This window comes from Balaenoptera borealis (assembly GCF_965194805.1).
Source record: "Balaenoptera borealis genome assembly, chromosome: 12".
Taxonomy (NCBI): Eukaryota; Metazoa; Chordata; class Mammalia; order Artiodactyla; family Balaenopteridae; genus Balaenoptera; species Balaenoptera borealis.
In genome coordinates, this window is record NC_138869.1 from 75,763,217 (window position 1) to 75,877,277 (window position 114,061).

General features: G+C 53.4%; 1 protein-coding gene across 3 annotated transcripts; it reads left to right on the top strand.

Annotated features, from left to right (window-relative positions):
* The first annotated feature begins 39,286 nt into the window (after window positions 1-39,286).
* On the top strand, window positions 39,287-99,200 carry FOXP4 (forkhead box P4). Of its 3 annotated transcripts, none has more exons than XR_014232396.1 (17): window positions 39,287-39,804; window positions 58,169-58,409; window positions 69,868-69,963; window positions 76,023-76,145; window positions 76,688-76,774; window positions 78,326-78,473; window positions 78,618-78,828; window positions 79,095-79,199; window positions 79,955-80,042; window positions 81,108-81,191; window positions 81,308-81,515; window positions 81,596-81,672; window positions 82,443-82,544; window positions 85,984-86,105; window positions 87,502-87,683; window positions 87,964-88,133; window positions 88,590-88,726. XR_014232396.1 is itself a non-coding variant. In XM_082345917.1 (17 exons), the coding sequence occupies exons 2-17, from the start codon at window positions 58,185-58,187 to the stop codon at window positions 88,735-88,737; spliced, it is 2,061 nt and encodes a 686-aa protein (XP_082202043.1). In that variant the 5' UTR covers window positions 39,292-39,804; window positions 58,169-58,184; the 3' UTR covers window positions 88,738-99,200. The 3 variants fall into 3 exon arrangements, 2 of the variants coding, with proteins under 2 accessions (XP_082202043.1, XP_082202044.1); XM_082345917.1 differs by having other exon boundaries at window positions 39,292-39,804; window positions 87,502-87,568; window positions 88,590-99,200; XM_082345918.1 differs by having other exon boundaries at window positions 39,292-39,804; window positions 81,344-81,515; window positions 87,502-87,568; window positions 88,590-99,200.
* The last annotated feature ends 14,861 nt before the right edge of the window (window positions 99,201-114,061 follow it).

Below are 114,061 nucleotides of genomic sequence, written 5' to 3' on the forward strand. Positions count from 1 at the left end.
CTGAACTGGGCAGAATGTGAGTCTGAAGCTATAGGACTGCCTCCAAGGACTCTGAGAATAAAGCCCACCCAGGGTAAGGCAGAGTTAGCAATGCAGAGACTGCAACGGCATCATTTTTTAAGCCCCTAGATCACACATCACCTGTAGCAAGCCCTACCCCTTGATGTTTCAGTTACACAAGTCAATCTATTACTATTGTCTCTTTTTGAGAATGTCTCTGTCCCTTTCTGTCGGCCTCTCTTCGTGTGTCTGTCTGTCTCCGAGTCCCTCTCTCTCCCTCTTTCCCCCCTCCATTCCCCTCCTGCTCCCCACCCCGCCCCCGCCCTAAGTAGTTAAGCGGACCGGCCCGGGGCCAAGGCCGCCCCCGGCAGGGCCTGGCCAGCGCTGACAGAGCCTCGCGCCCGCGGCCCAATTAGCGCGCGGCGCGAGGGACGCGGCATCTGGAATTGCGCTGCGCTCACGGCCAAGGCTGATTGTTTAGTCTGCGCGGCGGGGCGGGCGGCCCGCGCGGTGGCCCCACATCTGGAGCCGCGGCCAGACGGCCCTGCTGGCGGCTGGCCGGGGTGCGTGTGCATTTTTAACTCTGGGATTTGCTGACAAGTTAAGAAGTCAGAAAGTCAGTGGCGGCGGGAACTGGCAAGGCGCGCAAGGAAGGGAGGGGCAGGCCGAGCCCCGGGCGCACACGCCGCGGAGGAGACACGCTCCCGGGGCGCGAACAGCCGCTCGGCGCTTTAGCCCAGTGTGGCTGTCCCCAAACCTACCCCACCCGCAGCTGCCACAGCCTTCTGTTGATTTTTCTTCCAGGATTGCTACCTCCCACCATCTCCTCCCACTACTTCCTTGTCATTAATGAAGTGGCTGAATTATCCCCAAATCCCACAATCCCACACTCCCCAGCTGGTCGGAGCTCCTTGGAGGCCAGCCTCGAAGGGGGAAGCCCGGGAATGTCAGGGCTCCCATGCTTTAGAGAAAGCACAGAGAGGCCCAGAGAGGGCGGCAACTTGTCCGAGGTGGCTCAGCAGTTAAGTGGCAGAACTGGGACCGGAAGCCAACTCTCTTGATCCTTAATACGGCTCTTGGCACAGCTCCGGGTCCCTCTTGGGGCTGGTCCAGACTGATGAGTGTTCTCACATTGTCAGCGTTCCTTCCCATCCTTAAGAACGTGCTTTGCTACTTCCATTCATTCATTTAACAAATATCTGTTGCACGCTGTGTGCCAGGCTTGGGGAATACAACTGTAAACAAGACAGGCATGTCCTTATGCTGCAGAGTTTACATTTGAGTGGAGAAGACGTGGGGGAGACAGAGACAGAGACTTTGTAGTGAACAAAGAAACTATGCAAAGTTGCTAACTGTCAAAGAACAGGAACAAACTAGCTAATGTTTATTGAGCACTTATTAAGTGCCAGTCACGGTTACAGGTATTTTCATTTATACTGACTCATCAAATCCTCACAATGTCCCCATCAGGTAGATGTGTGTCTCCACTTTGCAGATGGACAATCTGAGACCCAAAGAGGCTGAGTGATTTGTCCAAGGTAACACTCATTCACAGGAGATGGAAGTGGGGTGCAGATTCAGGTTTGACTCTGAAACCAGGGCTTGCTCTGACATCAGGCTGCAAGCGCCTGCAGGAGAATTTCAGAGTTGTCCAGAATTGGGTCATCCAGGTGGTATACAATTTCCTCCCAGCAGCAAAACAGGTGCTCCCCGGACCAATGCCGTAAGAATTGTTACTAGCGTTTGTGTACAGCTTGCCTTTTTGTAAGCCATTTCCACTCTCTTGGTCTCTTTTACTCTTTACCACAACTTAGAGAGGTAAGCACTATCATTTCCATTTCCACCTCTGGAAACTGAGGCCCGCCAATGTACCCAAGCTTCTCAGTAATAGGGAGCTCCTTTTCCTTCCATTTTTGGTTGATTTTCTCTTGTTCTGTTTTCCATGGAAACAGACCTCAGCACCCACCCTCATCCCCAGGGAATAGTGACGGCATCATGCCTTTGAGTTGTGTCCCCAGGAGCAAGGAGAGACTGTGCTACGCCATGGGTTCTAGCACAGCCTCCTGGGAAGCCAGGCCCGCATTTCTGGTTGTGCAGACCTAACCAATCCACACAGCCCCATGGGGTTACGGACCTTGGGCTTCTTCGGCTCCATGTGTGTCACTCGGCAGTTCACGTCCCCTCTCTTGGCCTCAGTGTCTTCCCCCTTTGACATAGGAGATCTGAGGTAGAGCAAATCTACTTTTCTTGGGTCATAGACGCCTTTGAGAATTTACTGGAAGTTCCAGATCACCAACTTAGAGCAGTTCATGTGCACACATACACTCACACACTCCATTTTACAAGTATTTTCAAGAGATTTAGCAACTCCTAAAACTTATCCATGGGCGTCTTAGGGATTCCAAGACCCCCCAAGTGAAGAACTTCTGCCCTAAATGGTTTCTATATTCACCAGCCATTGGTAAACCCACCTGGTGACCTAGAAATGAGGAACCACAGAGCATCCATTTGGACCCCCTTGGCTCCCTTTGGGGTTTTTTTTTTCCACAGAGGAGTCAGGAATTCAAAGCCCTTTGGTCTTTTTTTTCTTGATCCTTTACATCTGGAGTTGTCACAGGATAGGAAGAGACAGGAGGCATCCCAGTAGGGCCAAGGGAACACACCTGTGTGTTTTGACCATAGAGTGTGTGTGAATAACATGCCACTGGGCACCTCTAACTTGGATTGGGAAACCTCCCCTAACCCACATCATCATCATCATCATCATCATGAGCATCGTAAGCCACACCTTCCCTGTTCTGAGCAGCCCCCAAAGACCATTCCAACTCATCACAACAGGACTATAGGATAAGCAGAGAACGTGGCCATGTCACAGAAGGAGCAGATTGGGGCCCAGAGTGGTCATGTGTCTTGCTCAGCATCACACACTGAGTAAAAAACTGAAAAGTGGGGAGATTCCAGGTTTTCCCATCCCTTAGCCCAAACCTCCTTTTGGTCCATAAATAATTATGGTGTGCCCACTGTGTGCAAAATACTGTGCTGGAGGCTGTAAGGATAGAAAATTGGAGAATTCAGCAGAGGATGCCTTTGGTACCTCACCCCGTATCCCCTAGGCCTGCCTTTTAGTTCATCTGCAGCTGTGATGGCAAGGGGACAGTGAGCCTGGAATTGTCCACCCCTAGGAAGCTTTCTGCTTCTCACCTGCACAGTTTCTGCCGCGCAGGGCCCACTCGAGGTTTACTCAGCCCACAGGGCAGCTGGGAAGTGCCAGGGACAACTTTCACTAATGAGGGGCAGGAGTGGGTGGAAAAATACCCCAGCTGCCCCGACCTCCGTGAGGTCACAGTGCTTTAGCAAGCCCCGACTCTTCCTTAACCATCCCACCCTTCATGGGCTCTTCCCCCTCCCGAGCCTGTCTCACCTCCCCTTTCCCCCCTCCAGCCTCCAGGGACCACCTTCCAAATAAACCACCTGCACTCAAGTTTTTGTCTCAGAGTCTGTTTTCAGGGGACCCAACCTAAGACAGACATACACACACAAACACACATGCCTACATGCACATGCACATATGCACATCTCTGTGAAAAGACAGGGCACAGGGAAGTGTGCTGTCCAGTGTGGGTGGCACCAGTAATAAATGCTGAAACGGAGCTCTTGGACTGTGCCCCTCATGCCCCTCACTTTATAAGCGCGTGCTATACTCGCTTCACTTACTCCTCACAACTGTGCCATAATTATACCTATTTTACAGAGTAAGAAACTGAGGCTGGCACATTAACCTGCCCCAGGTCCCTCTGCTCAGCGGTAAAGCCCAGCTGTACACCCAGACCTGTCCATCTCCGGTAATGACCGTGCTGGGCGGCTCCCAGTGGGCAAGGCTGTAGGAATGAGCCCGGAGAGGTCCAGGAGGACTAGGGGTGGGGAGACTTCCTGGAGGAGGTGGGGCTTGGCTTGGGCTTGAAAGATAGGGTAGGCTTCAAACTGACCGGGTGGAAAGGAAGGAAAGTTCTGGGCAGGGGGTGAAGAACTTTGGAAACAACAGAGAGGAGCTGGGTCTGGCTGCCCCAGGATGTGTGTCTGGGGACTGGAGCAGGTTGAGGCCGGGCTGTGAAGGCAGCCTCTTCCTCCCCGCTCCCCCCAGCTGGCCTGTGTCAAAGGGAGCTCACCCTGAGCTCTCCCCAGGAGCAGGGGTGGGGGAGGTTGGGGACTGGCCAGAGGAGGCCTGCTCAGGTGTGGGGCACAGAGGGTTCCCACCTGGCCCAACCCTGTTTCGTGGCCAAGCACTCCTGGACTCAGGCATCCCCCCGGCCCCCGTTTCCAAGTAGTAAATAGATGTAAGAGCAACCATTTCCATTTAAAGCTCTAAAGACGGTGGGGAGGAGGGCCTGCAGGCCATCTGGGCCCTTGTTTGGCAATGTTTGTGCTCACAACAAACCTGACGGACAGAGATTTATCGCCGTTTTCATTAGCTGGGGGTGGTTTGGTTTGCTGCCTTTCCACCACGGCCCCCACCCCACCCCATACACGCACCCTCCAGAGTTACAGATTTATGGTGAGTGGTGGGCCAGGGGCTCTGGGAGAGGGGACGGAGCAGGCTGGGAGCGAGGTGTGGGCTTGGAGCAAGGGTGGGAAGGAAATCGGGGGCTCTGGAGGGTGGGATGGCCAGGAGCAAACCAGCAACAGAGAAAGGAATGAGAGAGGGAACGTGTGTGCCTGTGTGTCAGGGAGTGGCCAGACACCTGCGGCTACACTCCCTACCCTACGCGTGCACACGTGCGTGCGCACACACGTCGCAGAATCACCATCATGGGCGAGCACAGAAGCTGGAGAAATTCTAAGCCATCACTACCAATGCTAGGTCAGAGGCCAGAAAAGATGCACAACTTTGGCGACCTCAGGGTCCTCCCTGGTCTGACCATATTTAACAAAGGCTTATGCAACATTCCCCATGTGCCAGACACAGTTCCGTACACTAACTCATTTCACCCTCCAAACGACGCTCTGAAGTAGATACCATTATTATTACTATCTCCTGGATGCTGGTTCTTACCCTCCCCCTGGCAGCAGGGTATACCCCACCCTTCTGTAGGAAGGAACCGGGACGTGTGTTCCCAGTTGGGGCGGAAATCATCTTTACCCCTTGATGCTCCTGTGAAGTTCCCATGGATGCCACCTGGGAACCTCTTTCTTAGGCGCTTTTCACCTCCTTTCATGTAGATCTCCTCCATTCCAGCCAGGCTGGTCGCACCTGTGTCAACCTTGCCCTTCCCTGTCTCTGCATCTTTTCTCACATCCTGCCTCCTGCCTGGTGTGCCCTTCCCACGCCTCCACCCATCAGAATCCTTCTAGCCTTCAAGTCCACCTGACTTCCTCCATGAGGCTGTTCCTGAAGTTTCTCAATGTGGTTCAGGCCTTACCATCAGAGACACTTAGAGCTGCCCTGCAAAAGAAGAGGAGGAAGATAGAGTGTGGGTTCCCTACCTCTCAGAAGCAGAGGAGCTCTGCTGTTTGCACCAGAGTCCTGTGTTGAATGGCATTAGAACTCCAGGTCCCATTGTTAAAAGGAAAAAAAAGATTTCACCCAGTGATCAATACTAACTTTCTCATTTTATGGATGAGAAACCAAGATCAGAGAGGGCAAGTCACTTGCCCAAGGTCACACAGTAGGCTCACATCAGGGTCAGAAGGCAGACCTCAGCTGGTGCTCTTTCCATGTGAAGCTCCCCCAGTGTGGGTATCCATCGTCCTATGAGATTGTAAGCTCTTGAGGGCAGGGGCCAGAACCAAATGTCTCTGTCTCCACTCGACAAGCAAGTGATGGCTGAGTATCACTTCATGGGCTTTTGCTCCCCAAATTGGGCAGCTTTCCAAGAAGCCCAAGTCACCAGGGTTGTAGAGGAGAAGGAGCAGCTCCTTGTCCCTATAGAATCCCCTCCAACTAGAAACCGTACTGCCCAAAAAAACCTCTGTCTCAGAAATTCCAAAACACAAAGTACCTTCCTTTCCAGACCCACCCATAGCCCTTGTCCCTTGAAAAGAGAGGGTTGTTCTGTTTTCTTGTTTTTTGCCTGGAAGGTCCTCAACTATAATCTGAAGGAAAACAAAAGAACTTCCTCTCCCTGACAAACCAGATCTTCAGCCCGCCATCAGCCTGCTAAGTGCCTGCAATCCTCCCATCTTCAAAGTGTCTCCATTGGGACAGGGCCTTGTCTCCAGAGGGTCTAAACTCTATTCCGCAGGAGTATCACAGGAGCTCCAAATATGGCTGGATTCCTCCTGGGAAAGAGAGTGGACTCCAGCCACTCATTCTTGGTTGCTGGTCCTGGCTCTGTAACTTATTTGCTGAGAAATCCTGACCCAGTTACTTAACCTCTCTCTGCCCCAGTCTCCCCATGTACAAAATAGGGATCCTAGCATCTGGAACAGAGTTCATAGGATTATCTAAAAGGATTAAATGAGATGGTGAGTTTAGGGCACTCAGCACAGTGCTGGGCCCATTCTCACCCATTGACATCTTCCTGTGAACTACAGCCTCAAGGATTTGCAAGTGGGGTGTTCCCTGGTGGCCTAGTGGTTAGGATTCCGGGCTTTCACTGAGATGCCGCAAGATGTGTGCAAATGAATTTCTTGGCCAGGCTTCCAGGGAATGGGAGGATGGAGAAGGTGGAGCTTGAAGAAATAGCAGATAGCTTTTGTGGGGGGGTCGCTAGAGGGGGTTAGGGGGAGGCACAGCCTGATCACTGAGTGACTCCCCATGGGGAACTTGGAAAGTGGGAAGAGAAAGATCTGGCACCAGAACCAACTTTGACTCCTTCCTTGATTTGCCAGGAGCTGCCCCTTAGCTTGGCTTAAAAGTTCCCTCAAAGGGACCATTTTATGTGATAGTAATAACAAATGTTTTACAGCACTAACTACATGCCAGGTGCTCACTGCATCTTCCCCGAATACCCTGTGAGGTAGAGGTAATTAGGGATTATTTTCATTATCCTGTCCTACAAGAACCACACAATCCTAAAGAGCAGAGGTGGGCTGTGAACGGGGCCATCTGTGCCTGGAGTCCCTGCTCCTAACCCCTGGACCCCAGTCCGTGTCCTCCCCAATCCCTGCCCAGGCCACACCATCCAAAGGCTTCTGCAGTCGCCTGACCAACCTTTCCCCCCTGGGGCCACAGCAAGCCCACATATCTCACGATCAGGCTGGGATCTGATTCTCTTTCCAGTCGGATGGAAATTACCAAGGCCCAGGGGCCCAGGGATGGGGGACGGAGGAGGGAGGGTGAACAAGGCAAATAAGACATAATCCTGGCCCTGGGGAGTTTTCCACTCACCCCTCCTGGACCAGGCAAAAGTACAAATGGAGGCCCACATTCCATATGTCTAAATATTTAAAAGTTATAAATCAAGTTAACAGACTGTTAAATAAAATATGTTCTATTCTCCCAGGCTGACACATATACTTTCTAAAGATCTGGAAGGCCAGGTTGAAATTTAGAGTTCCCAGGCTTCTTGGAGTTCTGCTCAGGACAGTGCAGGGAGATTGGGCCTCTGTGCTCCCCCAGCCCCCGCCCCCAGCCAGCCTCCCCTCCCTTCCCATCCTCAACTTCACCTTCAGCTGGGAAGGGCTTTGGGAGCACCACTCGGCCACCCCAGTCTGCAGGCCCAAGCTCTGCGTAATCCCCCATGCAGCCTGCAGCCCTGGCACCTTCACCCTGGAGGGTAGACCTGGGGAGGCAGCCTGCACAGACCCTGCACGTGAGAATTTAGGGGACCTGGGTATCTGGAGAGTGATCTGGAAGGAGGGCGGTCCCGGTGGGCTCTATAGACTTCTTGCCCTGTGAGGAGGGCCCTAAGTGAGGGGGCTCTCATCCCAGTCTAAGGGCACGGGAGCTGAACAAGGATCACTCTTCGTTCTTCGTTTTCTATGCCTTTTTATCCAATCAGCCATCACCTGAACATCCTGGCAACTTTCCATCCGGGCTCTTGTGGTCCAGGCCACTCGCATCTGTCACCAGGTCAGCCTCCTAACTGGCCTCCCAGCCCCCAGTCCTGCCCCTCCCCGCCCTCCATATTCAGAGTGACCTTTGTCCAGCACAAATTGGATGGGGAAGCGGTCAGGTTTGACACCCTTGGTGGCTTCCTGCTGCCCGCTGAAGGAAGCCCAAACTTTTCAACTAGGCTCTCACCCTTGGTATCCAGCTCCTCATCCTCTCCAGCTCTCCAGCCCCAGGCTACACCACTCCCTGCCTCTAAATGATGCTCTGGCCTGTCTACCTGCTCCCAGCTCCTCACAACCTGTGAAGCTAGCACCTCAGCACTTCCTGTCCCCGCTAGCCTATCTCCCATCTCTTGTCTGGACCAATTCCTCCTCATTTAAGATTCAGCTCTGTGATCAAACCTCTAGCAATCCTTGACTTGTGCTCTCATAACAGAGTGTCTACACTGTATTATAATGATCTCCAATCTGACTACTTCCCAATACTCCAACCATCACCAGCTCTTGCTGGACTATTGCAGTAGCCTCCTAACTAGTCTCCCTACTTCTTCTACTGCATCCACTCCAGACTGTTCTCCATCAGTAGCCAAAGTGAGCCTTTTAAAACATATATTTGCTCATATTACTCCCCGCTCAATATCCCCAATGGTCCCATCTCATTCTAGAATCCAAAGCCCTTGCTGAATCTACAGCCCATGTCATGATCCGGCCCCTGTTCCCTCTGATTCATCTCATCTCTTTCCCTCACTCATTCTTTTTTTTTTTTTTTAATTTTTATTGGAGTCTAGTTGATTTACAATGTTGTGTTAGTTTCAGGTGTACAGCAAAGTGAATCAGTTACACATATACATATATCCACTCTTTTTTTACATTCTTTCCCATTTAGGCTATTACAGAGTATTGAGTAGAGTTCCCTGTGCTATGCAGTAGGTCCTTATTTGCTATTTATTTTATATATAGTATTGTGTGTATGTCAATCCCAATCTCCCAGTTTATCTCTCCCCGCCATCCCTCACTCATTCTTCTCCAGTTACACTGGCCTCTTGCTCCTCCTTGAACACACGGACAGCAGCCCTGCCTCAGGAACTTTGCACAAGCTGCTCCCTCCCTCCACTCACGTCTCTGCTCAAATGGCCCCACCTCCCAGATCCTTCTCTTCCCCCCGTTTTGTTCCCCTTCACTCAGGCATCTCCATCTGGTGGTTTACATATCTCTTTGCTTACACGTTGCTGCCTGTTTCTTCTTCCACCATATAAGCTCCATGAGAACGGGAACTATCTGTTTTGTTTGTGTCCCTAGAGCCTAGGGCAGCATCTGGCACATAGTAGGAGCTCAACAAATTTTTGGCAAAGAAATTCATCTGTTCATATTTCTATGTTCTACCTAGAATGTGTCATCCTGAAAGCAGGGCCCATGACTTATTCGTCCCAGTGTCCCCACTGCTGAGCCTGATGCTGGGCACGTAAATAGATGTCTCCATTGGATGGTGGAGGAGTGCAGGGCGAGAGCACAGCATGTGAAAAGGCACAGGGGTGGGATGGCATTAAGGTGATGTGGGCCAAATTATGGGGGCGCGAAGGCTGCAGGGAATATTTGACCCTATCTGATATGGAGCATTGTAGGATCTTGAGCCAGAGAGAAGAATTTTGTATAAAAACCAGAATCTGGGGGAAGAGTAATCAGAAAAGCGTGGAGAGGTGGAACTGACTTAGAGATTGCAAAAGCCCCTCATGCCCCTATAGCAGAAGATCCCAGAGGAACAGTATCATCTTTGAGCCAGATACCCCCAGAGTTGTCATCTGACCCTTCTGGACCTCCTTACCTTGGGTTAGTCTGAACTCTGAAAATTGGTCATAAACACACCTGCCCTGACCACCCCTGAGGATGTTGGGACTTCCATGAGAAGGTGTGTGAGAGAAGGGTTAGATGTAAGGAGTTCCCTGGAGGCAAGGGCTGGGGAAAGGGCAGGGAAATTTCAGTTGCTCTGCTACCTGGGGACAATCGAAGGTCCCTTTTCAGCCTCACCCTTACTGCAGACCTTGGTCGCCAAGAAAGGCCTGGGAAGCAAGGCGACAGAGTGTCTCGGGTCTCCCCTCCCCCCTGCCCACTCCCCAGGTTTTACTCTGGGTCAGTTGGAGCCTGAAGTGGCTTTTAAGCAATTAGACTGAGTGCTGGGCACTTGCAAATCTAATTGTTTCAAAAGCCCGTGAAGGGTTTGAGTCTGAGCTCTTAAAATGCCAGAGAAGAGGGAAACCAGTGATGGCGGGAGGTGTAGGGGCCCTGGCTTCTCTTCCTCTACCCAGTTTTCTGCTCCCCATCTTCTGGGGGGTGGGGAAGGGTCCAGTTCAGGACAGTAAGGACCCTCCCCACAAGCTCTAAAGGCTGTCCCTCCCCCACCCTAATTCAGTTCTCCATGTAACTGTCTAATCAAACTCAAGGCCTTCCCCAGCTGAGTTGATGAGAACTAGGGCTGTCCAGTAGGCAGACCCTCCCACAACCATGGGCAAAACATCTCACCTTCACCCCCGAAAACATGTCAACAGCTTCAATGTGACTGCACACCTACTCATGGGCTGGATGCTTGAAATGAAAAAGACGCCCTGACCTCAGAGAGCTCAACAGTCTGGTGAAGGAGAAAAGACCTGCTTCATGAGCAGAAATGCAAGGGAAGTTGACCCTAAGAGAGGTGCAAAAGCAGCCAGCTCTGGGAACACCGACGGGGGGCGGGCGTGGAGCCAGAACTGCATGAGAGAACTGGGGACTGCTCCGTGAGGAGGTGGCATTTGAGCTGAGCCTGACAGCAGGTAGGATTTTGCAGGCCAAGTTGGAAAGGAAAACACATCATGAATTTAGGGAATGAGTGTGAACCCAAAGCAGACCATGGAGGTGGAGGACCCTAATTAGGGGCCACCATCTTCCCCATCATGCTCTGACTCAGTTTACTTGTCTGTAACATGGATCACTGAACTAGCTCAGTGGATTCTATTGGGTTGGCCAAAAAGTTCAGATGAGTTTTTCCGTAACATCTTATGGAAAAACCCGAACGAATTTTTGGCCAATCCAATATATGTGTACTTCAAGCTTTGGGATTCCACGGGGGAGCTTTGGACCACTGAAGAGGTAATTGGGGAAACAGAGTATGTAGGATCCAGCTTCCCACTTCAACGAGAGCTACAACTCCTAGTTGTTTTATATTTGGGGTTTCAGTATAAATTAAGTTTATTAAAAGGCTGTACTACTTTTAAGCCACTCTAGCTTCTATAAACTAGACTAGAGGATTCTTTGGGTCCCTTCCAGCTCTGAGCTCAGAGTCTTCTCCTAGTAGCTCACAGTCAGCTCTTTCTCTCCTGAGGACAGAGAGAGAAAAACGAATCCAGAGCCCTGATTGGCAGTGGCCCCCTTTGGAAATTCCATCCAGGGTCTGATGTCCTGGTTGGGCTCCTGCCCAACTGCCCTAAGAAGCTCAGCGCAACGACCAAACGAAATAGACTGATTGGTTGATACCTGGAAATGTCCTATTAAAGCACCATCCTTTTTTTTTTTAATTGAAGAATAGTTGATTTACAATGTTTTGTTAGTTTCAGGTATACAGCAAAGTGATTCATTTAGATAGATAGATAGATAGATAGAGATAGAGATATATGTACTTTTTCAGACTCTTTTCCCTTATAGGTTATTACAAAATATTGAGTATAATTCCCTGTGCTATAGGTCCTTGTTGGCGCCACCAGGGAAGCCCCGGTTATCTATTTTTTTTTTTTTTTTTTTTTATCTATTTTTTATATAGTAGTGTGTATATGTTAATCCCAAACCCCTAATTTACCCCTCCCCCTCTTTCCTGTTTCGTAACTATAAGTTTGTTTTCTATGTCTATGAGTCTATTTCTATTTTGTAAATAAGTTCATTTGCATCTTTTTTTTTTTTTTTTTTTTTAGTTTCCACATACAAGCAATATCATATGATATTTCTCTTTCTCTGTCTGTCTTACTTCACTTAGTATGATAATCTCTAGGTCCTTCCATGTTGCTACAAGTGGCATTATTTCATTCCTTTTTATGGCTGAGTAATATTCCATTGTATATATATCACATCTTCTTTATCTATTCATCTGTCGATGGACATTAAGGTTGCTTCCATGTCTTGGCTATTGTAAGTAGTGCTGCAATGAACATTGGGGTAAAGCACCACCTTTTTTATTTAAAGCAAAGTCCCCCAAACTTTTTTTCGTGAGAGTGAATTACCTTTTCTTTCACTGAATTGTGAAAAAGAGAGCTTGGGTTGCTGCCAATATACCTAGATGTTGTATAAGAGGGTAGGGGTGTCATTACTGGCAAAGCCAAAACTTGGACAGTAGCCCACCAAACAGCTCAGAGATGGCCCAGATAAGGCTTTCAGATGGGATGGAGGGTCCCCAGGAATGCCCAAGGAAATTGTTGAGTAAATCAAAGAATGAATGGACAAAGAGGTCATTGCCAAAATGCACTTCTGTCTTGAAAGGGTGGCTTTGGAAGCTGCTCTCGATCATGTTTACCTTGTTGTGAATGACGTATCTTAGAGCAACAATTGCTAGGTGGGGAGGAAAGGTTTTAGAAACTGGGTGTCCCAATATAAAAAAATAATACAAAAAGAAAGGTGATGAGTGCAAGACTATCACATAACTTTGTCCTAGCTTGGACTACCCCCTACCTCCTCATCTTACCTCACTCCACCCCTAACCTCCTCATCACATTCTCCCCCTTTCTTCCCTGGAAGCCCGGCCCAGGTCAGGGCTCAGGTGCTGAAAAGTACTTTCAGGGTGCTGGGAAAGGCATTTGGCTCAGAGCAGGCGGATGAGGGAAGGGGTGTCAGTCTGTGCCATCCTGAGGGGTGTGGCCTGTCAAGTGTAAACACGGAGGAGGGGCAGTGGCTTCCGGCCTGAGCAGAGGCCTGAGAAGGAGTGGAAATTCCTACCTGCGTTCCCGTACCCACCTGCCGCAATAGCCCCTTCACTTCACAAACAAAGCACAGACGGAAGTCAGCCAATGCAATGACATCCGCCCCTGCCCAGGGCCTCTGCCCTGGCCCACTTCCCTGGCCCCATTCTCCTCTTAGGAGCAGCTTCTATCTACAAAAGCCCAGGAAGGTTTAAAAACAAAAACAAAAACAAGAAAACCTCCCATGGGTCTTTCACATTTACAGGCTGAGAAGTCAGGTGTGTAACTTACAACAGGCCACTCAGTCTTTCTTCTTCAGTGGACAAAATAAATGTGAAGACAGCTTGAAAAGTATAAAGCACCTTTCAAGGGTCAGGAATAAATATTAGGTCATTTAATTGTGGATTCAAATCCACAGTTTGAATTTGGTCTTAGGCAAGTTAGTAAATTCCTGGTGCCTCTGTTTTCTCATCAGAGGTGCTCACAAGATGTGTCTCAAAGCTTTGGGAGGTAGAGTAATGAGAAAATGTATGCAACCCACCCAGCCTGTGCCCACAGGTGGTAGAGATTCATTTTCTATTTCTATACTTTCTCAAACATAAGATTGTAAGATGCACCATTACTTTATGTTCCACTAAGAAATATTGTTGTCAATGGATTGTGAGACACATCTCAGACGTCAAAGATGTGTGTACCTTAGAAGTGATGAAATGCTATGCTACTGGGGAGACGAGGAGAGGGCAAGGAGTACGTCCATCTCTATAACAGTAGCTCTCTGCTCAGGATATATTTTAGAAAATGATGCCCGGACTGCACCCCTATTAAACCAAAACCTCTGGGGTGTGGCTCAGTAATCTCTCTGTGCCTTGGTTTCCTCATCTGCAAAACTAGGATAATTACAGAATCTACTTCTAGGGCTGCTGTAGTTAATGAGTTAATTCAGCTAAGCGATTTAGAACAGCGCCAGGCCGACAGAAATGCTGAGGTAGAGGTTAACGATTACTCAGCTCTGTAAGCCCAGGTCCCGGCACACACTAGGTGCTTCCTAAATGTTGGTTGAACACAAGATTAAATATTGTCATGTGACTGCTGCCCTACGTCCCTGCCCTCACCACCTCCAACTAGGGGAGGCCCACTCGGGCCTCTGTCCGGGGGCTGGGGGCCCCAGAAGAGGCTCACCTGCCCAAGGGCCTTCCGTCCAAAGTTCAAGGGAGCCCCACCCTGCCGGGCGCCGCACCCTGCCCCCTCGGGCTGCAGTGTGATGGGTGCTGCGGTACTAGACCTGCCACGGCCTCCTAGAGTCAAAGACAAGAACCAAACTTCTCCCCCAGTCTCCACCCCTCCCCTTTCCTGCTATTCCTATTTTCTTTTCCATAAAGATTAGTCTGTGTTGCTCGTCTATCAAGGCCTGGAGGATAAACACGTGGTCCCGAGGATAAACCACGTGCCTCCACCCCAGTAGCATAAACCCAGAGCTTTTAAGCAAGGAATGGTTTTCAGTAAATCTCTCCTATCAGCAGAAACCTTTGAAAGAGTTTGTTTAAAGGCCAGGGAGATAAACAGCAAGGAGAAGTGTTTGTTTAAGATGTATGTTCTGTGTGGCCACTCTGGGGCCCGGATTCACATCCCAGGGAGAGGAGCCACTCAGAGACCAGAATGGGGGCCTCCCAGGGGCGCCCAGGGCCCCTGGGTGTGGACTCCAGGCCAGGCAGGGACCAGTCCTCAGGGGAGGGAAGCCAGTCAGACTGCACCTGCAGGCCCCTCCCCGGCTGGGGCTTGGGAGAGGTGCTGAAAGGAGCCGCAGGAAGAGGAAGGAGGGGAGGGGGACCCAGAAGGACCCGCTGGTGATCGTGCAGGCAGAAATCCCCCAGGAAGCCAGCTGCTCTCCCCCCCCCCCACCCCAGCCCACCCAGGCCCGACTTAGAGCCCCATACTCAGCAGTCCCAAATGAATGAGGGCTTGGATCTGGGTACCACCAGTTCTGTGACCTTGGACAAGCCACCATAATTAGAGCCCTAGTTCCTCTTTGTTGTAAAACTAACACGCCTGGGTTTTAAGTATTCCTCCCACCCATTTGACAAATACGCATCAGACACCTGCTTTTTACCAGGCACGGTTCTAAGTGCTTGGGACACAACAGTAAATGAAATAAACAAAGTTGCTGCCTTTTTGGAGGTGAAAGTGGAGGAAAATAGACAATGAGCCTAATAATGAACAAATTATGTACTATGTTAAAAGGTGATAGGAACTGTGGGAAGAGACGGCGCGGGGTACAAGGAACTGGGAAAGGATGGTTAGGATTGGCAACACTGAGAAGGTGGTCTTGAAGGAGACACAGATCTCAGAGGGGAGAGGGGTCCAGGTAGAACCCTCAGCCAGGGAGAATGCCTAGGGAATTGAATGAAATGCCCTACTTTAGCACATTACAAGCTCTGGAGTGTGGTCCTGTGGTCGTAAATAATTGCTGGTGCTGTCGTTAAAGCAGTTACTGAGGGCAGGGGAGCTTTCAGGGAGGAAGCAGGACTTGAGCTGGATTTCCCCTGGAATTCCTTCTCCCTGCCAAGGAGAGAGGAGAGAAGGCATCCCTGGAGCAAAGCATCTTGGAGGTGGGGAGACAGGCAGAGCAATGACAGAGTTCAGGGTGCTTGCTGGGCCCGGGGGGCAAAGGCAGCTGGATGCTCAAAGAAAGCCTCACCAGGATCAGGAGTCTGGGTTCCCATCGCGGCTCTGCCCCTCTGCCACTGGGTCATCTGGGACGAGTGACTTGCAGCTTCCTGGGTCTTTTTTTTATTCTACAGTAAAATGGGAATAATATATCCTCCCCTCACTAGACAGGATGAAAGGAAGTGCAGTGGGCGTTTGTGCCCGGAAAGTAGTAGATGCTCAGTAAACGCTGAACTAGTGTTTCAGGCCTTCCTTCGCCCTTTGAGATTCCTTTTCCGCTCTTCCGTGGGAGGGTGAGCTGGATGGTGATGGGCCCACTGGGTCCCAGAAGTGAAGGAGAAGATGTTGGACATTGTGTCCCTGTAGATAAAAGGCTGTCCCACTGGAGAAAGTTTAGATTCGTCCCTGGGCTTCAAAGGGAAGATAGGAAACAGATTTTCACTCTACTCAGGAGGAGTTTTCCAGGAGTCGGTGGTGTTTAGTGCAGAACAGACCTCTTTAGAGTTGGAGAGAAGTGGAGCAGAGGGGACCCCTGCATTGGGAGGAGTTTGGATCTGCTGGTTTGGGGCTCCCTCCCAGCTGGGAGATTTGGGGATCTATTTCCATTCCTTCCCTGGCTTTACAGTCTATAGCGATCTGCCCACAGAGCGGACTTTCTCTATTACCTTGTGAAAACTTGCCTGACCTGCGTCCTTAGGGTCCTGCCATGTGACAGGCCAGCATGTGTGACAGATAAATCCATGCTAAATTTGGAGTGGTCACAGATTAGCATGTTAGTCCTGCCAAGTAAATAACCCAGGGGCAGTTTAACAGGATCTAGGATGTATTAACTCAAAGATAGGAGGAATAGTGGAAATTCAGGCCCCAGGAGAGAGACCAAGGGACAGATAGATGTGTTTGGGGAAACATGTGTGGGTGGTTTACTGAATAAATTCTAGTATCCTCTAAACCCTAACCTACAATAAGATTAACTTTAGCGAAGATCACAGACCACGCACAGCTCAAAGATTTAAAGGGCCGAAATGGCCACTTCAACACCCACTCAGGACCAGGGGAAGTACAGGGTGATCTCTGGACATCTCTCCCTGCCCCACAGATGCCTTGCCTAGGAGAACCCGCTCTCCTGGCAGCTGGAAGCCAGCACTTTTCTTTTCAAAGCCTCTGTATCTCCTTCCCCTCCTCCTCCTTCCTTCCCGCCTCCGCCCCCCAAAAAAGGAGGATATGCCCCTTCTGTTGAGTACACAGCCTGTAATTTTGCTGTCAGATCTCAGCCGGGAGGTCAGTGTTGTGACTGACTGTGTAAGGATCGCTCCCTTAAGGGTAATTACACTAAATTCCCCTCTGAAGGACAGCTCTCTCTGGATAGAATACAAGAAAACCCCGCATCCCCCATTCACAGAAATTCATGATTTTCTGTTGTTGTCACTGGCACCCTGGCAGCGAGGCACTTCCAGGCGCTGTAACTACTTGGAGCTGAGTCTGCAAGGAGGCAGGACCCAGGCGAGGGGAGGGAGTGGTAATGGATGGCCAAGCAGCAAGGGGAGGAGCATCCAGAGGGGCCCCACTGGGACCTGGGGCCCTGAGTGGCCAGTGGGAACTGGACCAGAGCCACAGGAGCATCTCCACACTGAGCTGGGAAATTCACAGCCTGAACTGGGGAAGCAGGAAGGGCCCCCGCTGACATCATCTACCCCAGGAAAGGAGATCCCTCGACCTTCACTTTGTTTTCACAGGCTGGCTTTCAGCACCCATCACCTGCCCTGCGCTGCACTAGGCACTGAAAGGGGACGCCAAGATGGGCAGCAGCCCCCTCCGGAAAGAACTGGAGGGCCCTCAGGCAAACCAAAGCACTCACACGTGGAAGGCAAATCAATATCCAAGTTCCCCACCCCAGACCCAGACCCCGCCAGAGGGGCGATGCCCTGAGCCTTGTCCCCATCCACCCCAAGGGAGGATGGCAGAAATGGCCAAGACCTTCAGATCCAGCATCCGTACCTCGGTAGCCCCTGCGCTGGAACTTCTCCGCACCCCAGGGAGACCCTGAGAGAGTTGGGGAGTCACTCACCCACGACAAACAGTTAAAAGGAAGAAAGCGGGTCTGGCGATATCAATGCACTTTGATAACAATAAACTCTGCTTTTAATTTATGCTAATGTGTAGGGCTGTGGTGACAGTAAGAACTAAATTACAGAGTGGCTTTCGAGCTGGTAATTATCCCTCCATTTTTCGCTGCTCTGGAAGATGGACACACAATTATGCTCTCTTGCTGTATATTAATACAGATTCTTGACATCTTCAGCAGACCTGGAGCTGTCATCGAGCTTTTTGTCTCCTTTAATTGAAAATTAATGGTTACTGGGTTGCCACGGAAACAGAGGCCACAGACGCCAATGGCGCTCACGTCTCACCAAGGGACTGGCGGCGTCAGGAGTCCGGAATGACCTTGAAAGTTAAAAGAAAAAAAAACTTAAAAAAGAAGGGGAGAGGAGGGGAAATGAGGACAGGAGGGTGGGAGAGAGTGTCGGAGCTGGAAGAGAGAAGAGAGAAAGGGGGAAGAGGGAGAAAAAGAAGAGGGAGGAAAAGAGAAAATAAAAAAGAGAAAACTGCAGGAGGTTGGAGGCATGGATGCTTGAGGGGGGAAATTAAATTAGTAAGTTTTACCTCTCCATTTTTGTCTCTTACCTCTCATTCATTTTAAAGACCCATTGAGAAATGGGGAGCTGGGTGTCAGCTCCAAAATCCATAATTCTACAAATCTGTACTAGGAAGAATGACAGCATCCGCCCAGAGCCAGCGGGGAGGAAGAGACAAAGGCTCCTTGGTGCCTCGGGAGGTGGCGGGCAGAGCAGGGGGCAGGGCTGAGGTGTGCCCTGTGGGCACTTCCCAGGGGCCAAGGGGCTGTGCTGTGGGAAATGGGGGCCAGAGAGGGGGCTGCTTCATGGGGATCTCAGTGAGTTACCACATTACTCCAGCAGTAACGAGCAGGTGAAAGGGCTCTGTTGGCTAGGCCTTCAGCTTGAAGACACAACAAAAGGACTCAAATGAGTCAGATGCAGGGGGCTGTGCAGGGGGAGGCAAGTTAGGTTTGCCCAGGAAGATAAAGGGAGGCAGTTCAGCGAGGCTTCGGGATGGACAGTGGCTTTGGGCTTGGAAATGCTTTTTTTCCTAGAAGTTGGCGGACCCAATATAGGGCACTGGGGACCCCTGAGTGTTCCAGCAGGGAAGGTGGGCTCCCGCTTGATCAGCCCACCATCCCAGTCCCTCAGTCCAGAGCACAAGCTCCAGAAATGCAATACGGGACTTCCCTGGTGGTCCAGTGGGTAAGACTCTGCACTCCCAATGCAGAGGGGGCCTGGGTTTGATCCCTGGTCGGGGAACTAGATCCCGCATTCACGCCGCAACTAAAAGATACCGTGTACCGCAAGTAAGACCTGGCGCAGCCAAATAAATAATAATAATAAATAAATAAAATAATAAAAAAAGAAATGCAATGCAATTCAACAATTACTGGATGTCTACGAGGAACCAGGAGCAAGGTTTGCGAATCGGATGCAGCACCGGCCCTGGAAAGTCTCACACTCTGGTCTGCGGGGAGACAGACCAATAAACAATTGCAAAGTTAGCCGCCCCCTCAAGAATTTCTCTACAATAATGTTTGTCGCAGTGTTGCTTATAATAGCAAACATCTAGAAACATCCTAGATGACCAAAAATTGCGGATGGATGAAAGTATATGCCTTACAACACACTCAGGAGACGGAGCACTGTGCGGTCATTTTATTTTATTTTATTTTTTAAATAAATTTATTTATTTTATTTATTTTATTTATTTATTTTTTGGCTGTGTTGGGTCTTCGTTGCTGCGCGCGGGCTTTCTCTAGTTGCGGCGAGCAGGGGCTACTCTTCGTTGCCGTGTGCAGGCTTCTCATTGCTGTAGCTTCTCTTGTTGCGGAGCACAGGCTCTAGGTTCGCAGGCTTCAGTAGTTGCAGCGCATGGGCTCAGTAGTTGCGGCGGGCGGGCTTCACTAGTTGTGGCTCACGGGCTCTAGAGTGCAGGCTCAGTAGTTGTGGCACAAGGGCTTAGTGGGTTCACGGTATGTGGGATCTTCCCAGACCAGGGCTCGAACCCGTGTCCCCTGCATTGGCAGGCGGATACTTAACCTCTGTGCCACCAGGGAAATCCTGTGCAGTCATTTTAAATGATGCTGCAGGAGAATATTTAATGACATGGGGGAAAGTTTCTCGATATTTTATTTAATGAAGAAACCAGTTTTACGAAACTGTATTTCGTAAACGTATTCATGATTCCACGACGCCATTTCTACATTTTTTGAGATATAGGTACATCAAGTGCATTATGCTATAATAAATAGTTACACATACATGTGTAAACGTGTGAGTGTGTGAATACGTGTGTGAGTATACGAATGTGAATAGATGTGTAAATGTTCATGAGTGTGTGTGATTCTGAGTGTGTGAATGTGTGTGTGTGTACTTTAAAAAACTAGGAGATACAGGAAAATCCTACCACGGTTATTTCTGAGTGGTGGGATTATGGCTGAACTTATCTCCTGTTTTATGCTTTTCTGTATTTTCCACATTTTCTACAATAAATATACATAAATTTTACTGACAGGGTTTTTTTTTTTAAAAAGAAGTTTTTGAAATAATTACTTTCTCCAGAAACCAGTCCCCTAGAGATAAAATCCCCAGCCCAGAGCTCCCCACCCACCCCTGCAGAGACCAGCCCCCTGGCCCAGTGCTTCCCCCCAGAGCTCAGACTCAGCAGACCCTTTCCTCAATTACTGGTACCCATCCCAGGCTCTCACTTCCAGCCAGACCCTTCTCTACACCCAGCCTGCAGCCAGGGTGCCCAGAGATGGGGAGAGGGGCTGAGGAACCCCAAGAGGAACTGCAGCGTGGGCCAGCGTGGGCCCCGTAGTTGCAGCCCTGGAGGAGGCCAGGAACGAGCCCTCCTCTGTTCCTGTGTGAATCTTTATCCCGTGTCACAGACCAGCCCAGAGAGGCTAACTGACTTGCTCCAAGTCACACAGTTGGTCAGTGGCAGAGCTGGAACCCAACCCCCTGGGACCATCTGCCACCAGGTTTGTAGTCTCTGCACGTTTCTCTATTTGTCTTGTCCCTCACCAGGTCCAGAGAACGCAGGTACAAGCGGAAACTTCACTGAATGGCTTGGATTTCTGAAATATGCCCCATTCTGGGAAGGTCACGATGATCAACAGCATCTTTTCATGGTCTTTGTACCCCAGGCTCGCCCTTGGCAGGACTGGGAGAGAGTAGTCATGTTACCCCTAGTTAGAGCAAGAACTTTGGAGAAAGACTGGCCAGGAGTGGGTCTCCCGGAAAACAAACCCTTTCTACCTCTCTCCAGACACATCCTTAAAGCCCCGTCCCCCTCAGGCCCCATACTCACCAGGCAAACAGGGGCTCTGTCCCTCACCCCCAATTCACTCGTCCGTTCACTCCTTGTCAAGCCTCAGCCTCCAAAATCAGATTCCACACTCCCTTCCTCCAGGAAGCTTTTGGGTCATTGACTTTGGATTATCACTATTATTTCCTGTCCTCTGCCCCCAAAATAAATGCAACTGCCCTTATCATATCCATCCCCTGTGGCAGGCCCTACCCCAAGCACTGCTCGTGTGTTCACTCCCTTCATCTTAACAGCCTTAGGAGGGGGTGCTACCATTTTCTCCCACTGAGGCGTAGAGAGTTTAGCTGATGGTCACACAGCAAATCAGTGGCAGAGCCACAACTCAAACCCATGCAGTTTGAGACCAGAGGCCATGCTCTTAACCCCGCCAGTGACAGTGCAAGGGTCCGGGGTTTCACTAGAATTCTGTTGCACTGGCTGATCCGGAACTCAGTAGCCCATTTGGCCAGGCTCTCGTGACATTTCAATGATGAGGCAGGTCGGGGTGAAGGCCTTTCTGTAGAACAGAGAGCTTGCATTTGTAGGCAGGTGGAAACAGGCCTGTCCCCTTTCTGGAGGCTGTATCACATCTGCCATGTTGGCCTGGGAGCCTCTCTCAGAGTAAGAAGAATTCTGTCCTCACGGGTCCTGCCACCAACACTCAGGACAGGCTCTGCACGTGGGGGAGGGTTAACAGGGCAGCTGGTGGCTGCCCCATGGCCATCTGGGGACAATCGGCAGGGAAGGGTCCCAGGGGAGGACCACCATGCCTCTGCCCGGCCCTTCACTGAGTCCTGACGACCAGAGGAGAATAATCGCCTTCTGTCCCCTGCCTACCCATCTCCACCTCTCCCCTGTCCTTCCCCCCACCTCGCTGCCTCACCCCTGCCCACTTCCCTCTCCACCCACTTTCCCAGAGAACAAACAAGAAGACAAACCCAGCAGCGGAGGAGGCCGTGGTGGCAGCAGGAAGGGGAGCGGGGAACTTGCCTTCATTTCCCTGGCTTCCCTGATCCCGACCTTAATCCCCACTCAGCATCCTGTCAGCCAGGTTGTTCTCAAGCTGACGTTGCTGCAGGCGCCTTCTCGGCAGCCTTTTCTCAGATCTGCCTCCTCCAGGGACTTCTAAAGAGGAGCCCGAGGTTTCTCTGTTACAGCCGGCTTCACTCGCTGCCCTCAAGCAAAGCCCGGGCTCCCAGGGGGCCGTGGGAAGAGGGGGCTGCAGGGGGGCAGTGCCAGGCCTGACGCTTCCGAGGAAGAGGGGAGGGTGGAGGTGGCCGGAGGCTTCCAGAGTGAGGGTCAGACCTGGGGCAGGAGCCAGGCTAAGGGCTGTCGGTCTCCTCAAAGCACGGGGAGCCTTGCTCAGGTTTGTGGACCTGCGAGGCAGAGGGAAACTGAGTCTGGAACCCAGGGAATTCAGGCTGGTGCTAGTTCTGGCTGTAGCAGAAGCAGAGGGGTCTGCGATTTTCTGAGTTTGCCGTGAGATCACAGCTCAGGGTGGGTTTGGAGAAAAGGGCAGCTGGGGCCTGTGCTGACTGTGTATGAAAGAAAACCCACGTAGGCACATGAATGGGTTGACTTCCTGAATGCATACTGGGTGCCTGGTGCTGGGAGAGAAACAGGAATGGCAGCCTGGCAATAGGGATGAAGCATCTGGATCCCAATCCTGCTCTGTCACATACTGGCTGTGTGGCCTCAGGCCAGTCAGTTGGCTTTTCTGAGCCCCATTTTTCTCATGTCTAAGGTTAGGGGGTGGTTATAATAAAAGCTTCCTTGCAGGATCAATGTGAAGTTTAGAGACAAGGTGTGCAGAGCCTGTGGGGTTTAGGATGATTTTTACTATTCATGTCACTGTCCACAGGGGACATCAGAGGCCAGAGCTTTGTCTGGGTCTTCATGAAAAGGGGCCCTGAGTGCAGCGGAATCATCTGAGAGCATGTGTGTGTGCAGGTGAATGTTTGTGGGCTTGGGGGGGGGCGTCTGGGCAGGACCCCTGGGAAACTGCTGTGAGTCCCTAAGTTTGAAATCAAGCTTCGCCTGCAGCCTGAACAAATGCCCAGGGCAGGGGCTCTGGCCAGCCCTGCCCCTACCCAACACTCCTCCCTCTCTAGCTTGTGACTCACCCATCCTGCCAGGGGGACAGGGATGCAGCGGGCTCCTGGAAACCTAGGCAGGGGTGCTCCTTGAGCCCCCCTCACATGGCCCCTCTCTCCTGGGACCCCCTCAGAACCTCAAGTGCTCCCAGGACTAAATACCAGAGACCCCTGGTGCTTAGCTTCCTGTCCTGGGCATTTGCCTGCAGGCAGAGAGCTCTGAGGCTGGGATGCAGGCTGGGTGGGCTTTGTGAGGGCCCATAGGGTCCCAAAGGCAAGAGCCTGCGGGAGTAGCAGAGAGGTCACCTCCCCATTCCTCAGGTGGGAGGGGGGAGGGAGGGCGTCTTGGAGAGAGGGCTGCAAAGCAGGTTCTGGATTAAGTTACTCTAGCTCCCCAACAGGAGTCCTCCCTGGAGCAGTGAAAAGAGCACTAACTCTTCCTATGGCCAGGATTTGCGTAGCTGGGTGGCCTTAGATAAGTCTCTGAGCCTTGATGTCCTCCTCAGTAAAATGGGAATATTATTGCCTGTCAGGGCTGTGGTGCCGTAAATATAAAACTACGCATATAAAGCATTTAAAACAGTGCCTGGGGGCTTCCCTGCTGGCGCAGTGGTTGAGGGTCTGCCTGCCAATGCAGGGGACACGGGTTCGAGCCCTGGTCTGGGAAGATCCCACATGCCGTGGAGCGGCTGCGCCCGTGGGCCACGGCTGCTGAGTTGCGCGTCTGGAGCCTGTGCTCCGCAACAGGAGGGGCCGCGATAGTGGGAGGCCCACGCACCGCGATGAAGGGTGGCCCCCGCTTGCCGCAACTGGAGAAAGCCCTTGCACGGAAGCGGAGACCCAACACAGCCAAAAATAAATAAATAAATAAATCATTCCTTTAAAAAAAAAAAAAAAAAAACAGTACCTGGTATGTAGTATGTGCTCAAAGGTGTGCAAACCGCTTGGCTGATACAAAAAGTTTTGACTCAGGGTAAGGTGGGTGTTTCTGTGTGAGCATTACCTGGTAATAAGAATAAAATGTTGACAGTGTTTTAGGTTTCAGAAATGGGTATGGATGTCAAAAAGTCAAAGCAGACAGATCCAATTGTCATATAACTGTGCTTGGTACCTAATTGGTGTGGGTAAACGCTCATTTCCCTTCTTCCTTCCTTCCTTCCTCACTCCCTCCCTTCCTCTCTCCCTTTTTCCAAGCAAACCAATTTTATCATTCTTCTGACCAGTTTATTCCCACTCTTTGGGGAAAGTCAGATTTCCTCCTGATCATAATGCTTCCTTCTCATTTTGGGGGGCAGGGGGTGCCTCCAGAGCCCACTGAGGGCTCTACTGTCTCCAAGCCTTTGGGAAACCACCCATCTCAGAATTCCCAAGATCTTGTCAGCCATGCCGATTCCTGGATGCTCTCCACCTGTTGAATTAACACCCAAGGGCAAGCCTAGACATCAGCGTTTAATAAGCTCCCTTGTGACCCTGACACCCATTAAATTTGAAAACCACCTCCTTCATGCTTTTTCTCTTTTTCACTGAGTCTTCACTGTGTCTTCTTTTTTTTTTTCACACACACACACTGTATTTTATTTTTACAAGAGAGAAATAAACTGACACCAAGCATTGTAAATGGATGACCACGACAAAAGCAACAATGATTGTAATTACCAAACACGAAACACACTCATACTATGTCATAATATTGACATTCAGTCCAGTAATCCTCCACTGTTCACTGTGTCTTCTTATGCTTGTCAGACAGTGTTCAAAAGCCCTTGTCTTAGGAATGTGTCCGCTTCTCCCACCAGCCAGGAGATCCCTGTGGGACAATCCCCGAAAGAATTCCTGAGGCCACCAGGCAGGACTGATCCCATGTCACCTGTCCACACACACAGGCAGAGTCTGCTGGAGTTGGGGGCTTCCCAGTCCATCTTCCACAGTAGACTCTGCCTTCCTTAGAGGTAGGTACCTCGGGGGTTTCCTCAGCAGGTGGCCTGGGACCCTACTGAGGCTCCATGTCAAACAAGGCATGGGCTCCCTGCCCTGGCTAAAGAGACAGGCTCCAAGGGGACAGGTTGTCTTTAAATTTCCCAAGGCCCTCCTTGCACTGGGGGTTGGGAAGCAGGACCACTTCCTGCTGCTTCTTCCCGCCCTGGAGCATCCCTCAAAGGATGCCCGCCTTAGTGTTGGGGGAAGGACAGGAGGGGGACCCTCTCACTTCTCTGACGACTCATATCCCCCGCATTCCAAGTCCCCACACCCTTGTAACTACTCCCACCTGCCTTAGTGTATGTTAAGTTGACCAGAACTCTTCTGAGGGAGGTGCCCTGGGAGAGGAGGGACGGTGGGATGGGTGAGTTTGAAGTCCTGGCTCTTCACAACCAGATGAGCAGACCAAAGCCAGTCCCTCCTGATCCCTGTTCCTCAATCTCGCACCTGGGAAGGAGCAGCTGAGACCACGGACGTGAAAGTGCTAAGTGGACACGAGGCGTGGATCTATTATTCATATTTTATAGAAGGAATCCCTTTGCTCCCTCCCGCCTTACAGGTGCAGGCTACCTGGGAAGCCCCTTGTTGCACCTACTCCTTTCAGGGAGTCCTGGCTTCAAGCTGTGCAGCTCTTAAAACAAGCCCCTCTGTTTGAGGGGTTTCACAGGCAGCTGGGAGGGGCCCCCAACCACCCCGACTCCTTCCAAATCGGTGGAGTCAGAAAACCCAGTTCTAAGGCAGCCTTGAACTGTGATGTCAGCCCCAGAGCTGTCGGGGGGGGGGGGGCGCGGGGGGAGAGCCAGGGAGGGGAGGCACCAGAGGAGGAGGACTCTGGGAACCAGATCCCGAAACTCCCATGGGCGTGAGATCAGAAACCCAAACCCCGGCCCCCCACCCCGCCTCCCAAGCCACTGTCCGGAAAAAATAAACTGTTTCCTGCAACCAGCTCCGAAACAAAGTCTGTGAGTGAGCTGTGACACATGTTACATAAATAGAAGCCACAGAGGGGAAAAGCCTGTTTTCTCTTTCATTATTTATCACTCTCTAACCATCTCCAGCTGGGTGAGTAAACAGGCGCATTGGCCCATAATGAGGAACAGACTGCTGCCGTGGGGCTGCCAGAGGGGCGCGGGGGTGAGCGTGAGAGCGCGTGTGCATGTGTCCATCTGTCTGTCCGCCGCAGGGAAGGAAGAGTGGGAGTCTACGATGGGGAAGGCTTGTGGGAGGCGCCTGATCCCAGCCAGCAAGGGGCTCTTCACCTGGTGCCCCGGCTGGGGTGGGGCAGGGTGCCCGCCAGGCTGGCTGATGCCTCCCCGCCCTGAGGGTAGCTTGGGCATCCGGTGGGCTGGATGGAGAAGGAGTCAGAAGGGGAGGGACTGTGTGGGTGGAGAGGGTGTGAGAGGTACAAGCCAAGTGTGGGCCTCGAGCATGACCCTCACGGGGTGGGCTCTGAGTGTGGCAGGGGTGAGGGGGACGATGTGTGGGAGAGAGGCTGGCGCACGCGGGCATGTGAAGGAGTGACTGTGACGGGTGCGGGGCCGTGTGTAAGACGGGGAGACTGAAGGAGAACGAGTGTCTGTGAGTGTACGTGTGGGTGTGGGTGTGTGATCCTGGTGGCATATGTGGGTATGTGTGATTTTTTGACTACAAGAACGTGTGAACATGTGTCTGTGTGACTTTGAGTGTATACATCTGTGTGTCACTGCGGGAGTATGATAGGTACATGTGAGATTTTATGGCCATAAGGTGTTGTCAAGGGTCAAATGTGTCCCCGCTCAAAAAGATACACTGAAGTCCTAACCCCCAGTACCACAGAATATGACCTTACTTGGACATAAGGTCATTGCACACGTAGTCAGTTCAGATGAGGTTATACTGGAGTAGGCTGGCCCCTCATGCAATGACTAGTGTCCTGATAAAAAGATGTCCATATGGAAGACACAGACGTAGAGAATGGACTTGAGGACATGGGGAGGGAGAAGGGTAAGCTGGGACGAAGTGAGAGAGTGGCATGGACATATACACACTACCAAATGTAAAATAGATAGCTAGTGGGAAGCAGTCACATAGCACAGGGAGATCAGCTCGGTGCTTTGTGTCCAACTAGAGGGGTGGGATAGGGAGGGTGGGAGGGAGACGCAAGAGGGAGGAGATATGGGGCTGTATGTATATGTATAGCTGATTCACTTTGTTATACAGCAGAAACTAATACACCATTGTAAAGCAATTATACCCCAATAAAGAGGTTTAAAAAAAAAGAAAAAAAGATGTCCATATGGAAACACAGAAACACATGTCCACGTGAAGATGGAGGCAGAGATTGGAGCGAGGCATCTCCAAGCCAAGGAATGCCTGAGGCTGTCAGAAGTTAGCAAGAAGCAAGGAAGGATCCACCCCTACAGGTCTCAGACAGAACTTTGGTTTTGGACTTCTAGCCTCCAAAACAGTGAGACAATAACCAAGCTCAGTTGTTTTCAACCATCCAGTGTGTGGTACTTTGTTACAGCAGCCCTAGGAAACTAATACTGGTGTGTATGAACATGGGGTGTGAGCTTGGGAGTGTGTAAATAAGTGTAGGAAACCATTGGAGTGTGTGTGTGAGATCCTGGTAGTGAAGATAGGCGTAGGTGTGACCATCTGCCTATGGGAGTGTGTAAATACGTCTGTGAGACCAGTACGTGTGTGTGTGTGTTTGTACCTGCGCTCACACACTTGGTATCCCTATATCGTTATCCTGGAAAGGACCCCAGCAACCATCCTTCACCTCTGGCTGCCTGTCTCCACCCCCAGACCCTTCCCTGACCTTGGGCAGCCCTGCCTGAGGCCAGGTCAGCCCTGGAGGAGGGCTGAGATGGTCCTGCTGAGGGCTGCCCACAACCTACCCCCACCCTGGGGTCATCCCAACATCAAAGTTTAAACTCCACCCTAGGGACTTCCTGGGAGGTCCAGTGGTTAAGACTCTGTGCTTCCAATGCAGGGGGCGCAGGTTCGATCCCTGGTCAGGGAACTAAGATCCCACATCCTCTGTAGTGCGGCCAAAACCAAAATCTATAAACCCCACCCTGGCCCGCAGGATGAGAGCACTCATCAGGGACTGAGATGAGGCCAGACCTGGAGGCTGGAGGCCATAAGGTGAGGGGTCAAATTCATTGTTTGTGTCCCGGACATTCTTACCTGAAGCCTAGCTCAGGGGTACCGAGCTGGTATCACCTGTCCTGCTTGGGAGACAGACCTAAGCCCAGAGATTCTTGAAACAGAGCTGGGTTCCTGAGCACCTGTGTTGACCATGCCCATCCCAGTGGACCACTGGATATCACAGAGCCTGCCGCAGACCTAGCCTCCTAGGACATGTCCAGACTAGCCTGTACTCCTGCTGGCCCAGCCTCTGCCCTCCAACCAGGGGATACTGCAACTGTTCAATTACTCACTCAACAAAGCACACGTCCCAAAGCCCATGTCTTAGAATCCTCAAACATATCCCAGAGAAGCCTTGCTGGGAAACCTCAGACGAGTCACTTTTCTCTGAGCCTCTTTTCCCCTCTGTAAAAAGGGTACAACCACCCTTGCCCTGCCTATGTTATAGGGATGGCGTCAGGATTAGGAGGCCTAATGGACATGAACTTGTCTTATAAAGACATGTCTGATAAAATGCCCCCACAGCCTGACTCTGTGAATGGTGTGTCACAAAGGTAGCTCCATATCCAAGGCCCTCTGGTACTGATATCATCTCCACCATCAGGGTGGTTTGCCGTCTCCTTCTCCAGCTTCCCACAGTCTCTTCCCTTAGCTTGATAATGGTTTGATATAATTCAGGTGAGGGGTCTGCAAACTATGGCCCCCGGACCAAATCCTGCCTGTTATTGTATGGTCTGTGAACTAAGAATAATTTTTTTAAGATATTTATTTTGGCTGTCCCGGGACGCAGGATCTTTGTTGCGGCATGGGGGTCGTTAGTTGCGGCATGCAGACTTCTGAGTTGTGGCATGAGGACTCTCAGTTGGGCTTCTTAATTGCAGCATGCATGAGGGATCTCGTTCCCCGACCAGGGATCGAACCCGGGCCCCCTGCATTGGGAACGCGGAGTCTCACCTGCTGGACCACCAGGAAGTGCCAAGAATAATTTTTACAGATGAACATTTGTCATCGATCTGATGGTAAGGAGCATTAACTTTGAACTCCAATTAAGCAAAATGTTATCCCTCCCACCCTTACCAAAAAAATCCCATTCTTCTAATTAGTAGACCTTTTATTACAAAAAAAAAAAAAAGTACTCAATTATTATTATAATTCCATCAATAAAAATTCTGTGGAAATTTGTTTTCTGTCTTGTTATGCATAATATCTCTTGTCGCTACATAATATCCTTGATTTTGCCTCAGCCCACAAAGCCTAAAACATGTACTATCTATCCCTTTACAGAAAAAGTTTGCTGGTCTTTTGCCTCCACTACTGAACTCTGCCATTACAGAAACAAGTTGGCCAGTTTGCCAACTGCTGAAGTAGAACGTTCTAAGCCCTTGGACATTTTGATTGGTCTGGAGAGGGGCAAGTAAATCCCTAGACAGGTCCCAACAAGCCAGCATTTGCTTAAACAGTTCATTGGACTGAACTGGGCAGAATGTGAGTCTGAAGCTATAGGACTGCCTCCAAGGACTCTGAGAATAAAGCCCACCCAGGGTAAGGCAGAGTTAGCAATGCAGAGACTGCAACGGCATCATTTTTTAAGCCCCTAGATCACACATCACCTGTAGCAAGCCCTACCCCTTGATGTTTCAGTTACACAAGTCAATCTATTACTATTGTTATTTAAGCACATTTGCAGTGAATTTTTTGATGCTTGCACCAATACAAGAGCACAAAAGAAGAGTGCCTAATCCAGCTCGGAGCATTCAAGGAAAACTTCTGAGAAGAGGTGTCATCTAAGCTGGGTCTTCGAGTCAACTGTGAAAGCAAGTGGAAGAACAGGTATTCCAAGCAGAGGACACGGCATGAGAGGAAAGAGCACAGCACACGCCACAAGACCGAAGCGGCAGAGCTGGGAGTGGCCAGGGATGGAATCGAAGGTTCAAGAAAGGATACCTTGTGCCCTGTGCACCAGACCGGCCTACTTGAAATTGGCCCTGTGGGAAAGGGTCTTGAACAAGGCATGACAAGTTCAGGTTGGCACTGTAGGTGGAACTCTTTGACCACTGTGGAGGCTGGACTGGGACGAGGTACGGGGAGGGCATCAGGTTGGAAATGGGAGTCAGTTAGGAGGCTACTGGAATAACCCGGGTAGAAGATGATGAGGGTCCAGCCAATGGCAGTAGGAATGGGGATGGAGAGGAGGGAATGACTCTGAGAAATATTTTGGAAACCACATCCACAGGACTTGGTGACTGATTGGATGTGAAAGAAAGGGCTAGGGAGAGTCAAGGGGTGACTTCTAATAGTTTCTACATGACTGGGTGGATTGTGATGCCACCACTGAGGAGAAAACGCAGAGGTGGGGCATGTCTTTGGATACAGATGATATTGAATGATTTGGGTCTGGGACATGTTGGGTATGCCGTCACTGGAGGGTCACAGACACGGGGGTGGGAGCAAGTCCAAGAAAGTGATGGTACTTGGACCAACTCACAGATGGTAGTTAAACCCATGAGAGTACATGGGAATGTCCAAGAGGACATGTAGCTTGAGGAGAGCCATGGGTCAAGGCTGAAGGCTTGAGAACCCCCGAAGTGTTTAAGAGGGAGGTGACACAAGCTCACAAAGGCACATGGAAAGGAGAAGTCAAGGAGCAGGGCAGAGTGTGGCAGGTGCTGGCGTTCTGCCTATGTCTCTCAGCACTTACCTCCAAACGGAGAAAGCTGCTTACTGCCAACACCTGCCCTTTGCCTGAGGGTTATTTTTTTTTTTTCTGGCCATGGAGACGCCCTTGGCTCAGACTCAGGACAAGCTGGAAGCGCTGGAGAGTTAATGTGTCTGGAAGCAGCCCTCCCCCAATGGCAAAGAGGGAGTGGGTGGATAAATACCCCAGCTTCCTTGCCCCCATCATATGGACAACCTGAAGCATGCCTCAAACATATTCTGGGGTTCCCCAGCAGGCCTGCGCCCCTCTCACTCGCAGTACATGCTAACACTCCCTATGTGGGCCTCCTGACCACCCACCCCCCGCCCAGCCCCCCACTTTCCCACTCCCAGCTCGTGCTTGAATCCTTGCGTCAGAGTCTGCTTCTGGGAGAACATAAACTAAGTCAAAGATGTCGTGAAAACCAACCAAGTAGAAAATTGCAAGATGTTCTCTCCGTGTAACTTTTGTCTTTGAGGGGCTCAAGTCATCCCCACGCTGTGCCCACCTCCACACTCATAGAAGATGCTGGCCGATTTCTCCCCTGGGCCTGAGGTTCCCAGAAAGGGACTTTCCAGAGCCCAAGTCTGAGCAAACTCCACTATCAAGAAATCCTTTCCTAGCTCTCACCCTGGCTGCTCCTCTTTTACAGGGGCTGCTGCATGCGGGGAAGTCTGATCACAGGCCCTCGTATAACGCAAAGGCTTGGAAAGCTTCCTCAGCCCTGAGTCCATCCCTCCATGTACCCCTGACTCTGTCCTCTCCTTTTCCAGCACTCCAAGTAGCATTCACTTTTTTCTGTTCATCCTATGTCCAGTCCTGCGGGTGCTCATCGCTTCTCTTTCTGTCTGAGATCCAAGAACTGGCTCTGACTACTGGCCTGGGACCCACGGGGAGGTGGGGAGAGCTGGGTGACCTGGAAACACTCCCCAGTTTCGGCCAGTGTACGCCCGACCCACCCTGCTCTTCATCTCTTACCTCTCAAGGCAGGAAACCAGGGGGAATGGCCTTGAACAAGACTTTGGGGGCAGAAGGGGAAGGGCCTTCAAGAAGGCATACAGGAGAGTGATGAAGTGGACATCCTGCTGTCTAACAAGCCAGGGTGTGAATGCAGGCACTTCGCTTACATAATTGTGGAACTGTGTGTGAGTTTCAACGTCTCGGAGCTTTGGTCTTGTCATCTGTAAAATGAGGATAATAACGGTATCCACCTGACTTAGGCTGGGTTCCTCCAGAAGCAGGTCCTGAGACAACTACTCCAGTACACATGGTTGATGTAGGAGGTAAAGGAAACACCAGTAGAGAAGTGGGGAAGTAAGATAAGGAAAGGAAGGAAAGCAGTCAAGTTGGTTATCAAGCTAGCTCCTCGGGTGGGCTCAGTCCTGCTGGGGAAACCCTGTGAGTGCATGTAGAGCACACACCTCAGTTATTTACACACCAATGCTCATCCGTCATGGGTGCAGGGCTCTCCTGGATGGTGTTCATTCCCCATCACTTCTGGTCTCCCAATAGTGGCAAAGCAGAGTCCGATGCCCAGAGGAAGCCCTCAGGCAAAGATAGGCAGGTAGGTGATTGGAAGCCTCAGGGGTATAAGTGGTCAGGTTGAGGGCACACAGACAGGGCATCTGCTATATCATCTCAGAGGGCTGGTGGGAGGTGAAATGACGTCATGAAATGACATCATGAATGAAGAGTACTTAACACAGGGACCGGCGCACAGTTGGTTCTTCTCTAATCAAGATCCAGCCTCACTCCAGCCCTCAGATGCCTGGTTCCAGGGACTTCCTGCTGCCCAGCAACCATGAGAGAGGTCTTTGGGGCTGGAGGGCCAGGGGTCAAGGGCAGAGGGATCTGGTAGAGAGAAGGCCAGAAAGAAGAGAGGGTGCAAGAGAACTGGGAAGGGGGTGGGCGCTGGAGTCCAGGCCCAGCATGGAATGGACTCAAATCAGCGTGAAGAAGCCCGGGAGAGTGTGTGAGCCCCACTCCACAGGCCTCGCCAGACACCATACACAGTCAGAGACATATAAAGACTCTCTCTTCTCTCCCCTTATATCCACCCTACATCGATTGCCTCTGCCATTTGGGGCACTGCCTTCTCTTTAAAAATAAACAAACAAAAGAATCAAACATTAGGACTACTGTGGAGATCAGAGATACAGATGAAAAGTGCCTGGTATACAGTAGATGCTCAATTGGTGATAGCTATTTCCAGTGTGAGGCCACCTTGGCTTTGACTTTCCTCCTTCACATCCCACCTCACCCTCCAGTGCCACTGGCCGAGACCCCAAAACGCAGGCCTTCCAGGTTCCCTGAGGAAGGAATGCTTCCCTTGCTGAGCGCAGAGTTCTGAAGGCATCCCCCGCGGACGAGCAGAAAAGGTGCAGGAAGCAGTGATGAGAAGAATGGGGGGCACAGCCCTCTGGCAGGAGGCGACAGCCCCGAGGGAGTGAGGGTGCCGCCTTGTCCCATTTTCCATCCAAGTCCCCACCTTGACCCCCAGCTCTTTCCCTCCGATCATTGAAGACACAGTTTTACTGCATAGCTCCTAAAACTCTGCACCACCCCCCCCAGCCCCCCTCACTGTTACCTGCAGGGCACCAACTTGCCCTGAGGTGTCAGGTTATTTTTTTTAACCAAGTATCAAATTACAATCAAACCAATTCAACGTGCATTTACTGTGCAAAGCACACTGGGCTGGGTGCAAGAGGAAATCCCAAAATGACTAAAATCATGGGCCCCGACCTCAGTTTATTATCTAGTTAGAGAGATGAGGCATACATGGTTAAACAGTGAACAAACAATACAATGTATTAAAAGTTACTTGGTGCTTATGAAATAAAAGTTAGCCAACAACACATTGTGAAATCAACAAGAGCCTGCTAAGGAGGAGCCGGAAAGAGGTGGAAGTGGGCTGGAGTGATCAAGAGATAATGATCATGGCTCTGAGCTAGGAGATGCCTCCCCGGATGGAGGACCCTACAGGTGTTACACTCACTCACTCACTCACCACCTCCGCTGGACCCTCATCTTTCTCCCTCTTCTGCAGTTGAAGAAACTGAGATTAAGCCCTCCTGCTTCAGGGTTTCAAGCTAGAAACAACAGAACTGGGATTTAAATCCAAGCGTTTTTCTGAGGAAGGAAGACTTCGGGTAGCTCTTGAAGGATGAACCACATGAAGGGAGAAAGGGCTCTCCTCTCTGTGCCCCTGCTTGGCCTTTCCCTGTCCCTGGGCACGGCCTCCCACCGCCCCCCACCCCCCTTGGTGAATGGCTGGGTGTGATGCATGGGATAGGGAAAGGGCGCTGAGTCTGCTCTCTTGGCCCATCCCTGCCCGTGTCCTGCTCTCTCCTTGCTCGGAAATCCCTCCACAGAGGGGGTCTCATTTCACCCAAAGACACTGTGTTCTAACTGATGGAAAATTGTTCGCTGCTTGTCAGGTTATTGTTAATTTCCCGATCCTTAATGAATGATTTTCCACCAATCAGCCTGGAGTCCCATGCCCACCACCCCGTGGACAAGGCCTGAGTCTCTGAGGCCCTAAAAGTGAGGTCTGTAAACAACTCCCAGGGCCCAGCACCTGCCACCAAGAGGGGTACCAGGCCCCACCCCCAGGCCTGGGTGCCCTCCCCTCCTCCACAGACCCCAGGGACAGCTCTCCACACTGCATGGTCCTCTACTCAGGGCAATATGGTAAACTGATAAGCCTCCCCTCAAGAGCAGGAGCCCCCCTTAAAAAGGGGGAGAGTCTGGAGAGTGCCTTAGAGGTTCCTGGCACAGTTCATTAAGATACCAACCCTTAGTGAAATATTTCTTTGTTAAAATCGTCATTTATCTTGGAGAACAGGGGCCTTTGTGGCAAAGAAAGAGGCTTCCCCCTTCCATCCCTCCCCCACCTCCACCCAGCACAGATCCTGGGTGTTTCTGAGTCAGAAAGATTGGGAAGCAGGGTGGGGAGGGCCAGCTGGGAGATGGGGAGGGGAGAAGATGCCAGAGTGGAGGAACCACAAAGGGAAAGGGGGTCAGCTTGACTGAGCAGGAGGCAAAGGAGGAGAGAGAAGCAGAAGGCCCTGGGTGGGTGGGTGGAGAGACGCTGTTCAGAAGGAAGCCCACTGCAGTGTGACCACAACAGCCAAATGTTGGAAACAACCCAACCGTCCATCACTGGGAGGCTGGGTAAAGAAATGGCAGTGCACTGATGTGATAGAACGCAAGCCTTTTCAATTAATGACCTAGAGATGCACATAGCAAACCTGATTAATCTCAGCAACATGAAATTTAGTAAATAATACCACCAATAAATAGTAGAAGCAAGGAACAGAAGGATAGTTTTTATTTAAAATTTCGAGACACCCAAGCCACACTAAATGTTTAAGAGTGTAAAACTTACTTGGGAAGGCTACCTCCCAGCTTCTGGAAACTGGCTACCCCTGGCAAGGGAAGGATGGAGAAAGGGAGGGAAGGATATGGAAGGTTCTCAACTTTATCAGCAACAATTTGTAGGCTTTTTTTTTTTTAAAGCATAAAGAAAGGTGCACAAATCATAAGTGTACGCCAGCTCAATTGTCACAAACTGAACACACCCATGTAACCAAATCCCAAATTCAAAAAATACAGAACATTCCCAGTCCCCCAGGAACCCCTACTTACTCTCCTGCCTAGAGTAGCCGCTCTCCTGAGTTCTAACACCTCGATTTTGTTTGACCGATTTTTGAATTTCAGATAAGTGGAATTTCTCTCTCACGACTGGCTTTTATGCTCAACATTCTGTTTGTGAGACTTCTCCCCGTTGCTGTGTGTGGCAATGGCCTGTTCATTCTCATTACCAAGTACTAGCCCATGCATGAGAATACCAGCATTTATTCACCCATTCCACTGTTGATGGCTATTTGTAGAATGGCCGCTAAGACCATTCTGGTGTCTGTCTTTCAGTGAACACATTATGCATTTCTGTTGGTACATACTTAGGTGTTGAGCCACTACATCATGCTGGTAAAGTTTTATTCCTTAATTAACTAAAAAACGGTTTGGTTTTTTTGACTTTTTTTTTTTTTTTGGCCACGCCATGTGGCTTGTGGGATCTTAGTTTCCCGACCAGGGATGGAACCCGGGCCCATGGCAGTGAAAGCACTGAGTCTTAACCACTGGACCACCAGGGAATTCCCTTAAAAAAAGGTTTTGAAGAGGGAAAAGAAGTAAAATTCAAGCAATCGGATGACTGGAAACATAAAATACCTGGGTCTAGATGTGTTGGGACTGTGGGAATAAAAGGACTGACTAATGTTTCTGGACACACACACACACACCCAGTGCCAGGCCTGGTACTAAGAACAAGCTCACCCGCTAACCCACTAACATCCCCACAACAGGGAGGCAGCTGACCCTGGGAAAGGGCAACTCTTCAGAGCAGGAAGACCTGTGAGTTAGTCCTTGCTGCACCATCTTCTAGCTGTGTGACCTGGGGCAAGTTGCCTTACCTCTCTGAGCTTGAGTACCTCACTGTAAAATGAGAAAAGCCACTATGCCAGGGGTGATGCAGCCGAATAGCACGTGAATCAAGTGCCTGACACACAGCAGGCACTTACTAAGTATCAACTGCAGACGTATGTATGATTTGCAGTTTTGTGAAGTCAGTATTCTCATTTTTAGGTGAGGAAACTGGAGCTCACAAAACGGAAAATGAGTGTTTATGGAAAGTATCTGATGAACAGGTCACAGAGCTAGATGCTTTGCCCAGGCTTTTTCATGCTATCCTCCCAACCCCCCAGGAGGCATTCTCCCAATGTCGTGGGTGAGGAAACTGGCTCCATCCTGTAACTTGCTGGGATCACACAGTTGGTAAGTGACAGACACTGAAGTTCAACCCTAGGTTGTCTCACTCCAGTCTCTGTGCTCTTAACCATGGCCTCCGTAGTAGGACAGGCCATGGGCCCTGGTTCTTGCCACACCACAGCCTAGACCTTTTGAAGGAACAAAGGCAGAAAGAGGACCCTCCTGCCTGTTCCCAGGCACTCTGGTTCAGGAGCCAAGGGCCACTTTTGTGAACCTTCTCCTAGAGGTCCTGCATCAGAAGGAAGGGCTTTGGACTGGCTGCTTTAATTTTGGGGTGTGTGTTCTGTATCTTTCTTTGGTTTTATGCTCAACGTTCTGTTTGTGAGACTTCTCCCCGTTGAGGCTTTGTTTCCTCATTAAAATGCCCTTTAGGTGAGGCCCAGACAGGATCTTTTGCCTCCCTTGGGCCCCCCACTGTGACTCACAGGGTGCTGGGAACTGAACTGGCCTGGAGATGAGGGTAAACTGAAGTGAAAGCCAAAGCATTTCCTAGGGAAATCCCTTTGGGCACGTGAATCCACGTGTGAGGTATGGAGGGCTGCCGCAGGAAGGTGATGGGAAAGGATGCTGTGGGCATGAGAGCCAGCCAGAGAAGCCCACTGGAGGTCACCTCATTCCTTCTTTTGTATTGAAAGTCCCTAGTTCTCGCCTGACCTGAAGCCTCTGTAGGACGGATGGAAAGGAGACCTGAGGGGCATGGCGTGGTCATAATCCAGCTGGGCTTACACAAGAACCTGCCAATTCCAGGCCATGCCCAGGCCTGTCCACACACCCTGACTCCCACCAGCGCTGACTCTCCATAGAAAATAACTAGAGTCGCACCACCAAAGGCTTCCTTTCTCCCAAACTATACTCCTCAGGTAACCCACAAGCAGGCAGTGCTGCTTTACAGGCCTCACAGAAGTAGCTCTGGTTGAAATCCTGCTTCATCACTTACCAGCCGGGTAAGCCTGGACTTAACCTTTTTGTAAAATGGAGGTAATAGTACTATCTACTTATAGGGTTATTGTGAAGATGAAATGAGTCCTATGTCTGGCATGTGGTACGACTCAAAGGTTAGCTGTGGTTATTTTATTCTTATTGCTTCTGCTCTTGCTACACTGGAAAGGACACTGTGGCATCCACATAAATGGTGCTTAGGGTCCTCCTCCCAACAATTTCACACCTAGCTATTTGAAATGCTCCAGCAGAAGCTGAATATGCCTGTCACACCTGCCCTGTGTAGGGCAATACATAGGATCTAGACCTGGACAGATAGCACTGACATTACAGCTCCTTCTGGCTATTTGCACCCACAGAAAAGGGATGGAATAAGGGACGGAGAAACCGAGGGAGAGCCTCCTCTCTTCTTCTTCCAAGCCCCATTGGAAAGGCTTCTCTTCCAAGAAATCCTCTCTCCCCAGGCCACAGCCCTGGCATACCCTAAGCTCCAATCCCTGAAGCACCCCCAGCTCACATTCCACAGGAACATCCTGTGTCTGCCCGTCTCCACCTGCCTCGGGTGATTTGGGGCAGGAGAGCCTTCTAGAGCCACGGCCTTCCTGCCCTCCTCCCACAGCAGGGTCCTCCCTTGGTCATGGGCACTCCTTGACAACCCCTGAGGTGTCCCTCACCTCTCCCCACTGCAACACACAGAGGCAGACCTGAGATGTTCTGGGGGTGGAAGGCGGGGGGAGGATTTATTCAGGTTTCCACGGGTTTCTGAGTGGGGCGCCTGCTACCAGCACAGCCCTCCCCCTTGGATCTGGGGCCTTTCCTCATCCAGACTTCCCCCTCCCAACCCAAATACACACCTTGGCTACCGCCACAATCCCTCCGATTCCTCCCCGCACCCTCCCCCGCCCTCAGGCAAAAGACGTTGAGCTTTGTTTACAATCTAATTTGTCCGGATAATTGCTTCTACTTTGCACTCCGCTCTGCCCGCGTGGATCCGGCTTTGGGCCCTTTCTTCACCGGTTCGCAGAGCACTTTATGGGAAATTCCCCTTCCGGAGAGGGAGGCGGTGCGCGCCCGGGGTGACCGTTCACAAAGCCCAGAAGGAGCCTTCCCACCTCCCCCACCCCCCGGTTCAAAAGCCCACCCCCAGCCCCACGCAGTGGGGCGCAGAAGGGAGAAGAGGAAGGACACCGGCTTCGGGCTCTGGGCCCCCCGGCCACTCCCTGCATAGGGCGCAGCCCGCCGGGAACCAATGAACCGTGTGGGAGCAGGGCTTGGCCGTACCTCCAGACTCCAGGGAAAAGCTGGGGTTTGCAAAGCGCGCCAAGGGATTCGCAAGGCCAGGGTGAATCCCTGGGGTCTCTCCACCTCCCCCCCTTTTTACAGGATCGCAGCCCTACGTCTTCTCCCCACATCCCCACTTTTTCTTCCCCTAAAGTTTGGTCCACGTGGTCTCCTCTCGCTCACGACTTGGCTGCCGGGCAGGGTGAAAGTTGCTGCACCTGCTTTAGGTGAATTATGGTAGCGCTAGAAGTTGGTCTCCCTCCCTCCGCTGCTCGCTCGCTCGCTCCCTCCTCCTTCGCTCTCCGCGCGCTCCCTCCTTCCCCCTCCTCCCCGCCCCCTCCCGCCCCGCCCGCGCGCCGCCCGCTCGCAGCCACTCGCTGCCCGGGCTCAGTCGCAGCCCCTCGGAGTCCGGAGCCGGCCGCCCCTGCGGACCGGACTGTGCGGCCGGCGGCCGGGACGTAGCCCCCAGCCCGCGAGGAGGGCGCGGCGCAGGCGGCGGCGGCGCGGCGGGGAGGAGCCCGGGCCGGAACCAGGGCTGGGCCGGGGGCGGGGACGCCGGGGTCCCGGAGCCCCGGCGCCCGAGCGAGCGAACAAGCGTCGCGGGAGGATCGGGAAGGAGGAGCACAGCCGGAGCAAGCCGAGCTGCCCCCAAAGTGTGATGCCCCGGCGAGGGTAGGGCGCGCGGCGGCCGGCCGGCGCGGCGCGGAGGGAGGACGCCCGGGAGCTGCGCGGCGCCGAGCGGCGCGGAGGGGCAGTCCCAGCGGGCGGCGGCGGGCCCGGGCGGCGACCGGAGCGAGCCCCATGCCCCGCGCGGGCTGACGGGCCGGAGCCCGCACGGAGCGGCCGGGCCGGACAGGTAGGTGGCTGGCCGAGCTCGGGGACGCGGGTGGGGGCTGGGCCGGCGACCAGACCAACTCCCTCGCTCGCGCACTCTCTCGCCCGCTCACTGGCTCACTTTGTGTTTGCAAACTGCCCGCCGGAGACGCGCCGGGAGGAGCCGGGCCCAGGCCGGCGCACTTTGTTCCAGCCGGGGCCGGCTGCGGCGCCCTGACCCAGCGCAGCCGCGACACCCACCCCTCCCCGGTTCAGGCCCCCGCGGCCCGGAGCTGCCTGGGGAACAGGTGGGGGCTACGGCGCGGCGCCGGGGGGGCGGACAGAGGAGGTCGGCAGGGGTTGGGGGGGCTGGAAAGGCTACTAAGGCCCGCCCTCCCCCCAAGAATCTAGGACCGGCCTCCTCCCGGCCTGGCCGCGGGGAATGGGGTGTCTGGGGGCGCGACCACCTCCCCGCCCCGAGTCAGACAAAGAGTACTTCCCAGCCCGGACTTTCCTGAGCCGGGGAGGGAAGTGGTGAAGTGGGCTCCCCCAACCCCAGTCTGTCCAGGACTCCCCAAGACGCGCCGGAGGCAGATAGATGGCGGGGGGGCACCGGGGTCCTATCCAACGCGTCGCCTTAGGTGAGAAGGGGACTTGGTTTGCTGGGGTCGCACCTCGGAGGTTCCGGGGCCAGTCAACGCCTTTCCGCCATACCTGGGTCGGCTGGGAGATAGAGCGGAAAACTTCTTGGGGACTTGAGAGCGTCTGGAAACGGCCTCTTGTGATTTTGTGCGCCGGTGCTGGAGGGTGGGGGGTTGACCTGGCCGATATCTTCATTCACCCCATTTGGGGAGAGCCCCGCCTCACCGTGTAGTGGGGAGAGAGGGCGGCAGCAGCGTTCGGAGGCCGCCAGGGAAGAGTGCCCCGGGATAACCAAGCAAGATCCCCCTCAGATCCAGGACTGTGGCCTCTCCCCTGGACAGCCCCCTGGCAGACACCTCTCTTTGAGAGGCGGTCACCTCGGCAGCGCTCGAGTCTTGCGCTCCCCATCAACGCCAAACTAACTAACTTGAGCTGAGCCCGGCTACAGCTCGAGGCGCTAGAATGCGGGGAGCCCTGAGAGACGTGGGGTCCCGGCCTCCCCGGCAAAGGACCATGCGATTTCGCGGGAGGCGGATTCTGAGTCAGAGGCCCTGACGGCTGCGGATTCCTTCTTTCCAACTGGGGCGACCTCGTGAACACATCGGCGTCTCACTCGGATTGTCTAGGTTAGGGGAAGAGGATACGGGAACGCGGAGACCCTGAGCCCTTAGAACACCCGGCTCGTCTCTTTGCACCGCCGGCCTCTCTTGCCATTCCCCGCCTGACTGATTTCCTCGCTCACTCCGTGCCTGGGGTTTAAGGCGTTGGGAGATCACCGCGTGTCTCGCACCCCAGCGCCGGGTCTCCCTGCTGATTGACCTCGGAGCCTGGAGCAGGGGTTGGAGGTGGGGTGCCCGGAAGAGAAAACCCAAGTCTGAAGCTGTCATCCCCGTGGTTGCTGAGAAAGCCCGGGAGCATTTTGGCCAATGCGGGTTTTCACTTGAACTTCAGCATCTTCATCCCTTGTTAAAGCACACGCCTGGATTGTCCCAGGGCGAACTGTGTTGGGTCTGGGATTGAGGACCTTGGGAGCGCAGGTTGAGAGGCAGCTAAGGTCAGAGCTGGAGGCTCACCTGGGTGCCCCCTTCTCCCACCCAGAAGGAAGGAGCTGTGGGATCATCTGTACCGCCTGTAGCCACGGTAGGGTCTGACCAGTCCCACTGTGGAACACAGTGGGTAATGGAGACCTCGACACCAAGAATTTGAACCCAGAAGCTCACTTCTGGGACTGAGCGCTGCTGGCGCTGGGCATTTCAAGCCGATGACCCTCCTGGTGAGCTAGTGGGTGGTTGCAGGGGCTGAAGGCCCAACAAGTTGGCCAGGCCCCAGCTGCCCTGAGGAGAGCCACCCACCTCAGACAGCCCCTGCCCCAGACAACCCCTGCCCAACCTGACAGAAAACCGCTGCAGAGGATGGGAAATCTGCAGGCTTATTTTATTTTTGTTTTAATTTTGTCTTGTCTGGGTTCTGGGGCTCTTTGTCACCTGGCAGGAGGGAGGGAGGGTCCTGGGACTGTGCTGTGGGCACCTGGACAGCTTGCTCGCTCTGGCACCCTTAGATCTGAGCCTCTCAAAAGCAGAGCTGTGTCTCGTGGGGCTCCCCATTTGGCGTCACTCCCCCTCTCATCAGTGGGGCAACGTGGCAGGGGGAGGAGGTGGCTCTAGAGAGTGCTCCCCGCCAACTCAGGACCCCTGTAAGATGTGAAGCTCTCCTGGATCCCCCCCCACTACCTTAGGACCATCCCAGTCTTGGCACTAAACTGGGGGGGGGGGGGACCATGGGAATCTTCTCTCCTGGCACTAAGTGCTGGGCCCCTGGGTGGGGTTTTCTGTCCTTCTCCCAGTCCTGAGCAGGTTTTGCAGGAGTTACGGAGTTGGTGAACCCGTGAGCCCTGTGGGGAGAAAGGCCTGACACCAGTGCTGGGGGGTGGGGGAGGGCAGGTTGGGCCTAACTTGAAAAAGGACCTGTCCCTGTCCCTTTCTGTGTAGGTACCATTCTCACACCTAGACATCCCTACCCCACCTCCTTTCCTGTGCCTTTAGCCAGAAACTTCCTTTCTGGCTGCTGGCAGGTAGATCCCTTCTTGCCAGGAATGTGCATATCCTGCTGGGCCCCTACTCCAAACACACCTCTTCCTTAGGGGCAGGAAAGGAGGGGGGATCCTTTAATCCATTAATTCCCCAAAGGTTTGCTGAGCCCCTACTCTGTCTGGGCAGGTCCCAGGCTGGGCACTGGTGTGCCCAAGCAGTGAAGGCTGGGGTCTGCACATTGTCAGGGTAGGAGAGGCAGATAAGATATCACATTAGAGAGAGGAGGGTGGGAGCAGGGTGTCTGTTTCAGAGGAAAGGTATGAGTTGCAAGGGGGGCAGGGCCATCTCCCCAAGAAGGCTTCCCTGATCTGCCACACCTGGAGTAGCTGCACCCTCCTTCCCTACATCCTAATCCTTTGCTGCCCCACTGCCTTGGTGGCTTTCCTGTCTCTCCAGCTGAAATGCAAACCCCTCCATGCCCATCCCAAGCAGGCACAATGTCTTTACTTTTCTGATAACCCAAACTGTGCAAAGTAATAATTTCTTCCATCCAAGGAGCTCCGCACAGTTTCCTTTCAAAATCTCCCAGCTTCCCAGACCAAGGCAGGGCAGGCACTGTTTTTGACAGGATTCCGAGGCTCCGATGGCTGAAATGACTTCCTATGACTTGGTTCCAGAACTCTGGAACCCAGGGCAAGGAACTCAGGCCTCCCCAGGGCAGAACATGGGTCACAGGGGAGAAGCCTTTGGAACTTGCCAGTGGTGATGGGTCTCTGGAGAACTTAGTTAAGCTCTTCGAACCTCAGTTTTCTTATGTGTAAAGTAGGTCAATGATAGCCGTTTAGAGCCTGTTTGGGAGTAGGATGGAAGAGCAGATGTAAAGTACCTAGCATAGTGCCTGGCACAGGGTAGTACTGACCAAGGGGTAGTTTTTATTATTAGATTCCCAGCACTGCCAGGCCACATGCTGGACTGAATACTGGAAAATTTTTTTTTCAATAAATTTATTTATTTATTTATTTATTTATTTATATTTATTTTTGGCTGTGTTGGGTCTTCGTTTCTGTTTCTGTGCGAGGGCTTTCTCCAGTTGCGGCGAGCGGGGGCCACTCTTCATTGCGGTGCGCAGGCCTGTCAGTGTCACGGCCTCTCCCGTTGCGGAGCACAGGCTCCAGACGCGCAGGCTCAGTAGTTGTGGCTCACAGGCTTAGTTGCTCCGCGGCATGTGGGATCTTCCCAGACCAGGGCTCAAACCCGTGTCCCCTGCATTGGCAGGCAGACTCCCAACCCCTGCGCCACCAGGGAAGCCCCTGAATACGGGAAATTAATCTCCATTTTAGGGGTTGGGAAAATGAAGCCCAGAGAGAAGAAGCAACTTGTCTGAGGTCACACAGTTAGTTAGTGGTAGGGCTGGGACTAACATGTGGGGCTCCTAGGACTCCCAGTGTAACCGGTAGGGCTTGAGCCTCTGCTGTGGGGAAGGGAGAAAGGAAGGGATGGGAGGGCCTGCCACTCCCCATCCCTCCTTCAAAAGCTCAGGCCTGCGTCCCCCTCAGCTCTCCAACGAGAAGGCTGGGTTTCCTGCTCCTGTCTTCCCTTTAAGGGAAGGTCTGGGCTCAGAACTTGGCATTTCCCACCTGCACATGACCCTGGAAGGTCCAGTCATCCCCCCTCCCCCCGACATCCTAAGGTGCTCATGGAAACAGAAATGGGAGGGATAATTCCCTAGAACACAGAGGAGGGAAAATGGCTGGCACCACCTTTCTCCAAAAAGGGAGACTTTCTATGGTTTGGAACCCTGGCTTATGCAGCGTTATGGAAGACAAGTTTGGCAGGCAGTCTCAGATCAATCTGGGACCTACTGCTGGATGGATCATCTTAAAGAAGCAAAAAGAAACTTCCCTTGAGTGTGAAGTTTCTGCCTCTTTCAACATTGCCTTCCTGGATTCTCCATGGAAATGCACACCTTCACCCACGGCCAGTTCTGCCCTGCTGGGATTACAGCAGGAACCCTCTACTCCAAACCCTGAGGCTTGCAGATGCAGTGGTCTTGTGAGATGGCATTTCATGGGCCCTGTGCAGAGCCTGGACTCGGGGCATGCCTGCCTGAGCTAGAAATCAAGAGCTCCTAGCACAAAAGTGCCCATTTGGACAAGGCCATAGGGCACTGAGCCATAGAGTCAAAGCATCTGGTCCCTCAAAGGAGTGAGCCATTCAAGCCGGGGCCAGGCTGATGCCCTTCCTTCCTTTGTTCCTTGTCCCAGGATGACTCCTCCCGGGATCTTTACCTGGCTGTCCCTTGCTCCAGTGCAGCCCGGTGCCTTTCTTCTCCCCAGCCCTGGTCATAGCCATGCAGCCTGTTCCCCAAATCCCAGCAGCTCTGCCCGCCTCCCCAGGCCCCATCCTCTGCCCAGCTGAAGCCTCCCAAGCTGGGACCTGAGGGTGTGTGGAGTCATTGGTGGTGCCGGGCATGGGGAAAGTCCTCTCTCCTACTTGGAGTTTCTGATGGCACCTGACCTGGGCTACGGTGCAAATGGGAGGGAGGGGAGGTGAGATGGTTTTTCCTCAGACGGTAACAAAGTGAGGTGTGTAGACTAGTGACCCTCTGCATTTGTTCAAGGTAGGCAGGGTCAGCTGGTGGAAATTACCCAGAATTCCCACCGGCAACGAAGGAGGGGCAAATGGTGGCGACAGGAGGGCAGGGTGGATCCGGGCCCGCAGGAGTCTAGGTGAAGAGGTTTAATAAGAGGTGGCTCGCTTACAACTTGGAAAATCAGAAATGGAGCAAGTGCCCCAGTGAGGATCTTTCCCATATGTTCTGGTGGCTGGAGGCGGGCTCCGGTCCTCACACTCCGCAGCCGGCACAGGATGCAGGTGCTGGCCCTGAGAGCCTTCAGGAGGGCCGAGCTGTGTGAAGGGAAACTGGCCCGTGGGCTGGTGAAGGGGCTTCTGTTCTTGTTTCGTCAGCCGGGCGTGCTGGAGGGCGGGCTCCCTGGGATTCGTTTCCCCAGCTCTGGAGCTCAGGCTTCCAGGAGACCCAGGCCGAAAGAAGTTGGTCCAAAAGAGGGTAGCATATACTTCCTTCTTGCACTCCTTCAGGGGATTCTTTGGGCAGATGTGTATCACACCCTGAAAGAAAAGGGCGGGCGCAGCTGAGGAGAATTTGGGGGAGGGATGGGAACTCAGGATTTGCAGGAGACCGAGGGAGCGGCGGCTACTGTAAGTGCTTGGGCGCAATGCCTCTGGAGGCTTCCACATCTCTGGGTTGGAGCCGGAGGCACAGAGGCACTTGCGAAGGTCGGATGTTGAGGGTGCACGGTTGGTCCACTTGGGAGAATCCTTCCTTTAGGAAGCCTCCGGGGTTCTCAGGAGAGCCAGGGCTCCCAGTCCTCACCCCGCAGCTGAGGGCACCCGCTCTGGGTTGCTAGCTCGGACAGTGTTACCCTGAGCCTCCGTGAGCGCATCTTTGCGAGGTGCGGGAAGCGCACGCGCCGGGTGTCTTCGGCCCTAAGATGCTGGGGGTTTGGGGGTCCAGGGAGCTCTGGAAGAGGGGGAGGGTGGCCTCTATCTTTTAGCTACAGGGAGGGTCTCCCACGCTGTGTGCTGACCTCCTTGAGCTTGGGGATGACTTCGCCCGTCTGGGTCGCGTGGGTCTGGGACTCACCCTTGAGGGGCACCAGTAAGCGCACTGCTACCAGCTTCCTCATTCCCTCTGAGACCTTAGGCATGACGGTCTTCTCTCTGGGCCCTGGTTTTCATAACTGTGCAGTTGGTGAGGGAGCACCCACACTTGCCTCTGCCTGCCCCCGCCCTTCCCGCAGCTGTGGGCTGGTGGTGGGGAGGAGGGAGTTGGGCGTTGGGTGAGAGGAGACCAGCCCCCTTTGTTCCAGGCATCCGGAGCTCACTGCCTCTGCGTGTCCTGCCGGAAAGGGGGCGCTGTGGAGCGTGGGGCAGATGACCCTGCGGCCCAGGCAAGTCTCCTCCCCAATTAGGCAGCGGAGCCTGATTAGAGGGGGCGCTGCCCGCCGCCTCCCACTCGATCCCCATCTATGAGATTTTCCTTCATCAGAATCTCACATCCTCCAGAAATTAATTTGATGCCTCTTGTTATCAATTAATTGAATCTCGTTGGGAGAGAGAGCTCAGCGAGGCGGGCTGCAGCTTGGCCCGCTTGTGCCACCGTTCCGCCCTCCCCCTCACACCAGGACAGCCTCACCCCTTCCCCATTTATCTTTTTCTGCTTTGCTTTAAATTTCACTTATTTGCTAAAATAAAACCACTGCTATGGGTCCTTTAGACCAATTTGGTTTGGATGGATACCCATGGACTGGGCACTGCCTGAGATTCACCCTTTTGAGCTGGGCACTGGGGGGTGGGGGGGCAGGGGCTTCCTCTCCCCTGGGCCCTGGTTGATCCCTCCGTAAATCAGCAAAACCAAACCCTTTGGGAATTTGGCCATGACCCTGACTCTCTGTGCTGCGGGGGCTGCTGGTGAGAAACTTGGAGAGGAGAACTGGGGGAAGGCGAGCTGTGGACAGAGTCACATACACAGACACATATACACACCCTAGTTGGGGGAGGGGGACACTGAAGGACCAGGCTAGGGACCTGTCAGTCATCAAGATTTTGTTCTTGTGAAAGTTCTGTCTTTTTTAGAAGAGGCATTTAAGATCTGTTGCACCCACCAGGGCTAATCCGTTAAATGTAGGGCAGAGAGCATAGGTGTGTACCTCCTAGCTGCCCAGCTGCCAAGTCAGGCATTTGTAGAAACAAGCCCTCAGCATTTCCAAGGACACCTGGAAGCCCAGACTCTGCCTTCTGCATGGAAGATGGAGGAAGAAGGTTCTAGAAGACATCCGAAGTCTGCGAAGGGATTATGGCAGGTACAGAGTAGAACTAGGTGGTCACCAGACCCTGAATGAGGAACTGTGCTTTGCCATTTCACATACCTCCTTGTTCTTGTTTGACAGGTGAGGTCCCCAGGCCCAGAGAGGTGATGTAACTTGTCCAGGGTCACACAGCTGACTGGAACCTGCCTGTCTAGAATGCTGGCCATAAGGGCTGAGGTCACAAATGGACTAACTTCACCCCTTATGTGTTTTGTTGGCTCACACAAAGTTTATTACAGTAGTAAATTTCACATAAATATCCCCACTTGGCTGCTTTTGAAAAACCCAAACCCTATCAAACACGGAGCCTGCATTTCTGTGGGGTAAAGATAGACCGGGGTTGAGTACCCTCCACTTCCCACTTGGCCCGCTTGGGGACCGGCCTAGCCCCTGAGGGCATTTCAGTTAGCAACTTTTTCATGGAGATTTTGCCCATCCTCAGTATTCTAGCAAGAGCTGGGAGGGGCAGGTGTCTGAGAGGCTTTGCAGGGTCTGTACAAGAGCTCAGAGAAGACCTTGAAGGACACCCTGACCCAAATCTAATTCTTGCACAGCTGCTTAAGAACTGATGGTGGTGGGTGATTTTTTTTCCCCTTCCTTCTACCACGGAGGGAATTACAGGTCTTGTGTCTTGGGGGATCTGTTCCAAGCTGAAATCAGCCCATCCCTGCCCAGGTGAGTCCCTTTATGAAAGTCATCACCCTCTTACCCCCCGAAATTTATGTACTTTTTGTTGGAGATGGGGAGACTTTCTTCCTAGAATGGAACCACAGGTGGGGATTAGAGAAGCACAGGGCAGCAGTCACCTTTCCAGAATTCATCTTGGAACAGGGAGAGAGATGTGGAAGGATGCTGAATCTTGCACATTCGAATATGGGTGTGTTTTTTGGATGCCCCTGAGTTGGTACCCAAGATCCCTGTGAATGCCACCCCTAGATATCATCAGGGGAGACAAAGGGAGGGGCCAGGGCATGTCAGAGGCCGGCTGGGCAGAGCAGCCAGGGCCCCAGAGAAGGCCAGACTACTGGTCTGTCCCAGGCCAGCTGGAGCCCCCTGGTGCCAAGGGCACTACCAGAACCAGGCTCCAGATGGCCACTTGGGCCCTGGGTGAGTACCCCACCCCTTAACCAGCAGGCCCCCCACGAAAGGCGGCACTATTTAATTAGCCGTCTCTGATTAACCAAACTTGGCATTCGGCTCCTTTTGCCCTCATCTTTCCCAGCTCCGAATCAATGGCTTTGATATGCTAATTAGGGAGTAATTTAATTTCAAAAGGCCGCAATTAACAAGGGTGTTGTGGACATGCTGTAGTTAAGCGGAGTAATCTAATTTGCATTAGTAACAAGCAGGGACTAATTAGAAGCTTAATTAGACACTTAGATGGCTCTTATGTTTACTTTCTTAATGAGATGGAGTGGGATCTTTGGTTCTCTTTTTTCTTTTTTTTTTTTTTTCCTTTTTGTTAATTCTTCCTTTTGGTCATGGTACTTGGAAGGCGTGTTGAGGGAGGCCACCTTGCTAGGGCCTGCTGGGAGCATTTTGGGGCCAGAGCCAGTGAAAGTGCGCTGGGGTGTGGTGATGGTGGTGGGGAAAGGTTCAGATTCCAGGGAAATTCCAGAGTGACCGCCCTCTGGGCCTTGCCACGTCTGAGGTGGAATTCTGGGGAAGAGCACTGGTTTGGGAGTCAGAAGAGCTATAGGGTTTCAGTTTGGCTCAACCTCCTAGCAGCCAAGTGACCTTGACACATCACTAAACATCTTTGAAGTGTGGTTCCTTCATCTGTCAGAGTGAGTGCAGGTTGTGTGTGACAGGGTATGGGAAAGAACTTTCAAGGACTCTGAGTGGAATGGTTGTTATTAAAATATATTCACAAATTGTGTGCCCAGGCTTCATTTCCATAAGACTCAGCTCAGAAGTCACCTCCTACAGGAAGCCTTCCCGGAGCACCCCCACTCCCTCTAGGCACCCATAGCCAGCAACCACCCCCCCCCCCCCAGTATCTACTTAACATTTGTAAAGTTGTGTGTGTTGTGTAGGGCAGAGGTTCTCAACCCTGGCTGTACTTGAAGTTTAGAATACTTGGAAGAGCTTTTTAAATTATCCATGCCTGGATCCCAGATAATCCAATTAAATTGATCTGGGGTGGAACCTAGGTATGTTTTTTTGTTTCTTTTTTAAATTTTTGGCTGCACTGCATGGCATGTGGGATCTTAGTTCCCTGACAGGGGATTGAGCCCACGCCCCCTGCAGTGGAAGCTCGGAGTCTTAACCACTGAACCGCCAGGGAAGTCCCAGTATGGGTATTTTTAAATGCTTGTGTTTGCCTGTATGTCTTTCTTTCTCCACCAAACTATAACCCACCCCCCAAAAGCAAGGGCTGTGTTTTATCCCCCTCTGTGTGTCCAAATGCCAGTACCCACCGTGCCCAGTGTCAGTTGCAGGCAGAGGCCCGTCACCCAGCTATGTGCCCAGATTTGACAGGGCCGGTAGTGTTGGGTTCTCAATACCATAAGCAGAATCTGAGAATCCTCTGGAGAAGGAGCTGAGGAGAATGGAGGAAGATAGCTTTAAAAAAAAGAGCTTGTGAGTCCTCTGGGACAGGGGTGCATTGCTAAAGGTAGGGCAAAGTCAGCACACATTTTATGGACATCAATTAAGGAATAAATGTATCAAGAGCCTTAAAAATATGCAATTCCACCTAAACATGTATCCTAAGCAAATAGAAATGGAGAATATTCTGTTCGCATGAGCGTGTTTATTACAGTGTCATAGTGAAAAAATAGGCAGCAGTCTGGATGTCCAGCTTTAGGGGATTTGCTAAATAAATTCTGAAACACACAGCCCATTCAAACAACTCTGTTACCACTAAAAACTGTTAATTAAAATATTTGATGTCATGTGGAAATGGTTATGACCATAAGTGGTGAGTGGGAAAACAGAAAAATTCAAACCATGTACAGATTATGAACCCAAGCTCACGTTTTAAATGTTTATATGCCCAAAGAGAGCGAAAATGGATGAGACTGGAAGGGGTGGATCCCAAAAGGATCTCTGGCTGGTAGACTTATAGGTACTTATAAGTCTACTTACTTTTTCTTCATACTTTTCTACCAGGATGTCTTACTTTTATGATTAGAAAATAAAGTTATTTAAATTTGGGGGAGAGGACTTCCCTGGTGGCACAGTGGCTAAGAATCCGCCTGCCAATACAGGGGACATGGGTTCGATCCCTGGTCCAGAAAGATCCCACATGCTGCAGAGCAACTAAGCCTGTGTGCCACAACTACTGAGCCTGTGCTCTAGAGCCCGCAAGCCACAACTGCTGAAGCCCACGCACCTAGAGCCCTTGCTCGGCAGCAAGAGAAGCCACTGCCATGAGAAGCCCGCACACTGCAATGAAGACCCAACGCAGCCAAAAGTAAATAAATAAATAAATAAATAAATAAATAAATAAATAAATTTTAAAAATAAATAATCTTGGGGGAGAACCTGGAACAGACAGCCCAGGATGGTGGCTCCCCTTCTAAATCAGAGGTTGCTGCAGCCTTTTAGAGGTGTGTCCTCACCCTGCCACATGCACTAGCTCCTTGGGCTTGGAAGTTTTGTGCTAAGAAGAGGCCTTAAATGGTCCCTAGAGTTGGACCAGATAGCTCCTAGTGTGCCATTTGTGGAGACTCTCAGGCTGAAGTGGGAGTCTTAGGGAGAAAACCGAGGGTGCCAGCCTCTGACCCACACGAGGGAGAGTCCCGAAGTACAGGGAGGGCATGGGCATGGAGAGGGTTTGAGCTTTTTCTGGAACTCTGACAGCCCCATCTGCTTGAGGAGAGACACTGCCGGGCTGATCAGAGAACCAAGTAGTCATGTGACTCACATCACCCTGCTCTGGTGTGGGGACACATTTTGGAGCTACAGAGACATTCTAACCCTTGGATTCTGTCTCACTTTCCTCAAGTGCCAAACCGTAAGGCTAGGATGAGGGGATGGGATCTGGACTTGCTGGGTCCCCATAACTGTAGTAAATACCCTTCTCTGAACACCTTCTCTGGCAGTGTATTTTATCTGATACCACAGCAACCCTGGAAGGAAGGGTTATTGGTATTAGCTTCGTATGGTAAACAAGGAAACCAAGGCTCAGAGTGGTGACCTCACTGTTCATGTTCTAATTACAGAGGTAATAAGAGATCAGAGCAGGGTCAGCAGGTGGGATGCCAAATGAGGGGCTGATAAGAAAGGCTGAGGCCAAAAGTGGCTCCTGCCTGAGCCCTCCCTCACCTGGTGGCCTGAAGCTAGTGGGCCTTTGGGGCCTGAGCTGAGTGGGGAAGGGGATCCCTGGGTCTTGGGATGACAGATTGGGAAGTATACCAAGTTACTTGAAAGGCCAGTGCTCATTGCTCTGAAAAGCCCTCTGCTTTACGTCCCTTGACACAAGTAAGAGCTGATAGCAGGACAGCTAGAAAGGAAAAGAAAGAGAAAGAAGGAAATAGACGGCGTCTTCATGCTCTGTTCTGTGTGGTACCCACTTATGTGTCTTTTTATATAATCTGTAAATGTGTCCATTTCAAAGACTTGCTCAGAAGAAAGTCTGAAACCAGTGACTTCTCTTGTAAAATAAGGGCCTTTGCATATGCTGTTCCCCTGCATTCAGTGTACACTTTACCTGACCCATACCTGCTCATTCTTTTCTAAGTATAGATGCCATTTTAAAAGGAAGCCTTCCCTGCCCCCTGCCCCCTGCCCCCGTGTAATTTAGATCCCCCTGTTTATTCCCTGCACTCATATTTGATAGAATTTATTTTATTTGAGCTTATCTATTTGTGTCCTTATTTATCATCTGCCTCACCTCCTGGGAACATTAGCTCCAGGAGAGCAGGGCCTGTGCCCTGTTCTGTTCAGTTCTGCACACACACAGCCTGGCACATGGGTAAGTGCTTAAATATTTGTTGAACCAATGACTGGATGAAGGGTCATTGCCGGTGAAATATTCTCCTGGCCAGCGTCAGAGGAGAGAGAAGAATGACTTTGTTCATGACCATAACTCCACTAGTGGCTAAACTTTCGAAAAGGCAAATGCCAGGTTTACCCAGAAAAAAAGGGAGGGGGAATAGGACCTCCATTATTACCAGTTGCCCTCAAAGCAGCCAGGACACCTGTACTGACTTGTTTGTGTTTTGTAAGCCTGTAGGGGGCCAGGGCCAAATTTCAGTTTCCTGCAGATAGGTCTTCTATCTGCACCAAATCCAATCGGGCACCAAATCCATGTTGAATGAATGAATGGTCTTGGAGGTAGATCATCTCGTTTTGGCCACCAGGAAGCTCATAACTGAAAGCCAGTGCTCATCTTTGAAGCCCTGTTGTATTGGACAGACAGCATCAGCATCACCTGGGAACTTTTTAGAAATGAATTCTCAGGCTCATTCCAGACCTAAAATCAGAAGCTCCAGGCCTGGGGCCCAGGAATCTGTATTCTAACAATCCCTCCAAGGTGATTCTGATGCACTCAAGTGTGAGATCCTCTGGCTTAAGATCTTGGCCTATTTATTCTCCCTTCCTACTACCCCATGATACTATATTTTAAGTAACTTTGTCTTTTATTGCAGTCTGCTTCCCAGTCTTTCTTGGAGGTTGATAGGGGTATGCATTATAAATAAGTAGCTACATCTAGTCTAGTTTCCCCCATCATACAGAGAAGAAAAGGGGAGAACTAACTTGGCCCAAGTCACACAGCAAGTTGGTGATAAAGCTGGGGCTAGAAGTCAGTTTCCCAACTTTTAGTCTCAGGCTTTCAGCTGTCTCACCAGCTAGGTTCTAGGTTTCCGAAAGGGCTGGAAACTGTGTCTGCTATTTCAACTCAAATCATCACCATTGCTCTGGGTACAGGTTACCTGTGGTCACGCCCCCACCCGCCGTGCTCCCCTAAGAGCTGGGGGTGCCCTCTCTCTCTCAGGCTGAGCGCATGCACGTGTGCGCCCTGCGGGACGCGCGCCGGGAAAGAGAGTGCGCTGGGGACTGCCCCGCCCCTTCCCTCCTTCCCTCCCTCCCTCCCTCCCTCGCGGGTAAACTCCGGGCATCCATCAGTCTGTTAATTGCACTAATTAGAGATCGCGGAGGTGTTAATTGGAAAACCCTGGTATTGTGCCTGTTTGGGGAAGAAAACGTCAATAAAAATTAATTGATGAGTTGGCAGGGCGCGCGGCGCGGGTTCGCAACGAGGCGTAGGGTGTCGTGGCAAATGTTACGGCTCAGATTAAGCGATTGTTAATTAAAAAGCTACGGTAATTAATACTCCGTACACCATATGGGCCCGCGGAAAAGGCACAAAAAGTTTTTACGCATGTGGGGCTCCCCGTCCCTTTTCCCCTCCCCCGAAAGCACCCTAGCCCTTGGGTCCTCCCTTTGGCCCCAAGGTAGGTGGAACTCGTCACTTCCGGCCAGGGAGGGGACAGAGGCGGACCCGGGCGCGTTCCGAGGCGGTCCTCGTTGCGAGCCCGCGTTCTTCGAAGGGCCAGGAGCCTTGGGAAGTGGGACCCCCCACCCCACCCCCCGGTGGCCCGCAGACTCCCCCGGAGCGGAAGAGGCGGCTGTGGCTTTGACCCTGCTTGCTTGCTTGCTTGCTTGCTTCCTTCCTTCCTCCCTCCCTCCCTCCCTTCCTCCCTCCCTTCCTCCCTTCCTTTCTTCCTTTCGACGGCGTTGTCTGCGGGAGCGTCGGGGTACTGGCCAAAGGCTCCGGGGTGCCCTGGTTCCCCAAGGGAACCCTGAGAGATGGAAGACCAGGACCTACCCAAGGACAGGACCAGCGCCCCAGACAAAAATCCTAGAGCACAGGAAATGACTCGGCCTCTGCCCCCAGCGCAGCGTAGGAGAGGGTGCAGGGAAGGGTGGGGTGGGCCTCCATTTTAGCAAATCTTAGACCTCCTAATTTCCTCTCGTCGCTTGTTGGTATGAGCCCAGTGACTTGCCCAAGGTCACACAGCTGGCCCTTGAAACCAGATGGTCTCATTCCCAGAGCGCCTCACCACTTCTGCAGGTAGTCAGCAGCTCTTTGCTGAGGAAATGGGTACCTGGGGCGGAGCGCGGATTGGCAGGATAGGAGTGTGTGGAGAGAGGCGGGAGGGTGGGAGTGAACGGAGGAGGAGGGGGCTCTTGGAGGGTCCCCCTCAGTACCAGAACAGGCAGACCCGGTCCCCATTGGGAAATCTGAGGCCTACATTTCCCTTTGGGAAAGGGACAGCTGTGATTCAAGTGGAACCTCGGTGGCTCTCACCAGCCTCTAGAACACAGTGGCTTCTTGTGTACATAACTGACTAGGGAGTTTTCCTCCTGGAGCTTCCAAGTCAGAAGAGACCTTCAAGACCACCTCTCCATGTAGAGATGGGGAAATGGAGGCCCAGAGAAGGAGGAAGGCAAAGAAGTCACAGCTGGTTGTGACTGAGCTCAGGCCCCCTGACACCCAGTCCCCTGCCTTCTCTAGCCAGAGTCCAGGCTCCCATGGACGCTGCCTTCCCCCCCCAGCCCACACCCTTGTTGTGGGTGCAGGGCACGGATATCAAGGCCTGCCTCCAGTACCCCGCTCCACCCCACCCCATCCCTACCTGGCCGGGCGCCAGGCACCCAGAGCCTGCTCACCCACAGTGCAGGGAGCACCCCAGTGCTGTTGCAACGCCTGCAGAGAGACAGGCAGGAGGCTTGAGGCTGCCGCTGTGCTCCTCCTCAGGAGGACAGGTGTCTCAGGGCAGAGGTGAGGAGAGGCCTGGGAGCACCCACCTGCAGGTTTGGGTGGGTATTGGTGGACAGGCAGGCCCGAGCCTGGAAGGAGGTGAAGGCCCCGGGAGGGGGCAGAGCAGCACGCCACGTGGGAATTAATGCCATTCGTACACCCTGCCTGCGGAAATGACTTTTCAAATGCATATAATCTCAAGCATGCAAACGAGAGGCTTGCTTCACCCCTTTTAATATGAATGATCGGCCCTTGAATAGCTATTATTACACGCCACATTGCAGCAATTATGTTGTTCACTGGGTGTCGCTCTGTACCCCCCCCCTCAATAAAAAGAAAAGAAAAGGGCACCTCTGTTTGCATCCTCCTTCCTTTTTTCTCCCTTTTTCCAAACTTGCTGTCTGAGCAACTTTATGGTGTGTGTGAATGTTGGAAGGGGGGCACTCTTCCTTATCCCAAGAAGAAACTGCTGGATTCTCTCTCCTTTCTCCTGCGCACACACACCCCTGAGGCTCTGGTCTTTGTCCCCTGGGGCCCAGGAGTTTTCAGATCTTAGGGAAGCTAGACTTGGAATCCAGGCAGGCAGCTGCTCTCCACCCCCAGCAGGGCCAGGGTCAGGCAGAGGGAGAGCAGAGCGGCCCCTGCTGTCTCCCCATCCCCCTTGTGTATCTGGGGCCCAGGCCTGAGCGAGGGAAGGTGCTCTGTAGGCTGCTGGGAGGGATCCGGGTGGGCGGTTGTGGGGAGGGTCTGGAGCCCTGTGCTCTGGCGGGTGGAGGACGGTGCCCACCCCATCCATCATTTGGTAGCTACTGGCCCTGGGGCTGACACGGCCATTAAGGCCGGAGACGAAGTGCTCAATCTCTTCTGAACCGTTGCCCCCAACCTTGCCCTTGCCCCTAGCCCAGCTCCTCTCAGAACCCAGGATTGGGAGCAGCAGCTGGGGGGTGGGGGAGGAACAAGCCCTTGGGAACACACAGAGAAATGCACAAACGTGGGACACTCCAGCAGCACAGGTCACCCAGGAGGCCACACAGGTCCACTGGGACAGACACCTAGAGTCACAAGAGCAGGGTGATATGGCACACACGTGAACTAGTGGCCTGCCCATGGGCCTTTCACAGTGCTCTGTCCCCCCAACCCCCCGTGCACACCTAGATACCCTCACTGTCTTCCCCACTCTGCTGACAGCAGGGACAAAAACAGCAAGTGGCCCAGTAGAGTGAGGAGAAAGAGTTCTTCCGGAGTGAAAGAGAATTGGGGAGCTGCCACCTTGGAGAAGGAACTTGGGAAATAACCCTTCCAGCAGTTTCTCTATTAAGGCCCTCCTGCACCTATTTATTGGGTCAGGGACACCGTGTGGTTGTGGGGTCTGCCAAGGCCGAAAGGTAATCAAGAGGGGAGGAAAGAACGCTGGCTGGCTTCCAGCCCAATCGCTGTGTGATCTGGGCCAAGTCTTTGACCTCTGTGAGCCCAGGGTGTTCACCCTTACAAATAGGGCAGGTGAAGAAGAGACCCACCATTTTTGGCGCTTACTCTGCTAGGTGGTTTGTATGTGCTATTTTATTTACTCCTCACAGGATCTGAGAGGCTTGGAGTAATTACTTATACAAACAAAGAAACTGAGGTTTAAGGAGTTTAAGACTCATGTCAAAGATCAGTGGGGAATACCAACTGTGTTCTGTTTGGCTGAAATTTGTATTTCTCTCAAGAGGCTGTGAATCTGGGGATAGCTGGAGACCCCAGACTTTGAGAACTGCTCTGCATACTGAAGTCCCCCATCTGCTTCATAGTCTGTGTACGAGCCCCTGAGATAGTACAGCCTCCGTGAGTTGTAGAAGGAAACCCAGGCCTCCTCCTCACTAACCATAACCATCCCAGACATACCCTCTCTCTGAGCATGTTTCAGCCACTCCTTGAAAGGCAATTAGGGGAGATGGGGGAAGATACAGGATTGAGGCCTTGACTCTGCCTTGGGTAAATGCTCTGACTCTCTGGACCCTCAGTTTCCCATCTGTAAAATCAAGATGATAATAACTATCTCCCGGGACTTCCTTGGTGGCACAGTGGTTAAGAATCCACCTGCCAATGCAGGGGACACGGGTTTGAGCCCTGGTCCAGGAAGATCCCACATGCCGTGGAGCAGCTAAGCCCATGCACCACAACTACTGAGCCTGTGCTCTAGAGCCCGCGAGCCACAACTACTGAGCCCGTGCGCCACAACTACTGAAGCCTGCGCGCCTAGAGCCTGTGCTCCGCAACAAGCCACCGCAATGAGAAGCCCGCGCACCGCAACCAGAGAAAAGCCCGCGTGCAGCAACGAAGACCCAACGCAACCAAAAATAAATAAATTTTTTAAAAAAACCCAAAAAACTATTCTCCCACAATTCTTGTGAGAAGGGATCTTGCTGCCTGTAGAGACAGTAAATATTGAGTGTCTGCTTTGGGCCAGGTGCTGGGCTGAGGGCCTTAGAATGGAAGGTCAGAAAAGTCGGACCACCAGCTGCCTTCCCTGCACAGCTCCAGGCCCAGCGAAGGGTCTGGCACCCAATAGGTGCTGGGAAAATGGCAGCGGTTTTTGCTGTGTATGGCGGGGGGGTGGGGAGGTGGGAAGGAGGCCCTGCCCTTGGGGAACTCCCCATCTAGGGGGGGAACAAACACAAAGGCCATTACAGGTGCCTGTGGGCGGGGGCGGGGGCGGGGGCAATATGGTGGTTCCGGGGACTAGCTCACCTGCTTTCAAGTCCTTGCAGGACCCCCACCCCTCCTCGCTCTGCCCTACACACTAGCCTGGAGGGAGAGGCCTGAACCGGTTTGGGTGGGGGGGGGGGTGGTTGGGGGGATAGCGCCTCCTCGAGGAAATGTGGGGGAGGGGGGCAACGGGGAGGCCTCCGCTTCAGTCTGGAGCTGCCCTTAACTGGGGCGGATGGCGACCTTAGGAGGGAGGGTCTGCACCGCAACAGGGGTCCCAGGATCAGCCTCCAGGAAGCTGAGAGGGAGAAGCCGCCCCAGGACTTGGTGGGGGTTGTGTTGTTTGGGGATGGGGTGTTGAGGGGCATCGCCTGCTTCCCCGGGTGGAACCCGCCCTGCCTGTCCAGCCTCAGCCCCTCCCCCGTGTCTCTCCTCCCCCTCCAGGTCCCGCTAGAGCGACATGATGGTGGAATCCGCCTCGGAGACAATCAGGTCGGCTCCGTCTGGTCAGAACGGCGTGGGCAGCCTCTCCGGGCAGGCCGATGGCGGCGGCGGCAGCGGCGGCGGCGGCGGGGCCGGGACTGCGGGCCCCGCCGGAGGCAGCGCGGGCAGGGATGCGGCCGCGGGCGCAGACAGCAACGGCGAGATGAGCCCTGCGGAGCTGCTCCACTTCCAGCAGCAACAGGTAGGAGCTGGCGCCTCTCCCCAGCAACCCAGGAGAGGGGAGAGGGGCGCCAGGCCTCTTCCCACTACACCCTGGCCACCTGGGGGCCGCTGCTCCCTGCCACGCAGCCTCACTTTAACATTCTTGAGAAGGTCCAGCCTGCAGGGACCCCCTCTGTGCGCTCCCGTTCGAGTGGTCACTAAGGCAGGGGGAGAGCAGCCTTCTCAGAAAGAGAAGTGGGGCTGGGGGCCCTGAGATCATGGACCTTAGAACAGCCTCAGAAATGCCCACAAGGGCAGACAGACGCCTGGGCAGCAGGCTTGAGGGTGTGCGTCTTGGGTGGGTGGACGCCTGGGCTCTCCTCCCGCACTCTGGCTAAGTTAACAAACACGGTTGGGGGAGGGAGACCCTGCTCTAGGTGCGTGCTCTTTGGGGGACGGGGGCTGTGCACACAGTGGTATCTTCATTTTATTTGTATTATAAAATGTTCCCCACCTCCACCTCTGCTTGGGCCCCTGATGCAAGCTAGATGTGAGATTAAACTTCCAGGCACCAAGGGTCAAGGCAGCTGGGAAAAGGTCAAGAGCAGTAGGCAGAGGCAGGCCTCCATTTTTAGTGCTCAGACTGGAAGTCCTGTCTGTGTCCCCCGCCCTCTTCCCCTTCATCATTCCCACCCTAAACTGCAGAGTTCAGGAGTCCAAGACCAGCCTCTCTGAGGATTGAGAGGCCTTAGGGGTGGGGAAGCCTAACTGGGTTATGACAGAGCAGGGGCCCCAGGTCCCGGCCCCACCCGGGAAAAATGGAGAATCGTGCTTGACAAGTTCAGGAGAACCGGCCCAGCCAGCCCTGGCCTTGGGATGCTCCTTCTCTTATTTGACTTTGCTCCTCGAATCACTGCTGGTGGCATTGCCCCTTGGGGGCTCTGCTGGGAATGTGGAAAATTCGGGTCCTGCATGCTCCTCCCTGCCCGTACCCCACCCCTGCCTCGTGCGCACAGATGTGTGTGCCCACATCGCCCTCATGCTCTCTCCCAGGTTTGCCCCGGGCCTCCTCCCCCGACTCCATAGCCCCTAAGGGCCCTTTCCCACCACACTTGTTGAAGCTAGAGGTCAGACTGGAAGCAGCACCGTCAGAAGCCCGGCCCCGCGCTCTGCACTGAGCTGGTCAGCCAGCACTGATGCAGCAACTGAACAAACCCAGGTTAAGTCCCGGCCTGCCCCTTCCCAGCAGTCAACCTTGGCCAGTCCTGGGCTTCCCTTACCTCTTGGCACCTAAAGTACAGGGTTGTTAGGATCGGATGCAGTTTGGGTGTAAAATCCCTGGTCAGTACGGATGTGACCAGAATTGAGGACTTTAAAAAATTCCTTCCTCTTGCAAACAGTGGAAACTTGAGCAGTAAGGGCCTGTCTCCTTTCTCCAGAGAGATGGTCCTTGGGAGTTTGCTGGTATCTCCCAAGCCCTCCTAAGCAGGTTCTCTAGGGGAAGAGACCCACAGAATCTGTACCACCTACGGGGGACAGAAGGTCAAAGGGCAGAACCCTGCCCTTCATCAAAATAATAACAGAACACACCCCACCAGAAATCTCCAAGGCCACCCATTTTGTATGGGTGAAAACGCTTCCCCGCCTGCACCTCTATGCAGACAGAGCTATGAAAAATTTTGAATGTCGGGGGAGGGCTGGGAGGAATACTGAAACTGGAAAGTTTCTTTTAAAAAATTATTTAAAGAGAAGACTGAACACAGATATCAGGATAAGTGGGGAGAGGTGTGGGGTGGGGAGGGACAGAACTGTCTGTACCGATCAGGTTTCTCTGTTCTGCGTTGCGCTCAGGCCATGTTTTACCATCTATATTCCACGTTCCAGTTATCCCTGTTTGTTTTGGTGAATATCCCAAAGTCCTGGAAAATCCTATATCTGTTTCACAAATAAACTGGGGTGGAGATTTGGAGGCGGGCGGAGGGAGGGCTGTTTTATCCATTTGGGCTCACTATGGGCGTAGTGCCTGGGGCCAAGGAAAATATTTGAGACTTAAAAAAGGTTTTCTTGGCTCCAAACTATGAAAAGAACCCTGCAAAATTAAAATTACAAAATTTTCAATTAAAAGGAAACAGTCTGTGGGCTGTCCTTCCCCCTCCAATATATGAGCGAGGCTTTGGGGAGAGCTTGAGGGTAACACTTTCTCGTCCCCCCCAACAAGTGTCTCTGACTGTTTGTGGGGTAGAGCGAATGTAGGAAAGAGAGCCGGAGCCCAGCGAGTGCCCCCTCCTCCTTGACCCCCACCAGGAAGTCCTTCGAGGACAAACAAACACCTTGCCTCTGTTTGGTGCTTTGGGTCTTTAATTACTTCACCATCCTGGGGAGATGGGTGTTATTATTCCCATATCACAATGAGGGGGCAGTCAGAGGTAGCCCTGACTTGTCCAGGTGACACAGGAAAGGCTAGATCTCAGGTCTCCCGGTTCCTAGTGCAGGGCTCAGCTCCCACCACACTCACAGTCCCCTGAGGGAAGTGGAGGCAGCAAGGCCTGGCGCCTAGTAGGTGCTAAATTAACCACTGCTGGTGAGTGAATGAGAGCACTCCACTCCCAATCTAAAAGCGCTCTTAAAACAAACCAACAAAAGCAGCAATGGCCGCCGGCTCTAAGTGGCCACTCCAGAGGCAGAGGGTGTGAGTGGGTCTGCGGGCAGTGCCCTTGGTCCCTCCTCCTCGTGCCTCCGTGACTCCTCATTCTCTGTCCATCTGTCGGTCTGTCTGTTGGTCCCTGCCCCTCTGCTCTGGATAAACAAGCCCTGGAAATGCAGTCTTGGCCTTTGGGAGTAATGAGTTGACAAAGGAGAGAGAGAGAGATAAACAGGGCGAGTCAGAAGTCAGGCTGGTGACAGGACTTTAGGCTGAAACAAACAGTGCTGAAGAGGGCAGCCACGTCACTTTGGAACAAGAGCAGGCGCCTGTTTCCATGCAACAGCAGGCCGGGAGCTTGTTTAAACAGAGGCGGGGTAGGGGGGACAGGGCTCAGCTGCCAGGCTCTGTCTGACTGGAGAGAGGGTCCCCCTCTGGCTGCCCCATTTCAGCAGTCAAGGCCCCAGCTTCCCGCTCCCTCCTCCCAGCCCTCTTTTTGGTGAGTGACAGAGCCACACCGCCTCCACTCTGTCCTTGGGGCTTTCTTCTGGTCTCCAGTCTCCTGGAGACTCACCCCTGAGAAGGAAGCGTGGAGAGGAGAGCGCTGTGGGCCCTGGAGCGTGCATTCACTCAGCAAACATGCATCGAACCTTATTTTGCACCTGGCACCCTGCTGGCCCGCTGGAGTTGGTGATCCCCAGCTGCTGTTAAAGAATGCCTTGAACCGAACAGGCGTGCCAGCTGCCCGTCAACCCCCTCCCTTCCTTCACCAAGACAAAGTCTCCTTCCTCAGTGGCCCCCGGCCGCATATTTCCCCTCTAGGATGGCTTTTTTCTTTGAAGGTCGCCCCTGCATTTTCTCCTAATCTAATTTCACCTGTATGAAAATGTTCCCAGTGTGTAGGGCTTTCCCCAGAGACCACAAATATCCCTGATGGGGGGCAGCCAGGGCTGGGAGAAGTGTGTGCCAGCTCTGGGGAGGTGAGGTGGAGGGCCTGGGGAGGTTTTGGGGACCAAGCTGGATGCTCGCTGGACTTGGGGCCAGGAGGACTGGGCCAGACAGTGGGGGCGGGCAGGGCTGCTGGCTCTGCGGCTGAGCTGAAAGGCGTCCTGGGCCTCTGGAGCCTGCACTCCTATTGTCCTCTGGTTGCGGGGGTGACAGGTCAGCGGGGGTCACAGGAGGGTTGCCTAGCGTCTGGGAACTCCCACCGCAGTTGCCTTGGCAACTGGGGCCAAATCCCACCCTGTTCACATCCTGTGAGGAGATTCAAAATGGTTGGGGGGCTCTGCACATTCATGGGCTTTTAACTCACCCCCCTCCATAGAGATGGGGCGAAGGGAGTGTCAGGGAGCTGGGGAAAGAAGAATGGAAGAGATTTTTGTTCTCCTCCCCCATCTGGCTCTCCTCTAGGGGGATGGGGTGGAAAGGGGAGGCTTCAGAGGTGAATTAGCCCAGACACCTCACACACGCTGTCAACAGTTGCGTTTCGTCTTCAGGTCTGGGGCCCATTTCTTCAGTCTTTGGGACTCCCACCCTCCTGCCCCAGATTCTGCTCCTTCATCTCTAGTCCTACACCCTCCAAACTCCCCTTTCCTTTCCGTAGAATGAGCCCCTTCCCAGGAAGTGCTGGGGGCCTGGAGGGAGAGCTGGGACCCGAACTCCTCAGAGGCGAGACTTAGAAAGTTCCCCTGGGTGAGGTCCCTGACCCGGGACAGCTGTGGGGTAGTGTTAGAAACGACCGACCGCTCCCTCTTGCTTGGGAACAGAGAGCAGGTGAGAGGTGGGCCCGGGTAGTAAGGTGACAGGCAGGGTCCTGAGAGGATGCCGCAGGGGAGAGGACCTAACCTCCCTTCTCTTACCCTTCCTGGGTTACTAAACCAAAGGCCACCCTGTTTTGTGTGTCTGCCCCCTAGTCCAACAAAAAAGGAAGTTTCCCTAAGAGGGGAGAGAAAGGTCAAGGAGAGGGCCCGGGGCCTGGGAAAGGGATGCTCAGGCCGCTGCTTCCTTGGGACTAGGGAAGAGCAAGTGCACTGTGCTCCCAGGCTTTCCTTCTGCTGTGGAATTCTGACACCCCCTCTTTTTTCCCCCTCTCACCCCCTTTTTGTTACCAGAGTTCTTGTCCTTACTGATAGGAGTTTGGGGACCGGGAAGAATTGGGGAAAGGGGGTGAGTGTTTCCGCTTCTGAGGGTGAAGGATTGAAGCGGGACGGGCCGCATCCCAGGGCCAGTGCCCAGCTGGTGAGCTAGGTTTTCTCCTACTGGAGCCCCTTCATTCTGAGGAGCCCCGGTGGGAGTCAGTGGGGAGGGAACTGCATGCCCCCCACAGTCCCCTCTCTAAACCCCACACTTACAGCCCCTGCGGAATGGCTAGTGTGAGGGTGGCGCTGAACCCAGGCCTGGGAATAGACCCCCTTCTGGAGAACTCCAGTTACTGGGACGCATCTGGGAGGAGTCTCTCTGAGGGGAAGCGCCACCATCCCGCGACCCGACCGCCCCGCACTATTTCAGCTTCTTCCCGGATGCCACTGCTGGACCTTTCTGGTGGAGCCGGTTTTGGCCCAGAGGGGCTGGATGGGCCTGGGGCTGCTCCCCGCTGAGGGCACGAAGGGAGGGAAGGAAGGAGCCCCTGGGGAGGGCCTTGCCCTTTTGGGCACTGTTGGGTTCATTTGTTAATTCTGTTCTGTGGAGAGGAGGCATTCTCAAGACGCTCGCTTGGCGGTGAAGGGGTCCTAAAACCGGTCTGTGCATCTCCCACCCACGTGGGCCTGTCTGTATCTGCGCGTTGCTGGTTTTCATTTTAATGGTTCTAATTTGAGAATGCGCCGATGTCATTTTTACGAGGTTGGTGTAAAAAAAAATTTACAGCCTTTTCCAAAAAGCTTTTTTTTTTCCAAGGGAAGAAGGTGTAGAATCACTTCGGGGGTTTTATGGTCTCCTCTTCCCCATCCTCCTTGCCCCCCTTCTCTGTGTAATTTCATTTTTATGTCTCTTTGCTGGAGGATAAAGCCTGGCTGGTGGAGAACCTGGATCTCCCCAGGTCAGCACCCTTAGTGGTGGGGGCCCCTGACCCCTGACCCTTCTCCCTACACCCCTTCCCTCCACACTCTGGTCCCAGAGGACTTGTACTTCAAGGGGTAGATGGAGAGACGTTTCCTGTTTAATTCAAGTCAACAAATACTTATTAGGTACCTACTGTTTACTAGCAGTGGGTTAGGTGTCTCCTCTCAGAGACTGTATCAATTCCTGCTTAAAATCCTCCAACAATTTTTCCTTGAGTGTAGAAGGCAATGAAAAGCCATCGTCCCGGTGATGCGGCTGCGGCTCACCCCTGGGACTTCTTCTCAGGCCACTCAGCTTGGCCACACTGGCCTTTTTGGTTCATGATGCTCCAACCTTATATGCCCACCTCCGGGCTCTTGCACCAGCTCCTTCCAACCGTGAATACCCTCCCCTGGAAGACTAGCCCCCTCATCCTAAATGCGTCCTCGAGAGGCCTTCCCTGGCCACACAATCTAAGTAACCAGCCAGCCGTCCTTTGCGTAATGCTGGCCATCATCTCACAGCTCGCTTCGCTTTGCTGTAGGGTCTGTCTCATCCCATTAGAATATGAGCTCCATTAAAGCAAATACGCCATGTCCCCAGTGTCTAGGACAGTGTGAGTGCCCTGTGGGGCTTCACAAATACTCGCTGAATTATAGATAAATGAATCAAAAGTCATATTCCGGGGTGGGGGGGGCGGAGCAGGTGAGATGGGCCTTCCTGGGAGGGCTTCTCAGGTTTGGGGTGGGCCGGCCCACCAAACACCCTTCTAGGGCCCCTTCCCCTAAATCGAGCCAGCTCTCAGTTGAAATTATCAAGACAATTGAGATCCCAATTTTGCCAAAATTAGCTAGATGCAGACAAAAGAAGTTTGGGTTTTGTTTATTTGGGCTGCTCTTTACCACCATCGGGATTAGACCAGAGTTTGCTGGGGCGGGGGGCGGGGGGGGTGTTCCTCCATCCTGTCTGCCCAGCTCCTGCCTCCTCATCCCTGTGCAGAGAGCCCCGTGTCAGGCCCAGGGGGATTCAGGTTCTGCTTCTGCCGCTGTGTGACTTTGGGCGCTTCACTGCGCCTCTTCAGATCTCCGTTTCCTTATCGATAAAGTGAACTAGATAAGTGTTTCACAAACCTTTTTGCTGGAGATCTGCCGTAAGAAATGCCTTTTATTTGGAGTGGCAGCACACAAGAGTTTCACGAAACAATGCTTATGCTTACCTAGTAACTCTGATGTTTTCATGTGTGTGTGTGTATTTTTTCCTATTTTTTTGACCTTCTAAATTGATATTATATGACCCACCATTAGCTCATGACCAGCAATTGGGAAAACACTAGACTAGATACCCTCTAACACTCCAGCTCACCAGGTCTGTGACCTGCGTGACTCTGCTTCTCTGTTCTCAAAGTTCAGCCCTTCGTGCTTGTCTCCCTGAGCACCAGGTCCCCGCCCTCCCAAACGCACAGAGTAAGGCTGGGACCCCGACACAGACCTGGAATCCTCCAGCCTGGAGAAAGAACCAGTAAACAGCCCTGCACCTGGCCTCCACAGAGAGGATGCTGGTCCTCCCGCAAATTCTCCAAGACAGAAATGAGGGTGTAGTCTCATCCGGCAGATGAGAGATGCATCTGCCCCAAGACTTGTTTTTCTTTTCATAGCAGCTCCCTGTTGCCCTCAAAGCACTAGCTTCAGTCCCCTCCAACCCCGCCGCCCTCCCTGGATGCCATCCGTTATAAGCCATTTGTTCCTAATTGTGAAGCTCCTGCTAATGACTTCTGAATGGGCGGTTGGGGGAGGAGAGTTCGGCTTCATTAGCGAGACTGAGTTCTTAGGCTTGAGGGGGAATGGGGGTGGGTGTAGATGGAAAAGGGCTTGGTTAACAAGTCCTTCTGGGTGGCACTGGACAAATGATCAGGAGCTGCCTGGGAAGGTGAAAGATCAATAATCACAATCACAAGAGTTAACGTCCATCCAGGACCCACTGAGTGCCAGCACTGTGCCGAGTACTCCATGCACACCGTCACATGTATTCTTCACAGCAAACCTGTGAGCTGACTACAGGTTTATTCCCATTTTACACAGGAAGAAACTGAGGCTCAGAGCAGTGATGTGACTTACCCAAGGTCACTCAGTATTTGGTGGAGCCAGGATTTGGATCCAGATCCCTTTGACCAGGGTCCGGGCCCTCAATGGACCCGGTACTGCTTCCTTTAGAGGAAAACTAGACTTCATTCCCCAAACCACAGAGCTGGGCATTTAGTTTTCAGTCTGAGGGGTGGAGGGAGCAGGAAAATAAGGTTTAAAAGGCCAAATGGCTCCCAATCTCCCATTCTGCCCTGAGCCCCCCCACCCCATGCCTTCTCCCTGGTGGGATTCTCAATGCCTCTTCCTACCCAAAGCTGTTATCTGGCCCACAAGGAAGGGAAACTGAACCCCGTGTATCAGGCCCCAGCCACAGCAGGCAGTGCAGACACATGCCTGGTGTGCCAGAGTGGCAACTGTGGCTCGGATGGGGCTTCAGAAAGTCTTAGACCTACCTGATCCCTTGGGTGACCACCCTGGAGGAGGACATCCTAGGCCAGAGGGCCTCCCCCGCCCCTCCTCCCAGAGCACCATCCCTGGCTAGGGGTCCAGATGGGGGTGGGGGATGGAGCAGCATTACAGGGCACTGAGCAGTCAGTGACATGTCCAGGCCATCTGGGGAGGGGAGACTGGGCCCCAAACCCAGGGTCTGCCCATCACCCTCACCCCTGGGCACCTGTAGGGTGATCTTCAGGTGGTACCAAGTCCCTAATTGGGTCAAGGCTGGGCTGTAAGCAAAGTCCATGAAATGAGCGTGTGCTGCCCACTGTCACCTCCCCATCTTCTCCAAGCCAGTATGAGGTGGGTGGCCATGAAAGTGAATGAAGGAATGAGTGAAGGATGAATGAATGAAGTGCCTAGAGGAGCAGACCCCGTGGGCTCCTCCAGCCTCTCTGGCTACTTAACCTCCAACACAGCTCGATTTTCTGTCCCTGCAAGTGGTTTCCGGGTCCCCAGACTCACCGGCTATTTCAGTCGTCTGTGGTGTGAGGGTCGCTGTGCCTGGAACGCCCTTCGCCCTCGTCCACTTGCTGAGCCTGCCCTTCCAGCCTCCAGTCAGTGCTGCCACCTCATCTGGGCCCCGGCGCTGGTGTCCATCTCCACCTCAGTCTGTGACGGGCGTCTCATCACAGCACCAGGCCCTGAGCCCTGGGGCAGGGCCAAGTTCTGTTTCTCTGTGTCCCCAGCACCTAGCACCGTCCCTGGCGGGAAGGAAGGAGTGTGGGGGGAAGGGTGGGAGGTCAGAGGAGGTGACAACCTGGCCAGGCCTAGAGTCTCACCTGGTCCCGTGTCACCTGGCCTAACGGGGGAGGAAAGGCTCAGAGTGATAGGAGGGGTGGGGCCTGTCGCAGGGAGGTCTCACAGGAATAAGATTGCAAGGCCCTGTCATTTTTTTCCTGTAAATCTTGTAATTTCATGCTCCAGGGGACCACAAAGTAAGTGAGTCAGTGGGGAGAGAATCCAGCCCCCCAGGCCACTCCCCCCACCAGGAGACTGCTCGGGACTCCCTCCAACTTCCCCTGGAAAACCCTCCCCTGTGGCTCCCCTCTTCCCACCAGGGATTGGGAGGGGGGGCTTCCTCCCCCCACCCTGACCAGCATCCCCTCTGGGTCACCTGGGCTGCCAGCCCCTGAGCCATCCTCTTCACCCACCTTGCCCCCTGATCTCTGACCCCTCTACCCCATCTCTACCTTTGGAGGACAAAGAGTATCTGTCAAGCCCGTGTCATTAGACCTGGGGGGGGGTCCCTAAAAACGAGGCACATAGAGGCAGGGCCCCTTCCGGATGACCAGCTGGCCACCTCCTTCCCCTCTTCTTCACCCTGCACCTCCTCCCACAGCCTCTCAGAGCCCTTTACTCAGGTCAGATTTCTACTTTCTGATGTGAATCTTGAAGAGAAGCAACCCCGGGCCACTCCTCCCAGTGTGAGGTCCCGGGGAAGAGGGGTGTGGAAGAGGCCTAGGATCTGGGGCGCTGGTGAGGGGCATGCCAATCTGGATGCCAGGTCTGCCCTGGGACACGCTCCCACAGATACACCAGGGTGTATTTAGGTACTGTCCTAAGGTAAACTAGGTTTAAGCCTCAGGGAGGCTCAGCTATTCAATGAAAGGGCTGCGAAGGGGGTGTGTATATATGCTTGCTGTACAGTGGGCGCCCCCTAAGTGTTTGCTGAGTGGCGGGGTGGGGGGCTATGAGTGCATCCCTGTCCCACCTTATAGGTCTGCCTTGGTGGTGCTCGCCGTGGGTAGGAGAGTGGAAGTCCACGTGAGGACAGACAAGTGTGTGTGTGGATAGATGTGCAAGGAAGCCGCAGGTGGCCTGTTGCATTTAATAGGTGCGCTGGGGAGAGGCTGGAGGAGGTGAGAGGTTCAGGATACAGGAAGGAAGCGGGTGCTCCTCGAATGCCGACCAAGTGCCAAGCATTGGTCCTTTAACACCCCACCCCCACCCGCACGTATTTCAGAGTTAGGTAGTGGCCCAGTTTTGCGGAGCAGACTGGAACACAAAGATAGGGGATAACTTGCCCAAGGTCACACTACTGGTAGGTGGCACGACTGGGCTTCAAACCCAGGTCTACCTGATGCCAGGCCCCCTGTCAAAGGCCTGGACACAACTGCCCTGGCCCCCAAGGAGATCTTTGAGGAACCTGGGTATATTTTGTGCTCCTGAAATGTGGATTCAGGACAGGTCCCCACATCCCCTGCCTCTGAGCCCCCTACTGACCTGGAGTGGCGGGGGATGGAGGGCTTGGCTGACCTTACAGAGAACTTCCTGGCCTCTGTCTCCTACCTGACCTCTCCTATTCAACCTCTCACTGCTCGTCCACCCACCTCCTAGGCCCACGGCCTGGCCGGAGAGGCTCCTCCTGCAGACTCCGTGCACCTCCCGTTCTCATGATCCCACCGGCTCAGAGTCCCGTCTGAGCCACCGTGGCCTCCAAGCCCCAACCACTACAGTCAGTGTAACTCACTGATACTTCACACACTCCCTTCAGGACTTGATCCAATTCCCCCAGCGCCACAAGGCCCTGCTCCCAGACCTCCTGCCCCGACTCATAAAGCCACGTAGCGCTCAGACCCTGAGACCCTGAGACTCCACCCTCATCCCCCCAACTGTGTGCTCTGACTCCAAGTGAATGCTACTCCCATAGCCCCCAGACTGACCACCTAGTAAGGCAGATGGCCTTGGAGCCAGGGTTCTTGGTCTCAAATCCTGACTGACGCTTCCTAGCTGTGTGACCTTGGGCATATTACTTAACTTCAGTTTCCTCATCTGCAAAATGGGACTGATAATCCCTACCTCACACCCTCCCAGGAGAGGATTAAATGACATCTTGCTGGTAAAGTGCCTGACACATAGTAGATGCTCGACAAATTGTACCTACTATTAATAGCCTGAGTCCACCACTGTACTTTCTCCTGGGTCCTTGTTTTGACCACTAACCCATTTGCTGCCGCCATTGAGTCCCAACAAAACCTCACCAGGTCCCAGAGTGAGTCCCTACAGGTTCTGATCCCCAAAGCCTGGCAGCTTCTCTCAGTGACTCCTACCTATATCCTTATCCCCTAGCCCAGGTGGACCCCGTGACCCTCTCACTCATCGCCAAGACCTTCTACATGACCCTGACCTCCTCCCCTTTATTCTCTCCAAACGCTCCCTGAATCCAGGATCCTGCACTGACCCTTTCCCTCCCACGTCTGCTGGAGCAGCCGGAGCACTGATTCGCCCCTGTCTTGCAGGCTCTCCAAGTGGCCCGGCAGTTCCTGCTGCAGCAGGCCTCGGGCCTGAGCTCCCCAGGGAACAATGACAGCAAGCAGTCGGCCTCTGCCGTGCAGGTGAGGAGGATGCCCTCCTGTACTGGGCTGGGCTGGGGCCAGGTCGGAGGGTGGGCTTGGCACCGAGGGAGGGGAAGGACCAGGGAGAGGAAGGACCGGCTGGAGAATTGCTCTGGCCCATCCCCAGTGCCAGAGAGCGGGCGGCTTTCCAGAGGGGATTGCAGTCCCTGCAGGGGCAGGTGAAGAAACACCACCTTCTCATCTGCACCTGACCGCCCAGCCCTTCCTCCACCAAGCCTCGCGTCTGTCGCTCAGAGTTTGAGTCTGCCTGAGCCCTCTGCCTCTGTACCTGTCTGCCTGCCTCCTCTTCCCTGGCTCTGCCCTCAGGGTCTCTCCCTGGCACTTCTGGGTCACTCGGCCCATCCCTCTCTGCTCCCCTCCCAGGCTCTCTCACTTGCTGAGGCCACCACGCCCTCCCCCCACCTCCTCGTCTCTCACCCACCAACTCTCTCTGTCTCCCCACGTTTCCTGTCTCTTGATGTCTCTCTGTCTCTTTTGTTTTCCTTTGCACAATCTGCCCTTTTTGTCCCCCTCTCCCTTCCCCGCAGCGTGCCGGCCCATCTGGCTGGCTGGGGGAGGGGAGGGGAGATGGGGTTGGGGGCGGGGGTAAGCCAGGCCTTCTGTTTACCTTTTGTGTCACAAAGAACTTGGGAGAATTGCCGTCTGAGTCGGGGTGGGTCACAGCTCCGCGGGCAGCCTGTTCCCCTCCCCCCGGCTCCCCTCCCCCTCCCCCCCGGCAGCCGGGCTTCCTCGCTCTCCCCACCCCTCTTGGCCGGGGTGGGGCGGGGGGGGGAGGGCGGGGGGCAGGGGTGTTGGCTCCAAATTGGGGAGGGGACTAAGCGGGGCTTTGGAAGGAAGTTTATCTAAAGGAGGAAGGGTGAGCACGATCCGATCCGCAAAGCACTGAAGCCTGAAGGGTGGGGTGCTGAGGGAGTGGGGGGATGAGAGGAGCAGGGCAGGGAGGGGGTACAGGGTGGCCGGAGAAGGACCCGGGACTGGGTTTGTCCTGGGGCAGATTCCAGTGCTCTGCGGCTCCGGCTCCGAGGGCATATCTGGGTTTTCTGTGAAACAAGCTTACATTCCGAAAGTGCTTTCAAGAAGTTGAAGGTGCCGGACAGGACAGTTGTGGGGCCTGAGCAGTGACCCTCTTTTAAAAGTCTCCAACCTAATGAGACAGCCCTCAGGGGGAGGAGTTGGGCAAAGAAGGGTAGTGGCCTGGGCGGGGAAGGGGAGGACAGTTCGGATAGCCGCTAACGGGAAGAAGAAAGTTCTCACACTGGAATGAGGTAGTAGGTTCTCGTGCCCCCGTAGTGTCAGGACTGGGTCTCTTTGAATTAGGGAGCCCCCCCATATACTCCCTGGGTCTGAAGTGGCCCTCGGGCTACTGTTCTGAATCAGTTCTGAATTTTCTACCCTGGGCCCAGCCTAGTACCCACTTCTAAGAACAGGGAGGGGTAGGCTGGGGAACAGTAGGAATGTTCCCCAACCCAGAGAGGGTCTCCTGACCTAAGTAAGAGGGAGGGAGCTGGATGGTAGTTGGAGGGACTGAGGTCAGACATCAGGAAGGACTTTGCAGCAGGGTAAGAAGGGTAGGATCTGAACTAAGAAAGGAAAGGAGGCTGTGGAATCTTCCTTCGGAGATCACTCCCACCCCCCAAAAAACGAGAGGGGTCACTCAACAAACACTTACTCAGTACTTCCTAAACTGACAACATTTGCAGAGTGCTTACCGTGTATGCTGGGCTGGGAGGAGCAGGGATGGTACCTGACATAGAGGAAGCTTATTTAGAGGCTGAGAGTTGGGATGGATACAATTTGGTGCCAGAATCAAGGACCCAAACTCAACCTCTTAAGTCTGGGGATTGGGGTCCCTGGGTGAGTAGGGAGACTAGGCCAGAGCTTAGTTTAGGTTAAACTCCCTTGCAAATGACCAGAAGGTAGTCCTCAGTCCTGGCTGGAGCTACAGCAAGAAGGATCGTGGTGAGACACCAAGAAGAACTTCTAGAAATGGCAAGGGGGCTGAGAAGATGAGACGAGGGCTGGGCACAGCTAAGGGGCCTGCCCTAGCCAACCTTCTGCCCAAACTCCCAGCTACCTGTGCTGTCTTCTGTGATTGAGCTCTCCCTGCCTGGGGCCCAGGCCCAGGGACAAACCAGCCAATCTCCAGGCTGGAGCTGGAGACCTAATATGGTTTTAGAAACTCTTCTGAAGCTGGCTCTAAGAGAGGGGTGGTGAACACGGCTGGGAGGTGAGTGGGCAGGCAATCCTGCCTTGAGTTGGGGACCACTGGGAAAGAGGCTGCCATCGATCTGCATTACCCACTTGATTCAGGCTCCAGATCAACAAAATATGCTCTCCCCTATCCCACCACCAGCCTTGAGTTCTTAGAAAAGCTGTTTCTAGGCCCTGGACCCCACGCGGGGTCAGAAGCCCCACTTCCTTGGAGATTATGAACCTGAGGGTGGGGATGAGAGGCAAGGAAGGTATCCAGGGTTGGGGCTCCAGGCTCCTGGAGAAGTTCAGACATGGCCCCAAGAACCCCCATCTCCCCAAGCCCAGAGAACCATCGGGCCAGAGCTCTGTACTGGGGACTGCAGTTCACAACTATGCTAAGCACGTGGCAGTATCACAGTGTAGGCAGGAAACTTTGAGTTCTGGAGCTAGTTGTTTGGGTTAAAATCCTGGTTCTGCCCCTTGTCAGCTGTGTGACTTTGGACAAGTTTCTTAACCTCTCTGGGCCTGAGCTGCCTCATCTGCAAAATGGGGCTAATAACAGCATCTATCCCCTAGGATGGTGAGGATAAAACGAGATGATTTTGTAAATCACCTAGTGTCTGCCCCACGGTGATTTACATGGTGGTTGGAGGGCTCCAGGCCTGAGCAGGGTCCCTGAGGGAGGGGCTGGAGGCAGCTGTCGGGCATTTTGCCCGGGGCTCACACTGCCAGGGCTTTTGTAAGCATTTAGCTGCCCTGGCCGCCCTCCAGATGGTGACTCACGGGCCTCGCTGGGCTGACTAGCTGACGGTACCCATCCTGACACATCCCAGCCTGGTGAGGGGTCAGTGGGGACACCAGGGGAGCTCCAGCTCAGTCCTCAGAACCCCCAAGGGGTGTGAGGGGATGGGATGGGCTCAGCCAGCTCAGGAGATAGCAGGCAGCTGCCACCTCACTGACCTTTCTTGACCCCGCTGGGCCACCTTCAAGACAAGTACACACAAGGTAATCCATCCAGATTACTGCAGCCACCTCTCCAGCCAGCAGCTCAGCCAACTGGCAGGAACAGCAGGGGCCGGGGAGGCCTTCCAAGGTCATCTCTTCCATTCCCCTGCCTCCAAGTAGGAAAGCCCCAAGGAAGGAAATACCACATCCTTTCCTGCAGGCCACTCGCAGTGACTCACACCCCTGGTGCCTGGAAAGACCTCCTGGGTGTCTAGGCTCAGTCTCCTCGGCTGGGGGCCCTGTCCATCTCCTCTAGTTCAGTTCTCACAGCCATGAGCATGGGAGGCCCAGAGCTTTTGCCCAAAGTGACCCTTGCCACGTAATGCCCCTGGGGCCGGAACGTTGGGGCCCTGGCGTGCCTAAGGTGCACTCGTGGAAGAGGGTAGGGAAAGAAGGGAAAAGGAAAATCCAGAATGTTTTAAAAAGTAATTTTCTTTACATTTGTGTAGAATTTCATGGCCATACAAATAAATCACTTTCACTTACTCCTTCCCCCACTGTCCCTCTAGGCCTCGGTTTTCTCATCTCTAAAATGGTGACAATGATGGTACCTTCCTCCCAGGGCTGCTGTGAGGATTCAGGGAGATAATACACATAAAGGGCTTAGCCAAGCACCTGGCACTCCTGGCATGTAATCAGCCACCAACAACATCATCTTGAGTAGTCGTGTGAAGCGGGGAGGGCAGATGTGCCAAAGCCCAGTTAGCAGATGCAGAAAGTGAGGCTTGGCGATTTCAAAGGATAGTCAATGTCAGGGACAAGAACCTGGGCCATCTGACTCAGAAATCCAGGGCTCTGAGCTCCACCATGTTGGGGGCCCCCATGTCAAAGGACAGGTATGCAGCTGCCTCGGGAGCACCCAGCAAAGGATACAGGCTGGCTCTGCAAGGGGGGGCTGGATCTGTGCCATGGCCTGCCCCTCCGAGAGTGGGGACCAGAACAGCCCTGCAGCCTGGCTTTCCCGAGGTCTCCAGGAGACAGTTGTAACGAGAGAGGTTGGCCTTTTGGATCTCTAGCCTCATCGAACCCTTGAGCTCCCTGGATGGTTCCATTTCCACACACTCTCCTAACCCTTCTCAAGACCTGCTCTGGGCGGGCGCGGGGGGGCAGGCGGTGCGGGACGTGGGAACAGCGGGAACTGCAGAGCACACAGACCTGGGCATGAATCCCAACCCTGCCGCTTAAGGCTCCTCGTTAGAGGCCCCTCAGAGCCTTCATTCACACGGTGTGGCCGTGGCTAAAAAGCTAGGTGCCCCTTCCAGGGATGTTTGCACAGAGATGGCTGCAGTAAAGGAGGGGAGCCCAGGGCTGGAGCTCAGCCACTAGTGAAGGGGGGGCAGGAAGAGGTGGGGCAGTGAGACTTACCGATGTCCCTGGAGCCACTGCACTTCCCCCGTTGCTCCTCTGCCTGGGGATGCCCTCACTGGTGGCTTGAGGCTGAGCCTTGCCCCTGCCAGGGATCCTGAATGGAACCAACTCCTCCTCTTCTGCCCCGCCTGTGGGGCTGGGGGAAAGTGAAAGGGCCCAGGAATCCGCTGGGGACATAACCTGTGCTGTCTTGACCAGGACAAGTCTCTGCAAGACACTCCCCCTGGACTGGCCCACCAGCACCCCTCCCTCCCCGCCCCAAGCTTGATCCGCCAGGAAGGTAACTCAACTCGGGGGAGCACACACTTAGTGAGTGCCTGCCATGTGCCAGCTCTGCTAGGGCTGGGGAGTGAGACGGGAGATTAGAGACTTGTGCACATGGGGCTTGAAGAGTGATGGGGGTGGCCGATTGCCCTGTGAGGACACCTGTCCTGCTAAAACAGGGCATCAAGACAGTGTTGCAACTTGGACTACCCAGGCTATGACTGCACAGGCTAGGGGTTTCAGGGGAGGTGGGAACTGGGAAAAGAATGATGATACTGCTTTTCCCTGAACCTTTTGCCTGTAGCTAGATTCTCTGGGCCTCCTGTAGAGGCCTCACCCAGGACAGGGGGCAGAAAGCTGCCCTACTATGAGAATCCTGCAAGTTCCAGCTGGAAGGAGGCATCTCTGTTTTATGGTTGAGGAAACTGACACCCCAGAGACAGCCAGTGAATGGCTGGAGGTCACTTGGCAAGTTCATTGCAGAGCGAGGAGGAGCAGCCTGCCTCTCCCCGCGTCTCTGCATGGTGTCCTTTCCACCCCACTTGGACCTAGTTAGGTGATTACACGTACACACTCACACAGGGTGGCCCTCATGGTGCTCCCTGGGCGTCAGCTCCCGGTCGCCGTGTGTGCCGCCTAGACAGGTGTGCTGGAGTACGTGACACGCATGTGAGAGGGGCCAAAGTCCAGGTCCTCGTGCCGTGTGGGCTACATTTTGAAACCTTCCCATGGCTGCAGGCTGCCCTCCTGGCCAGGCCCACCTTGTGGATCGTGTTCTCAGAACAGACTGAGTAGGAGTCGGCAGTGGCTAGGTGCTGCCCCTCCCCATCACTGGGGGAGAAACCCTGCAAAGCATGGATTCTACTAACCAGTGTCGCTGGGGTCTAATCTTCCTGCACCAAAGACAGCACATCCTGCAATAATGTCCAACCGTCTGCAGGCTCTGTTCTAAGTATTAACTCATTAGCCCTCGTGATGACCTTAAGAGGCAGGCACTATCGCTACTTCCATTTCAGAGACAAGAAAACCAAGAACAAGGGAGGTGAGTCACTTGTCCAGAGACGCACAGCTAGCAGGTGGCAGAGCCAGAATGTGAACCCAGGCAGCTCACTGCGGAGCCGCTCTGCCCTGCTGTGGGCAGGGGCTTGGGCGCGGACCCTCCCCGGGGTGGGGCAGAGGTGAGGGGCTGACGGGGCCGAATCTCACAGGTGCCCGTGTCGGTGGCCATGATGTCGCCGCAGATGCTCACCCCCCAGCAGATGCAGCAGATCCTGTCGCCCCCACAGCTGCAGGCCTTGCTCCAGCAGCAGCAGGCGCTCATGCTGCAGCAGGTGAGTCTGGCCCCGGGGCCGCCGGAAGGGCAGGGAGAGGAGGGCGAGGTGTTCCAGGCACTGGCCTCCCCCGCTCCCACCCTGTTTACTACCAACATCACCAAAGGCCAAAGCAGTGGCAGAAACCAGAGAGACCGCTCGGGCCGGACTGACCTGCATTCCTCCAGGACAGCTGGGGAGGGGTCAGAGGTCAGGCCTCTCCCACAGCAGACTCCCACACACCCCCATACGCCCTCACAGCGCCCCACCTGTATCTCCAAACCCCAGGGAAGGACAAAGAACATCCTGGCACTTCATCCTCACCCACCAAGGGAGGGGGAGGGCTCGGCGCTGTGCGGGGAGGCTCCCCGCTCCCCTGTCCGTTCCCTCTCCGTCCAGGCTCTGCTCTGGGGCTCTGCTCTGGGAGAGCCTCTCGGAGCGGACATCTCCCTGCTGGACCATCTGTTTCACAGCAGCCCAGTCACGAGAGGGCTGGCCGTTGCTTTGGGGTCAGCAGTCCCCCGCCTGCGCTAACGCACTCCCGCCCTGCTGTCGACCCCCAGCTGCAGGAATATTACAAGAAGCAGCAAGAGCAACTCCACTTACAACTCCTCACGCAACAGCAGGCTGGGAAGCAGCAACCCAAAGAGGTAAGGGGCTCGGGCAGGGCCGGATGTGCCCCTCAAAGGACCCCCACCCCTCACCTGCAGTGCCAGCCCTCTCCTAGCCAGGGGCTGGGAGTCCCAAAGTGGTCAGGACAGGATGGCCTTGTGGGGATAGTAGAAAAACCAGGAAAGGCTGGGGGATGGGATGGAGGGATGGAGGCCCACATTCCACCACCTCCCCTCAACCCCATTCAGTCCTCCTCGCCTTGTGTTGTTGGATTAGGAGAGCAGAAGGGCTGAGCCCTGTGTTATCTGAGCACATACGCGTAGACGGGTATGTGAGTGTCAGATGGTCCGCGCTCATGACCGGCTGCCTCATGGTCATGCCCTCTTCCTGCCTGCTTGTCTGTTAGTGACCCAGCACCTCAGCCCTCTAGCCTGGTCCTGAGAATCTTTCAGTCCGCCCCTTCAGACCTGCCCCAACCTCTGTTGCTTCTTGTAACATCCTGCCCTGCCTCTCCAGAGAACTCCCCAGCCTGCACCCCCTGCCCCATCTGGCCCACAGTGCCTTCTGAGCTTCCATACCAGGCCCTGCAGTGCCCCCCACCCCATGTCCCGGACACGCACTTCCCTCCTGCTGGCCAAACCACAGCCACGTTCGAGTTGCCTCTTCCCAGGAGGCTGCCCTGCTGACGCCCAGTCATTCCCTCCCGCCCTCAGCCTCCCCCTCAGAGGTCTCGCATTTGCTGCCTTCTCTGCATTGTCTCTAGGCTGAGTAGCCAGCCCACCACCCCACCTCCAGGGCAGGTGGGCCGAGCCATCCCTGCCTCCAGAGCGCCCAGGACATGCTTGGCTCCTAGGGCTCAGAAAAGGCTTGCTGACAGGCTGACTCGTCAGTGCTTGTGTGAAGTACTGAATCTGGGGGTGGGGGGGGTCGGGGGGAGCGGGGCCAGAGCAGGAGAGAGGGAGCCACTAAGAGCAGAGTGAGCAAGTGCGGGCAGGCGACGGGCACCTGGGCAGCAGCGATGCGACTGTTCCCTAGCCTGGGTCCTGATGACCTGTCGATGCTGATCTTTTAAAGTCCCGTCAGACACCTTGATTCTCTGTATCTAAGAAGCAAGAGAGGAGAGGAGCTGGAGGGGAGAAGGCCCCCTCCTCAGAGCGGAAGGGGGGCACCCCGGGCATGTGGGAAGGGTGCCCGCCAGGCGGGAGTGGCCCCTGGAGTCTGACAGGCTCATCCATCATTGTGATGAGAGCCCCCCGCCCCCCCCAGGCGAGCACAGCTGTGGTGCGGGAGCCGAAGCAGCCGAAGCAGCGGAAGGAGGGAGGCGGGAGCGGGGAGGGCGTCGTGCTGCGTGTCTGGGTCTGGCCGTGTGTGTTTGCGCGCGTGCGTGCGTGCGTGCGTGTTTCCTGCGAGGAGGCATGCAGCCCTATGGAAGCTGGGCCGGGAGCAGGGAGGCTGCAGCTGCGGACGCCACCACGACAGCTCCGGGGGCCGACAGGCCCTGGGAGGGGGTGGCCGCAGGGTGGGGGCCAGATGGCACGTCTGAGGCTGATGGCACCCCTCTCTGCCCGCCCCCTCGGGCCCCCCACCAGGCCCTGGGGAACAAGCAGCTGGCCTTCCAGCAACAGCTCCTGCAAATGCAACAGCTGCAGCAACAGCACCTGCTCAACCTGCAGAGACAGGGGCTGGTCAGCCTGCAGCCCAGCCAAGCCTCGGGGCCCCTCCAGACCCTCCCGCAAGGTGAGTGCCCACCCCCCAGCCAGCCCCAGCCCCACGCCCTCGCTGTCCCCGAGGGCTGGCAGCCCTTGCTCCAGGGCGTGAGGTGGGGGCCCCATGCGTTACTGGGGCCCCGCCAGCCTCCCCTCTCTCTCCCTCCCATCGCAGCCGTGTGCCCGACAGACCTGCCCCAGCTGTGGAAGGGCGAGGGTGCCCCCGGGCAGCCCGCCGAGGACAGCGTCAAGCAGGAGGGGCTGGACCTCACCGGCACGGCCACCACCGCTACCTCGTTCGCCGCCCCCCCCAAAGTCTCACCCCCCCTCTCCCACCACACCCTGCCCAACGGACAGCCCACTGTGCTCACACCTCGGAGAGACAGGTATGGGGCTCCGGCTGGGAGGAGGTGCTGTATACCTGCCCGGGGACTGGCCTTGACCCTGAGGGCTGGTAGAGGCTGGGGTGGGGTTGTGGAGCTCAGGGACCGGCAGGTTTGCCTCTCCCGGGGCACGCACAACTGTGCCTGACGTCTGGGGAACCTGTATTAGGGACAGAAACGTCATTAGTAGGGGAGCTGGGGCTGGGCAGGACCGAGGGCTGCCGGGGTCTTCAGGGTCGCTGACCACCATCACCCTCCTGCCCTCCCAGCTCCTCCCACGAGGAGACGCCCGGCTCCCACCCCCTCTACGGACACGGAGAGTGCAAGTGGCCAGGCTGTGAGACCCTGTGTGAAGACCTGGGCCAGTTTATCAAGTAGGTGTCAGCCCCACTCTCCTTTGCCCCCCAGCCTGCCTCCCCTAACAGGGCCCCTCATCCCCCAGCCTGCCACCTAGCTTGCCACTTCTTGCGCCTTCAGGCACCAGCTGTCCTGCCATCCTCACCCCAGGGGGGGCCTCATTCCTTCTCTGCCCCCCATCAACTCCCCGGTCACTCCTACCGCGTCTGCGGTCTGTATTTCCTGAGCCAGCAGCCTCCCCACCCCGACCCCAGGCTGCTGAGCCCAGCAGGTTGGGGGTGTGAGGAGAAGGAGAGGACTTCCCCCACCGCCCTCCCCGGCTTCCCTGAGCCCCAGCCCCGGAGAGCAACAGCCTAGTGACGGCCTTCGGGCCTGGCGGACAGGCGGCTGGCAGCAGGCGGCCAGCTGCCATAGCCATGCCAGGCTCTGTCACTGACTGATTAACTCCGCTGTCTCCCAGACCCTTGCAGCATCAGGGTCAAACAAATTGTTTTCACGCTTCGTCAGAGGTTTACTTAATTAGTTCATTTGCAGTTAGATCTCTGTAGCTGGGATTTTAGCAAAGACATCAAAGGAGGCTGACGAGAAGGCGGCTTCCTCCGTTGCCCCGTTTTTGTTTTTGTTTTTTTCCCCATCCCTTTCCCTTCTTTGTATCTCTTGGTCTGTCTGCTTTCCAGGCTGTGGGCAGGATTAGAGGGTAGGATGGGGAGGGTGGTGACAGCAGGAGAACCAGGGCCAACTTTCTCTTCTCCGCCCCCTCCTCCCCCGGAAGACACCTCAACACAGAGCACGCCCTGGACGACCGGAGCACAGCCCAGTGCCGCGTGCAGATGCAGGTGGTGCAGCAGCTGGAGATCCAGGTGTGGCCTCGGGCTGCGGGAGAGGGGCGTGGGGGGCTCCCACCCCTGCCTCACCTGCAGCACTGACTTTCCAGGAGGGATTTAGGGGGTCTCATGGAAGGGTCATCTAATGCTTTCTAGGTCCTCGTTACCATGGTTGTAAGGTGAGGGCAGCCGGATTCTGAGGGGAAAACCAGGGTTGGGGATCTCTCCGCTGCGAGGTCCTGAAGAGACTCATACTAATACAAACAACAAAAATGGTATAAATAGCTAACATACTGAGCCCTTACCTTGTGCTATATACTAAATACCTATGTGACTCAAGGGATCCTCTGAACAATGTTATATGGTTGGTAGGTACTATTATTATGCCCAATTTACAGATACAGAAAACAGAGGCATAGAGAGGTGAAGTAACTTGCCTCTGATCACTCAGCCAGTGGGTGGCAGAGCTGGGATTGGAACCAGGGCAGTCTGGCTCCGGAGTCTCCACTCTACAGCACGGAATACTCAGGAGGCTACTCAGGACAGTCCATCAGGCAGCCAATCAATATTTACCCATTTCCCTCTGGCACCTAGCAGAGCTCCCTGCATGAGAGGGTGGTTGTAAAAGATCTATTGAATTTATGAATAGGGGTGAATGAATCATTCATCCATCCCTGCATCTCCATTCAGTGTGTGACGGCACTCTCACACACAAGTGCCACTGAACTTGGGTGTTGTTCAGCCACAGCCTCTGCTCTTGATGGGGAGGAAAGGCGTGTGCTGTTGGGAAGAAGGCCCCCCAGAGTGCAGCGGCTGTGTGGGGGTCTAGGCTGGGGACACACAGTCTGGAGAAGCGGGGAGGGCTTCATGGAGCAGGCAGCCCCCAGTCCTGGCTTTGTGGTGTGAGGGGCCAGAGGGGCAGGGAAAAGCCGAGGTCTTCCAGGAGCAAGGGACGGAGGGAGCTGGGCTGCCAAGGGTGGGGGCGCGTGGTGGTGACAGGGGCTTGGTATGTGGAGGAGGAGGAGGAGGGCCCGGCTGCCCCCCCCCCGCCCCCTCCCCGCCACCAGACACAACCCCTGCTCACCTCCCACCTCTCCACAGCTCGCCAAGGAGAGCGAGCGGCTGCAGGCCATGATGGCCCATCTGCACATGCGGCCCTCGGAGCCCAAGCCCTTCAGTCAGCCAGTGAGTGACTCTCCCCTCCCTGCGGCCCTCCAAGAACCGCCCCCCCGCTACCCCCCCCCAACCCCGACCCCTCATCCTTTCGGCACTGGTCTCAGCATCCTCCCCGTTGCTCACAGCTGAACCCAGTCCCCGGCTCCTCCTCATTCTCCAAGGTGACCGTCTCCGCAGCCGACTCGTTCCCAGATGGTCTCGTACACCCCCCCACCTCGGCCGCTGCCCCTGTCACCCCCCTACGGCCCCCTGGCCTCGGCTCTGCCTCCCTGCACAGTGGGGGGCCCGCGCGGCGGAGGAGCAGCGACAAGTTCTGCTCCCCCATCTCCTCAGGTAAGGGCCGTGGGGAGGGGCATCTTTCCCCAAGCTGGACCCCCCTTCTGGCTACCTCAGCCTCTGCCTGTCTCCCCCAGAGCTGGCGCAGAATCACGAGTTCTACAAGAACGCCGACGTCCGGCCCCCCTTCACCTACGCCTCCCTCATCCGCCAGGTGAGCGTGGGAAGGTAGACGGAGTGGGGGGGGGCGGGGGGAGGCACACAGTCTGCACCCCTCCCTCAGGGTCCTGGGACCAGAGAACGTAACTTTCCGTCTCACACATGTCCTCTCCCACTCACACCTGCGTTTTCCTTCTCAGCCAGACGGCCCCTTACATGGGCTTCGGCTGAGCCATCCTGCTGGTCACTCAGACCTGTCTGTGGGAGCACACACACTGTTGATGCTACTTACACCCCCTGTGTCATCCATACCCTCATTTCCACGTACGCACACTCCCATGAGACGATTTTCTGATAGACTTATGGTCACTTGTAGTCTGTCTCCTTTTCTCTGTCTCTCAGATGCGCACACACACACATCCACACGCCATCTCATGTTTAGGGTGCCCTTTACAAAAACCAGGATAAATTCCAAACAGCCCCCACCCCCGGACCTCTTTCTCCCAAGAATACTGCTTTCTTTCCCAGTCTAGGGCAGGGGCCCTTGGAGCCATTTTCCCTCCAGCAGAAATTCATGTGCTCCTCGCACAAGTGCATGGCCTTCGAGGCTCGTGTTCCCTTTAGCCTCTGGCTGGTCTGTAACCAGCCTGCCCCTCTCAGGGGACCATCCAGCACCCCCAGTCTTGTCCACATGCTTCCGCAGCGGGTCTCCTCTGCTCTCAGATGAGTTAGGGGCCAGGCTGAGGGGAGCTGGGGCAGAGCACACAGGCCTGTGGCCCTTGCAGGCCCAGACTGAGGGTCCCTGTGCTTCTTCCTTGTCCACAGGCCATCCTGGAAACCCCCGACAGGCAGCTGACCCTGAATGAGATCTATAACTGGTTCACCAGGATGTTCGCCTATTTCCGGAGAAACACGGCCACCTGGAAGGTGAGGCATGCCCGTTCCTCCTTGCCAGGGCCCCAGGCGTCCTTGGACATCTCCAGATCCCTTTGAGACCAAGGCTGCCTAACAGTCCCCTCGGGGAGGCAGTTCTATAGAAGGGGCCCCACCAGGCCCCAGGCTGGGCCGTGGGCCCCTCCACCTCCACCTCCACTTCTCTGGAGCGCTCACCCCATGGGCCCAAAAACCCCAGCCCCCTGAAATAGGGCCTGCAGGAGTCGGTAGTGCCTGAGCCTGGTCGGAGGCCTGGGTTACATTCACAGGAGACCCTCAGGGTTCAGAGTCCTCGGCTAAAGGCGCACGCTCTGAAGACCAGGATAGGTGGAGGGAGGGGGCTCGCAGGCCTGAACATGTGGGTGGACCGAGACCCTGGACTGTAATGCCCTGGGGCACAAACACAGACGCTCACACTCTCCCCAGCTCTGCCATCAGTAGCAGGAAGATAATTATTGTCTTCATCCAATTAGTCATTTTAACACCTTCAGCCATAAGAGTTTTCCTGGGGGATCAGAAACAGACAAGGGAGGGAACCTAGGAAAATGGGACACGAGAGTTGTGGGCTGGGACACTAAGCCATTTGTTTTTCTAGAGCCAGCATGGGGGGTATGAGTCTGTCTGTCTGATGGGTGAGAATATTAGGTTCTGTGCAGCAGGGTGGGAGGGGGTGAGGGGAAGGAGAAGGGAGTGTCAGTGCCCTGTGGGAAAGGATGGACACCCGGGAAGGAGTCCCCCACATCTCAGGACCTGAGTTGGATCCCTGGCTCTTGAGTCCCTCTGCTGGCCAGTGCAGAAGCTGCAGCTAAACAGCCTACCTCCCCGATCCCACCAGGTTTCAACAAGTGTCACTAGGGCCCCCTCCCTACCAGTGACCAGGACAAGGTGAGGTCTGTACAGGGCCCAGCCTTCTCTGCCTTCTCTGTGCTAAGTGCAGCAGGAGAGACTGCTCCGTGACCTTCTGTATTCCCGTGCCCAATTCCCAAAGCTTGGCAAAGAGGCTGCAAGGCTGGGACAGCTGCTGTGATTGGCTGCGAGTGATGTCATTTCCTGCCAACCACAGTCCTGCCCTCTCTCTGAGCCAGCAGGGCCTTCTTGGAGCCACCTGGTTCAGTCTCCAACCTGCAGGCCAGTTTGGATACCAGGTTTCGTAAATGATGAGAGTCCTATACAAACTTCAGGGATCATTACAGTTGTTATGTAATGTTTACTTTAATATTGTATATTAACCCTCTACCTTTAGGGGAGTCAATGTGGAGCCTCACTGCCCTAGACAACCTCCTCCTTGGGGGCAGAGTGCCTCTCATCCACCTATCCTCCTTTCTTGTTCTCTCTTAACTGCATCACCCTCTGCAATCTCTACTTCTCTCCTTTCTTGAGGTCGGAAGGAGCTGGTTTAGGTGACTTTCTTAAACCCCTCGATGACCATCATGAAGCCACCTCTCCTGTAGCCCAGCCCCCTTGGGCCTTCATACCACCTTCGACTGGTGGCCCAGCCTTGGTCATCTCAGTGGCGTGTCTCCCTCCCAGGTCTTCACCTCCATCTCCCCTCCCCTAGTCTAGGTCCCAGCAAGAAGCCAGCTCATTGAGTGACCTTCCCATTTAGCTGTGCTCTGCTGCTGCTTCTGCCACTGGGGGCACTGCCTGCGTCCTCCCTGTGGCCCAGCAGAATCCACCTCAGCTTGCGGTCCACTCTGACCTTCAGGATTTTTTGCCGTCAAGCTTCCATTCACGTCACTTGGGAAATGCACCCTGTCTACTCCCAGCTCTATTTCCTTTCCACCCCCACTTCCGACCCGTTTATCTGCCCATTGAGGTCCCTCCTCTTCTCCTCAACTATTTCAGCTTCCTTTCCTTCCTCCTCCTTTACTCTCTTGGGCCCCCACCCTAGGATGCTGTCCACTTCAGACCAGGGCAGAAGGGTTGGGAGCCGGTGTGGGCCAGGCCAGCTGCCGTTCATCCGGGGACAGAGCCGCCATCTGCCAAGCTGATGGTCCTCGCCAGCCCTCCCCCTGTGTCCGTCCCCTCCCAGGGCCCATGTTGTGGGCCTGTCCTTTTGTTTACGCAGCCCCTGCCAGACCCCTTAAATTGCCGTTAATGTTTCAGCGTAACGAATTAGTCTCTCATCACGAATCAGGCTTCGAAATGAGGGAAAAAAGCCCCAGTGAGGCCATCCTCGGAAATTGGGGTCATTCTCATTTGCAAAGCGGAGGATCGGAGCCCCGTAATGCGGGCAAATTTATTCCAAGGCAGGAGCCCCGGCGTGATTAGGCCCTTTGTAATTATCGCTCCAAGAGATTCCACTCCAGCCGCCCGCCTCCCTCGTGGATTAGCAAGCGAGTCGGAAAAATACACAGGATTTAATTAGAGGCAAATTAAAATTGGTAATGAAATCGGGCCAGTTGCAAGTGGCAAGAGTTGGAAGGGAGAAAGGGAGAGGGGATCTCCAGGGGCATGGGCTGCCTGCCCAGCCTGCTTTCTTCCCATTTAGAAATGTAAAGAGGAGACAAGGATGGAGATGAGGTGCGGGAGGCTGAGGGGGGACAGGTAACAGGGACAGGGACAGCTTGGGGCTGTGAAGTTGAGAGAGGAGAGCGTGGGGACAGGAGCAAGGCACATGGCGGGCGGTGGTGGGGTGGATCAGGGCCCTAGCCCAGGTTCCCGGGAGGGGGGAGGGGCGGATTGGGCCAAGCACCCCTGCCCCCACCCAAGTGTCCTACAAACAGGATGACCTCAATTCCTGAAGTTATCCTGCTGGGAGGAGGTGGGACCGACAAGGTGACTTTTCCCTCCTCTTCCTGCTGTACAGCCACTAAACCCAGGCTCTCCTTTCTCTCAGCTTCCTTATGTTAGCAAGTATGTATTAGGCCTCTACTGTATACCTCATGCTCTCAATAAGCCATCTGTTCTGAGCCACAGCCCAAAGTCAAGGCTCCCACGCTCCAAGGTGGTCAAGGAAGGTTGCAGTGAGGCTTCCTGAGTTATTCCCAAAACTTTTAAAGGCTTAATGGGAACTCTGTGTGCACCTGAGGTAAGGTGTCCCAGGCTCACTGAGGTGCCAGGACCTGAGTGTGGTCTCGTGCCGCTCAGAAGCCCTAACAGCTACATGCATCTGACTAATGATGATGAGAAAACAGATTATTGCTAACGAGGTATCATTCACTTGGTAGACAGAGTTTTCCAAAACGTGGCAGGGAGAAGGGAGCAGACAATACAACGGGCTGGCGGTGGTGAGGATGCCGGAGCCGCTGGCTCCAAGGGCCGAGAGGGGTCTTCCCTCGGCTCCGGCTGCATCTTCTCCTGCCCGGCCCTCCCCTTGCTTGTTGCTGGGGAAGGTGGGACCAGGTGGGACTTGAGGACCCTCCTGCCTGTGCTCCCCCGAGTGGAGGAGGGGCCACCTCTGAGCATCTGCTTCTTGTCACTGCACCCCCAGAATGCAGTGCGACACAACCTCAGCCTGCACAAGTGCTTCGTGCGCGTGGAGAACGTCAAGGGCGCCGTGTGGACTGTGGACGAGCGGGAGTACCAGAAGCGGAGACCACCAAAGATGACGGGGTATGTGGGCCCACACCCCCCCATACTTCTCCAGGGTAACTTTCTGCCCCGGATCCTTCCCACTGTGGGGTTGGGGGGTCGGAGAAAAGGGGCGAAGGAGCCCAGGAGAGCCTGGAATCTGGAAGTGACAGATGATTAGGAAGAGGACATTTCTGCCTTCTGCTTCTGACTGAGGGAAGGAGCTGAGGGGAACCTGGCACCAGAGAGAGGCAGAAGCCCAAAGTAGCCCCGGCCGGAGCTGGGGCATGGGCAGATGGCAGCCAGTGTGGCTGTTGGTGAGGGGGCTGCCATCCCCAGGGCCACTCTCCCCCATCTTATTGCAGGATGAGCCAGTCTGTGAGATCTCCAGGCCCCACCTCTTCATTTTACAGGGAGAGGAGGCCCAGAGAGGACAAGGGGCTGGAGGGTGGTCACACAGCAGATTCCTGGCGGAGCTGGGTCTCTGGCCTCTACCACGCAGCACTTCCAGTGGAAACTGAGGAACCTGGGGGAGGGTTCCTCTTTCAGCTTCCCTTCCAGCGCCACCACCTCCCCACTCCGAGCACCCCACGTGGGCTTGCCTGCGCATCTTGGGCCTCTGAAGCAAGTTAGATGGCTCTCTGTGGGTGCCTGTGCCCCTCAAAGATTCCTTCACCCCAGACAAGAGCCCCTCTACCCTCAGGCAGCTGTGGGTGCTGGGGCAGGGTTGGGACCCGAAAAGGAAAGCCATTCCCTTCTGAGTGCCCCCATGTGCCAGTCACAATGCTTGGAATCTTCATGTCCCGTTATCAACTTGGAATCAGAAGACCTGGGCTCGAATTACACCTCTGCTTCTCACCAGCTGTGTGACCTTGGGCCAGTTCTTTAAGCTGTCTGAGACACCCTCTAAACTGGGGATACTCACTGTGGAAGGATGGCCTTAAGCCATTGCTTTTCCTGACCCAACTCCTGGACACTTCTTTGTGCAGAAAAGCCTTTGGTGTGGAGCATGTGGGGACAGGCTGAGCACACGGCTTATTGGATGTCCCAAAATTCAGGGTGGCAAGAAAGTGGATTTTATAGTAGGGGACTATGGAGGTTATCGCTCAGACCTTGCCAGACATCGGGAAATCTAGACTGGAGAGAAAATACTGGGCCACCTGACGTGGAGACAGACACTGGGAGGGATCTGGGTCCTACTCCTCAGCCCTGAGACCCTGGGCACATTCCAGGGCCCCTAGGAGCCCCGGCAGCTCACCTGTGAAGGGGGCTTTCGGTCCCAGATGTGCCAGGTCAGTGGGAGGATTGAATAAGATGGGGCCTCCCAGGATAATGAATGGGACAGTCCCTGGCACAGAGCAGGCCCTCAGTTAGGGTCAAGGCCTGAGTGAGGAATAAGCGAATGAATGAAGCAGACGCTGCCTTCTATCTCCTCCAGGAGCCCCACCCTGGTGAAGAACATGATTTCGGGCCTCAGTTATGGAGCACTTAACGCCAGCTACCAGGTAGTGGACTGGTCCCCGCCCAGTGCCCTCCCACCCCCTCACTTTCCCTCCAGCACACTGGTCTGCAGAAGAGACATTCCCCCACCCTCCCTGGCAGAGACGGGGCACAGAGCGGGTAGGTTGGCATAGCCAGTGGTGACCCCTTCCCTGGCTTACAGATCTGGGGTGGCAGCGGGGGCAGGGCGTGGGGGTCCTCTGTCTCCTGGGAAGGGAAGAAGTCAGGCCCAGGTTCTCAGGAAAGCTGGGAGGCAGCTCAGCTTCGGAGCTCTGGCCTTGGGAGGGGGTGCCAGAGATCTGCCAGCCCGTGGACACACGGGAGGCTCTCTAGGGCTGGGGAAGGGACAGCACTTGACTGGGTGGAGCCCGCTGACAGGCCCCAACTCTGTGCCCTCCAGGCTGCCCTGGCCGAGAGCAGCTTCCCCCTCCTCAACAGCCCTGGCATGCTGAACCCTGGCTCCGCCAGCAGCCTCCTGCCCCTCAGCCATGACGACGTGGGCGCCCCCATGGAGCCGCTGCCCAGCAATGGCAGCAGCAGCCCCCCTCGCCTCTCCCCACCCCAGTACAGGTGAGCCCATGGCATGGACCCCAGCCCACCGCCGTGCCCCCCGCAAACATCAGGAAGGCTGAATCTTCTCCCCCTGCAGCTGGGATCCCCATCTTGTGGCCTCCAGCACAGCTCTCTTCCCAGGGCAGGTGGCCCCTCTCTTCCTTCTCATTGCTCCCCTCTGCCCCCCCCTCCCCCCACCCCCGTATCCTCTTTATTTCTCTCTCTTCTCCATCCTCTGTCGTCTCCCTTCCCCTCTCCTTCCCAACCAAAGGCAACCTCTGTCCATCCCAAGACCTCCTTTCCTTTGAAGGGAAACCAGACCTGAGACGTCAGGCCCCAGCGGCTCAGAGATGAGGGGGTCCTGGGGAGGCGAGCTCTGGACACATCCCTGCGCCCCCAGATCCTGGATGCATTTTGGGCTGGGGCCGGCAGGAGAGGACCTCCAGGGTGCCCACATCATCCCTTCTGTCACAGCCACCAGGTGCAGGTGAAAGAGGAGCCAGCTGAGGCGGAGGAAGACAGGCGGCCGGGACCCCCCCTGGGGCCCCCTAACCCCAGCACCTCGGGGCCTCCAGAAGACAGGGACCTGGAGGAGGAGCTGCCGGGAGAGGAACTGTCCTAAGGGCCTCTAGGGGCAGGCAGGGCAGGGGTGAGACCCCTCCCTCCCGGAAGCCAGGCCCCACCTACCCCGACTCCTCGCCCCGCCCAACCTCAAGGCACTTCCAGGACTCAGATGGGGGGCTGGGCCAGCAACTCCCAAGGTGACCTGACTGACCTACGTCGACGCTCGGAGTGGGGGGGCAGGGACCGGCTGCCCCCGAGGGGACACAGAACCCCTGGTCTGGGACCGGCAGAGGACACGGAGGGCCCAGACCCCTCCTCAGACTCCCCCACCCACATCCGAATCCCGCCTCCCCCGCCCCCCAACCACCAGCAGCAGCAGCAGGGCCCTCCTCCCCCACCAGCTCGCCCCCGCAGGGCCCCTCAGTGCCCCTCAGTGCCATGGAGACCCGGAGGCGGGGCTGAGCCACCCTCTCACACCCAGGGCCCCCCCATCTCGCTCTGGCAGTACTCTCTGGCCAGAGGCCCCCGTTTCCCTAATTTGTGCGCCCTTCCACCTTCTTGTCCTTACTGTGAAGAAGTAGCTCCACCCCTGCTCCTACCCCTGGCCTGGGTTGGGGGCACCTAAAGTCTCAGAGCAGCCCCAGGAAAAACCTGTCCCTCAGCTGTGCCCAATCAAGAGCCACAGCTGGTGAGGGGGGGGAACAAGTGGAGTGCCCCGGGGAGTTCCGTGGGAGCAGGGCTGCCTGGTTCCGGGTCCCCCCCAGGCCGAACTGGGCCTCCACCCCCATTTCCTGGGTGCTGCCCCCCAGGCCAGGGAGCATAGGAAGTGGCCCGGTGCCCACCTCGTCCACAGAGACCTGTGCCCGGTGCACTCGTGGAGGTAGAGCCGCTGAAGGCGGCCGAGCTACCCTTGAGGCTGGAGTTGGGGCCCCAGGTGGTGCCAGGACTGCGGGAAGCATCTGCCTGTGTCCCAGGGAAAGGCCAGGCTGACACCAGGCTTGAGGGGCGGGTGGGATGAATACGGTGGCTGCTGTGACCTGACAGGTCACTCCCACCCCAGCCTTCAGGTCCCCCACCGCAGTCTTCCCTCACCCGCCCTCAGCACCCCTTCCCTGTCCCCCCACCCCCCAGTTACACAGATGACCAAAGACCTTTCTTATGCCGGAAGCAAAAACCAAAACTTTTTGTTGGCTTTTTCCTTTGTCGCCTCCCATACCCCCTGCTCATCCCGCTTCCCATCCCGGCCCCAGGCTGGAAGCCCTCCCCAACTTAAGTTATTGTTTTAAACCAAAGTTTACAGTGTCTGTTGGTGGCCAAGACCCTCTCTCTCCACCCTCCCTCCACCCCACCCTGAGGACCCTGGGACTCAGTAGAGGTTGGCGACCCTGCTCACCTCCCCTCTGCTCTTGCCCAGCCCGGGGGGGAAGGAAAGCAGGCAGAGGGGAGGAGATGGGCAGCCCTCGGCACCCCGCGGGGTTCTCGGCCCCTTGGGTGGTGGGCACGGGAGCCCTCTTCCCAACCCTGGGCTGCTTACTGGGGGCTCTCCAGACCCCTCTCTCCAGGACCAAATCCCCCATCACACTGGGAGTGTGGATTCCAGCGAAGGAGCTGGAAAAAAAGTGAGACTCTCCACAGACCCCCTATGGGGGACCCCAACTTAAGGCCAAGGACTGGGTGTATTTGATGCTTATGACACCCCAGGCCAGGCCCCTTTGCTGAGAAGACTCCTTGGACTATTTCCCAAGAAACCCCCCACATACACCCCTTCACAATCCACCCCTCCCAAGAGGCAGGGGGCCCTCCGCCCCCTCCCCTATGTACTCCCCACCTGTGTTCTGTTTGACCAGCACAGAAATATTAAACGTCCTCTATTCACAGGGCCCTGCGTGTGTCAGCAAGGGGAGGGAGGGCAGGGGCGTGAAAGCACAAAGATGGCTCTGGACAGCTGGGGGCTCCTGAAGGGGGACTTCCTGCAAGTACGGGAGTGGGCTTGAACCCCGCGCACCGGCACCTCCACGTTCATCCCAGCCAGGGCTCTGGCTCCTCTCTGCTCCGCCTGGCCCCTTTTTCCATCCGTCATCCGTCATCTTAGCATTCTCAGAAATTTCAAACCAGGTCTCTCCATCGTTCTGTTTTCTCCCAAAGTCACAGCTCCTCGCCCCGGTTCATTCGTGGGTTTGAAATCCAGGTTCCTGGCCTGGATGTTTTCATCAGGGAGTAGATTTCCTCTAGGGATGGAGAGGGTTCCTCCTGCAGGACCGCATGCCAAGGTGCCCTCTGGGCCCATCACCCGTGTCTTCCTGGGGGCTACCTGGATAGGTGTGTGTGTGGCATTGAAATGCTCGCCCACCCCTGTGTGCAGTGTCATAGCACTGGTGGGCTCAGGTCGAAAAAGGGGTTATTCTAGCCCATGCAGTCTGGACCCCGACAGCTGGGGGAGGAAAAGGTGCAGGCTGTTAAAGGCAGGGTGGGGAGGGGGGCACCACCACACCAGCCCACATCAAGTCCTGGCTCCCCATCTGCTGCCCCACCCCAACAGGGGAGCCCCCTCCGCCTTCCTCAGACCCCAGTGCCGTTACTGGGTTATCGGCCAGTTCCCTCCTCCCCGCACTGTTCACCTTCCAGACACTCCCTCCTCCAGAGCAGGGCGCGGGAAGGAGTGTGTGTACTCAGCGGAAGTGCGGGGGAGGGGGGAAGATGTTGAGAAAGCAGCAGAACTGGAATCAGTAACCCCACAAATCACCAAACTGCTGGAACTTTCTGAAAGCCAGGCTTGAGGGAAGTAGAGCAGAAAAGAGCCAGCAGGAGCTGGAGATTGAGTCTCCGCTGACATGGGTCTCAGGCCCTTCCTACTCCTTTCAACCATCATCTGTGTCCTTCTGTCTCACTCTCCCCACTTTCTGTCCACCCCTGTCCACCCTGCCTCCTCGCCCTGCTCCAATCCTCTGGACATTGTTGTAGAGCCCAGGGTGAATCCCCTGTCCCTCCTTACAGAGGGCATCTCAGGAGGGGCCTGGCCAGGTCAGGCCAGGGAAGCTCAGCCTGGGGACTCAGAATCCCCACCCTCTACCCGCCGGCTCGCCCACCAGACGCTATGAACAAGTGGCATTGATAATATAATAATCTGCCCCACCTCGCCCTCCGTGGAGGCCACCAGGGTTCTGTACGGTAGAACTAGCTGCATGTAATTGGTGTGGACAACGGCACTCTCTACAACGCAATAAAGCGGTTACCCTCAGTTTCACTGCAGCTGCCGCTTCCCCTCCCCTCCTTCCCCTCGGAACCCACCAGCCTTCTAGAAAATCCAGAGGTGTTGGCTGCCAAACTCCCTACTCCACCCACGGAAGAAGATTTGTTTTCTAGGCTGGCCCTGGGAGCATCCTTCCCACATGGGAGACTCTAAAGGGACAAGGATACACCCAGCCTCACTACCAGGACAGTCCTTCCAGTGATCTAACTTCAGTTTCTCCTGCTTCAAACTTGAGTCCTTTTTTTTTTTTGATTCCTCCCCACAAGGATCCGGCAAATGTCTGGTCAGTACATTTGGACATGGGGTGAAGATCTATCCCAGGTGTTGGCAGAGAAGAAGGTCTTACAATATGAGAAACAGGAGGCTGCTGTGGGCCTCCATCTTCTGAGTACAGACTCAATAATTAATTTCCTTTCTGATCTGACAGATCCCACGCGGGACACTCCTCCCCATCATTACATCGTTACCTTCTTCTAAATGAGAACCACCTCCCACATCCCACCCCCAATCATGTTTTGCTGTCAGGAAGTTCTGCATGCTGTCTAGCTGCTCGCCTTCCTACTGTTTTGTGCAGCTGTTGGGGGGCAGGTTGTTAGCTCTGGCTGGCTGCTTGTCCTGGTCTATTTCTGCATTTACCAGGGGAGAGAAAAATCTGTCTTTGGAAACTGTTCTCAGGCTGGTTTAAAAAAAAAAAAAACTCCAAGCCAGGCATTTTGAGGGTGAGAAGGTGGCACTGTGGGCTCTGCATCAGGCAGAAGTCCCCTTCCCCTCACATTCAGAAGGCTCTACTCTCCCCCAACCTTCTATTTAACTCGCCGCCCTTGACCAAGGCCTTTGCCGATGGCCAGCAGAGGGCGCTTCAGACAAAGCCGAGCTTCTGCTCCTCTTTGGGCAAACTTGCCCTCCAGGGGAGGATGGGAGGTGGGGGTGTGGGGAGAGGGTGCTCAACTTCCTGTGACAACCACGGCCCTACAACCCCATGTCCCCGAGAGCAGTCTCTAGCCTAGGGCAGAAAAGGGTTCCTCCTGCTGTTTGGGGGCTTCCAGACCCCCTCCAACTTGTGACGTATGAAGCACCCGGAGCAGAAATAGGAGAAGAGAGATGAGAGTGATCTGGAGAGATGACGCCTCTGGAGCCTAGTACACTGCTCACCACAAAGGACTCAGTAAAGATTTTTAATGGTAACAATAATTACTAACATTTAGTGTTCTTATCACATACCCCACACTATTCTAGAAGCCTTATATTTTGTGTAATCCTCACAACAACTCGAGTTAGATACTGTTATTATCCCCATCTGACAGATGAGGAAACTGAGACTCTGGGAATCAGAGGCTAACAGATGAAACATTAAGAATGAGGAATCTGGTTTGCAGTGGGGGAAGGGAAGACAGCGGCTCGGTGCCTTAGTCTCAGCTTTCTAGTGACACTGTACACTTTGGCTTTCCCCCCACCCCTTGTTGGAGACTCCCAAAGAGGAAACTGAGGTACAGAGTGCCTCAGAGCCAGGAATCAGGCCCTGAATTCAGAGTTCCCCAGATGCTGTTCTTCTCTAGGCAGAATGAGGTAAGTTGGGGCTTGGAATGTCTCTAAGGGACAGAGGGAACCGGAGAAAGAAGGCTGAAACGCTCTATAAAACTAATCAGGCTGGGAGGGGGGTACTGGGGGGCCTTCTGCTGGAAAACGGAGTGAGTCTGAGCAGTGAAGGCAAAGAGGCCCCTGGTCAGGGGTGGGGGTGGGTGCAGATTCACAAGGCGCGCGCGCACACACACACACACACACACACACACACACACACACACACACACACACACACACACACACACACGTGCTGCTAATTAGCTACGTTTACACCAAGAAGTCCCTTCCATCTTGAAAGCCTGCAATTATCCTGTGGCCAGCCAGGGTGGGGACACATACCACCCGGTAGTCACGGTGACATCCCATCACACAGGCCCAGGTCCCCTCCACGCCTGCGGTCTGCCTCCACCTCAGGTTCAAAAGTTTAGAAAAACAGCCCCTCCCAAGAAGGTGGTCACGGTGGCAGCCAAGGCTGAAAGGCCCTCTGTCCTACCCAAGAGGGGCCGGGGAGGGGGTGTGGGGAGGGGGCACTGGCCACCTTTGGGAGATGGGTCAAATTAACAAGGTTGGTACAGGGTGGGGTGGGCATTCTGGAGCTCCTGGCCCTGAGTAGAAGGCTTCTACCCCTGCTAGGGGTCAGGGCCCCTCCTGCTCTCAGACCTGGAACTCAGACTGTCTCCATCGGGCGCTGCCTGGGCTCAGGGGCAGGCCAAGCGCAGGAACACGAGTGGGCAGACAACAGAGATGCACGGGACTCAGCTCTCAGAGAGCTGGTTCTCTGGCTAGGAAACTGACGGTGATCAGCCAAGTGCCGAGGACTGCAGGGGAGAAAACTGAGGGCCTGCAGGGGTTCAGATCCTGCCTCTGCTACTTGCTGACTCTGTGGCCTTGGGAAAACTTCTTGACCTCTCTGGGCTTCAGTTTCCTCGTCTGTAGACTGGGGTGGGGCGATCATCACTGGCTTGTTGAGAAGATTAATTACACAGCATATCAAAACATGTCTAGTGCATATTAGGCCCACAGCACATAATAGCTCTTAACAAAATGTGGTCTTGGATGCCAATTACCATGGGGGTGAGGGGACCGGTGCACTCCTGGAGGACTCCCTGGAAGAGAGGCTGCAGCTGGGAGGGGGAAACTTGGGTGGGAAGTGGGGAGAGGAGAAACGTTCTAAGCTTGTAGGTAGACCTAGATGGAGCTTCGGGAAGGTTCACGTGGCAGAAAACAAAGGGCTGAGTGAGGAGAGAGAGGCAGGGGCAGAGAAGCCAGTGGACTGACAGAAACCTGGCCCACCACTGTCATTGCCGACACACATTTACCTCCTCTGGCACCGGGCTAGGCCCCCGGCACGTGAATTGTGGTGCAGTCTCCTTATCTATAAAGTGGTGATCAGAATCCCTGACTCCTCAGAAGATGGAGGGGAGAATTAAATGGAATCGTGGATGTGAAGCATGCAAACGGGCCCACGCCTGCCGATACCCTGTCAGCGGCGATACTGCTGGTGCTGCTGACGAAGATTCAAACTTGCGGCCCATGTCACCGAGTTTACATCAGAGGGGGACAGTCTGGTACTTCAATAAATACATAAGTGAGCTTGGCAGGGGCGAAATCAGTGATTCCATCACGCCATGCTGTGGCCTGCAGAGGTGTTCAGAGCAGGCTTCTCGGAGAAGATACGGCACTGTAGTAGCCTCGAGGGAAAGATAAGGCTCAGCAGGAGAGCCTGGCAAGCGGGGCAACCACCCAGAGAAAGCAGGGGTGGGATGGGTTAGGGCATTTAGGGGAGAGTCAAGAAGGCCAGAGAGGCTGCAGGACTGGGAGATGATACTGGAAAGCCAGTGGGAGTGACTGTTGGAGGGTCCAAAGGCAAGCTGGGAGTCCAGGCTGGCGGCCAGGGGCAGCGCTCAGGAGAGGGTTTAGAGCAGAGGGGAACCGACTGACATCAGGTGTGGGGAGAAAGTAGCTGTGGGGCGAGTGGGCTAAGCTGGGGCTGCGGGGGCCATTAGGTGGCTACTGGGGTTGTCCAGGTGACGGGCGAAGGAGTCCCAAATAGGGAGGTTGCTTTGGAAAATGATATCAGGAAGCTTTTTGAACAACAGAGTAGAAACTGGGACCAGGTGACTGCACGAGAGAAGAGAGGTCCAGAATGACCTCAGCTGAGTGTTATCTGAAATGTCTATTCACGGGACGGGGGGACGTCAAGTGTGGCACATTTTCACAATGGAATATTAGACTGCAGAGAAAAGGGATACACCAGAGCTACTTGTCATCAGCAGGGTACATTTGAAGGGGAGAAAATGGAAGAAAGATACATTGTGCAGCCATTTACATAATGCTTAAAGCCATGCATATGAAAGTTATATATCATGTAAGGCACATACACATGTAGCGAACATTTAAAGAATTTGTAGGAATGATAAATAACAAATTCAGGATGGTGGCTGCCTCCTTGGGGAAGGGGAGATGCGATGGGGAGCGGTACTCAAGGGGCTTCAAGTATATCGATAATGGTTTATTCTTGAGCCAGCTGGTGGGAACACAGGGGTTCATTCCATTATTCCCTGTACCTTTGTGTGGCTGGAATATTTCATTTAAAAACAAAAGAGGAATGATTCCAAGGTTTGGGTCCTGGGCCAGAGGAAGAAATCTCATGCTTTCAGCCCCTCTGGGCTCAAGACAGAGCCAAGGAAGAGGTTCGATGTTCAACTGGGCCTGTAGGGAGGGGCAGGACAGCCAGCTGGCCCTGTGCAGAGGGGCTGGAGAGATGGACCTTGGTGAAGCACATCTGGGCCCACATCTGGTCGTGGGGCAAGAGGCGTGGCTGTGAAGGAAGACAGAGATGGTCGGGGGCAAGGAGGGAGAAATGGTGAGAGGGTGGTCCCGAGGCCGAGGCAGGGGCTCTGCAGTGGCAGGGCTGCCGTGCTCACGGAAGGCAAGGCCAGGGACAGCTTCAGGCTCCATGCCACCGCCACCAACGTGGACTTGGCAACAGGAGGCCCCTGGCACCCTAGGACAGCATAGTTTCCGAGGAGAGGAGGAGCGCAGGAGAGCTGCATGAAGGAGTCCCTGTGTGGAGCAGAAACGGGGGCGAGGGGGGAATCTCTCTCTCACTGAGTTTAGCAGCAAAGGGAGAGAGAGAAGAAGGACCCCAGAGGTGGAGGGGAGGAGACACCGCCATGGAATGTCAAGAAAAGGTTTTGCTATTAGTTTTCTCGGCTGTAATGATTTTGTGTTTTCTGATACATATTTAAGCGGGGCGGGGAGAGGGCAGCAGAGGTTCAGGTTGATTCTCCCATGAGTGCCCGTGAGTGGACCCTCCCTCCTCCATCAGATTAGGTGTTTCTCACATCTCCTTTCTCAGTATCTCCCCCAGGACTCGACCACAGCTGCTCAGGAAGAAGGCTGGGGCCCCCTTTGGGAGGGAGAGTCTAGAATTGGTCATGGGACTCACCAGGGGAGGGAGGGAGGGGAGGAGGGAGGGAGCAGGGCACACCATCCCGGAGCAGAGGCCTGGACCTGGTGATCCTCACTTGAGGGAGGGAAGATTCAGCAGCAATGAAGTTGAAGGTGGCTCTGATGCCCGCACTACAAAGTGGGGTTCCGGAGGCGAACGGGAGGCAGGGGAGTGGGGCAACCGGGGCTGGTCAGCCCCTAGAGTGAAGAAATTACCCTGAGGCCTTGACCCTGGAGGCCTTCCCACCCACTTAGCCCCTCCCCCATTGCACTGGCCACCTCCCACCCCACTGCCACTCTGTTCACACACATTCCTCTCCTCCCTCCCTCTCCCTCCTTCCTCATCTTCCTCTTCTCCCTGCTTCCCAAAGAACACTTGGCTGTGATGGGCTATTCCTAGATGCCTTCTCCCATAGTCCACGCTGGTCCTTGCCGTCTCCCTCCTCCCAGGCCTGACCCAGGCCCCGCTGGGCTTCCTGATTTTGCTTCCACATCAGAGAGTCACCCCAGACCGGCCCACTTATCCTCCCCGACCTCATAGCACACGCGTTCCATCTACAAATCTTCACTGAGCCCCTACTCTCTACCTAGGCTGGAGCTGGGTGCTATGGAGAATGCTGGAAGGAAGAGCTAGGCACGGGCCCTGCCCTCGGGAGGCTTACAGAGCAGCTGGAGAAAGAACACGGATATGTAAAGAAGTAAAATAATAAGTGAAGCTAGGCAACATGCAAAAAGAACATACTCTTTTCCCTTTTGCTGCGAGCAATCTTTGGTACAAGGAAGGTCCTTCTAATGACACTTGCAGGGAGTTTAATTATTAAAACGATCTTCCTATCAAAGGATTATTAATATGGTGATAATGAAGGCAGCAGCATAGAAAAGAATAGACACAAATAATGAAGTATAACTATAAAGTCAATCATTCATACATTCAACATTTATTGAGAACTTAATGTATACAAGGCACCAAGCTAAGCCCTGAAAGTACAAGAGGGAAAAGACACAGTCCCTCCCCTCAAAGAACCCCAAAGAGAGACAGATATGTAAGCCGAAAAATGGCAATACAGGACTTCCCTGGTGGTCCAGTGGGTAAGACTCTGCGCTCCCAATGCATGGGGCCCGGGTTCGATCCCTGGTCAGGGAACTAGATCCCACGTGCATGCCACAGCTAAGAGTCCACATGCCTAATTAAAGATCCCGCATGCCGCAACTAAGGCCTGGTGCAGCCAAAATAAATAAATAAATATTTAAAAAAAAAAAAAAAAGAAAAATGGCACTAGGACATTCGACTTGAGGTTGGGAACACAGAAGAGGGTGCTGGCAACTTCCCTGGGATAACTTGTGAAGCTCTGCGTCAGAGGCAGCATTTAAGCTGAGTCTTGAAAGGTGTGCAGGCAGAGGGAACAGAGTCAGGAAGGGCCAGTGTGTTCAGAGTGGCCGTAACCACGCCCAGCGGTCCTAGCAGGAGAATGAGGCCAGGAGAGGCAGATAGGAGTCATATTGTAGAAACTCCCCTACCTAACTCAGAAATTGGCACTTTTTACTCTAGACAAAATATTTTTGAGCCATGAATGACATGACCATGGCAAGTTTGTTTGTTTGAAGACATTTGGGAGGTTAAATGTGAAGGGAGGATGCTTGAAGATCAGTAACAGGCCGTTCCTTCAGGTCTGGGTGTGAGAAGCTGGATCTGGGTGGCCTCTGTGAACAGAGGAGGGGAAATGGGAAGGACACCAGAGGGGAGACTAGTTTCATGAACAGGAGGCAAGGGACGCACAGGTGCAGAGAGGACCCTATGGTGTTAGGCCTTAGGTAACAGAGCAGCGGAAGCCACTGGCAGAAATCAGAACCTACTAAGAATCTCCTAAGAGAAGGAGCTTATTTTGCAGGAGATGAGGGGGGGGGGGTGTCTGGGTCAAGTTGAATTTGAGATGACAACAGAAAATCCAACTAGAGCAGCTTCTAATTAAAGGTGGCCAGTTGAGCTCATGCGTTTCCCTTCCAGCCATCCTGAAGCCCTGCTAAACTACAGCAGAGGGACTTGTTTTAGAGTGTAGACTCATAGAAACAAATAGAATAGAACAAGGGAGGGAATTCCCTGGCAGTCCAGTGGTTAGGACTCTGCTTTCACTGCAAGACCACTGGGTTCAATCCCTGGGTTCGATCCCTGCTTGGGGAACTAAGATCCCTGCAAGATGCACGGCACAGCAAAAAAAAAAAAAAAAAGGAAAAGAAAAGAACAAGGGAGAAGGCAACAGCAACAAGTTTCAGAAGCTGGAGAGAGGATGGGCAGAGAAAGCTGAGTCCTCAGCCAGTGAAGAGGGCAGCTGAGAGGCAATCTCCCTGCCTCCCCCCTCTCCACACTCAGGGCCCAGAAGTCAGGGGAGGGTTGGCATGGGCTACCTTGGTTACCTCTAGAAGTAGGGATAAAGGTGAATTTTAAAAAGTAAAATGTAAGTGGTTGCCGGGGGCTGGGAAGAGGGAGGGATGAATAGGGGGAGCACAGGATTTTTAGGGCAGTGAAACTACTCGTTGTGAGACTGTATGGTTGATACTTTGGTCCCAACCCGTGGAATGTTCAACACCAAGGGTGAACCCTGCATGTAAACTATGGACTTTTGGGGACAATGACGTGTCAGTGTAGGTCCATCAGTTGTAACAAATGTCCCCTGGGGTGAGGATGTGGATGATGGGGGAGGCTGGGTATGTGTGGGGCGAGGGGTACACGGGAACTCTCTATACTTTCCACCCAATTTTGCTGTGAACCTAAAACTTCTCTAAAAAATAAAGTCTATTAAAAAAATAAGCAAACTAGTTGAAAGTCAGTTTAAGGAGCAGTTAGTCCTCCAGATCCCTCCCCTACTCTGTGCAGGCAGGTCCCTTCCCCTCCCTGTACCACTGTAGATGATGGGAGATGCATATTCTGGAGTGAGTAAATGGAGGGCCTTTGGGCTGGAGGAAACACTGATGTAGGAGAGGCAGGACCACTACAGGGGATTGGGTGAACGACTCTGACATCAAGGGTTTCTAAAGGGCAGAGGCAGCAAAGGCCTGCCCACAGTTGCAAAGCTTTTAGAGTTCCATGCTTCAGCAGAGACCCAGGGACTTCCCTGGTGGCGCAGTGGTTAAGAATCCGCCTGCCGATGCAGGGGACATGGGTTCGAGCCCTGGTCCAGGGAAGATCCCACATGCCACGGAGCAACTAAGCCTGTGTGCCACAACTACTGAGCCTGCTCTCTAGAGCCCGTGAGCCACAACTACTGAAGCCTACGAGCCCTAGGGCCCATGTGCCGCAACTACTGAGCCTGCGTGCTGCGAGTACTGAAGCCCATGCGCCTAGAGCCCGTGCTCCGCAACAAGAGAAGCCACCGCACCGCAACGAGGAGTGGCCCCCACGCGCCGCAACTAGAGAAAGCCTGCGTGCGGCAACGAAGACCCAACACAGCCAAAAATAAATAAATAAATAAACTAAATAAACTAAAAAAGAAAAAAAAACAACCAGAAACCCAAAGATTCATAGACATATGAGGAAAGCATCTAATGTGAAAAACAGAGGTCAAAACAAACAGATGAAAGCAATTTGGAGGAAACTGTTATGCAGACAGAAAGAAACTTTTAAAAAAATTATTTATTCTCAGAGAAATGTGATATTGCATCCATGAAATAAGAATAAGATGCTATAAAAATGAACATTCAGAGAACAAAATGAGGTCTCAGAAATTTAAAACGTAACAGGAATGAAAATTAAAAAGGAAGACTGGAAGTTAAAGATATCCTCCCAAACTGTAGCAAGCAAACAAAGAAACAAAAACAAAGGAGGAAAACAGAAAAAACAGAGAAGAGAAAAGCCCTTAAAAAGTATTTCAAGAACATTTCCCAGAATTGATGAACATGAGTTCCAAACTGAACAGGCCAATGAGCATATAAAAATGTACCCTAACCAAAGCACAGCATCATGGAATTTCAGAACTGGAGACACAGATGCTACAAACTTCTAGAGAGAAAACTGAGTCACAGGAAAGGATCAGGACTCCAAACAGCATTGGTTGTTCAACAGCACTGTCATAGAAGATGATGGAGCATTGCCGTAGAAGTTCTAAGAGATTCTTCTGCAACCTAAAATTCCATACCCTGCTAAACTATTAATTTGTAAAATAAAAACATGTTGAGACATGCAAATTCTCCCCAAACTGCAACTCTCATTTACCATTTCTCACAGTGGGAGGGTGGAGGATGTGTTCCCTCCCCCAAACACAAGAAAAAGAAAGCAGAAAATCAACTAAGAGAGAGATTAGGATCCGTGCCAGGAGTAGAGAGCAAGCAGGTCCTCCTGGAGAAGTGAAAGGGCTCTGGGAGAGATTTCTTCAAGAAGATGAAATGCACAGAATGCCTAAAATTTGGACATATTGAGATGAGATCCACACTACCAGGGAAGATTTAGAGATTGAATCACTAATATGTATGAGGAAAACTAAGCAAATAAAAAAGGGCAGCTCACTCTAGAGAGAAAAAAATGTTGAAATAGTAATAATATACTACATGGTTACGCTATAAATAACATTTAGTCATAAAAATGAAGACACTGAGGTCCCATTTAACCAAGAGGACGATGTAACCATATTGGGAGAGTGGGGAGACACGAAGGGGTTCTGGGGGAAGGTTCTAATGGGGAGGGTGGATAAAAGATAATTTAATCTATGTCTTATAAAGTGAGAACTTAATTGGCACCTAAAACTGAAAAGTCAAAAAGTAGCGATGCAAGTCTCTTTTCTACAGATATGTATGCTGCTAAAACTCAAAGGAAGCATCTAAAAGAACTGAGAGTGGGGGGACTGGGGGTCGGGTGGAGGGGTGGAGGTGGGGGACAGGGAGCAAGGACACTGCTGCTTTCTTCACAAGACTGGTAGAGCTCTATTCTTTCAACCACGGCACAGCACGTAGCCCTCTGTGGTTTAATTCCGTGCTTATTCACCTGCCTGTCTTCTAGAAGGTGAGCTCTGCAAAAACCAGGCCCCATTCATCTTGTTGCCCCAGCACCCAGCCCAGTACCTGTCAGACAGCAGACCCTCAATTACGTGTTTGTGGAATGAATCATCGTAGGTTCAAGCTGGGAGGGAACTTTCATTTCAACCCTATCATTTTACAGGTTAGAAAACCGAGGCCCACAAAAGAAAGGGTGTGTTCCCCAGGGCTCGGGTGGTGAGTGACAGCTCCAAGGCTACACTGTCAACCTCTGGATTCTTTGTCCATCCTCCTGCAAGCCCAGGGGCCACCTTCGAATCTACAGAATAAGTGACGGTTTGGAAACAGAGCTGCTCTCGTGGGGAGAGGATTTAAAGAGGGAGGAGAGGTAACAAGAGGAGGGAAGACAAGCATTCAGGCAGAGGGAGATGTAGCTCCTACCAGAAAGGTGTGGCCCTGCCCAAGTCAGGAGAACGACATCTCCCAGAAGAGGAGGTGACCGTCTGGGACCCACCAGGGACTTCTCCCTCTGAGGCCCCACTGGAGCTCAGAGTTCAAGATCACACCCTATGGCTGCCATCCAGGATTCAGGAAGCTGCTACTGCTTCTGCCAAACCGGCCTCTCAACAGCCAGGAAGCTACAGAGTGGCCCCTGGGAGGCTGCAGCAGAAAAATGGCACATTTCCTCCACGTTTACCAGGAGCAAAAGCAGCCCAAAAGGGCATTCACTGCTGCTTCCAAATACCACCCAATGCATCTACATTAGGGGGAAACTAATTTGCACCCGGATCCCTATTGCCAGCGAGTTCTGAGAAACGTGGCTTTCAGCTCTCTGACATCTCCAGAGAAGGGTGGACCGGAGGTTGAGAGCGACGCTCCACAGTCCCCTCTGTTGATTTCACTTCATTCCTCTCCTGTCTCCCTCCGTCCCAGGCTACGGCACCAGAAACATCCCTTCTCTTCCCAGGCCTCCAAGGAATGCCCACCTGTCTGTGAGTAAATTCACGCAAACAGATGCCTGGAGGGACCCCTGGGCACCCAGCTCTGAATCACAGTGCGGGCTCTGCGGGCCTGAGGAGATACTAGTGTCGTTAATGTCCCCTCTCAGCCATCTAAGCATCCAGGATCAACGGGGGAGGGGAATTTCAGGTTTAGCTTGTGACATGAAAAGACTATTTGGCAGGATGCCAGTAGACAGGCAGGAGGGACCTCTGTGCCAGGGAAATGCCCACAGTGGGCAGCCCCGTATCCATCACAGCATGGGCACTGGGTAGCAGGAGGCTGGCCACGTGGGTCCCGGGGTTAGCAAGCTGGACAAGCCAGGAGACCGTCTCAGAGATAATATCCAATTGGGATCATGTGAAGTCTGGTGGTGTCCCAGGCAGGGTGGGGGGCTGGGGTCCGTCTGAGTCAAAGAGTTCCTGGTCACGGAGCCCCTTTCTCCCCACGTTAACCCCCAACGCAGAACCTGGCCTCCTGTTCCATCTTGCACTACCCTCCTCAGCCGGCTGCACTCTGGCCGGGGAACCAGAACGGTCCTGGACGAGAGCAAGTTGGGTGGCACCTCTCTCTCCCTCCTGGCATGGGAACACAGGTTCTCCCCTGGTCTCCCAGCCAGCCCCTTGTCCTGCCCTCTTGGAGTTGGACAGACTAGGTCCAGTCTACACTCCAGTACTTTCTAGTTGTGAGACCGCGGGCATGGTGATGTCACCCTTCTGAGCCTGGGTTTTCCCATCTGTAAAATGGAGCGAAAGGTAACATTTCTCCCAGGGATGTTGTAAGCATTAAACAAATAACATGTGTAAGGCTGTTGGCGGTGCTTGGCATATGGTCAGTTGCCCACTGCTGTGTAAAAACTGCTCCAAAACATAGTGACTTAAAAGAACAGCTATTTACTTCTCATGATTCTGGGGGCTCAGCTGGGCAGTACCTGTGCTCCTTGTGGTGGCAGTGGGGCACTCATTTGGTTACATTCAGCTGGAAGTTCAACTGTGGTGGCTGGACCCCCTTCAGCAAAGTGGGCTTCTCGCATGGCAGCCCAGGGCCCCAAGGAGTCCAGGCAGAAGCCGTCAGTTAATGCCTGGCCTAGAACTGGTACACTTCACTTCTGGTGCATTCTATTCTTCAAGGTGAGTCCCAAGGGCAGCTCAGACTCTCTGGGAGTGGAGATAGCCTCTGTCTCCTGGTAGGAGGAGCGACATGGCACAGAGATGGGAGAGATTGTTGGGGGCTGTCTTTGGAGACAAGGTACCAGCACATAACTTTAGGTCAGTGGTAGATGCGGAAGTCTGGCTTGACCACTCGGCTTTGCACCCTCAGGAGTCTGGCCCAGAGCAATGTTTCCCAGACGATGCAGGCTGTATCACTGGTGTCCCAGAGATGATTTGCAAAAAGTAACTTTGCTTGGGAATTCCCTGATGGCGCAGTGGTTAAGAATCCGCCTGCCAATGCAAGCGACACAGGTTCAATCCCTAGTCCGGGAAAATCCCACATGCCGCAGAGCAACTAAGCCTGTGTGCCACAACTACTGAAGCCCGAGCGCCACAATTACTGAAACCCACGCGCCTAGAGCCCATGCTCTGCAACAAGAGAAGCCACCGCAACAAGAAGCCCACGCACCACAACAAAGAGTAGCCCCCACTCACTGCAACTAGAGAAAGCCCGCACACACAGCCAAAATAAAATAAATAAACACAGCCAAAAATAAATAAATTTAATTAATTAATTAAAATATATTTTAAAAAGTAACTTTGCACTTTGAGTCTTTTTTAATCCTTTTGATAGCATCAAAGAGAAAGATGTTGGCTTAGTGCTAGCCTGTGTCTAACACACTCTACCACTAGCTATTGCTGGCCCGGCATTAGTGGTATCCAGCAGGCAAAGTATCTTGCCAGAACGTAGTATGTTGCTTTGTTTCTCATGCATTTATTTATTTATTTAAATAAATTTATTTATTTATTTATTTTTGGCTGCGTTGGGTCTTCGTTGCTGGGAGCGAGGACTTCTCTTCGTTGCAGTGCACAAGCTTCTCATTGCAGTGGCTTCTCTTGTTGCAGAGCATGGACTCTAGGCATGTGGGCTTCAGTAGTTGTGGCGTGTGGGCTTCAGTAGTTGCAGCACGTGGGCTCAGTAGTTGTGGCTTGCGGCTCTAGAGCGCAGGCTTAGTAGTTATGGCGCATGGGCTTAGTTGCTCCGCGGCATGTGGGATCTCCACGGACCAGGGCTCGAACCTGTGTCTCCTGCATTGGCAGGTGGATTCTTAACCACTGCGCCACCAGGGAAGCCCTCATGCATTTATCTTTACAATCATCAAGTGAACTGGCTTTCCACTCCTGAGGGTAATAGAACATTGGCTGAAGTAAGGAGAATCATCGCAACAGAGGGGTCAGAACCCAAGGGCTTCCCAGCTCCAAGCTACAAGCTCTCTCCTGATAACCCTACTTCCAGTGAGTCTGTTGTCCCCAGAAGAAAAGCCTCAGCATCCCCACCACCCTTACCTCCTTCACCCATTAAACTTTCCTCCTGTACATTAAATTCCACTCCCACAGACATTCCTTGGAATCTTTACAGGCCTCTTCCAGAAACTCCTCTGTGCTTTATTCTTTTTTCCTCCCTATTGAAATATAGTTGGAATCGATTTATTTATTTTTTTTGAATACAGTATTTTTTTTTTTTTTTTCTTTTGGCCATGCCACACGGCACGTGGGATCCCAGTTCCCCAGCCAGGGATCGAACCCATGTCCCCTGCAGTGGAAGTGCGGAGTTTCAACCACTGGACCATCAGGGAAGTCCCATTGTTTTATTTATTTTTTAAATTAAATTTATTGGAGTATAGTTGATTTACAATGTTGTGTTACTTTCTGCTGTACAGCAAAGTGAATCAGTTATACATATGCATATATCTACTCTTTTTTAGATTCTTTTCCCACTTGGTCTTTACAGAGTATTGAGTAGAGTTCCCTGTGCTATACAGTTGTGCTTTACTCTTCCCCAATACTCTCCCCGTTCTCTACTAGCAGGCAGTGTGGTGCAGTGGGGAGCACTTGGGGTCAGACCACTTTGGTGAGGTCTGGGGTCTATCACCTACTAGACACAGCCCCACCTTTCATGTTTACAGCCCAGGGCAAGAGTGCAGAGGAGACTCCCCAATTCCATATCTTGAGAGTTAAAAGCTGCAAATAAAGCTAACAAACCATTACATAAAAAAAGTTCAAGCTTCCTAGGTTGACAAATATATCTTCCTTAAAACCAAAAACGTGTAAGAGTGTGTACACAGAGCTATGCTTTTTCTATGATGACAGACAGAAAAATATAAAAGTCACTGAATTTTGTGTAATTTTATAGTAAGTCTTGAAATCAGTATAAGTCTTCCTACTTTCTACTTCTTTTCAAATTTGCTTTGACTATTCTAGATCCCAGTTTTTCTAGGTCTGAGAAAGTCTAGGTAGGTTGCCTTCATTTTGAAAGATATTTTTACTAAGTATAGAATTCTAGGTTGATGGTTTCTTTCTTTTCTTTTCTTTCTTTTTTTTTTTTTTTTGTTTTAGTACTTTAAGGATGTCTCTCCACTGTCCTATGGCTCGCACAGTTTCTCATGAGAAATATGCTATCACTCTTTTTCTTTGTTCCTCTGTCTGAGATGTGTTCTTTTCCCTCTGGCTGCTTATACAGTTTTCCCTTTCTTACTGGTTTTCAGCAATCTGATTATGATGTGTTCTTATGTGGTTTTCTTTACGTTTCTTCTGCCTGGGTTCATTGAGCCACTTGGCTCTGTTGTTTTTAGTTTTCATCAAACCTGAAAATTTTTTTATCATTATTTCTCCTTTGGAGAAATATATATTTTTTATTTCCCTGCCCCAATCAGGGTCTCCAATTTCTCATATGTTAGATGACTTGGTAGTATCTCAAATGTCACTGATGCTCTATTTATGTTTTTTTCCCCCTCTTCTTTTTGTCTCTGGGCTTCATTTTGGATGTTTTTTATTGCTGTATCTGCATATTCACTGATCATTTCTTCTACAGTGTCTAATCTGTTCTTAATCACATTCAGTGTATTTTTTTATTTAAGATATTATATTTTTCACTTCTGGACATTACAATTGGACTTTTTTTATAACTTCTGTTTCTCTCCTGATCATGTTCATATGTTTCTCTACCTTCTTGAATACATGAGACTTATGAGTGAGGCACAATTATATTATCTCAGTGTCTTCCTCTGCTAATTATTTCATCTCTTCATTTCTAAATCTGTTTCTACTGATTGATTTTTCTCCTGATTGTGGGTCATACCTTTCTACTTGTTAGCATGTCCTTTTGTTGTTGTTGTTGTTTGTTTGTTTCTAGATTTTTTTTTTTTTTTTTTTTTTGCCACTCTGCACATCTTGTGGGATCTTAGTTCCCCAACCAGGGATTGAACCCAGGGCCATGACAGTGAAAGCATCAAGTCCTAACCACTGGACCACCAGGGAATTCCCTGTTTCTAGATGTTCTTTTTTTTTTTTTAATTATTAGCACCTTTAATTATTATTTATTTATTCATTTATTTATTTGGCTGTGTTGGGTCTTTGTTTCTGTGCGAGGGCTTCCTCTAGTTGCAGCAAGCCGGGGCCACTCTTCATCACGGCCTCTCACTATTGCAGCCTCTCTTGTTGCGGAGCACAGGCTCCAGATGCGCAGGCTCAGTAGTTGTGGCTCACGGACCTAGTTGCTCCGTGGTGTGTGGGATCTTCCCAGACCAGGGCTCGAACCCGTGTCCCCTGCATTCGCAGGCAGATTCTCAACCACTGCGCCACCAGGGAAGCCCTCTAGATGTTCTTTATCAGACTGAGGAACTTTCCTTCTATTCCTAGTCTTCTGAAAGTTTTTAACAGGACTGGATGTTGGATTTTGTCAAACAGTTTTTCTACATCCATTAAAATGATCCTACGGTTTCCCTTTTTTCATTTGTTAATATGGTGAATTCAATTGATCGGTTTTCAAACATTAAACCAACTTTGCATTCCTGAGATAAACCCCACTTTGTCAGGATGTATTATCCTTTTTATATATTGTTGGATTTGATTTGCTAAAATTTTGTTTAGAATTTTTGCATCTATGTTCGTGAGGGCCATTGGTCTGAAGTTTGATTAGATGCTAGACATTGTGAATTTTCCATTGTTTGGTGTAGGAGTTTGTTGCATTCCTTTAAGCAGTGTTGGACTTTGTTCTGGCACATAGCTAACATACTTGAAGTAAGATGTATACTTTTGAGGCTTGCTTTTAAGATTTTTAGGGCAGATACAGAGTAGCTGTTAGTCGAAGGTTAATTTAGACCTCTGCTAAGGGGATATGCTTCTGAGGACTATACTCAATACCCCGTGTATTATGAGGTCTTTCCACTCTGCCTGATGGGAACACAAACTAATCCCTGCCCCGTGTGAGCTCCAGGCATTGCTCTGCCTTCAGTGGCTCTTTCCCGAGCCTTTCCTTTCATGTGTGTGCAAATCAGTGCTCAGCCAGACTCAAGGAGACACCTTTGCTGATCTCTGGATATATGTTCAGCTCCACTTCCCTGGGACTCTGGCCTGTGAATTTCTAGCACCTTTCTAAATCTGTCTTCTCAATCAGCAAGACATCCAAGCTCTGTTTGCATTCCCTCCTCCCTGCACTGAAGCCTGGAAACTGCCGGAGGCGGGGAGCTGGGGTAATTACAGGGCTCACCTCATTTGTTTCCCTCTCCCCAGGGACCAGTCCCGTGTTGCCTTTGTCCAAAGTCTGAAAATCATTTTTTCAGCTATTTTGTCTGGAGTCCTAGTTTTTTAAGGCAGGAGAGTAAACCTAGCCCCTGTCACTTCATTATGGCCAGAAGCTGAAGTCTCATTCTGTTAGTAAATTTCTTTTCCCATGTGGCTGTGACATGCAGAGCCTTCTAAACTGCAGATCCCAGGTCGGAGGCCCCTTTGCCTAAGTCTGAGATCACTAGTAACTAGATGTGTTACCTTGGGCCAGTTACTAGTCCTCTTGGTGCCCCCATTTTCATTACGGTCAGATGGAGGGGACAATAATTGTATTGACTCTAAGGACTGTCGTGAGATATTGGTAAGATCTTACACGCTTAGCACCCCTAAAACAGTGCCTGACACATAGTGAATGGGTGTTTGATAAATGTGGATTATTTCAGGGACAATCCAGACCCCCCAACTAGGGGTCCCTCAATCTCTCAATCTCCTCCCACTGTCTTCACTCAGAGAAAGAGGAATCCTTCCTTTTTTTTTTTTTAAGGCCATCACATCCCCTGTCTGATGAGTTAAAAAGATCCTTTCTGGACATATTTTCTCCTGATTTCTCAGCCTCTCTCTCTTTCCACAGACTCTTTTCCCTCCGACTAAAACATATTCCTGTCTACTGCCTTCTAAACACCAAGGAACACAAACGTTCCCTCTGGCCTCCCTCCCCCTCACGCTCCCTTCCTCCGGCTTTATTTCCTTTCTCTGCCAAATTTCTTGAAAGAGAGCTCTGTGCTCTCTGCCTCCCATCCCTCACCTCACACTCACCCCACATCTCTGCACAACCCGCCCTGCACGGACTCCGATCTCACCAAGCCCAGGGCCACCTTCTCGGGCAGTGGCCTTTTCTTAATCCTGTTCACTCAGCCTCCCTGGAGAATGTGACATCAGAGGAAACCTCTTCTTAGGGCTTCCATAATTGTCTGCAAAATGACCTTGAGACCCAGACAACCAGAGTCCTTGACAGAACAAGGAGTTCATGAGGCCAAAGAGCATGCCCCCCCCACCCCCGGAACACGTGACTTGTCTTCTAGGCCACGCTCCAGGTACCCAATATTTGGGCATCTTTGCCCAAACAGCTCAAGGCCCACTTCCAGAGCCTGCAAGGGCTTCCTGCCTTGGTTTGTCCTCTTGAGGGTGAAGCATGACGGGTGCGTGTGCCCAGGGCCTGAGGGGCAATTACGGGCAGCTGTTTGCAGGTGGAGAGCACGGACGGAGCTGGGGTTTATGGTTGGAATGTGCATGCATTCCATTAATAGGAGACCCTCACTCTGCAGGACAAGCTGAAAGTGTGAAAAGAAAGGGAGAGGGGCAGGCTGGGAGCCAGGAGCCATTTGCATTTCCCAGGCCCTGCAAATGTCAGGGGTGGGCTTGATTTTGCCCCCTTGACTCTCCTGCAAGCTCTCTGACCACTTTGCCCTGTCTCCTTCGCTGACTTTGCTCCATCTCCCATCCTCCTGGAAAAGGTTTCCCAGGAGCCGGCCTTTGGCCTCCACACTCCCTCCTCTGCCCATCTCTCAGGGCGCTTACTATGCATCGAGGGGATTCAGCATCTGCATGTCTGCCTTCTCCTCCAGATGGGAGTTCCTGGAGTCCCCTTGTTTCCCCTAGCCCAGAGCTGGCACCCAGTGGGTGCTCCATCCATGTTTGTTGAATGACAAAGGGAATGGATAAATGAAGCTCACTTATTCTCGCCCATGAACATCTAAACTCACCCTGCTAAGCTTGCATTTCCCCAGTGGATGTGATGAAAAGACCAAAAACAGGAGCTCTGGAGTCAGACTGCCGGGCTGCAAACACCCCTCTCACCACTTGTAAGCTCGATGTGTTCCAGGGCAAGTCATTTAACTGCTCTCTACCTCAGTTTATTCTTCTGCAAAGTGGGGATAATAATAGTACCTACTCCATGGGCACCCTGTGAGGAGTAAAAGATCTAACCCACAGCCTCCACTTCTCTTCCTCTATGTGTTTGCTGGTGCTCTTTGTCCTACTTGGAATGCCACTGGCATCATCTCTGCTTAGTGAATCCTACTTATTCTTCAAGACCCAACTTAAATGTGCCACCTCCTTGCAGCCTTCCTGGATTCCCACATCCTGGTGCCTCCTCCCCAGTTAAACACCTATGACATGCTTCCTGAAGGCCACAGTCCTACTCTGCCCAGGTTACAATTATGCCAGTCCAAGTCCCACTCTCCCTCATAGGGTTGGAGCTTCTTGAGGGCAGGGGATAGTTGGTGCTTAATGGATGCTTATTGAATGAATGAATGAATGCTTGCAGGATATTCCAGATGCCCTGGCAATGTCCGATAAATCTACCAGGACTAATTTTTAGGCAGCCCTGAACCAAGGCCTGCCTGTAAGATAGCAAACACATCTCCTCTAACTAACCCCTTGGATTTAAAGGGACTTTGACTTACTGAAAATCCACTTCCAACTTGCAAAGAGTTAATTATTAGCAGGGAGCTGACCCAGGAATGAAGAAGGGCAGAAGATCCTTCCCTCTGCCTGTTCTGTAAATTTGGAGACAGTATGGTGTTGTGTGAAGATTAAACGACACAGTGTTCTAAAAGCCCCAGCAGAGTGCCTAGGGCGCAGCTGGACCCCAAGAAATGGCAGCATCAGCACCAATGTTTTTTTGGTGGTTGTTGTTATTGTTCTGGAAGAACTGAGTTTGCAGGGCAAGAGGGCTGGCAAGCTGATTCATTTGCAGTTAGTAAGTAGCAATTTCTGCTTGACGACTGTGTTTCCACTTCCAACCCCATGCTTGTCGGTACACGTATTAGTTTCCTATCGCTGCCTTGACCAACGTCAGCGGCTTTAAATACCGCAGGTGTATCACCTCGTGGTTCTGTAGATAGGAGGTCCAACACGGGTCTCATGGGGCTAAACTCCAGGCGTTGGCAGGGCTGCGTGCCTTCCTGGGGCCCGGGGCCCTTCCCTCTGTCTTCAAAACTGGCAACAGTAGGCCAAGTGCTTATGCTGCCATCTCTCTGATCCTCTGCCATCCATGTCGAAAGCCACTGACTTTGTGTACCTTCTCTCTGTACTTCTATTTTTTTATAAATTTATTTATTTATTTTTGGTTGTGTTGGGTCTTCGTGGCTGCACACGGGCCCTCTCCATTTGTGGCGAGTGGGGGCTACTCCCCGCCGTGGTGCGTGGGCTTCTCAGTGCGGTGGCCCCCCTGGTTGCGGAGCACGGGCTCCAGGCACGCGGGCCTCAGTAGTTGCAGCACGCTGGCTCAGTAGTTGTGGCTCGTGGGCTCCAGAGCACAGGCTCAGCAGTTGTGGCACACGGGCTTAGTTGCTCCGCGGCATGTGGGATCCTCCCGGACCAGGACTCAAACCCGTGTCCCCTGCATTGGCAGGCGGATTCTCAACCACTCCGCCACCAGGGAAGCCCTTCTCTCTGTACTTTTAGCCAGGAAAGCTTCTCCACTTTTAAGGATTTCTGTGATTAGATTGGCTCCCCTGGGTAATCCAGAGTAATCTCCCCATCTCAAGGTCCATACCTTTAATCACATCTGCAAAATCCCTTTTGCTATGTAAGGCAACGTATTCATAAATTCCTGGGACATCTTTGGCGGGGGGGTCATTATTCTGCCTAACACAGTATACCGTCTTACAAGTTGCCCTGAGTATGTTTTCTGTGTGGGGACCATCCAGTCTCCTCTTCAGAGGGTCTCCCTATCGTCATCATAACAGCAAATCGTTCGGAAGGGTTACCACATGCCAGGCACTGTTCTAAGGAGCATGTATTTCTGCACTTATTCAGTCTTCACAGATTCCTCATGAGGTTCCCCACTCCGTAAGCGTGGACTGTGCACAGCCACTTCCTTCCCAAGAGCACAGCCAGGAGAGAGGGAGTAACTTCCCAGCAGAGAAACCTGACACCTGACAAACACCTCAGCCAGGTGATCAAGGTCAACATCCACAGTCATAAGTCATGTTGATAGGATGTAGCATTGAGACAACACCATGAGAAGGGTGCTTTACCCCTGTGACCTTCTCCTCCTCAAATCTATAATCCCAGTCCCATCATGAGAAAAAGTCACACACGTTCCAGTAAAAGGGCATCCTGCAATATACCTGACTAGTACTCCTCAAAACTGTCAAGGTCATCGCAAGCAAGAAAAGTCTGAGGGCTTCCCTGGTGGCACAGTGGTTAAGAATCCGCCTGCCAATGCAGGGGACATGGATTCGAGACCTGTTCTGGGAAGATCCCACATGCTGCAGATCAACTAAGCCTGTGCGCCACAACTACAGAGCCTGCGCTCTGGAGCCCGCGAGCCACAACTACTGAAGCCCGCGCACCTAAAGTCCATGCTCCACAAGAGAAGCCGCTGCGATGAGAAGCCTGCGCACCGCAATGAAGAGTAGCCCCCACTCGCCGCAGCTAGAGAAAGCCCAGGCGCAGCAACGAAGACCCAACACAGCCAGAAATAAATAAATAAATAAATTTAGAAAAAAAAGAAAAGTCTGAGAAACCATCACAGCCAAGAAGAGCCTAAGGAGCCATGACAACAAAATATAATGAGCTAAAAAAGTTTAAAAAAATATATATATATATGTATATATAATGAGCTGTCCCGGATGGGATCCTGGAACAGAAAAAAGACCTTAGGTAAAACTAAGGAAATCTGAATAAACTATGGGCTTTAGTTAATAATAAAAAGTATCAGTGTTGGGTCATTAATTATAACAAATGTTAATAACAGAGAAAACTGGCTATGAGATATATGGGAACTCTGTACTAGCTTCTCAATTCTTCTGTAAACCTAAAACTTTTCTAAAAAATAAAGTCGATCATAAAAACAAATAAATAATAAATAAATAATTTTATAGAACTCTACAACATAGGTGCCATCATTATCCCCATCATACATATAAGGAAATTGAGGCTCAAAGTGGTAACTTATCCTATTAATGGTGGAGCCAGGATTTGAATACTGGATTCTGGCTCCAAAGTTCAATGCTCTTAACCGCCATGTTTTCCTGTTTCTCTAGGGGCTGTCCAATCTCCCCCATTAGTCCAGAAGTTCCCCAAGGTCAGGATCTGTCTCTTCCCTCAGGCTAGGGCCAGTATTGTGCTTCTCTCTTCAAGGGGCAGGACTATATTTCTGCCAGACTGGGCACCATCTCCTGGCCACTGGCCATGTCCAGTGTAGAGATACAACCTGAGTTTTGGGGATAGACCATTGCTTTTTTTTTTTTTTTTTTTGGCTGCGCCGCACAGAATCCTATTATCTGGCCGAGCATGGAACCCGGGCCCTTGGCAGTGAGAGCATGGAGGCCTAACCACTGGACTGCCAGGGAATTCTGACCATTGCTTTTCAACTGGAGTGCTTCCCTCTACCCTGCCCTGGGGACACT

Excerpts from the sequence above, each read along its gene's own strand:
- FOXP4 (XM_082345917.1), top strand. The coding sequence starts at position 58,185 with ATGATGGTGGAATCCGCCTCGGAGACAATCAGGTCGGCTCCGTCTGGT. Across the intron at positions 69,964-76,022 it reads AGTCGGCCTCTGCCGTGCAG|GTGCCCGTGTCGGTGGCCAT; the intron begins GTGAGGAGGATG and ends CGAATCTCACAG. Across the intron at positions 78,474-78,617 it reads CCTCCAGACCCTCCCGCAAG|CCGTGTGCCCGACAGACCTG; the intron begins GTGAGTGCCCAC and ends CTCCCATCGCAG.